The sequence below is a fragment of the Pelodiscus sinensis genome, chromosome 8 (genome assembly GCF_052426305.1).
Source record: "Pelodiscus sinensis isolate ZL-2025 chromosome 8, ASM5242630v1, whole genome shotgun sequence".
Classification (NCBI taxonomy): Eukaryota; Metazoa; Chordata; order Testudines; family Trionychidae; genus Pelodiscus; species Pelodiscus sinensis.
Window position 1 is genome coordinate 26,865,390 of NC_143059.1, and position 127,127 is coordinate 26,992,516.

The window sequence follows — 127,127 nt, forward strand, 5'->3', positions numbered from 1 at the left end:
AGCAGCCTGTGTGTGTGGGGAATTTGGACTTCCTGCAGACGGGCTGCTGCCACCCCACGCTTTTGCCTATCAGGCACAGCAATGTGGGGCAGCAGGCAGGTAATCTGCGTGGGGAGCTGGTTTTTAAACTGGCTCCTCTTGCGGACCGGCTCCTGCTGGTCACCCCACACTGCTGCCTCTGGTTGCATTAGCTGTCAGCCCCGCCCTCAAGGACTATGGCATAGTCAAATAACCGATAAGAATTCATGCAGTTACTTGACTATTCTGTTACCTAATATCTAACATCTCTACTTGTTATCCTTTGTTGAGTCGGGGTCCCAGTATAAGAAATGCTGAGTCTTAAGGACTTTATTTTGCTATTTTTAAATACATATTCATGCGTTATTACACTACCATGAAATTTAACAAATATCAAACCTTGAAATTCAAGATTTAAAATATTATTACAAAATTTACAAAAATGGACTGTGAATTTGGTACAGCCCCTCTTATGACTAAAACATTTTCATGTGTGTTCGTTTCCCGAATCACATGGTGGACATAAGCCTGCCAAGAGAAATAATGAAGAAATTAGAGGTCACACTTGAGCTATAAGCATATACACGTAGAGTGTCATGGTTGCAATCGTACCAGTATATGGTTATAGCCTTATGTACATTTTCCCTGTATTGTGTCAATACAGAAGCCACGGTGATCTCAATATTCTAACTAGTCTTTGGCTTAATTACGTTACATTCTGATTAAAGAAATATGCATCCAAACACATGAAGCAACAAAAGTTTTCATTCAAGTATTTTATTTTATATCTTGGTTTTCACTGCATTTTAAAAATCTAAAAAAAATAAATATTTTTTTCACAGCTGAAAGTCATATATATGTTTCAATAGAACGTAAGTATGTTGGAAGTTAACCAGACCAGGCAAATCAAATCTGAAAACGTTCCACTAAGCACAGTCATCTCAGAGTATATTAAAATTGAAAATAAGTTCCCAAAAGGGTTAAAAGGTATTTCAAATGCATTTTAGCTGGAAAAATGTGACCATTCTGCTAGACATCATAAACTACACTTTCAACTTTTAAAAATGAAATGTTTAAATTTGTGATAGCAATGGTCTTCCTCCTCATTTATGCTTTTAACTTTTGGTTGCAGAGGTTGGATTCTCAATGCTAAATTAATCCCTAATAAATTTTATCAATTTAGTTATACCATCAGTAACAAGAAATGGCTTATTGAGTCATCTTGTCCACCTTAACAGAAGTCATATCTGTAGTATTGCACCAGCACAAATAAATGACCACCTCATAGAAACAGGACTGTACATCATAAAGGGCAGGGCCATTTCAACCATCATTGTTAAAACAGGACCAAAAAAAAAAAAAAAAAACCAAACAAAAAAACAGAAAAATCTCCAGAAATCACGCTGTTAAAAGCCATAAAATAAGCTCAAGTTTAATTATACGCAATAGAAACCATACTGCTATCAGAACTGGAACTATTTTATTACAAAGCTTTATTTACAAAATGAAAAATAATCAAATGGGACTATCATAATAGGAAAAAGTTAAATGTTTTCACTCAGTGATTGAAAAAAAGCAAGTCTTTCATGCATTCACATGCTAAATTGTTCTTATAATATGTGAAATATTGAAATTCATGTTAGTGAAACGAGTCATTCAGTCTCATTTTTATTTTAAGATGACAAAAACATGGTTCTGTACAAGCTGTGTATTAACAGTTCATTTTTGTAAGGACTTTTTGGTTTGCATGAATATTCCTATCACTGAACATTTTGTGAATAACCAGTTGTTACATTGTCAACTTGTCCACTGAACTTACCACCACAAGAAAGACACAAAAATTAGTTTAATGCTTCCACATTAAACAACTACAATACCTCATTTCTAAAGTTATACTAAACTGAAGCCTTCATTATGATCTATAGCCTGGATCAGCTTAGATTTTAGTGTTTCTTTGTCTGTGTATTTTGGAAGATCTAGAAGATTAAAGCAAGTGTGAGATACTGGAAGATACCCTTCTCCACCTCCCGTTGGCTGGATGACTAGTTTAAGACACTTCATCCCAAGAATAGGAATACGATCACTGCCCGTTAAAAACACTGCCAAAGAAAAACAGAAGAATCAAAGCTAAAGAAAGAGTGACTACCCTCTGTACCACAATGATAGATCCATACAATCTTACACTTCTAAATCCCCATTTTCAATTCTATAATATGGTTAGCTTTTTACATTAAGGTTGCATGGTTTAAAATTAAAACTAGTAAATAAATGTCATAACTGAATCATATACGTCTTACACATTTAACAATATAAATTGAGTATCAGACAGAAAAGTCCCTCTTACACCAAGGTGCACTTAAAGAGCCATGAGTGCACATATTTTGGACACTCATACTTGCAGGTGACTAGGTAATCAGGTTCTAATTTGTTCAGTGTCAAATACATGTGTCTGTTTGGAATGATGACCGCATGGGCCATTACCAACAGCTTTGTTTCTGAGTAAGGAAATGTCATATTCAATTGTCCTCTTTTCATGTGTTCCTGTAGCCCAGTATCTCCCACAATTTTGCTATGCCTGGACTATTTCCCATTTGTGCAGTTTCAGCAAGTGGTCTAAAGCGGCGGCACAGCCCATGCTGGCCACACTCTTTTCTCCAGCCTACAGCCAGATCTGCCTCTGCAGAAGCAATTCATCTCCATTCTCTTTGCTCCTGATCCTTCTTTTGTATTTTTATTTTGGGAGGGGGGAGGGGAGTAAGCAGCATTCTTTGTTTTCTATTCTTCTCAGTCTAGGGAGTCAGCATTGCAGTGGCTGAGCTCCTGGACCCGCTTTTCAGGAATGGAACAGCAGCCAAAGGCCAAATAAATCTGCCTCGCAAGTTAAGTTCCCTGTAAGGTGCGCACTTGCATGGGCATGCACAGAATTTGAATCCCACCCACCACCTCAGCAGAGCCAGGCAGAGGCTGCTCAGCTGTTTCGGGGTGGGGACTGTGAGGTAAGCAGGTGCCTCACCCCCCAGGAACAGCTGAACAGCCACCACATGGCCCTGGCCCTAGCATCAGCCCTTCCCTAGGGCTGGAGCTGCGGCCCAGGCAGGCTGCGTGGTGGTTGCCGGAGCTGGAGCCATGGTGCAGATGTCCCCATGGCCACAGCCCCAGGAGCAGTCACACCACAGGCCTGGCTCCAGCTCTGGCAGCCAGCACACGGCCCACCCCAGGAGCAATGTAGACAGATTATTCCACTCAGACTGAGCCAAAAGGCAAATCCTTGGTCACATTCTAATTTATATATTTGATACATTAGTATCCGTAAAAGCTGAAAACACAGAGTTAAAAAAATATAACTCTACTATGCTCTGTGCAAAATTAATCGCTATTTTCTATTCTATATTTAGTTTGAAACATCATTTATAGTTTGATAAGTGAAAGATGGTATTTTATAGAAAATCAAGTCTAGTACAAAATGAAAGGCAGAATAGTTAAACAACATTCAATACTATAAACATTCGGAGATGAATCTTAATTCCTATGTTTGCTTATTCTGGTAATTTTATATCTTGATATCACTGTATAAGATTACCTCAGCATCAAATGATGATTTTTTTTTATTCCACAAAAAACTGAATCACTGTCACCCACCTGAACAGACCAAAAGGAGAGTAATTCCTCCTGTATTCAAACTACTAGCTCCTTCAAACCAACACGATCCCCTCTTTTGTCACAAATTTTCTGCAGTACCCATTTCTATTCTTGGCCTACAGCTTTCTAGATCATTTACCATCAGCTGAGAATTACATATATTACTCTATTGCAAGGCACAAGAAAAACAACAATGAAACTGTTAACAAAGGTCATCTAGTTCTGAAACAATTCTCTCAGCAATGTATTTGGACCATCTAATCCCGTGGTGTCCAACACATGTGGCTAACTAGCTTGATCAATGTTGCTGTTCGGCAGGGTGAGTGTGGCTAGTTCGATATAGCCACTGGTTAGACACCATGGCCTTTTTTTTTTTTTTTAATTCTATAGGCTGTTGATGGCAAATGCTACAACCTATGCAAACTTTTTTTTTGATAAGTTTGAGAAATCCAACATTTATCCTTTGTCCAATAGTTCAGACAAACATTTAAAGCAATTTATACATTTAGAATGAAATACCTTCCAATATTTGCGGGGAGGAGGAGGAGGAGGAGGAGAGAGAGAGAGAACTGGGGGATGAGATGGAACCTAAAATGTGCAAAAGCGACGAGGAGTCCTGTGGCACCTTATAGACTAACTGAAGTGTAGGAGCATAAGCTTTCGTGGGCAAAGACCCACTTCGTCAGCTGCATCTGACGAAGTGGGTCTTTGCCCACGAAAGCTTATGCTCCTACACTTCAGTTAGTCTATAAGGTGCCACAGGACTCCTCGTCGCTTTTGCAGATTCAGACTAACACGGCTACCCCTCTGATACTAGAATGTGCAAGAAGCTGTGCAAACTATGAGACTAGACCAGTGGTCCCCAACCTTCTGGGGCTGCCGGGCGCCCGGTGTGGGGCCGCGCACGCGCTCTGTGCCTGGGGCAGGGCCGCGTATGTGCTGCGTGCCCAGGGAGCAAGAATGACTTGGGCCAGCCTTGAACACTCAGCGGGCGCACATAAATGCCCCGGCGGGTGCCATGGCGCCTGCGGGCACCGTGTTGGGGACCACTGGACTAGACCTTCTAAGGTTAACATGTGATACTTTACATGCCATCATTAAATACAGATTTATATTCTTGACTTGGGTTCTTTTAGATCTGTCTGCTAGAAAAGAAAGAATAAGTGGCATTTTTCATCAGGATTTTATCTTGATAAAGAGGTATTTCTGCAGACACCTTTGATACACACTTTATTCTTATAACAGCCTCTGCATCTGAAATGTTACCAACATTTGATAGAATCTCTTCAGCTTAATAAGGCAAAAATAGGCTATATTTTCTCACCCTTATTTTCCTCATATTATCAATATGAAGGGCATGATTGACACAGGGCAATGGAAAGGGGGTTCAGATTTTATCTGAGGTTTTTTTAAGACTGGTTTTACAAGAAGAAAAGATTATCTATCTAGTCTGGCACATACTGGACTATTTCTGGGCTTTTTTATGTAAAGTTCTAGATCTCCATTTTCATTAATCTTAAATGCAGTGTGGGTAACCTTAAAATGCATCCATCCATCTATCTATCCATCTATCTATATTGATTAATAACTTGGGTGCCACAGTGGCACACAAGCGCACATGACCTCAATACTGGTGCACAAATCTCACTCTACTTATGGATAGAAAATCTTAGAGGGAGCACTGCTCACAACTGTCTGTATCTGAGGCAACACCATACCATGCAGGAGAGGGCAGAGGAAGGGGATGCTACGTATAACTAGGCTCATTGGTTAACTGTTTACACTATCACATCCCTACCTGAGAGCATAAACTTCAACAACACAGATAAAGCAATCAGAGGGTTCAGAATCTGATACCATCACTGGTCAAGTGAAAGAGCCTAACTATTGTTCCCTGCCCTTAGTTACTGGGCTTTTTGGTCTTGCACACAGAGGCCACCAATTGGCAATCAATCAATCACACATTAGGTACCTTTACACTTGTCTTCTGAAAGCATGGGACTACTTCCCCAAACTCATGCATCTTCATTTACATGTCCCAAACTGGTCCTCAACACCCTGATATGGTTAAAAGTTTGGGGAAAACATCCTCAGGGTTCTCTCCATATGCTCCAAGACCTGTAGTTTCTCACCACTGATGCCAGCATGAAGAGATGGGTAGCACATCTGCGACTTACAAGGGTACAAAGCATCTGGAACCCCAGAAAAGGAATTATAGCACCTATCTCTTGGAACTCAGGGCAGTCAATCAAACTAGCTCTTCTGAGGTTCAAGAACCACTTGGATGGAAACTGTGTCCTGGTCCAGTCCAACACCATGACAACAGTTGTCTACACAAAATCACAGAACACCAGAACTGGAAGGGATCTCAAAAAATCATGCATTCAAAACCCTTGCCCTCACAGCAGGACCAAGCACCATCTCTAAAACAACCAAGGAGGGACAAGGATTGCAGCTCTACATACAGAAGCAATAAAGATGATGGAGCAGGCAGAAATGACTTGTTTCCCTACATGCAATCTACATATAAGGGGAACTGAACCAAAAAGCAGACTGGCTAAGCCAGCACAAAGTCAGCAACTCAAAATTGTACCAGGAAATCTTCAACCTGATCTCAAGGGGCATTCAATTTCATCATCATTGTAAGTGCCATTCCTCTATCTAGAGCCAACCATTTTCCTCTAACAGCCTGGCTACTGAAAGGGGAAGTATTAACCATATACTCAGCCTGTCTTAAACTGATGGGGCCTTTGCTCTCTTCTAGGAGAGCTTCCATTCTAAAAGCCTACCCATCCATCTGGCCAAAAGTCAACCTCTGAGCTCAAGATCACAGAAGAAACTCTCAGCATCCCAGGATTTAAGTTATTCAAGTCTTCATTCAATAAAGAGTGAGGAAGGGATTTCAGTCAAGCACCATTATGCAACAGGTATAGGCCCTCAGTAGTGTCCTATCTCCACAAAATTCAGGCTCCCTGGTCAAGAATAGGGACCTTAAAAATCTTGTAATAAGGTAACCGTGTAACTGCTGAAACTTGCAGCAGTTACTTGTGCTGCAGGCTCTGCAGTAAAAAGTTTAGCTTTATATTGCAGAGCCTGCAGTGAAGTCACCTCCCTGGAAGTACGTCTAGACTACAGGCTTTTGTCAACAGAGGCTTTGTCAACAGATACTGTCAACAAAACCTCTGTCGACAAAGAGCGTCTAGACCAGTGGTTCTCAACCATGGGCCATATGGCTCCCCAAGGGCCACGCACTACCTCTGGGGAGGGCCACATGGAAAAAACAGAACATTAAGTAAATTACGTACCTTTTTTTCCAACTAACAGCAGCTATGAGGGGGGCAAGAGAGGTAAACGAGGCTCAGAACGGGGGAATGAGCAAAAAAAGGTTGAGAAACACTGGTCTAGACTACAGCCAGTTCTGTCGACAAAGCAAGCCGCTTTTTCGACAGAGAGTCTAGATGCTCTCTTTTGAAAAAGCACAGTGTGGATGCAATACTGCCTTCTGTTGACAGAACTCTGTCAACAAAAGGCGTTATTCCTCATAGAATGAGGTTTACCGCCATCGACAAAACTGCCGCATTCTGTCGACTTACTGTCGACAGAACTCGGTGGTAGTGTAGATGCAGGTATAGCTTTGTCGACAAAAGTCCACTTGTCATCTTGGAATGTGTACCACTGAAAGCATTGTCACAAACCCCAGAGTGTTCCAGAGCAAGCACTTCAATTGGTCACAGCTGTAGTCAGACTTCATGAGGAGAGAGAAGGGGAATGCACTTGATTTGTTTTTCTGTAAAATAACCTGAAATGTCCTCACTGGGGAGGGACATGCATCAGCAAACCATTACGAACAGTCTGAATTAACCAGGGTATTCACCATCCAAAATAAATCCACTTATCAAGACTTGTTGAATGTCATCGTCTACATATTAAAATAAATACAAATCAAAGTGCCTGGAAATGATGTTCTACCCCAAGGGTCGGCAATGTACAGCATGTGCGCCATAAGTGGCATGCAAGATAATTTTGACTGGCACGTGCAATGAAAGCCTAATGGTATTTTGGGTATGTTCACTAGAAAAGTCCCCTTAGACCAGGGGTCAGCAACCTATGGCTCACAAGTCATAAATGGCTCACGTAGAAGCCAAATATGGCTCTCAGCTCAAGCTCAGCACTCCTCACCACACCCGTGCAACGGGAAGCCTGTGTTGGCAATCAAGATTGGAGCTGGCTCTGGCTTCCTTGGGGGGGGCGGGGAGAGGGGGCAAAGCTCCACACCAGATCCAGCTCAGTGTGTGTGCTGCTCCTTCCCTCCCCACAGCAATGCGCACACTTCCTTATCCATCCTGCTTTCCCCCATGCTCCGGGGAGGCGTGACATAGGAGCTAACTGGAAAAGGAGAGGCCATATATCACCACAGAGCACATCCAGCTGTGGAAACATGAAAGGAAAAGCAGGAAAGGAGCCCGGGGCAGGAGATCAAGCGGTTTAAGGGGTGGCTAAATGGCGGTGGAAGATCTGGGCTTTGGGAAGTAGGAGCGGAACGTGTGCTTCTTCCAGTACAGATCCTTCCAGAGAGACACTCGTCCCTGGAGACCTGCCAAGCTGCTCCTGTCCCCTCTCCGCCAGCCAGACACCCACCAGTACCCTGATCCTTTTCTCTCTCTCCGAAGATCACACTAAATGATAAGATCTGCAGCTTTATTTATTAATGAAGCTTCTAAAATATCAGAAGGACTATTATTGACTTTAAAAAGTATCAATGGCACACAGATCCTTAAATAGAAGTGAATAAGCTAAATCTTGGCACACCAGTTCTGAAAGGTTGCTGACCCCTACCCTGTTGGCCACCTTGAAATGATTAAAGAGCCATTCAAATAAGGAAATCCAGAACAAACTACAAGACTTTCATTGCCTATCATCTACTCACCAACTACGAAGCACAATAAATTGGTTGCTTTTGGTGACTACCATACTAGCTAAACATGATCATTATCCTCCAAACACCAACCAAGAACAAAAACCAAGAACCAATAACAAGACTCATAGTTATTGACAAAGCACTCTCTGTTCAGACAGACTTCCTCCCTTATGGTGTATTCACCTTAAAAGGTAAGTACGCAACATTTTTAGATATTAAATTAGGTACAATTTGTTTTGTCCTCTTCTAGAACAGCATTAAACTACAGGGTTTAATCCTACTAGGTTTCCCATTTCCATACACTAGTTTCAAATACTTACACAGAAACTGCTTTTTCTTTTCCAGTGGTAATTCATGAAAAACATCCCAAAACATTTTAATTGTAGGATGGTCTGCCCAATAGTCTCCTTTATATTCTGTATTCTGAAGTGACAAAAAACAATGTGATTATTAGTTAAATTCACAAATTATCAAGACACTCTGAAATTGTAAATACTGTATATAGAAAAAGACAACACACAGCTACTGAATTATACAAATGTCATTTTTTTTTCCACCAAGTTTACTTTAAAAGTTTTTTCTCCTCACTGGACACTGGTTAGCATCCTGCTACTAAAATAAAGTGTATTTACACTTTGTCTATATAAACGCCTCTTACACTTTCAGTTGAATACATTATTATTTCTTCTTGCTCTGATTTACTTACCAGTACAAAGTAACATTGTTTTACCACCACATTTCAGTGGTTGACATACAGTGTCTCATAAAGGACCTTGCAATTTTTCTGAATGTTACAACTTTTTTTCTGTGTACATTTAATGTAAAATCCTAACTTCTAAGAAAACTCCCAAAGCCTTTCCACAGAAGTGCACATCTACTACAATGAACACTTATAACTGAATATGTCTTTTTCTATTGCTTTATAATGGATAAAGTAAGAACTTTATCACCACATGAGAAGTCTATGAAATGTGTATTACTAATTGTGAACATCTACTGTTTTCAGTCATGGCATACAAAGTACAGGGACAGGCACCTCTTCATCCCCAAGTTCTCTATTGAAAAAACACAAATTGCATTAGGACATCTAGAGGAAGGTTCTATATTATAGCTATTATTTTTAATACTACTGTTCTCATTATTTAATGACATTGATTAGTATTTGTTGATGTACAGAGGGAGAGTTGAAAGAAACGTTGAATGACTGGCACTAGGATAGGAAGGAAATTCCACACAGCAGGATTCTTATGGTTCAAAATACAAACAGAACTAGAGTAATATCCAGAAGCTGTTTTAAGGATGTAAAGTCCAAAAAAAGGAAATAGGCCTTTCTTCAGTTTATAAAATGCCTGCTTCAACATTTTAAAGTGTTTTCATTTCATTCTGCCTGCACAACTTCATAAGGCACCACACAAAAGTAATTCAGAATATGTAACTTGTTTTGACTACACAATCTTGTTAGCACACCCATGTATTTGGTCACTTGTTAACTAATGCATTGCATATACACGGAGGAAAATTCCTATTGGTTTGTGTGTCTGGATAATAAGAGGGCTCAACAAATAATGCAATCTACTCGCCTGTGGCGAGTAGATTGCAAACCGGAAGAGCTGGGTTCAGGCGATTTGCGCATGCGCAGAACGATCTGCACATGCACAGATCGCTGGACAGCGCGGCTGGTGAGCAGGGCTCACCGCGGTTCGGCGAGCCCTGATAATAAGGAACACTTAAAATTGAAAACATAACAAAACTGACATCTGGGTCATCTGCCAGTAAATGGAGTTATTTGATGGTTTTCAAACAAGTGATGTGTGACACTACCAGAAATCCTTTAACTTCTGTGTTCAAATACTTCAGGTTTTATGTCAGTGGTCTCCAACCTTTTTACACCCAAGATCACTTTTTAAATGACAGAACAAGCCAAGATGTACCACCTCGCCCCTTCCTTGAAGCTCCACCCTCTCTATTCTCCTCCTCTCCATCACTTGCTATCCCCAACCCTTATACTGCTGCTTTTTTCCCAATTCTTCTGTAGGAAGAGTTTTTTTCAACATTTCGCCTATCTAGACTGGACCAAATGTCAGAAAAAACCCTTCTTTTGAAAGCCCCCTTAATTCCTCGTGGAAAGAGGGATATAGGGGTGACCGAAAGAGCATGTTTGCTCTTCCACTAAAAGGAGCAGAAGAACAAACGCATCCCTGGATGCAGAAGTGTTTTACTGGGGTATCTCTGGAATCCTGAAAAACTCCTGCAGTCTAGACGTACCCTCGCTGGGTTGAGACAGGATGTGTAGGCTCTGGGGTGGGAATGAGGGATTTGGGTGTGGGAAGGGGTGAGAGGTGCAAGCTCTGGGAGGAAATCTGGATGCAGGAGAAGGTGGAGAAGGGGACACTGGCTTGGAGAGGGGGCGCCAGGCCTGGCAGTGTTGGGGTTAGATGTAGATGTAGGGTTAAGGTACTAAGCAAGCCACAGACTTCTAGATGTGAGGGTTCAGGAATTTGGGTTGGGGAATGTGAGGGGCTCAGGGCAGGGGGTTCCACTGTATGATAGGCTCAGATGTAGGGTCTGGGGGAAGGGGGAGTGCAGGAGTGTTATGATGCTGTGGCCAGATGGGAGCTTGGCCTCAATTTGGGGTTTGTTGGCCAAGCTTCATTCTTAAATAAAATACTATGCCAAACACAAAAAGTTTCAGCGTTGTCTTTATTTCTGAGAAGGGCAGGGAACCTGCTTTGAGTCAGGGGTCAATGACCCAAGAAAAGTCAGTTGGAGCCACGCAAGTGAGATGCAAAAAAAAACCCTCCTCCAAGCCCCACCCCAAGCTTCACTAATGTGGCCCCAACTGTGTTGGTGGGAACAAGGGACATAATACTGGGAGAGGGTGCTAGTGGGTGCTTTGACAGGGGACAGGGTGCCAGTGGGGACAGAGTTCTGCAGCTGGGGGCAGAGGAGAGGGAACAGGTTGCTGGGAGGGCAGAAAACAGGGTTCTGCAGCAGGGGACAGGGTGCCAGTAGGGACAGAGTTCTGTGGCTCAGGACAGGGGACAGAGTTCTGGGAGTGGGGACAGTGGCAGGAGAGTGGGGACAGAGTTCTGTGGCAGGAGAGAGGGAGCTGGGGAGTGGGAACAGGGGGCACAGTGTGAGGGGAGGCAGAGAGTCCCTTGCATCTGCCTCCTCCCAGGCTGACTAACCCCTCCTGCGCCAGTGCAGGGAAGTCGCCATGCTCCTCCTCCCCGGCCGACGCCCCCTCCCGCAGCACGCCCAACAGAGCAGCCAGTGCACTTCTGGAACCCCCAGAAGTGGCGCTAAGCTGCAGGACTTCCGTCCACCCACGGGAAGCTGGTACTACCTCCATTTTTGCTGGAGGAAGGTAGTGGGGGCTTCTCAGGGGTGGGGGGAAAATGGGGAAGGTGGGGGGCCCCGACGCCTCACGATCAACCTCTTGGTGACCACGGTTTTACATGTTTACTTTTTTTTTTTTTTTTTTTTTTTTTTTTTAAACTTTCCCCTTTCAAATTTAATGTATATGGTGTTCTCTCAGTTCTCTATAAGGTTTGTCCAGGAGATTTGGGAGAGATCAAATATGAAACATTAAGTGTGTGAAATGCATCTGTACAAATTAAAAACACTCTATTTACAGTTAGCAAAATTATTCTACCTCATCTTCAGGGAAACCGGAAGCTTAACTTCAATACAGGAACGTGGGGCAGGAAGTGCTGGAGAGACCATGCCATCAAGTGTTATGTTTTTGTACTTTAAATGTAAACCAACTGAATATACTTTCTAATTAAACTAACTACTTACCTTCTCCAGTTCCTTCCAATCATAATTTGTGTTCCCAATCACCATTGCCTGCAACTCACTGGGCTGGAAAAGCTGAAGAACTTTGCCACCACACACCTTATGAAAGCCTGCATGGAATGCATCAAATAAGGAAGCCACTGATTTAGTGAAGATGTAATCCACATATGCATCTACAAATTCTTGCCTGTAGAATGAAGACAAAAGCAAACACGTTTTAAAATTTGAGCATATTTAAGTACCATTCTTCTAGAAATAAATGAATTGCCAACTCAGCACAAAATACTGATTTTTAAGATACTGTGTTCTGCCCGTGGTCTTTGCTATGGCTACAATGAAGATTATTTGACTATGAGTAGAGCATGAATTCATTTTTCCCAAAACTGAGCACACCTGGAATAGATAAAGAGCAACATTAAATAATACATTTCAGATAACAGGCGAGCCTTTTAATTATGTGTACCTTCAACTGTGAATTGGCTCTTCAGAAGACGTGCACTACCTCTTGAAATACTGATTCAGTGTAATGGTCCGAAACAAAATTATTCAGTTTAAAAAGTTAAACTTGTTAAACAATTATAATTATATTCAGGGCTTGACACGGCAGCAAAATCTACTCACCAGCCCTGCACTGCGCATGTGCAAGACCAGCATTGTGCATGCGCGAACCGCCAGTGAATGGGCGACCAGCTGAAATCTACTCGCCATGGGCGAGTAGAAACAGCAATTTGTCGAGCCCTGATTATATTGTTCCAGTGGGCCAGAGCAGAGAGGTTGGATATGGGGTCCTGCTAGGATGGTGGGGCTAGGGTCCTGCTGGCCAGGTACATCCAAGGCTGTTCCAGGCTGGCTAGCCCACCGCAGATAGGACAGGGACCACTCCAGTGCTGCATTGATTGGAGTTGCACCCATCAAGACCTTCTGGCCGGCCATAGCCAAGGCAGGAGGATCTCTGACTGGTTAGTCCAGTGTAACTGGGACTATGCCAGCCTGGCATGGCCGGCTGGCTGCTGGGGTTAATTGTAGTATGAAGCTTACTAGTGAACTGTTAATACTTTACATCCCCATTCAAGTTGCTGTTGTTCCTTTAATAAACAATTATTTTCAGTTTTAATGACTGACTGTATGTTAAGTGTTGAAAGACAAATTTATAATTCTGGTGAACATCAGATGTTTTGCATCGTGTCTGGGTCAGAAAGGGTTAATTATGGTTAGGGAAAATAGCTTGACTATGAGAACTACTTGTTACTAAAGAGCACAAACATTTCAGGCAAGACACTTTAAATCTTTGTGCTCAAGTACGGATGGCAAAAATCCAACTTATTGGTTTATTTTGATTGTGACTATTTTTACACCATGCTAGTCAATACTAAATGATTCACTCACGATAACAACATTATTTTTGTTAGCACAGGGATTGGCAACCTTCAGCACATGGCCCATCAAGGCAGTCCACTGGTGGGCCAGGAGACATTTTGTGTACACTGACCATTCACGAACTCCTGCAGCTCTCAGTGACCATGGTTTGCCATTCCCAGCCAATGGGAACTGCAGAAAACAGCCTCCAATACATCCTTGCGGCTCCCATGGGCCTGGAAAGGTGAACTGTGAGCTGCAGGCTCTTGAACCATCTGAGCAAGGGAGATGCACCAACTGATAGCAAAGGAGAATATAGTCAGAAATTCACTGAAAGAGCCTCTGAGGAGATATTGCGTGTCTCCATGCTTACTCTGCTATAGCAGCAAATAATCCAGGTGATTTTCTAAATGATTTCACTCTTTGCAGGTAGAATGCCGATGCTCATTTGATGTTGACAACAAAAAAAATGTCTCTATTCACTGGAGACATGAGGCAAAGGAGACCAGTAAAGCAAATCTATTGGTTTATGTAGAACTCAGAAGTTACCTACAGGATAAATGTGGGTGGAGGCACACCCTTCACTTTATAAAATGTAGGTGTATTGCAGGTAAACTATGAGGGGCCCCAGATCACCCTTTCTCCTGGCTAACCTAAAGGTAATCAGAAAGGCAACCTTCATAGAAGGTAGGACATCAAGTAAATGGGCCATCTTTCAAACTGCTGGCCATGAAGTGTTGAAAGTATGTGCAATGGACTCCCCACCATGCTTTATAAAATGGACTTATGAACACAAATATGTAAAACTCAAAGATGCTTTGGACAAATTGCCGCATCTAATCTATCAATCATCACGTCATAATCCACTGGATCTGTTTATCTTATTTTGGTGTATGTATTATTCTTGTGTGTAAAGTTAGATATATGGCGTAGGGAATGGTTTATGGTTTTTAAATGTGTAAATGAAAACCATCAAGGGTGATTCCACTGCTGGAAGGCCTCAGTGTCTGGGCAATCATATGCAAATAGCCTTTTGTCTTATCAGTGGTTGGTAGGGACTTGCCAGGTGAGTTCCTATGCAAAAAGGGAATCTGTAAAAACAATAGGAAAGTAGGAGTGTTTTGGTCTTTGGCTGGCTGGACTCACCCAGGGTATGTCTACACTACAGCACTAATTCGAACTAACTTAATTCGAATTAGTTAATTCGAACTAGTGCATCTAGACCTAAAAACTAGTTCGAATTAGCATTTTGCTAATTCGAACTAGCATGTCCACATTGAGTGGACCCTGAACTGAGGTTAAGGATGACCGGAAGCAGTGCCGGCAGGGCATCAGATTAGGACTTAGAGCGTGGAGCTGCTGTCTCAGGCTAGCCGAGGGCTGTGCTTACAGGGACCGATCCCCACCCCAGACAGTTCTCAGGGGTTCCCCGCTCGCTTGTCTAACTCGATGAGGGACAGCAAAGCAGTCCTGGCTTGGAGTGCCCTGAATGCCCACACTCGGCACATCACAGCACTCGGCCATCAGCCCGGCTGCACCTGCCACAGGCTGCCATCCGGGGGTGGGTCAATCGGGGGGCTCCAGGACAGCTTCCACCCCAAGGAGCCCGCAGAGCCGCCCCAGTCCTCCCCATCGGGGGCTCGTACCCCAGTCCTCCCTCACCTCCTTCCACTTACCCCTCCCTAGCCCCCCTTCCTGATGTACAAAATAAAGGACACGTGTGTTCAAAAATAGAAACTCTCTTTATTGAACAAAACTCGGGGAGACTGGGAAAAGGAGGTAGTAGAGGGGAAGAGAGAGGGTGGGAGAGGGGAGAAGGAAACCTGGGAGGAGGGCGCTGAAAGGGTGAAGCCAGGGGAAGAATCAAACTATGGTACGCCGTATCTTCAGTACTGTGTACAGATGTGATCTCCTCACCCCAGAAAAGATATTTTGACCTTGGAAAAGGTTCAGAAAAGGGCAACTAAAATGATCAGAGGTTTGGAACAGGTCCCATATGAAGAGAGGCTAAAAAGACTGGGACTTTTCAGCTTAGAAAAGAGGAGACAGAGGGGGGATATGATAGAGGTCTATAAAAGCATGAGTGGTGTGGAGAGGGTGAATAAAGAAAAGTTCTTCATTAGTTCCCATAATATAAGGACTAGAGGACATGTGGGAGAAAAATCAAATAACTCCAATTGTGTCTAAAGGGGGGGGACTGTGAAGGAAATCAAAACTCTCTAAAAGAAAAAAGGGAGTTACTCACCTTGTGCAGTAACGACTGTTCTTCGAGATGTGTGTCCCCGTGGGTGCTCCACTGTAGGTGAAGGGTCGCCCTGAGCCTCAGATCGGAGCTTTCTATAGCAGTTTCCCCTGTTGAGTCACGCATGCCCAGGAGGCGTCTCGAGCCCTTGCCGCCTCCTGAGGAGCGTGACTCATCCCCCCTCCCTTTCAGTTCCTCGTCTCCGCCCGAGTAATTTCGACTCCGAGCAGAGGGGAGGTAGGGAGGGTCGTGGAGCACCCACGGGGACACACATCTCGAAGAACAGTCGTTACTGCACAAGGTGAGTAACTCCCTTTTCTTCTTCGAGTAGTGTCCCCGTGGGTGCTCCACTGTAGGTGACTACAAAGCAGTATCCAGTATATGGTTGGAGGGAGCCGGAGTCAGTGTTTGGCAGTGGTGGAGAGCACTGCCGTGGCAACTGCTGAGTCACTCTTAAGTTGTGGAAGAATGGCGTAATGTTTAGCAAAGGTATGATCTGAAGACCATGTCGCTGCCCGGTAAATGTCTCTTAGGGGGACATTGCTCAGAAAGGCTGTGGAGGCAGCCGTGGCTCGAGTAGAGTGTGCTCTTGGTGGGCATATCAGCGGTCTATTGCCCAGAGAGTGGCACTTAATTATGCATGTAGATATCCATTTTGAGATTCGTTGAGATGATATCGGTGTGCCTTTGGATCGTTCAGCGATGGAGATAAAAGTCTTTCAGATTTACGGAATGGTTTTGTTCTTTCTAGGAAGAAGGCCAGAGCCCTCCGGATGTCCAGGGTGTGCAGAGTGGCATCTGTCTGCGACGAGTGCGGTTTTGGGAAAAAGGTAGGTAACACGATCGGTTCGTTAATATGGAATTCTGTACCGACCTTTGGCAAAAACGTGGGGTGGGGTCTAAGTATGACCCTATCCTTTGTGAAAATTGTGTAAGGAGGTTCTGACATTAACGCTCCAAGTTCGCTCACCCTCCTTACTGAGGTGATGGCTAAGAGGAAACAGACCTTCATAAAAAGGAAAGGAAGTGGCACTGTTGCCAGTGGCTCAAAGGGAGGTCTGGTGAGGTAGTTCAAAACAAGATTTAGGTCCCACAAGGGGGGTGGAGTCCTATGTGGTGGGTATACATTCTGGAGTCCCTTGAGGAATCTTTTTGTAATAGGGTGGTTGAAAACGGAGAATCCATCTACTGGTGTATGAAATGCTGCTATTGCAGAGAGGTGTACTCTTAGGGAAGAGACAGAGAGTTCTGATGCTTTAAGGTCCAGAACGTAATCTAGAATGGTATCTAATGGTGAGGCACGGGGCTCCATTTTGACTCGCTGACACCAGTGACAGAAACGTGCCCATTTCTGTTGGTAAGTTTTCCGAGTAGACTGTCTCCTGCTCTGGAGGAGGATGTCCTTTACTCGCTGGGAGCAGCGATCTTCTACCTCTGAGAACCAGAGAGAAGCCAAGCCTGAAGATGCAGGGTATTGAGTTGTGAGTGCAGTATCTTGCCGTTGTTCTGAGATAGTAGGTCTATCCGGTAAGGTAGCGGGTAGGGGGGCTGGACCGCTAGCCTGTGAAGGTATGGGTACCAGGTTTGTCGAGGCCATGATGGCGCAATCAGGATGACTAGGGCTTTGTCCCTCAGGATCTTGTGCAGGACTCTGGGGATGAGCGGTATGGGAGGAAAGGCGTAGTGTAGGGAAGCTGTCCAATTGATCAGGAAGGCGTCTCCCAGAGAGTGTTTGCCAAGTCCCGCACGTGAGCAGAATTGGGGACATTTGGTGTTCTGGGTAGAAGCAAAGAGGTCTATCGATGGCCATCCCCACTGGTGGAAAATTGAGTTCGCCACCTCCGTATGTAACTCCCATTCGTGGTTCAAAGCGAAGTTTCGGCTGAGTGAATCCGCTTTGATGTTGTTCACCCCGGGCAAGTAGGACGCTATGAGGGTGACTTGGTTGCGGATGCACGAGTTCCACAGGCGAATAGCCTCCGCGCATAAAGAGCGGGAGCGGGCTCCACCCTGCCTGTTTATGTAGAACATTGTGCAGATGTTGTCTGTTAGGATGCGGACTGTGTGATTGGCGATGGCGGAGGCAAAGTGTGCACAGGCATTCCTTACTGCCCTCAACTCGAGGAGATTGATATGTAAGTGTCTCTCGTTTGGGGACCATCTGCCTTGAACTTCGTGGCCGTTCATATGTGCCCCCCAGCCTAGCAGGGAAGCATCTGTGGTGATTTGGATAGTGGGTTCGGTTTGTTGGAACGGAACCCCTGTCAAGAGATTGCTTGGCACTGTCCACCATCGTAAGGATCCCAGCACGTCTGGTGGGATAGTAACCGTTTTGTTTCGAGGGTGCCGTGATGGGATATAAACGGTTGCCATCCAGAGTTGAAGACATCGAAAGTGCAGGCGAGCATGGTGGACTACATAGGTGGTGGAAGCCATGTGGCCCATTAGTCTGAGGCATGTAAGTACTGTGGTGGTAGGAACTGTAAGCATCCCATTTATAATTTCTTGCATAGTTGCAAAACGTTGTTGAGGTAGGTATGCCCGGGCTGTCACTGAGTCCAGGCGTGCACCAATGAACTCTATGTCTTGAACTGGATACAGCGTTGACTTGTCTTGGTTGATTAGAAGGCCTAGACGACTGAGGAGGGTCGTGGTCGTCTGTATCATAGAGGCTGTTTCGGCGTACGAGGATCCCTTTAGGAGGCAGTCGTCTAGATAGGGAAATATGATGACGTTTTGTCGTCTGAGATATGCCGTCGCGACAGCCAGTACCTTCGAAAATACTCTCGGGGCTGATGAGAGGCCGAAGGGGAGAACCCTGTACTGGAAGTGGTCTGGTCCCAACATGAAGCGCAGGTAACGTCTGTGGGAGGGGTGGATGGTTATATGGAAATAGGCATCTTGGAGGTCGAGGGCTGCAAACCAGTCCCCTTGATCTAGCGCAGGAATGATTGTGGAGAGTGTGACCATCTTGAAATGTTGTTTCTTGAGAAATTTGTTCAGTTTGCGGAGGTCCAATATAGGTCTCCAGCCCCCTGTTCGTTTTTCGGTTAGGAAATAGCTCGAGTAAAACCCTCTCCCGTGGAACTCTCGGGGTACCCTTTCTACTGCTCCGATGAGGAGGAGTCGATCGATTTCTTGTTTCAGAAGGGTCTCGTGAGAGTGGTCCCTGAAGAGGGACGGGATAGGGGGAAGGGTAGGGGGGATAGAGGTGAAAGGGATGGTGTAGCCCACTCGAATGATTTCCAAAACCCAGCGGTCCGATGTTATGGACTCCCATTGAGGAAGGAATGGGCGCAAACGATGGGTGAACAGATGGCCATGTTGGGGTAGTGCTAGATCGTAAGCAGGGTGTCGCAGGCCCTCGACCAAATCTTCAAATTTGCTGTTTAGATGGTTGGGTAGTTGGTGGGCGGGCCTGGTTGTGGCGTCTTCTGGGACCTCGTTGCCTTGGTCTAGTGTCTTCATAGGGCCTCTGTGATCTATTATATTGCCCATATCGGTATCGGTTGTATGAGTTATATGGGGTGTATCGTCCGCGTCTATAGGGCTGCGTGCACATGCCCAACGTGCGGCGTGTAGACTTGGAATTTTTGCTGTTATGGAGTATTTCATCCGTAGTGGCTGCAAATAGTTTGTGCTTGTCGAATGGCAGATCCTCTACTTTAGGCTGGAGATCGCGGGGAACTCCTGATGACTGGAGCCAAGAGGTTCTACGCATGACTACCGCTGTAGCTGTAATTTCGGGCTGCGGTGTCAGCAACATCCATTGCGGTTTGAAGAGCAGTGCGGGCGATCATATGGCCCTCATGAACTATTGTTTTCAGGATGGATCTTTTAGACTCGGGGAGATGTGGTATCAGCTCTCCCAGTTTTGAGTAATTGTCAAAGTCATGATTTGCTAAAAGAGCAGAGTAGTTCGATATTCTGAGTTGCAAGGTGGAAGAGGAGTATACCTTCTTGCCAAAGGAGTCCAGCTTTTTGTGGTCCTTGTCTGCGTTGCCCAACTTGTATTGTGGGATCTTTGCACGTTGTTGCGCTGAATCCACTACTAACGAGTTGGGTTGTGGGTGTGTGAAAAGAAAGTCGTTGTCTTTTGATGGGACAAAGTACTTCCTATCGATTCTTTTATTCGTTGGTTGAATGGATGCAGGTGTTTTCCAGAGGTCTTCCGAGGTCTCCATTATTGCCTCGTCTATAGGGAGGGCAATCTTGCTACGTAATGTGGGATGGAGATTCTTTAGCAGTTGGTATTGTTTCCTCTGGACCTCCTGCAGGGAAACATTCTGGCTTATTGCAACCCTCTTGAATAGATCTTGGAATTGTTTTAGGTCGTCAATTGGTGCAGAATCTGATGGAACTACGGCTTCATCTGATTGTATATCGGGAGCATCAGAATGTGTGACGTTTATTGAGTGAGTGTCTGATTCATTGTCAGAGATTCGGTCCACGTCCTCATCCGAAAGAGTTGCTGGAGGTAGGGACTGCGGCCGAGATAAGCTTCTCCGGGATGGAGTGGAGTGAATTGGGGAGCGTTGTCCACGTGATTCCCAGTGTTCCCAGGATCCCCATTGCGGATAAGGTGGGGGTGGGTAAGGCCAGTACGGGTGCCATGGGTTCTGTTGTGGTGGGGCTCCGTAGTCATAAAAGCGAGATTGCCTAGGTGATGGGTGCCTCGAGGAATAAGATGTGTGGTGATTATCCTCAGGAAGGGGAGCGTCTCGGCCGGATAAGATTGGTGTAGACCTGGGAGGGGATAGCCGTGATAGGGACTTCCCAGGTGAGTAGGATGTGGAAGGCAGACACTGAGCAGAAAGACTGCTGTGTGAGAGAGCTTCTAGCTGGCTCTGCTCCATAGCAGTGTCGTCTGGCTGCCTGTCAGTTTGCTGTGGCAGCGTTAGTGCAGCATCCTGCTGCTTATCTGGAGGTGGTGCCGGGCGTTTGGGCTGTGGGTCACTCTGCTGCGGTGCCGTGGTTTTAGTCGGCACCGTAGCTTTAAGGATAGCTGTGGCTTTCGGCGCCGCGGAAGGCTGTGCAGTTGAAAGCGGTGCCGCTGTTTGAAGCGGCACCGCGGTTTGCTTCGGCGCCGGCTTTTCTTGCCGTGCCAGCTGTTTTGAACGCTCCCGGGGCCGCTCAGCAGTGGCGTGCCCCGATGCCGGCGCGGAGTGGGAGGATCGCCCCGAAGCCTTTGTGGCGGGAGTCCTCCCAGTCTGGTGTGCCTCTCCTCCATGGGGAGAAAAGGTAGTCAGAGAGTCTGACAGGGTCAGAGAGTCTGACAGGGAGCTCCTGTTTGCTCCGTCCGCAGGCGAGGGCGGTTGAAGAGGAACTGAAAGGGAGGGGGGATGAGTCACGCTCCTCAGGAGGCGGCAAGGGCTCGAGACGCCTCCTGGGCATGCGTGACTCAACAGGGGAAACTGCTATAGAAAGCTCCGATCTGAGGCTCAGGGCGACCCTTCACCTACAGTGGAGCACCCACGGGGACACTACTCGAAGAAGAACTGCTGTAAGGGTTGTGATAGAGATGTAGCCGTATTAGTCTGGGGTAGCTGAAGCAAAATGCAGGACAATGTAGCACTTTAAAGACTAACAAGATGGTTTATTAGATGATGAGCTTTCGTGGGCCAGACCCACTTCCTCAGATCAAATAGTGGAAGAAAGTAGTCACAACCATATATACCAAAGGATACAATTAAAAAAAATGAACAAATATGAAAAGGACAAATCACATTGCAGAACAGGAGGGGGATGCAGGGAGGGGGGGAGGAAGGAAGGTAAGTGTCTGTGAATTGATGATATTAGAGGTAGGGAGAGTGGGATGTTTGTGAGTTAATGGTATTAGAGGTGATAATTGGGGAAACTATCTTGGTAATGGGTGAGATAGTTCAAATGTTTGTTGAGTCCTTTTTGGAAAGTGTCGAATTTTAACATGAATGACAGTTCAGAGGATTCCCTTTCAAGTGCAGATGTAAAAGGTCTTTGTAGCAGAATGCAGGTGGTTAAGTCATTGAGAGAGTGTCCTTTCTGGTTAAAATGGCAAGAAACTGTTTTCTCTTCCAGGCCTCTCTGGCTGTATCAGAGAGAAATCAAATTAACTCTAATCAAGACCCTTACAATGCCTATCTCAAGTTCATGGATACTCCTAGTCTGTCACAATTTGTCATGTAAACCCTTATCTTTGTCACAGTTTGCCTTGTAGACTCCTCCACTCAAGTTCTCATGTGGCTTTGTGTACTGTGAAACTTACTTCTAGCACTCCTGGTGTGACCAGAAACATCTCAGAGTACTTCTGCTAAGACTTTGATATGTTAAAGAAAACAATCAACAACTAAATTGTCTGAGCATACTGTATAAAGGATCCCTGAAACTGTCTCTCAGTGCTGGCTACTACTGCTCTCTGGTAGCTGTCAGACTGCATGCATGCATAATAAAGTTTTTCCTTCTAGGTTTCTCTCCTGCCTCACTGCTTTGACGTCCAGCCTCGGACCCTTCTGGGGGCTCTGTACCCCAGGGGAGCGAGATTTCCCCCAGAGACACCAAATGAAATGAATGGGTAGCAGGCTTCAAACTAATAACAGAAAGTTCTTCACAAAGCAAATAGTCAACCTGTGGAACTCCTTGCCACAGGAGGCAGTGAGGGCTAGAACTATAACAGAGTTTAAAGAGAAATTAGATACATTCATGGAGGTTGGGTCCATGGAGTGGTATTAGCCAGGGGGTAGAAATGGTGTCTCTGGCCTCTGTTTGTGGAAGACTGGAGATGGATGGCACGAGACAAATGGCTTGATCATTGTCTTCGGTCCATCCCCTCCAGGGTACCTAGTGTTGGCCGCTGTCGGCAGACAGGCTACTGGGCTAGATGAACCTTTGGTCTGACCCAGCACGGCCATTCTTATGTTTTTATGTTCTGGGCTCAAGGTCGGGTTCTCACTCGACCACCTTGATTTTCATGCACACCTGCTCCTGGGTGGCCAGGCTGGCAGCTATCCTGTCCTAGAAGGCCACTTTCCTGTGCCTAGTGTGGCGGTCGTGGATGAGGTCCACAATCTCCGCACTAAACCAGGCGGGCGCCCGCCTCTTGTGGCCCCGGGCAGGCTCCTGGGAGCCGCCAACCTGGTCCCGGGAAGAGGCGGAGGGCTGGCTGGCAGCGGGGGGCTGGCTCGCGCCGTGCCAGGTGCAGGGTCTGCTGGCTGGGTGCTGGCAGGCGTGCACCTGGCATGGGCACCGTAGCCAGATTGTGCCCCTTTAAGGGCTCTGGGGCCGGGAGGGGGGCAGATGAGTTTCCCTGGTGGTGCCCAGAGTGGCCACCAGGGCAAGATGGGGAGGGCTAGCCTCCCACTAGTTTGAATTAAGTGGCTACACAGCCCTTAATTCGAACTACTTAATTCGAACTAGGCATTAGCCCTCATAGAATGAGGTTTACCTAGTTCAAATTAAGTGCTCCGCTAGTTCGAATTAAGTTCAAACTAGCGGTTTGCCTGTGTAGCTCCTATCAAAGTTAATTCGAACTAATGGCTGTTAGTTCGAATTAACTTTGTAGTGTAGACATACCCCCAGAGAGAAGGAACCCAAGACCCCAGGACGAGGAACAGCCCTGGTTTGGAAGGCTTAGCTGGAAAAGAAACAGCTTTAGGGTGAGGTGTAATAAGTTTGTGTAATGCGGTTTCAGTGTTAGAGTTAGCTAAGTGTTTTCTGTTATTTTGAGTTTATAATCTACTTTGGTCTGCCTGTTCTCACTTATTACCACATAAATCCTACTGCTTGTACTTAATAAAATCCCTTTTATTTTCTATCAAGCCCAGTGTAAATAATTGTTACCTGAGAGGTGGGGAAGAAATCAGTGTACATTCCCCCTTTCATTACTAAAGGGGGCTTACCAAAATAATTCCTTTGGGGTTCTGATCCAAAGAGAGCGGAGAGGGGCAGTGATCTCAGCTCAGTGCATTGGTTGTTGGAGGCCAGGGAGTTGGCCCAGGAGGACTGAGTGGTGAGGAGCCCCAGAAAGCAGGAAGGCCTGTGTAAGTGGCCTTGTCAGCCCTCTGAAAGGTACTCAAGGGATCCTCTGCAACCCCACCCTGTCACAGTATGAGAGTAAGATCCCCTGTGGTGCTTGCTTCACTACTGATGCAGACTCTAGCAATTTGGCTGCTAATGAGTGAGTAAACATAGATTAGTTATCTACTAGTAGGTGGAAGAGAGAGAATGTTGTCTGATGTTACCTGGGACATGATGAGTAGGGAGAAATGCACTGTAGGTGCATCCTTTGAAGCAGGATGCAGGTAATCAAGTCGTTAAGACAGTGTCCTTTCTGGTTGAAATGGCAAGAAACTGTTTTTTCTTTGTGATCCTGTCTAATATCTGTTTTGTGGGCATTGATCCTTTGGCGAAGTGTCTGAGACATTTGTCCAATGTACACAGCAGACAGACACTTTCGGCACATGATAGCATAGATTATATTTCTGGATGTGCAGGAATATGTGCTCTTGATCTTATAACTCACTTGGTTAGGTCCAATAATGGTATCAGCAGAGTGAATATGTGGACAAAGCTGGCAACGGGGTTTGTTGCAAGGGAAGGTACCAGGGTTGGTATTAGAGTTGTCTGGTTGCCTCCTGGTTATAGTCAACCAGAAAGGACATTGTCTCAATGACTTGATTACCTGCATCCTGCTTCAAAGGCCTTTTAAGACTACACTTGAAAGAGAATCCTCTGAACTGTCATTCATGCTAAAATTTGACACTTTACACTTAAGTTTGAATAAAGACTCTAATTATCTCACCCATTACAAAGATAGCTTCCCCAATTATCACCTCTAATATCATTAGCTCACAGACATTTACTCCTCCCTTCCCCCAACCCCCTTTTGTTCTGAAATTTGATTTGTCCTTTTCATGTGTGTTCATTTTTTTAAATTGTATCCTTTGGTATATATAGTTGTGACAATTTTCTTCCACTATTTGATCTGAGGAAGTGGGTCTGGCCCACGAAAGCTCATCGCCTAATAAACCATATTGTTAGTCTTTAAAGTGCTACATAGTCCTGTTTTTTGTTAAAGTCCTTTAGATTAACATAGTATATTCAGAAACTGACAATATATACCTGAGGTTGGCATATGCCTGTCAAATGGCTTCACTGCCACTTGAATGGCTCTCTCAGGTTCAGTGTTCTCGGGTTCCCAAACGAGGGGGGCGTGCCCCTCTGGGGGTGTGTGAAGAAATTCCGGGGGGGGGGGGGGTGCAAGGCAACCAAGCCACACACATCCCCGTCAATCCCACCCCAAGGTTTGCTGCTATTTTTTGGGAGGGAGGGCATGAGGCTCTCTCAAAAATCAAAAGGGGAGGGGGGGCTTGATACCAAAGAATTTGGGAACCACCGTCTGGTCGGCTTTTTCACTTTTAAAGTAATTAGATCCTCTCCTGAGGAAGCAGAGCCACAGAACAGAGATAGGAAGAGGCAGGTGGGTGGACATTAAGATCCAGTGGCCCCCAATATTTTTTGGTGCTCTATGCAACTGTGTATGGGAAAAGACAGCTCTGCTCCCCAGGCTATGATGGATGCATCTGTGTCATGTCAGGTGTTGGGAGGTAGGAAAGGTATGCCAATGCACATGTACCAGATTAATCTACTAGGTTAGTGACACTGACATTGGCAGAGACTGTCACTATGGTATTCATGTTATGTCTGTCAACAATTCTTGACATTGCCTATGTTCATCTTGTGGCAATGGTGGGGCAACTGAGTTATCAGGTGAAGAAGACCATACACAAGGTGGAACTGCTAATACCAACGGATCCAGCTTGGTGACTTCCTACTCCAGATACTCCTGTGGAGCCAGTTAAGTCTAGAAAGTAGAGGGGGAGTGGATACAGCCTAGCAGAGCAGCCCATCTGTGGCAGGTCTGCCCAGATCCTACAGTTGCAGGTTACATGCTGTCTCCCCAGAAGCAGAGCCCACAGCAAAGCCTCCTCCACCGGAGCAGGGCTGGCAGGAGCTGCCAGCTCCCCACTGTAGGGGAGGGTTCAGTGCAAGCTCTGCAGTATAAAGCTTATTTAATGGTAAAATTAAAGAAGAACAAAGCGCATAAGAATGACCAGACCAACGGTCCATCTAGCCCAGTATCCTGTCTGCCAACAGTGGCCAATGCCTACCCTGCAGGAGGCGTAAGGGATCTGTCGAAAAAGGCTTTCTTTCTTGACAGATCCCCCTCTAGACTGCCGTTTTTTGCCAACAAAGTGCTGAGTCGGCAAAACGTGGTGGCTATTTTTATGCAAATTAGGCACAGAATATTTAAATCCCTGCCTCATTTGCAATGTTGACCTGCCTAATTTGCATCCCTTTGCCGACAAAGGGATGCAGTCTAGACATACCCTATGATTTTTAGCAGTTACATGGTTACATATTTAAACTACTTCTTACATCCCCAGGCTATACTGGGCCTGCTGCCATTGAAGCTTTGTACTGCACACCCCCTTTTCACATTTGGGAGACTTAGGCAGAGCTAGAAGGAGTCAGAGAAAGATTTCTTCTCCTACAAGCAGGCTTAAATGGGGACCTATTTTTATGTTTGTGAAAGTTCCTCTTACTCTCATTAAAAGCCAAAGAGTGGATCGTCACAATTTATCTGATCCAGTCTCTTCTTCAGAAAGCACAAAGCTTGAGCACTACTTCTTATAGAGTGATCTCCCTGACATGGACCTGACTAAGGCCATGTGGATTCCTCCATAAGGAACTTCCTCAATTGGAGCTCTCATCTCTCGAGTCCAGGGTGGGAAGGATAACAGATATGGTGTCACTAGAAATGAATGACCCTTTCAAGGCAATATAGTGGATGGTTGTTGCTAACGAAGAAGCTGTGAGAACACGAGACAGTTTTTTAGGCACAGTGCTACACCTGGGAAGAGAGTCCCTGAAGTGAAGAAAAAATTAAGTTACTCTAACAAACTATAAAAATTACATTTGCGAAGGTGAAGGTGAGGTGAGAACAGCTCTGGGCCCAGAGGATTCCAATTCAGGTTATGCAGCGATAAAAAGGAAACTGAGAGCTGGTCACATATTTTCCTTTACCTGTGATGGGGTGTACCAACCCCACGTTTGACCTGAAGTAGTCAACCAGGGCTATCTGACAGATAGCCCTACCCCCAAGGCTTGCTGGGCATGCTCCAGATGGAGAACCAGTATAAAGGTCCGTGGAGCAGCTCAGTCCTGGCTGACCACTGCAGAAAAAGGAGCTGCTGCTGGAGCTCTGGAAGAAGAGCATCAAACAGATGGAGCCACGGAAGCCAGCCAGTGGAGAACGACTGGAGAAGCTCTCAACCTGGACAAGATCGGAGAGGAAGCCAACATGAGCGGGCTAGTAGGAAGTAGCCCAGGATGGGGAGTAATAACCCCAAGAGTTCAGCATGTTGTGGGTGGATTCCCTGCTGAGCTAATGGTGGGACCCACCCATCACTGACAGAGCCCTGGTCTGGTACCCGATTGACAGAGGGGGCCCAGGTCCTCCTACACCCCTGGGGGGCGGATGGGATGGGGTGCTACTGCTGTGACTATGGACTCTGGCTGCAAGGCCTTACTGCCCTGGAACAGGGAGTTGTTGATACATACTTTGGCCACATTGCCCCATGAACCAGGGGCTGCTATTGACTCAAACCGTTGGGCCCTACCGCACCGTGAATAGGGGATTGTACTTACTTGGGCTGCCAGACCTTGTTACCTCACAAACGGGGATGGCTACAGACCTTGGACTCTTGCATGGGAGAAGAGATAGTGAGATACTTAGGACTGTGTCACTCATGGGGCAGAACACACACTGAGGGGCCTGATAGGCTTAAAGCCCTACCTCAGAGGGGGCTGGGCATATCCATACTCTGACAATGCCCTTGGGGCAGAGCACAAGGAGATCCAGGGTGCAGCTTTGGACCAAGAGATACTACTGGCAAGATTTTTCTGGTCTTAGGCATACGGAACACACGCATACCTACATGTGTAATATACAAAGAGACCACCCATCAAAGAACTGAGAAATTACAGGTGATGGTGCAATTATCTTCTTATTACTGCTAAACTCACAGTAGATTAGTGCTTTTTTTTCCCATAAGGCATAAACCATCAGCTAGAATCTTTAAATGTATTTTAAATATCCATATTTTGAAAAGGATACTTACTGGTTTCAGAAAAAGAAGCATACTTTAATAATAATAATAATAAAAAAAAATGTGTTCATCACAATGTTTCCAGGCACATGTACATAAATTATTTAAAACAGCACAAATCAGATGGCTTGTATTTAACTGAATCTAAAGAAACAATGTCACGATCAGTTATAGGCAGATGTGTCAAGTACTAGACAGAACATCTCAAGTTTATACAATATTATTCTGTTCACACTTGTGAAGCTAACTCTAGTCCGAGGTGGGCAATAATTTTTGAAGGGGGATTTCACAAATTTCTGAAGTGATCGCAGGTCATCCTGGAAGTGGTGGGGACTTGGGCAGAAGGGGCAGGGCCTGAAGGTTTCCCGTGCTCTCCCACTCACAGACCCTAATTGGCCTAGGGGCAGGGGCAGGACGTGAAGTCTTTGCCCCCATCTCCCAGCACCTAGAGGGAACTGCCACCTCTCCCATCCCCAGATCTCGACCGGCCTGGAGGCAGGGGAATGGCAGGATGGCTGTGGGCCAGATCAACCAGCTTGGTGGGCCAGATCTAACCTATGAAAGCTTTCTTGCCTACCACTGCTCTAGTCTATCAATCCTCGGGGTACAATAAATGCAACAACTCCAGCAGTAAGGCGGCATAAAAGTGGACACTCTTGACTACAACAAAGGTATAAATTTAATTCCCAAACTGGATATTTAGTCTTGAAGGAACATGTGTCCAGTTATGAAGAATGAGTCTAAGGTTACCTAGAATGAGTACATAGTTGTTAAAGCAGTCACGAGAGCCCAAGTCAACCACAAGGATGTATCATCCAAATAAATGTAAGGCAGAGTAGAACAACCTGTGTACCATTGCTATTCTTGGATGTAACCACATTCCAAGACTCAAACACAAGGTTAATAATCTCAAATCAGACTATTTTTGCGTAAGGAAAAGCTCCTATAACTCAAGTCAGAGGCAAATAGCTAGAAACCCCCAAGCTGAACCAGGTTACTGCCTAGAGAAAGTTGAGTTAAGTAAGGCCTTGATGTCTCATCTGCTCATGTATGTATACGGCACTCATCAGTTGTCTATTCTAAAAGAAAGTCAGAGGCCTCTCTCATGACTGATCACCATTTATTAGTGATCAACTTGGCACTGAGCATGTTCCAGCCAGCCAATGCTTTAGTCTAGGCTTCTGGTGGGAGATCTATGCAACTGCTGAGAAAGTATCATATACCTGTCTGCACCTGAAAAGACTGTCCTTGTTTTCCCAGTGTAAGCTCTATAATAGGAGTCATAGCATCAACGTTCTCAGAAGCTCTGAAACTATTTTACTTCACTGTGAAGAGAGATTTGTGTGTCACAAGAGGACTGGGGAAACTGGCTCCAATATTAGAGATATGCAATAATTATGGGTCCAATTTTACTGAAAGTTATGGGCTTCTTATGTAGGTGTGATGTGATCAGGGGGAGGCACAGGAATACTAGAGAAGCAAAAGCAATGCTTAGACTTACCAAAGCCAGAAACAAAACACGTACATTAACTATTAGGCATTACATTTCCTGAAATGTATGGTGTTTAGGAGCAACACAACACAAACCTATCACTTGTGGCTCCTTTCTACAGTCCAAAAGCAATCTGGGAGCACTGTATCATATACATCATTTTCTTGTACAAATAATCTGGAAACCTCAATATCTTTTCAACATTTGAATTTTTACCCATATTTTTAGGGGAAGGGAGTAGAAGGGTGGAAAGGCAGAAGGACTGGGATGCATTGCCCCTCCCCCCCCATTACATTGCTTGATATTTGTGTTCTAGACAACATGGAGGTTAGTGTTTTATTCTACATGTTTCCACACCAACTTAAGGTCCAGCCATCCTGGTGGCAGATGCCAGATTAGGGTAAGGAAAGCTGCTTCACTGTGGGATAGCCTCACTGCAAAGACCATCATGTCTATGGTGAAATGAGTGAATAGCTCTTCTTTTTCTCTTATACTTGGTCCCAATAGATACAGTTGCAGAAGTAGCTCTTAGGTATCAGCTCAAGCAATAATCTGCCCTGCCAAGCATATTTTCCCTGTCCTCACCAACTCAGTTACTCTGTAAGCATGCTTCATGGTCTCATAGAACATGTCCTCTGCTCCATCTGTCCATGAAAAGAAAGCAAAAAAAAGCCCAAAAATCCAAGGAAAAAAGAACAAAAAATAGAGGGGCGGGGGGGGGGGGGGGGGTTGGAAGAGGAAGGAAGAAGAAAGAGAAAAAGAAAGGACAGGAGGGAAATAAAACTGGCAACAAATGGACAAGTGATGGCATCCCCATCTGCCAGTAAACTGGAGTGTTGGAGTGAAAGGAGTGTTGTGGGAATTAATAAAAAAGATTTTTTTAAAAAGAGAAGCAATAGAATCCATGACTTCCATAACAAAAATCATTGCCTCAGAATGCTGTATGACCCTGATCAGACTCACTCACCTTTTATGCAAAGGGAAGAGATGTCACTGAAACTACATCTCCCATATCGGGGGAGGATACGAACTGTACCAACAAGGAGACTTTGACTGCTACTCAGCAAATTGTAATTCTCTCAGGGTATGTCTACACTTGCTTCCTAGTTCAAGCTAGGGATGCAAATGTAGGTGACCGAAATTGCTAATCAAGCAGGGATTTAAATATCCCGCGCTTCATTAGCATGATCTTACCGGCACGTTACTCCGCTCAACAGCTGAGTCGAACCAGGAAGTGCATGCTAGGATGCGTTAGTTCGAACCAAACCACTTGGTTCAAACTAACGTTACTCCTCGGACCAAGGGGTTTGGTTCTAACGAACGCGTCCCAGCACGCACTTCCTGGTTCGACTCAGCTGTTGAGCGGAGTAATGTGCTGGTGAGTTCATGCTAATGAAGCACGGGATATTTAAATCCCCACTTCATTAGTAATTTTGGTCACCTACATTTGCATCCCTAGCTTGAACTAGGGAGCAAGTGTAGACGTAACCTCAAATTTCTTACAGGTCAGTGAAGTTTTGTTTACAGTAACCATTTAGCAGTCTATAACCATTACCAACACGTCTGAGTTGTTTCCCTTAGGGCGGCATTTTCTGCAAACTACCCAACCTTATGAAATGAAGAGAATAGTCTAAATGAGCCCTACATAGCTTCCAAGTTAAAAATTCTATTTGAAACAACATACTTCAAATGACAATTCTTAATAAAATTACAGCAAGAATTATGTTCTCAGCAGATGGAAGGATTCATCATGATAATAAAAGCTGTTCTAACAATACACTAGAGAGTGACCAAGAAAAGCCACCAAATCAGTTTTCCCTACAGTAAATATGATCATTTCTGGATCAGAGCAGGCTATGTTTAGCAGTCAAGTGTTAGTTTTCTGAAACAAGTATTAACTGAGCACTATCTCTGCACTGTTATAGTTCACTTACCTATTTTGTTTGACCACAGGAATATCAGCACCTTTAGGAACCAGCTCTTTTACTTCTGTTGTTCCAAAGTTTTCCACAGTGATCTGTTTAAACATGAAATGCAGAATACGCTTTATTTACTGTCTCAAAAGACCCTTTCCCTCAGGGCTGGTCTACACTACAGCCTACATAAATCTAACTTACAACGCTCGTGGGAGTGATGCAAGTTGCATGCTGTTCACACCAGTGCATACACTTCTCACCAAGATGGAATCATTATCCAGATGAGAGAGTGCTCTCCTGTCAGCATATCATATATCCTCACCAGAGACACTACAGAGGTGTGGCTGCACCAATGTAGTGCTGTAGAGTAGACTTGCCATGGACACCATTTCATGATCAGTTTAAATTAAAATACCAACAATGAAGACTTTGCAGAGGACAGCAGCTAGTGATTTGGTAACATGCTGCTAGAGGTGATCATAATGGATGGCTAAAGCTACATGTAAAATATTTTTTAAAAATTCAAAAGCTTACTGTAAAGTTGAGACAAAAGGTCTCTTCTATGTCATCTTCTGGATAGTCCAGTAACTGCTGCATACTTCTGTAAAACAATGTATTTAGTCTTCATCTCAATGACTTGAAAAATTAACATATGTTGTTGAGTAACTGTTCTCAGTATTTTCTTAATTATGTATCGTTCTACAGCTATTTTCTTTGGATTTCTCACTTAGATGACTAGCATTTAGAAGTACAAGGTTATGAAACCCTCCATTTATTAATATTTCATTTACGTTATAATGAAGCACAAAAACATTAAACATTATTAAACATTTTCTTGTTCTTCCTTCATTTCTTCAATTCATTCCAATCATCTATTCTAGAAGCAAGCTGAGAGCTCTTATTTTGGAAGGAGCAAGAGGACTGGATGAGAAAAGTGGCAGGATACTGAGAGAAGTAGTATGACAACACCCTGATCCTTCATGAGTACCTGAAATATACATGTTGATGCTCTTTAAGGTGTAAGTGAAAAGTCTATAGAAGATGAAAATAATTAGAAATAAAAGACCATTCTACAAGTCTCTGATTGACTTCAGAGAGCTAAGCATTTCCAAAGCCCATTTAAAGCTTACTTAGGAAACTTGGGAGCTTAAATTTTATGTCCTCTGTTTAAATTCTGCCAATGGAATTTGTATTGTTGAATTCTGATTTCTCATTTTGCTATGATATTATATGCTGTGACATTTTAAAACATATTTTTTTCTAGTTCTTCTTCTTCCCTAGCAGTCTAGCTTTAGACCTAGTCAACATAAATGAATGTGCTTATTCCGTTGGTTGATAGAAGATAGCATAACTATAACCCAAAGTAGATCTTAATGTCCCTTAATTGCCTTGCTCATACTGAACATATGTGGATTGGGAACAAGGGCCATTGAGGAAAATGTGTAATAGCCCATCAACTGGTAAATCATGCTCTTTTAGGAAGGATGAAAGTGTTGATCAAAATGTTGTTTTATTTTTTGTTTAATAAAGATGGGAACAACATATATATAATAATTAAAAAGGTTAAAAATAAATGGTTCTCTGAATTGTGTTTTCAAAACTAATAGTAAGCGGAATACTCCATAAATGGATATTATATATCCTCAGGAAATGATAAATAAAAGTGCAAATTTTTGACATGTAATTATTTTTGAAGTAAGCAAAATGATGTATCCTCATTAGACACTGAAGGGATTGCCCAAAACTGATATTATGTTCAAAGAAAGAACAGTTATAACAGATATGTCTGAACTAAGAATTTTAAAATTGGGGCTATTAAGTTCCCAATGGGAAATAATTCTAACACCCAAAACTAAGCACCTGAAAGTAGGTGTTTATAAAACAGTAGCGTACGTTCAAACTCAACTTTTAAGCCAACTGTATTGTTCTAGTAAGAGATTTTTGCCTATTTATTGAGACATTACTAGGAGGCTGTGCCCCCTGCTCACTATGCTCGCCAAACCCTCTCTCTCTGAGGGTAGGTGTCTGGCTGGGGGAGAGGACAGGAGCAGACTGGGGGTAGGCATTTGGCCAGGGGGAAGGGTGCAGGAGGGGGGGCTGGATGTGTGGGGTGTCAGTGGAAAGGATGAATGAGGGGGCTGGGAGTACAAGGTCTCAGCAGTGTGGTGAGTGAGGAAGCTGGGTGTGCGGGGTCTCGGCTTGTGGGGGTATGAATGAGGAGGCTGAGGTTGTGAAGCTGCCCCAGCTCTCTCCCCCCTCCCCTGGCTGCTGGGGAGGGCAAGGGGCACAGCCTCCAGGGCTCTATCCTCCCCCCCTATAGCCACTGGGGAGGGCCAGGGCCATCTGGGCTCTACCCCCTTCCCTCCGGTTGCCTGGGAGGGCCAGGGCCACCACCCACTTGCCTCCGATAGTACAGAGTCTTGGCTTGTGGGGGGGTCTGAGTGAGGGGGCTGCGGGGCCATTCATCTATTCCTTCCCCTCCCCCCAGCTACTAGGGGGACCAAGCTGAGGCCACACCAGCCCCAGCTCTCCTTCCCCTGCAGATGCCCGTCAGGCTTGGATGGGCAGAGGGGACTCAGCATGGCATGGCCTGGGATTGGATGACAGAGGAGACCCAGCCCCAGCAATTCCTCACCAACAGCGCAGCCATCTGGGGAATGAAGTAGGAGCTGGAGCTGGAGCAGCCTACATGTAGCAGCTGGCCACAGCCAGTGGCTGAGACGGAGGCAGGTTGTGGGGACACAGAGTGATGTGATGACATCACTCTGTCGTCTGGCAGGAATTTTTTTTTAACATATAGAGAGATGTATTCAATTACTTATATCTTACAAGAAACTACATTGTGCATTTAATAAGAAAGATAACACACTGATTATCTTGTCATTCAATTTATATTGGCTCACCTGCCAACATCAGGCATTAACTCTTTTAAGTCATCTAGGGAAGGCTTCTTATTCAATAGTTTCTTGTACAAAGCCAAGGGGAAATGCAGGTCTACAATAGTAAAATTATATATTGCTAGTCCACACACAACACCAATCAAATGGAACAAGTCACTGTCTTCAAAGGTCTATGAAGAACAGAAAATAGAAGAATTAAAACATCTGACAACTTAAAGAAAAAATATTTTAATAAATTTACATTCTATTTCATTTATATTTCCTAGAAACAAAATATAATTTTATTTTCACAGGTATTGTAAAAACAGGTAAATTTGTAACCAGCTGAGAGAGACTGAAGTCCGAGGTGAGTATGTTTGTTTCACTCAGCACTTTTTGATCTTCTGGGGAGTTCTTGCAGTGTTAAATGTGTTTAAGTGCTCTAAGAGAACAGTGCTTCTAATGGATTAAAATGTGATTACTAAAGTCTTTGAAAACTAGGGTCATGATATAAAATTGCCACTTAAATTTAAGTGGTGTCCATTATTGGCCTTTTTAGACCTACTTTCAAAAGGCAAGGTACTCAAACATTTTGATCATGATGCAAGAGGATCTCAAATCATATAAAAAAAATGAGGCATTAAAGTAGCGAACACTTGAAAATTTAAGGCTTTAATGACTCGCTCACACAGTTAATAGAGCAGGAACAAAAGCCAAATCTCTTAACTTCACTGTGTCCATAAGCTTCATACACATGGCTACATATAAGGAAAGGGAGCTGTAAGACATGCTGCTGTCTACTTTTCTCTGCTAACCTACTTTATGGAGTTTCTGCTATTTGTACCAAATTACTTTCCCTGGAATTTTTGGTTCCTATTCTTGTCATTTTTATGGAAGGTCTGGTATCAGGTATTAGTGAGAAAAAGGCAGAATCTTAGCAGAACATGTGATGAAGTTAGGAGTTTTAATCCAATGGTGAGAGGAGTGAATCTCCTTTGTGGCCATTTCACTCAGCTTCTCCTTTAGAAATATTTCCTTAGAATTCTAGTGAAGTCCAGTAGATGATACAATATCACTATGAATCAAGAGGATTAATTAATTGCACAGTAAAGTGTACCTTGTCAGAGAACCAGATGAGCCTGGACTCTTCATAGTACCTAAACATTCCATATTTGGGATCAAGCAACTCTCTCATGATGAGCAAGAAAAATTCTTTGCGAACACCTCCTGCATCAACAGCTTCTTCCCCTACAAAAATAACCTGAAATGGACACTTCAGTTAGCACAGAATATAAAAAGGAAATGCAAAACAAATTAAATTTAATCTAAAAATATACTAAATTTGCTAAAATATAAAACCCTAAAATAAAAGTATGATCTGTTTTAATATTAGATTAATGGAATGTAATCCGTATCAACTGGCTATACCTTGAGTGGTTTCTTGTAATCTACATTCTTCGTTTTCCTTAGGACTTCCATAGCATCGCCTACAATATTGTCTCTGCGTACCACTAATATTAGACAAGGATTGACAGATTCAAATACAGGGAGAAAAATAGATGAGAAATTCTGCCTGTGAGCCTGGTCAACTGCCATCTGGGAAAAACAAGTAAAACCTTTAGTTATTGCAACAACTAACATGGCACACATGAAAAAGCCAATATTTAAGAATTTCTATCAATGTATTTATTTATTTAATATCCATATCTAGGAGTTCCAATTTTAGGTTTAGCACACTTTTCTTCCCTTTAACCTCAGCAAATTTGCTTCCTTCTAGCACCAACAAATTCAAACAGTGGTGTTCAACAGTTCCACGTTTTAAGTTTTATTAACTTAACACTTAACAACATTTGTATAACAAAAACACAGGACTACCCACCCCAGGTCTACTCAAAACAAACAGCAAATGAAGATTGAGGAGGTAATTATTAATCTGGTAAAAAAAAAGCGTTGAGTAGTTTCACAGAGTAAAAGTTGTTCATCTTTTCCTCAACTTTTTAAAAATCTTATTTGAGTTTCATTTTCTTCCACTGTCTAAACAATATTTTCACTTGATTTCCATTTCCTCCTTAACATGAAATATCATTTAAATACTGTAATGAGAATTCTGAATATGGCAAAGAGTTCCTAAAAGCTTGCCAAATACCTATCAAAAGATACCATTTTTCTGTAAATGGATACAGGCATAGAATGAACATTTTCCTTGAACTTCCATTTTGTCTGCTCACTTAACACATGCTGATTTTTGAGCATTAGTTGTGAATACAAACCCTGAAAACACATTCAAAATTATATTTATTAACTTCCTGTGATTACAGGAATTAGTATTTTTCTGCAGGTGTGTATGTCAGGCCAGTACTGTGTTTCTTTCCTGTCTATCTTCAAATTCAAGACATAATTCATGACTCCTTTTATCACCAGTTGTGCAGGTATGTATTATACAGAATACCAATTGTTGAACATAATATTTCATTTTGGAATTACTGGCATGTTTCACTATTACAGGCAGTCCCCGACTTACGCGGATCCGACTTATGTCGGATCCGCACTTACGAACGGGGCTTTTCTCGCCCTGGAGCTCACGGGCGGCGGGCGCCTCCAGGGCGAGAAAAGCTTCTCCCGGTCTCCCTGGTCTGCTGGGGGGGTCCAGCAAAGCCGCTGGACCCCACCAGCAGACCAGGGACACCCGAGCAAAGCCGCCGCCTGGGCGGCTTTGCTCGTTTGCCCGGGAGCAAAGCCGCCCAGGCAGCGGGACCCCTGCCGCCTGGGCGGCTTTGCTCCTGTCCCCCTGGTCTGTTGGGGGGGGGTCCAGCGGCTTTGCTGGACCCCCCCAGAAGACCAGGGAGACAGGAGCAAAGCCACACGGGCAGCGGGGTCCCTCCGCCTGTGCAGCTTTGCTCCGGTCTCCCTGGTCTGCTGGGGGGAGAAGGGGCGCAGCTAGTGCACTCCCCCCCCCCCAGCAGACCAGGTTTTTGTTGCGGGACGCCTCGGGTAGAGCAGCTGGGGTGCTGCCAGGTTGGTCCTTTGGGAACCTACCGGGCAGCGCCCCAGCTGTTCTTTCCCAGGCTCCAGGTTCAGCAGCTGTTGAAACTGATCAGGCTGATTCCAGGAAGCTCGGGGCAGAGCAACTCTGCCTCCGGCTTCCTGTAGTCAGCCCCTGGTCAGTTTCAGTGGCAGCAGCTGAATCTGGAGCCAGTTCCGACTTACATACAAATTCAACTTCAGAACAAACCTATAGTCCCTATCTTGTACGTAACCCGGGGACTGCCTGTACTCAAATAGAAATAAAGATAACAAATATGAAGCATAATTGACACGGTTAGGTGAACACAGCTCATGCTTAAAGGGCACATTATCGAGTACTTTTCACAAACCCTTATATTTATGAATTAGCTTTATCTACACTAATGGAAAAGTGAAATATCTAAAAACAGCAACTATGTAATTTGAGGGCAGCAAACAGGGAGAGAACCAATGATGATCAACATCAAAAATGAAATCTCCATTTGGAACAATATTTCCAGATGAAGAAATTCAGTCCCACTTTCCCATTAAATACATTTTAAACAATTTTCAATCCTTGGTTCTTCTCATTGAATTGCAGAAGTAGGCAAGACCACACCTACTACAATTTGAGATAAGCAATCAGTTGGCATGTAAAAAAGCACTACCTAGCTAGTGAAAAGGAGAGAAACAGCTATAAAAATAATGTATACAGATTACCAAACAAGACAATTTCAACCAGGTTCAAAACATTAATAAGAGGAAGAAAAATAAGCCACCCTAAATTTATAATCATGCAATTTACTTGTACAAAAGAAGAAAAAACTCTAGATCTCAAAATAGTTTACAGATTTTGATCCTATTTTTGGATATTTTTTAAAAAAGGATGTGTAGAAAGAGTGAAATACTATTTTACCTGCATTTGTATGACAGCATCTGTTTGCAAAAGTGTAGTCTTTGCCTGTGCATCAAACACAAAAGGGTATGTACAAATTGTAACTGGATTTTCTGTTAGCTAGAACCAAAAAGTAAAATATTAGTGCACATAATTCTTGCATTGTACTTACAAGTGGTTACAGTCAGAAAAAAGGGATTGTACAAATAGCATTCTCATTCAACAAATCATCTTTTTGACAAAATTTTATTTGTCAATGTAGTGCTAATTCTTCTGTGGGAATGGCAGCAGATTTTTTAATTAATTTATATTTCATCAACAAAACAGTTGGATAATTTCTAAACCTTTATTAATGATACAGATATGAGGTTTTGGTTTAGAGAGCCTAGTTTGAGCTTGCAATTTTAGAAGTATTTTAGTCCTTTTCTATACAACAGAGATTTATAAAAGAAGCTAAGCTGACATAACCATCGCTTTAACTAAAACGCTGTTGTGTGCCCACATCATGTTCCTTGTGTCAGAGTGCATAGAGCAGTGCACTGAGGGTAGCTATTCCACTGTGAAACTGGCTGCAGGGTGCTTTGGGAAGTGTCTGCAATGCCTCATGGGTCACGTACAGAATCACATAATGCAGCTCTCAATCTCATCATTCCAGGGACAGTCCACTATATTGCTTGCCTCTTTTCAACTGAAGTGTATGTGTGTTTGGGGGAGAAAAGGGAGGGGAAGAATGTGACAGGGAGTGGGGGGGAAGAAATGAAGAAACAGAGCACATGGGTGGGGAGAAGAGTGTGCACACAGGAAAAGGAGTGTGTATGAGAGGGGCAAAGTATATGCTGAGGAAGTGGATGTGTTAGGGGAAGAGTGAGCATGTCGGCAGGCTCTCTCTTAATGCAGTCAGGAACAACAAATCCTAAGGAAGGAGGAGGCCGACACCCCCAACATCAGCCTCTGGCACCCTTACTGAGCTCTCCCCTTCATGGCAGCAGCCTGCCCACTGCTGCATTCCTAGTGCTGGGAAGAGCAGGATTCTGTGTTAACGTTTTGATTCTCTGATTCCCTGAGTATCCCCCCCAAAGCCTCCTCTCCGCACCACAGACCAAGATGATCCATCCCTTCGCTGTAGTTCAGGCAAGAATGCATTTGCTGCAGATGCAGGCATGCTCAGCTGGGGTTTAGCTATGTGAGCTCTTCATGCTGAAGAATTTCAACACCTCTTTCAGCTTTGAAAGGGGAGGGTGCATCTGTATGCAGCTAGATGCTGGGCAGTGGAGTTCAAAACAGTGAGCAGAGCAGAGCGGTCATGGTGGGCATTGTGGGATACCTCCTAGAAGCCAGTTATAATGACTACACTGACATCCTGTCATTCAAACTTTGCTGCAAAAAGCTCTATGCCGCTTGTTGAAGTGATTTTAATTTGTCAACAAAACAGGAAAATTTTGTTGGCAAAAGCAGCACTGTAGTGTACATGTCCACTGTTTTGTCAACAAAAACTGTACAGTCTGGACAAAGCCTTATATTTATGTTTCATCAATGGTTTCTTTATCCAACCTGATCAGTTAATACAGCTGCACAATTTTCTGAAGACATTTTTCTGACTATACCCACACACATTTAAAGTCTTATTTACATCTAATACTCTAAGATCTAGCACAGTCAAGGATTAATTTTTAAAGTCAATGTTTCTGATTTCCTTCCACTCTGAAAAGGAAACCAAATTACAACCAATCTTACCTCAGTTAATCCATGGTTGACGTCCTATGACAGCAATGCACAAAGGTAGCAATAATTAAGAGTAAAAAGCAGCATTAGTATCTGCATTAATTATTCTTCTCTGAACCAGCAAAAATATTTAGTACCAGTATTTTTAAAAACTGTATTGTTATCGAAGCAAATAAAACAAAAAATCTGCATTTAGAATTAATCGACAGATTATAACGAGACAATGTATCCAGGATCTTGAAAAAGCAGTGATACAATAAAGTTTTCTTGGATGGATGGAACTAAAAATAATAAATGCCAAATTAAGGGAAATATTAAAAATGTTAAAATAACTGTCATGAATTATTTTTAAATGCTCGCATTCCACATATAATGCTTACTTGCTCACTATGTCTTTATGTAAAAAGCAAGCTTTTTGTTTCTTCTCGTTTTCAAGCTGTTATACCATATTACAATGTTAAATGCCAAAAGTGTTAGTACAACAATTTTATTTTTAACATGCAAAAGCCGTTTAGAGAACAAGTTTGGATAAATCATTGTTTCCATAATCCGTAACTTTCATCGGGCACAGATTAAGAAAGAATGACATTACTCTGGGCAAATTTTGCACGAAAAAGTTACTATTCTGTAAAATTCTGTATATTTTATTTCAAAACAACAATAGAATCATGCTGGTTTCAGTTTTTTGGTAATTTTATTTAAACTATAGTACAATAAATGGAGAATGGGATGGGGAAGGAAAATTCCAACTCGCTCTAATAGTAAAGTAGGGTATGTCTACACTACACAGTTAGTTCGAACTAACGGACGTTAGTTCGAACTAACTTTCATAGGTGCTACACTAGCGCTCCGCTAGTTCGAATTTAATTCGAACTCGCAGAGCGCTTAGTTCGAACTAGGAAAACGTCATTTTACGAGGATTAAGCCTAGTTCGAACTAGCTAGTTTGAATTAAGGGCTGTGTAGCCCCTTAATTCGAACTAGTGGGAGGCTAGCCCTCCCCAGGTTTCCCTGGTGGCCACTCTGACCAACAACAGGGAAACTCGTCTGCCCCCCTCCCGGCCCCGGACCCCTTAAAGGGGCACGGGCTGGCTACAGTGCCCGTGCCAGATGCAAGCCTGCCAGCACCCAGCCAGCAGACCCTGCACCTGGCACGGATCGAGCCAGCCACCCGATGCCCCCCAGCCCTCCGCCTCTTCCCGGGACCAGGCTGGCGGCTCCCAGGAGCTTGCCCGGGACCGCAATAGGCGGGCACCCGCCTGGGCTAGTGCGGACATCGTGGACCTTGTCCACGACCTCCGCACTAGGCACAGGAAAGTGGCCGGCTAGGGCAGGAGAGCTGCCAGCCTGGTCACCCAGGAGCAGGTGTGCATGAAAATCAAGGTGGTCCACTGAGACCCCTGACCCTGAGCCCTGAGCTTACAATGGCCGTCCTGGGTCAGACCAAAGGTCCATCTAGCCCAATAGCCTGTCTGCCGACAGCGGCCAACCCTAGGGACCCTGGCGGGGATGGACCGAAGACAGTGACCAAGCCATTTGTCTCATGCCATCCAGCCTTCCACAAACCTTGGGCAGGGACACCACTCCTACCCCCTGGCTAATACCACTCCATGGACCCAACCTCCATGACTTGATCTCACTTCCCTTTAAACTCTGTTCTAGTTGTAGCCTTCACAGCCTCCTGCAGCAAGGAGTTCCACAGGTTGACTCTTTGCTTTGTGAAGAACAACTTTCTGTTACTAGTTTGAAGTCTGCTACCCATTCCTTTCCTTTGGTGTCCTCTAGTCCTTCTTTATGGGAACTAATGAAGAACTTTTCTGTATGCACCCTCTCCACCCAACTCCTGCTTTTAGAGACCTCTATCCTGTCTCCCCTCCGTCTCCTCTTTTCTAAGCTGAAAAGTCCCAGTCTCTTTAGCCTCTCTTCATATGGGACCTGTTCCCAACCCCTGATCATTTTAGTTGCCCTCCCCTCTCCCAGCCTCTCTCTTCCCCTCTCCCACCTCCTTTTCCCCGTCTCACCCAGTTTTGTTCAATAAAGACAGATTCCATTTTTGAACACAATTGTCCCTTTATTTTGTACATCAAGAAGAGGGGCCAGGGAAGAGTAAGTGGAAGGAGGTAAGGGAGGAATGGGGTATGCGCCCCCGATGGGGAGGACTGGGCTGGCTCTGTGGGCTTTTCGGGTGGACGCTCTCCTGCAGCCCCCCAATTGTCCCCTCTCCCCAGATGGCAGCCTGTGGCAAGTGCAGCCGGGCTGATGGCCAAGTGCTGTGATGTGCCCAGTGTGGGTACTCCGGGCACTCCAAGCCAGGACTGCTTTGCAAGCGGGGCACCCCTGAGAACTGTCTGTCCGGGGTGGGGGTTGGGACTCTTTAAGCACAGCCCTCGGCTAGCCTGAGACAGCAGCTCCACGCTCTAAGTCCTCCTCTGATGCCCTGCCGGCACTGCTTCCGGCCATCCTTAAGCCAGGTTCAGGGTCCACTTAATGTGGACATGCTAATTCGAATTAGCAAAACGCTAATTCGAACTAGTTTTTTAGTCTGGATCCGTTAATTCGAACTAAGCTAATTCGAACTAACTAATTCGAACTAAGTTAGTTCAAATTAATGTTGTAGTGTAGACATACCCGTAGCTAGTATTGACTCTTCACTTCTAGTTATTAGTCAATAAATATATCAGCCATATGCTCAGTGTTATATCATGGGTAACTGAAGAGAAAGTGAGGGCTGAGGACTCAAACTCACATTTTATACTGACTACTGACCATCTCCAGAAAGGTAGGAGGAAACAATTCAGAGACCACATTTTGATAAGAAATTTTTTCAGTACAAAAATTTAGACCAGTTTCCATCACTAAAGTACCATATGCATTTAAGAGGCCATACAGTCCTTTATGATAAACCCCCTTTACACCACTCTTGCAATGAAAATGAGCCTTAAAATTTTACACCTGTTTTATACTCTTGGAGGAATTCACTAAAAACAATGAGAACAATTCACTGAACAGGCAGGCCACTACATTTTGCTCTGGTTCAGGGGAAAGAGTCTGTCCCACACCCGTCTCCTCAGCAACAAAGCCCTGCCCCTCCACATCTCGTATGCTACAAACAGAGAGCCTCTCACACACATGCATGCCTGTCCAGCCTCCCCTCAGCATACACACATTCCTACAATGATTTACATCTCTATCAGATGCATTGTGTGCCCAAATCAACCTGCCGGCATCACTGCAGAAGGACTCATGATGTCTCTTGTGGCTTCCCTTTACTTCCCCCTCAGAAGACATTTTTTGCCAATAAATCAAAGAAATCTGCGGGGGTTAGGAATTCAGTGCGCACACAGTAATGCTAATTCTCCCACAAGTTGAATATGTAACCTTCTGGATGGACTTGGAAGGAAACTTAATGACAGAAGAGACAAATGTTGCTGGAACAATTAAAGCAGTTGTCACCAACCAGTAATTCGGGATCTACCAATAGATCTTGGAGCCTCTGACAGGTGATCATGACTGGTTTGGCCAGGAAGCTATCAAGTGCTGGCACTTCAGTTGCCTCTCTACCTACTGTCATGCTTTTCCTGCTCTCTGCCTTGGAGCTTCCCTTGGGAGCCTCCTGCTTGCTGTGCAGGGTGTGGGAGGGAGATGGGGGGATGATGATGTCAGGGTGTCCCTCTTCCCTCCACTCCTGTACCCTAAACTCCAGAGAGAGAAGAGAATGGTGGGAGCTTGACAATGCAAATCTGTCACTCACACAGTGTGTGTGTGTGTGTCTGTCATTCTCACAAGTACACACTGTCCTTCTCTCTCCTCTCTGCTTCCAGGGTGGGCAGGACTATAGTCCATCACCCTGTGCTCCCTAGGCAAATGCTGTATCCCTTAGGCCACTCCAAAACCCAACTGATCCCACCTCACCTCCCTTCCCTTCCTAGAATCCTTTATCCTGCCTTCCTAATGCAGGAGCCAGCTCCATCTCTGGGGTGGCCTGTGTTGGCTGTCCAGTTGCTCCCAAGGGGGGCAGGGCAGGACTTGAACCCACCACCCTTCACTTCCCAGGTGAATGCCCTATGCACTAGTCCATTCCAGACCCAGCCTACCTCCCTGCCTTCAGAGGGTCCCTTATCCTGTGTCGGTGGTCTGGTCGCTCCGGGGGGGGGGGGGGGAGGCATGACTCGAGCCTACCATACTGTGCTCCCCAGGCAAATGCCATATATTCCTTAGGCCACTCCAGAGCCCACCCCACCTCCCTACCTTTGGCAGGTCCCTTTATCCTGCTTTCCTAATGCGGGAGTCAGTTCCAACCCTGGGGCAGCCTGTGTTGGCAGTCCTGCCACTTTCAGGGGTGGGGGTGGGAGCGGGGCGGGGCGGGGCGGGGCTCAAGCCCACCCACCCTGAACTCCCCAAGTTAATGTCCTATCCCTTAGGCTACTCCAGAACCCACCCACCTCCCTATATCCCTTGGCTTAGACCAGAGCTTGGACTCCAACCCCCTATCCTAGCCTGGTGAAAGTGAATGAGATTCGGGGAGAAGGGGTATGGAGTGAGCAGGGTGAGGCCTTGGAGAAGGGGTGGAGCAGGGGAGGGGTCTCAGAGAAGGGGGGGAAGGAAGTCAGGGTATTTGGGTTTGAGGTAGATCTTACATTGCACTTAAATTGAAAAAGTGATCTTGTGGTTAAAAAGGTTGGAGTCCACTGACTTAACTTCTCTCTCTTCTGCAAGTCTCCCTGTCACCCTCTTTTAAATGCTAAGAGAGACACTTCCCAAGGACAAAAAAAAAGGAAAAGAAAAATATAAATTTAAATTAATAGCACCAAAAAGTTAAAAAAAAAATCAGTATGATAAAAAAGTCTTGAGAGAACAAGATGCCCACACTTATAAAAGTTAATGGCCAAAATTATAACTACAAAAGGTGTTTAACACACAAACCCATTTCTCTGAAACATTGGCTTACCTAAAAGTAAGCCATACAAACATAATGCATGCTAAAGTACACATTTGTGGAGCTTTACATAGGTGCCACCTAATATTTTTTCCCTAAACACACAGACTACAGTAATGTCCTTTAAACAAAATCCCAATTGCTTTTAAAAACAACTTTATATACAGGCAGTCCCCGAGTTACGCGGATCCGACTTATGTCGGATCCACAGTTACGAACGGGGATTTTCTCGCCCCAGAGGACTGGAGCGGCGGGACGCCTGGTCCCACCGCCCGCCTCCTCCGGGGCGAGAAAAGCTGCTCCCCCTCTCCCTGGTCTGCTGGGGGAGCAAGCAGACCACGGAGACGCGGAGCAAAGCGGCGGAGGACCCGGGCCGGACCCGCGGCGCTTCCAGCTGATCTGGAAGCGCCGTGGTCCGGCCCGGGTCCTCCGCCGCTTTGCTCCGCGTCTCCCTGGTCTGCTGGGGGGGGGACGCAGCTAGTGCCCCCCCCCCAGCAGACCAGGGAGATGTGGAGCAAAGCCCAGGGCCTGTGGTAGAGCAGGTGGGGCGCTGCCGGTTGGTCCCGCAGCACCGCTCCTTGGCGCTACTGGACCAACCCGGCAGCACCCCAGCTGCTCTGCCCCAGGAGTCCTGATTCAGCCGCTGCTGATCAGTTTCAGCAGTGGCTAAATCAGGACGCCTGGGGCAGAGCAGCTGGGGTGCTGCTCTGCCCCAGGCATCCCCAAGTCAGCCGCTGCTGAAACTGACCAGCAGCTGACTACAGGAAGCCCGAGGCTGAGTTGCTCTGCCTCAGGCTTCCTGGAATCAGCTGCTGATCAGTTCAGCAGCAGCTGACTTGGGGACGCCTGGGGTTCTTATGTTGAATCTGGATGTAAGTCGGAACTGGTGTCCAGATTCAGCTGCTGTTGAAACTGATCAGTTTCAGCAGCCGCTGAATCTGGATGCCAGTTCCGACTTACATACAGATTCAACTTAAGAGCAAACCTACAGTCCCTATCTTGTACGTAACCCGGGGACTGCCTGTATTAAAATATCCTTTAGGGATTTTAGCATATAAGTTTTTAAACGATTAAGCAATAAGCCTAGGCTCACAGGTTAATTCCAACAACTAAACACAACACCCCACTTGTTGCTTCTGCATCAGAAGCAGTGTGGGGGGGGGGAGAGAGGGAGAAGAGGCAGGAGCGGGCTTAAAGCAGGCTCTCTGCGTGAGCAGATTCCTGCAAAGCCATCTGCACCCCCTTGTTGCCTCCCACAGAAGCAGTACGGGGGTGGAGCAGATGGGAGCCGGTGCTTTGGGGAAGCCAGCTTAAAAGAGGAAGCAGTACAGAGGGGAAAGGGGGGAAGGGAAGGGAAGGGGTAGGCAGGATTCCAGCCCAGCTTCTGTCCACAGGGAGGTTAGGCTCCCTGTGGAAAGGGGCTGCCACAGGGTGGAAGGCGGGAGCTGGTCAGCACAATGAGACAATTTTTTAAACCGGCTCCCCTCATGGATCAGTTCCACATGCAACCATGCACTGCTGCCTCTGATATAGACTATACGACTATACAAATGCACCCTGGAATGAGATCTAGAATACAGATCAAGTGAAGAGACGGGTGAAGAGATGAAGATAGGAAAACTTCTGAAAAATATAAAGCAGGTCCTAAAAACGTTGAGATTGTACAGAAAGGGAGAAATATTTAGTGCATTTCTTTCTTCATTGTTTAAGTCCTTCAGCTACCATAAAATGAATTTACCTGGCATCAGTACTGAAACTTCTCCCTCAAAGTATTTTAAAAGAATGACACAATAATAAAAGAATAATCAGGGAGGATGACCTGAAATGGATTCAGGCCATCCATCAATAAGCCAGACTTTGGAGACTGTGCTTTAAAACAAACAAACAAACAAATGGTTAGTATTCATTTGTATTACTGTAGAACCTAGGAGCCACAGCCAAACTGGGATTTCACTGTGTTAGGCATCATATTCTGATGAACTCTCTACCTTTAAGGCATATGCTGACCATCGCACCATGTGCATAAGAACCACATTATAAGTGCTGACAGAATAATTCCTCCCACTGAAAGGACTATCAAGGATTTCTTTGTTACAAAGTTCAGTGCTAAAAAATTGCTTTAATTTGGACTATGCTCCAAAGGATAAAGGTGGTAACAAAGTGACCATCGGGCTGTTAGGATTTTTCATAAGCAAAACATTTTTTAACAAGTCCCCCCTCACTTCTTTGGAACATGTCTTCACCGCAAACACAGTTTGTATAAAAAAAAAGTGACTTGTGATGGACAAAATGTGGTATTTTTCTGAGCTTCAACTTAGGGATGTAAGCGACTAGTCAATTAGTATGCTTATCGAATAGTCAAGTAGTCACTCAACTAGTCACTTCACTCCTCCCTCCCCCCATATGGAAACTCACCATTCCATATGCCTGCTGCTGGATCCAGTTGATGTAGTCATTTCTGATGTCTATCAAGTCTTGTATTTCATGAATATAAAATTTGTCATACTGTATAATTTGTCCTCCTCTCTCATTTACCTGAATAAAAAAAATGTATAGTTGCTTAATTTTAGTTCTTTATATTTTCATTGTTATTAAGTGCTACAAAAAGTTTGCTCGGTCTCTAATGTTTAACAAAGTCTTTTTAAAAAACCATCTAAGCGATATCAGTCTAACTGAACTTAGATACCTTACCAAACAAAAACTAAGAAAGGTTTTTCTTCCCAACAGAGTAAACATTAAAGGTGTCCAATGCCTACAAGGACAGAAGAAAGGACACATAGGTGGTTGAAATGCAGCTTATTCAGAAATCCCATGACATTGCAAGAAAAAAATGGAATAGCTGCAGCATATATTTACATACTGTACAGTGCTGTCATTTTAAAATTACTGCAGGCTTAAGAGTGAGTGAAGCCTTATGAGATCCACTAGAAACCACATTCTGAGTGGCCATTTCATACTTGCTCATTTAAAAGTCCAAGGATCAGGACCTGAAGATTTAAAAGCTTCATTTTCAGTTACAAAAGAATGTGCAAGAGTATCATGTGTGACCAAACAGGTAAAACTAAAAAGTTCTAAAATGGGAGGAGGCAGGGGGGAAGATGAAGAAAACTCTCCCTTCAAGTCCTATTTTTTGTTTAAAGAGTCTGACTACAGTACCGTTTTTAACCTAGTTCATAATTAATGATAGTTGCTTTTGAATAGCATTTCTGAGCACATAAGTTTAACTGCCTCTGCTTATGGTTAACTATGAGTCTCCCTCATCAGTAATATATGCTGGCACATGGTTCTCTTCCTAAAAAGACAAACATTGTGGCTACGTCTACATTGGCCCCTTTTCCGAAAGGGGCATGCTAATTTGACAGGTCGTAGTAGGGAAATGCGCAGGGGATTTAAATATCCCCCGCGGCATTTAAATAAAAATGTCCGCCGCTTTTTTCCGGCTTTTAGAAAAGCCGGAAAAGAGCGTCTACACTGGCCCCGATCCTCCGGAAAAAAGCCCTTTTCCGGAGATCTCTTATTCCTACTTTGAAGTAGTGCTTTTTCCTAACTGGATTCCTATCTAGCAGCAACCACTATCTAGCTGCCCAGCTCTGAAGGCAGAACTACTGCCCACAGCAACACAGAAGTAAAAGGTAGCCTCACACAACTCCTTTTTGGGTCAGGAGCCAGGACCACTACAAGTACACCCAGGATATTTCAGATTTAAATGATCTGAAATCATGAAATTTACCAGTTTTAAAATCCTGACTGTGAAATTGACCAAAATGGACCATTAATTGGCAGGGTCCTACTCATAAAGGATGCAACTCTGTGTTGATTAAAAGTGACTGAACAGCTGAAAGTCAAGGGAAGATTAGAGATGTGATTGGATCCAAGAGTTTATGAAGAAAGCAAAAGAAAGAAGTTTATTCGTCTTAAATAAAGTTTCAGTCGTTTGTAAGAACACACACTATCCAGACATATTCCACCCTCTGAAAAGCTTTGGCTACTGGGGGCTCTCTCTTGAACCTATATAATGTTTTAGGTCAGGTTATAAAAGCAGGCATGCCAGCAACGGAGAGTGATTCCTGTCTGCTGTGTACTGACCATACACTCAAAGAATTCCTATTACATTTAAGTAACTTATTTCTCTTCTGGGAGAATGACAAGCATAAAGCTCACTAAAGAAGTGAGTTTGATAAGAGTAACTCAATAACGACGGCAGAACTACTCTCCTAAACTTAAAAACGATGAGTTAAGTAGAGCAGGGGATTAAATTATTGAGGGGTAGACTGGTACAATAAGTATGCCTTCCAAGAATTTAAGCGAATAGAGTATTTCATCAACAAAAAAGGTCCAATCAATTTTGCAATAGATTTATCAATTTGCAGTAACTGGCTAACTGTTCCAGCATGTCAAAACAATCTCTAATTCCCATGAGCAGTGGGAGCTCGAAAGCCTGCTAATCTGGAGAAAAGGTCTTGGAAGATATTAAAATCTTCTGCTGGTGATACAGATATTTTTCATAACATCTGTGTATTTCATCTTCCTTCTAGACATTCTCTTCCTTTTGCAAATATTGTGCAAGTAACCAACCATGGAACAGGAAGAACACATGCTTCAAATAGATTTCAAGTTTGACCTTTCAGGTGTGTATGATGCAAAAACATTAGAAAGTCATCTGCTCTCCTGGGCTACCTTACTCCGCAACAAATAATGCCTTGCTTTTACATTAGACTGATATCATCTGTAGATATCAAAGCACTTTACAATTTTACAAATGGGAAAACTGAGGCACAGAGAAGTGACGTGACTTGTCCAATATCACCCAGCAGCCCAGAGGAAAAGGGAATAGTAGAACTTAAAGCTTCCCTAAGTCCATTAGGCAACATTGTTTCTAGTTAGGTCTAATTTAAGAACCAGGAAACCAAAGACCCCCATAGCGACTCAAACTCCATGTCAGTTGGCAACAAAGCAGACTTCAGATACGACCTGGATGGGGAGTGTTTGGGGATGGGCTTTTACTTAGCTGAATAGAAGATGAAACTTGAAATGGGAAGGAGTGAACATTGTTCTGGAAGGCAACATGATGAACTAAGACCAAACCAGAAAAAACAGCCTCACTGGAGAAAGTTAGCTTTTACTTGATACCAAGAGAGGAGACGTAACCTTCTGCACTGGGAATAAAGACTCCTCCCTCTGAACTAGGAGCCCCAAGGTCAGGAACCTCTAATTCCGCATCTCATAGTTCCACCAAAAGGTCACAATTCTGCTTTTCTCGGGGGAGAGGGGGGAGGGAGAGGAAGGAGAATAGGACCTTGCCATCTCCTCTTCTCACTCTCCTAATACTGACAAAAGATGTTTGGTGCTGAGCCCAATGCTACTGTTGGATTCTTAGACACAGTTATAACTGGACTTTGATACTTCCCAAGATCCAGACTTAGAAGAACTAGAGATACTTCCAGCTGTACTATTATGGACACCAATGAAGATTCACAGCTCCTGCAGGCCTGCATAAGAGATCATGTAGATGGAACTTCTGATGGATTAATACCCTTCAGCAGGCAATAAAGGCTTTACATGTGAGGGATCGATAATGGATATCTTGTCCTCCCAGTCCCTCAATGCAAACTTATTCTAAAGTACTGTCAATACAGAAAATTAACTCAACTGGGTAAGGAGGGCAGTATCTAAGGAAGAAAAACATTTATCAGTCTAAGTATGTAAAACATTAATCACTGTGTTCAATTCACTATTAAACAAAAACAAGTCTAAAACAGGAACATAAAACCCCCAAAGAGCAGATGAGCTGAAAGTTAAGAGACAACAGGGAGTTCAAATGTGTTGCTTTGGCATCTGAAAGGAATCAAGGATGGGCTTGCCTTCACTTGGAATGTTCCATAGCTAGAGACAAATCTTAAACTGCCCCAAGAGTCTTTTTTTTTCCTGGAAAGTTTTTCAGCTTTGGTGTAGTTCACAGGCACACTTCAAAAAGTTTCTCTGCTAACATTTGAAATTAAGGCTTTAACTGTCTCTCCATATTATATCTTATGCACTGAAGCCCCCTAATAGTTCATGATGGTTTGTTTTTTAATATACATTGTGCACAAAGGCCCCAAATAGGATCAAGACCTGAATATTCTAGATGCTGTACACTAGGGATGTTAAAATTGTGGGTAACTGACTAATCAAATAGTTGTAGCAAAATGCACCAACTATTCAACAAGTCAACAGGGGGTCTCCTCCTTTGAAATGTAGGAACAGCCCTAGGGCTGTTGACACAATTTAAAGGCAAAAGTGCCAAGTAGAGCCTGGGTCAGTTAGGGACTCCCCACTGATTCTGGGCTCCGTGCGGCACTGCCGCTTTGAAACACTGACATGGGAACCCCAAGTCAGGCTCCCCACGGCGTTTCAGAGCAGCAGTCCCGTGTGGAGCCTGTGATCATCCTGGGCTCCATACCGCACTGCCGCTTTGAAATGCCACTGTGGGAGCCCCGAATCAAGCTCCTTGCATTTCAAAGTGGCAGTGTTGCACAGAACCCGGGGTCAGTAGGGAGACCTTCAGCTGACCCTGGGCTCTATGCCGTGCTGCCACTTTGAAACACCTCCATGGGAGCCAAGAGTTGGGCTCCCCATGGCGTTTCAAAGCAGCAGCGCCACATGGAGCCTGGGATCAGCAAAGGCAGCTGATCCTGCACTCCATGCGGTGCTGACGCTTTGCTATGTCAGGAGGAGCCTGACACTGGGCTCCCTGCGGCGTTTCAAAGCGGCAGTGCCGCGCACAACCCAGGGTCTGGCCCTAGGCTCCACGCGGCTGCTGCTTTGAAGTGCCCCTTCCTCCCCCCCCCCCCCGCCACTGCCTCTTTCTGATAGAGGCAGCAAAAAGGGGTGGGAGGAGCAACTAGTCGACAAGCTTGTCAACTATCTGATAAGCATTTGCTTATCGGATAGTGGACTAGTCCTTCGCATCCTTAAGTACTCAAATACTTAAGAAAATATGGTTTTTGCTCCAAAGAATATATAAAGGCAAAATTCAATGAAAGAGTAATGAACTACAGAAAAGGAAAGACCTGGTATCTAATAAAGCTTGCAATATGCTAGGGATGTTAAAAAACAGTAACTGTGTAACCATTAAAAACCCTAGCGGTTACCTGGTTACATGCACTGTGGGCTCTGGGGTATAAAGCTTATACTGCAGACTCCGCAACTCAGCCGGCTCACAGGAGTGGGGCCAGCAGCTGGACTGTAACTGTAACCGATGAACTGATAAGCATCAGTGTATTATTTAAACGGTTATACTCTTACATTCCTACAATGTGCACAACATAAAGGTTCCAAATTATTAAAGCCATTTTTGTCAACTGTCAGAACTTCATTGCCATTAATAACTGAATGTTAATAGCGACGAGGAGTCCTGTGGCACCTTATAGACTAACTGAAGTGTAGGAGCATAAGCTTTCGTGGGCAAAGACCCACTTCGTCAGATGCATGCATCTGACGAAGTGGGTCTTTGCCCACGAAAGCTTATGCTCCTACACTTCAGTTAGTCTATAAGGTGCCACAGGACTCCTCGTCGCTTTTGCAGATTCAGACTAACACGGCTACCCCTCTGATACTTGAATGTTAATAGCCATTCAAATATACTGGGCAAAGGAAGGAGTACTCATAATTCTCTCAGCAATGCTGCATCAACTTTTGTTAGCTGTCGTCTTAAAATAAATGCATATCAATTTCTAGTCTCAATTTTATTACGATATATGAAAGTTTTGAATCTTCTAATGTATTTTCTCACGTTCTTTCAAATCTAATCACTCAATTGTATTTGCATATCCATGAAAACCAGTAACTGTCCTAGCTAATGATACCTAGCTGCACATGCATGCAAAGTTGAAATTCGGTATTCCAGTGAGTTAGGCATCCAGAAGGCATTGCAAACAGAAAAACCATATATAATGTCAATTCACAGAAGAATTCTAAATCAGAACACTTTCACTACTTCACTGTTTACAAAACGGACTTAACACTGCACATCAGTTGACAAAATAAGCAATTTGAAACAATTAGCTCAAGACATACCCTATGTAAAACTTCCAGAATTTTGAGAGAAGTGTGTAGAAAATTGGTAAAGATTCTTCTTTCAGAATTGGGGATACCAATCTTGTATAATTTCAGGAGGTGGACCACAACATCCTTGTACAGCTCCACTATCTTGAGGAACAATGGAGGTTCAAGTACAGACCACCAGTTTTCTGTCAATAAAAGGTGAACATATAACGCTTAAAATTACAACTTTCAGTGTCTTACTGGCTCTCTTAAAAATTAGGTCTTCCAGAAACTGAAAGCTATAAAGAGATTAGAGTCAGAGAAACAGGAAAATAATTTCATCTCTACTGAAATGAACTGGTATATAAAAACTGTAGAATGAGAAATGGTTTTCTACCTTTCTAAAACTGTTGTTCTTCACGATGCTCAAGTCTCATGCAAAGATGGAGACTTTTTCTACCTCATCATTATCCCTTTGCCTTGCAACTACCCCTGCCCTTGGGGAGCCTCTTGCTTTCTACGCAGGGCAAGGGAGGGAGAAGAGGGTGCTGATGTCAAGATGCCCCTCCCACTCGATATCCTTTCTCCACAAAGGAGAGAGGGGCACAACAGAACTTGGGATGGAGTTTGCTGGCTGCTTTAAGGGAGTGGTCCAGGGCAGGGGTGAGCCTGCCTTAGCCTCATTGCACCACCAACCAGGAGCCACCTGAGGGATGCAGTGCCCAACTGGAGCCCACATCCTGAACTCCTACCCCAGCCATGAACTCCCTCGTGCACCCCAAGCACCCCTGCATCCAAACGCCATCCCAAGCCTGCATTTAGAACCTCCTCCTACATCCTTGTCTGCCCCAAGAGCAGCTCAGACCCCCCTCACACTCCAGATCCCTTAATCCAAGACCAGAGCCTGTACCCCAACCCTCTGCCCCTGCCTGATGAAAGTGATGGGGATGGGCAAAAGAGGGAGGATGGGGCGAACAGGGGCAGGGCTAGGTGAAGGGGAGGGAAGGAGGCAGGGCAAGGGTATTTATATTTGAGGTAGATCCTGGATTGCACTTATGTTCAAAAGTGATCTCATACTTAAAAAGATTGGAGACCACTGGGTTAAACAATATGTTTAACTGGTTAGCCAATTAAATGGGATTTTACATCCTTAGCTGACAGGTGAAACGTTGAGCATGAGGAAGGTCCGAGTCTCTCTTTTGGCATTGGTGATCATAATAGAAGAGCTCAAGATGTTTTTGGTGGAATGCTCTGAATCAACACTGCAGTATTTGTAGTGCTCTCCCCATGTGATGATTCCAAAGGGAGTCTCAGCATTGCTTTCATAAGCAAGCACTTAAGCCTTGTTGCTCTGTCCTTTTTGGACCAGGATTTGAAGTCCTTGCAAATGTGATACTTGTCAGAATATGGGCCTCTCCCAAACGCTTCAAGCAGGTTGGATGGAGAAACCACTGATCAGCACTGAGTTAACAAAATCAAGATTGCTCCAACAATAGTCACAGACAGGAAGAAAGAACTAAGGGGAGTCATGGTGATTCCATCCTCTTATACTAGCGCACAATGGTATATGTGGCAGAGGGCACTCAAACCACCTCAACAGGTAATGCTGCAGGAAAAATATTGGATGTCTGTGTACAAAGCATGCACATGTCTACAGTGAAATAGACATGTGCAAGCACTTGAAGAAATTACAGATATTTGGCTTAAAAATATGGACACTGGGAGACTATGCTGAAGTGTTTTGGGTTTTTTATTAATTCAGGAATTTTGAAAAAAGTCGAAGTTAGTGGTAAATATGGATGCTAATATCAACTGCACTGGAGAAACTTGGAAAGCAGACAAAGAAATAGCAAGGTAAGCATATTTAATATACAAACAAAAGGGATTCCAGAACAGCTGCATGTTTGTTTGTATGCAGCTTTGTATGGAGACAGAAAAATGTCAGGGGAGAGGAGCTATAGAGCGATCCCTAAAGCACTACCTACTTCTATGGGAACAATTATAACATGATGGGAGTGCAACAAACCTTTGAAGTACCAAGCTGTTCCTAGTACGGATGTTAAAAAGGAATTAATTAAATAACTGAGAAACCATTAAATATCGTAGAGGTTAAATGGTTACATTCTGTGGGCTCTGCTGGTTACATACTTCAGGGAGTTGGCTGTGCTGCGGGCTCTGCAGCATGAGTTTTATACTGCAGAGCCTGCAGTATGGGGTAGCATGTGCTGGGAGCCAGCTTCAAAGTGAGCTCCTGCCTGCCGTCCCACTCTTATACCAGGTCCCACAAGCCACCCTGTTCTGCTGCCTCTGATACAGAGACAGCAATGCGGGGCGACAGTCAGCTTCTCACAAGTCACACTGGGAGCTGCATGTGACCATTTAGCCTAAATGATTTAGGTAACCAGTAAGCTCACTAATTACCTGTTTAAATGGCTACACTATTACATGCTGTTTAAATGGCTACACTATTACATCCTGTGTTACATTCAAACAGTCCTTTCTAAATTTATTCTAAATAATAAAGCAGCTTCCTAATTACTACACTATAATAAAAGCTGATTCTGTTAAACACAGGAAATAAAATATAAGATTTCAAAATGTAAATTCAAGTGAGAAAAACTGTGTGAAAAAGTATTCAAAGGGAAGATATAGTGAAAATGCACTGTCTAAAAAATCCTAGAGGAAAACAGCAAACAGGCTACAAAAATGTAATGCAATAGAGTAAGAAAACTAGAACAGTTTTAGACTGTATATGAACATCCTGGCTCAACACAGTTAAGGTCAAGGTAAATCAAAGATGTGAATCCAATGTCTGTTCTTTAACAATCCTGAAAATTGTCTATCACGGTGTTTCTCAGACTGGTCCATGGAACCACTTTGAGAAATCTGTAAACTGGCTGCTCCGGTGTATTTACAGGCAGTCCCCGGGTTACATACAAGATAGGGACTGTAGGTTTGTTCTTAAATTGAATCTGTATGTAAGTCAGAACTGGCGTCCAGATTCAGCTGCTGCTGAAACTGACCGCCAGTTCTGACTTACATACAGAATCAACTTAAGAACCCCAAGCGTCCCCAAGTCAGCTGCTGCTGAAACTGATCAGCAGCTGATTCCAGGAAGCCTGGGGCAGAGCAACTCTGCCTCGGGCTTCCTGTAGTCAGCGCTGGTCAGTTTCAGCAGCGGCTAAATCAGGACGCCTGGGGCAGAGCAGCTGGGGTGCTGCTGGGTTGCTCCAGTAGCGCTGCTCCTCGGCACTACTGGACCAACCCAGCAGCACCCCAGCTGCTCTGCCCCAGGCATCCTGATTCAGCCGCTGCTGAAACTGACCAGCAGCGGCTGAATCAGGACCAGAGCAGCTGGGGTGCTCCTGGGTTGGTCCAGTAGCGCCCAGAGCGGCACTGCGGGACCAACCGGCAGCGCCCCAGCTGCTCTGCCACAGGCGTCCAGAGAAAAGCCTAGTCTGCTGGGGGGGGGGGGGGCGGGGCGTACTACCTGCCCCCCCCCCCCAGCAGACCAGGAAGACACGGGTGGCGGACCGAGATGCACCGCGGTCCACCGCCTGGGTCCTCCGCAGCTTTGCTCCCAGTCTCCCTGGTCTGCTGGAGACCAGCAGACCAGGGAGACGGGGAGCAAAGCCTCTGAGGACGCCGGCAGCGGGACAGCCGCGGGGTGTCTGGGCTGTCCCGCTGCCGGCTTCCCCCGCGGCTTTGCAAAGCCTCGGGGAAGCCGGCAGCGGAGCAGTCCAGGCTCGCCTGGGCTGCCTCGCTGCCCGAGCCCCCCTGCGGCTTTGCAAAGCCTCAGGGAAGCTGGCAGCAGAGCAGTCCAGGCACGCCTGGGCTGCCTCGCTGCCCTCCCTCCCCCTCCCCCCCCGTGGCTTTGCAAAGCCGCGGGGGGAGCTTAGGCAGCAGGGCAGCCCAGGTGCGCCTGGACTGCTCCGCTGCCGGCTTCCCTGAGGGTTTGCAAAGCTGCCGGTGGGGTGGTGGGGGCTCGGGCAGCGGGGCAGCCCAGGCGCACCTGGGCTGCTCCGCTGCCCGAGCCCCTCTGGGGCTTTGCTCCGCGTCTTCCTGGTCTGCAGACCAGGGAGACACGGAGAAAGCCCCGGAGTACACGGGCGGCAGGACCGCGAGGTCCCGCAGTCCGTGTACTCTGGGCAGCCCCGTTCGTAACTGCGGATCCGACGTAGGTCGGATCCGCGTAAGTCGGGGACTGCCTATACTTATTGGTGGCTCCCATTGGCTCTCGTGGCTCCCATTGGCTCTTGTTCGCCGTTTGCAGCCAAGGGGAGCTGCAGAAGTAGTGTAGGCCAGGCCATGACTCCCCTTGGATGCAAACAGCAAAATGGAGCCAATGAGAGCTGCGAGGCTCTGTGGCCACAGTGCGAGTTAGTAAACACACCAGAGCAACCAGTTAACAGGTTTCTCAAAGTGTTTTTGTGGACCACTTTGAGAAACACTGGTCTGTAAGATGCTATTTGGCAAGAGAGGTGAGCAATGACTCTTCCAGCATGACAGCAGTGTAAACATATGATTTCTTTGAAAAATAATCCCCCATACACACATTCTTTGAAGAGCACACCTGACTATGCGGATTTAAATTTTGCTGAAAATTGTGAATATAAAGAGGTCACCGAAAATGCAAACACCAATTAGATCAGTCTAACAGGAGCACACCAAAACCCTCTAAATCCTTTCAAAAGAAATCCATGATCTACAGAGATTCTCTCACTCAGAAGGAATCAGACTGAAGACAGTGAAAACAAATCTATATTATGGACTGGCACGTAGCTCACCCATGGTATATCTACACTGTGGTGCTACTTCTGGATACTATTAGAATAGCTATTCTGTGTCTTAACAGTGTACCCGTTATTTCAAAATATCTTTCAAAATAATGGGAACGCTATTCCAACACCCGGTAAACCTTGTTCCACGAGGAGTAAGGAACATTTCAGAATAGCAGTGCTGTGCAGACAGCACCAAATTATGAAATAAGCCATTTCGAAATACACTCAAAATAAGCTATGCAATTTGTGTAGCTTATTTTGAGCTAAGGGTGCAGTGTAGAATTTGCCCCCCAGACATTAAGGATTTCCTAATTAAGAACATCTCTTTCAATAATGTCCAATATATTTAGAAAATGCCTCTGTCCATTTGTTCAAGAACTCTTCTTAAATGGTAAGAGCCAGGACCACCAAATTCAGAATACAGCTTCCTCTTATCATAACTTAAATCAAGGGAAGGGTTTGTTTATGCCAGGAAAATGGGATGGGTCTGAAATGGGATGTGCTTCTCATGAAACCATAAAAAAAGAAAACTATCAGGCAGCACACTGCCAACCCGCCCGCAGCCTGTCCCAGACCCAAGTCTACCACCCTACCCAGCACCCTTTAGGAAAGGCGGGAGCTGACCCCTCACTGATTTGTACAGGAACATTACTAGCTGTCCCCCTTTGTCAGCAAGAGAAAGGTGTGCAGTTTGCTGCATTCCTCACTTCAGTTGAGGAGTGCAGGGGGTAAATGAACGTAGATATGCCCTAGTCGGAGGACATGCACCCCTCCCACAGCTGTGTCTGCTGGGGCTGCAGTGGCCATGCAGAGGCACTTCCCACTTGACCCCAAGCTACTGCAGTGAGAGGGGGATGGGGTAATCCTCACTCCCTGGGGCAGCCTACATAATGAACCCCTCAAGCCCAGCCCCACCCCAGTAATTATTTAAATGAAAAGAAACCAAAATTGATTAAAGGACAAGATTCTCGCTAAGCTGCACAGTAGTGCTGCCATGCAGCTACTTAATGAGCCCCTCCTAGGGGCTCAGAGCTGCCGCACATGGAGCTGCCTACTTGGGACAGAGGCACTTCTTCCTCAGCTACAGCAGCATCTCCCTGCTGAGGATGGAGCAGTGAGTCTCTCCCACCCAGTAGGGAGGGGACACAGGGAGGGAGGGAGTAAATGGCTAGGGGAGGGTTGGTGGGGAGGGGAAGGGAGTGGAAGGGAGGGAAAGTTTGAGACATCCTCTCTCAGCTAGGCTGCAGCACCCAGGAGAGGAGAGGAGACTAGCTGGATTACAGCAACTTGTGAGAAACCCAGCACTCTCCAGAGATTCAGACTTCATAGGAAAGGTGTGAGAAATGGGGGGTGGTTGCTGGCAGTGGTAAGGTATGTGTGTGTGTGAGGGTGGAGAGTTTATGGTGTGTCCTCTGACTCCCAGCTGGGCTGCAGCTGCCTGCAATTCTTGAGAGAAAGATATCTCTCAGCTCCAGGTGGGCTGGGGGGAGTAGATTGCATCAGGGTAGATGGGAGAAAGAGGGAGTGGATGGGTGCCAACATCTGTGTGGCGAGATGGGGATGGGGAGTGTTAGGGACATCCTGACTTATTTAGCCTGCAGCAAGAGTCAGACCCTCTGCCTCAGCACAGCAGTTTCTGGTGCATGGGAGAGACACAGGGTCCTCTCCTGGGTGGGAGGGGAAAAGGAAGCAGGCTGCACAGGGAGGGTGATAAAATTTCAGGTGGGTTATGCTGACATACTGGGTCATGAGGCTACATGGGAAATTAGATGCTGCTGGGGAAACTCCCTTGTCTCATTAATGAGAAAAAAGGAGCTTAGTCCAAGTACATCTTCCCATTTCTTGTTGAGGCTGAAGTGAGGAGGAGCTATTGTTAATTGCCAACTGACTGGTGACATAATTACAAGATCTGAAATATGCCAGGAAAAGTGTGATGGGGGGGGGGGGGGGGGACGGGTATTAAAGAAGAAATGTAGCACCCTGCTATTTTCCACTGTTAGACTTACAGATCAAACACAAATTGGTGAATCCTCTGAAGTTCTAGACCAAATATTTTTTGCCTAGTATCAGGAGGGAAAGATAAAGAGCTTGAGTTGGGCCTGATGAGTTTGTTGACAGGTGGACATCTGCCCAGAGATTTTAGAAAGCCTGAGCTAAAATGTAGTTTATTTGGAAGGAGACAGAGCCAAAGAAGAGAAATAAGGAGGGGTGAGAGAGTCTGCATTAGCAGACCTTAACGCAGGATCTGACTTCATATGGTTCAGTTTTTTTCTACCATAAAGCATTTAGGTTGCTTCTGTAGAGAAGGATTCAGGCTTTAGTGACTGAATACTGGAGCAAAAGGCCCAAGTCATGGCATTTGCAGGATTACATTTCAAATAAAGTTTACATGTATGTTAATGGTTTAATGTAACAATATTTTTGAATTGGAAAAGGAAAAGGATTCTTTTAACTGATTTTTCTTGGCATGCTGTAAATATCTAGTGCATTTTTTTATGATTTTAATTAAAGGCCATGTCTTTGGATTTATTTATATAGCTGTTTTCAGTATGCCCCATTTTGGGGTATTTACTAGTTTGAGTTCTTAGAAAGGATGATAATACATGCACTTCAAGGGTAGTGTTAATTTTTATTTAATTTTTAAATAGACATCTTAAGCATTATACCTTGTTAATCATCACTTATTTTATTATTTTTTCCTTTTTCCAGATCTATAAACTATTTAAAACAGTGGTCCCCAACGCAGTGCCCGCAGGTGCCATGGCTCCCGCTGGGCCATTTCTGTGCATCTGCCAAGGATCAGGCCCGGCCCCGCCTCCAGGCGGATGGCACATGAGCGGTCCCGCCCCCGGGCGCGTGATGCATGGGCTGTGCCGGCCCCTGGCGTGTGGCGTATGGGTATCCCCACCCCTGGGCATGCAGTATAGGAGCAGTGCCGGCCCCAGGCACGCGGCGCATGAGTGCTACCAGCTTCTGGGCACGCGGCATATGGACGTCCCCGCCCCTGGGCACGCGGCACAGGAGCGGCAGCAGCCCTGGGCATGCAGTGCATGGGCTGTTCTGGCCCTGGGTACACGGCGTATGGGTGGCCCTGCCCCTGGGCGGGCGGCACAGGAGTGGCGCCGGCACCGGGCACATGGCGTATGGGTGGCCCCGCCCCCGGGCACGTGCGCAGCCCCACCCCCAGGTGCCCGATGCATGAGTGCCCCCCCCAGGGCACCCGGCAGCCCCAAAAGGTTGGGGACCACTGATTTAAAATATCTAGGCTGTTTGTATTAGAGGTACATATCCACACACAACCTCAATATTGGTGTTGCACATAAGAAGTTTCAACCTATGCAAAAGAAAATTCAATCTGTCCAAGGATGGAAAATGTTAGTGGGAATACAGGTTACGGACCTGAGCAAAGCCAGGTAAATATAGTGGAGTAACAGAGCAAAAGAGAAAGACTAGATTCCTAACTCACTCTCTCGCTTTCTCTGTGTATATACACATGTATATAGAAGTGCATACATGTACAAAATGTTTGCAGATCCTGCAAATTCATTTCTGCAATTTCCACATACTACCCATTTTCAGCTAGAAAGAGTATTTCAACATAGAAAATTTTAAAAAGTTCTTACCAAGTACTTTCAGTGGAGCTTTTTCCAGATTCACTACAGCTGCTCCAAAAGGAATAGCTAATGTTGTAAAATTGTTCGCATCACTCATCAGTGGGCATTCTGGTAGAGTGAGATACAGCCTGAGGGCTTCAACATCAGGTAAGGAAGTAGTTAATTTAGGAATAAGATTCTTCTCCAAACTAGCTGCAACCTACAACATTGTATAGAGATAAACTGAGTTTATTTAAAATAAAAACACCTGAGTTTATTAAAAAAAATAAGCAAATACCTAAACATGTACCAAACTTATGAAAAGGTTTGATCCCAATATGATATGAACAGATGTGCAGTGCAGAAAAATAATTGGAAAATAGCATTACTGCACTGCATGCACCACAGCAAAGCGATTCACTTCATGTAACTATGTTTACCTTTGATAAAAACAGTAATTATTCCACAGCAAAGCCTTCATAGTTAACACTTTAACATGTGCTTTGTGGAAAGAGCAAGGTTACAAATCCAACAACATACAATGCTAACAAAAATCACAATAATTTAGAAAAAAAAACAAGCCTAGATTATGCACACACACAATAAAGTTCTCTCTATTATCTACGTACACAGTACAGCATTACAATACAAAAGGTATGGAATTAGAATCACAGATATTCAAACGAACATGTATTGCTGCCACTACAAAATGGTTTTACAAATTCCTCATTAAGTTAGAACTGATATATACAGAAGGTTGCTTTTTTATACTAAAGAACCAGACCAAACACTACACAATTTATAAATCAGTATAACTAGGTCTAAGGAAGATTTGCAGGACAAACCTGTTGTGATATAAGAGGATGGTCAGGATTTACAAGTTTGTGAAATAGTAGTCTAGCAGTGTTCATATCAACCCCCGAGAATCTAGCACTAGTTCTATAGTGATCATCATTGCTGAAGAAGAAAAAAAAAAAAAAAGAATGTAAGTGAATTTTGTATTGACCTGCTCTCCCCACCTCACCCCATTTTTCTCCCTCCCCCTCACAAAATTTTTATTTCTGCTTCTATAAAGTATCTTGAAAGGCTGAAATTTACAAAATTGCTTACTCACCTGACAGCTAAAAAACTCCCATTTAGGCAACCAGCTGAAGAAAATGTTCCATCTATTTCACTAAAAAGTACATACATAAGAAAAATTAGAGTCACATATCAATTGAAAAATTGAAATCTGTGTTCACTAGAAATTGTTATTTATACAAACAGCAGGGGGCACCCTGGCAGTATGACCGGGATCCGCATGGCACAAGACACCCTGGCAGCGCAGCCGGGATCCCCACAGCAACACAGCCAGCTGGAGGCACTGAAGCCTCACCATCCCAGAAGTGGAGGCAGTGGTGGGCTCGGAGACTGGTGGCAGGGGACCTCCCCTAATCTGGCAAATTCCCTCGTTCAGGACCAGTCAGGTCCCAAAGGTGCTGGACCAAGAAGGTCCAACCTGTATTCCAATGGCAGAGGACATAATATCTAGTCATGCCTATCAGCAATATTAGTAAATAATATTGGATAAGCCAGCCATATAAGACAAATTGTTACTTGAGACCGTTAAAACAAATTTTCATTTGTCAGTTCCTATAATACATAAAGCTGTCTAACAGCACATGCCAAGTTCTGAATGGTTCTCAAAGGAAAATAAACCTGTATAAATAGGTATTGCTCTATAGTAAAATACTTCTAATACTTGAACTGATTCAGGCAATCACTTTCCAGGTAGCTTCTTTTGTGGACTTGTTGCCAGTGATTTTATTAGACATCTGATTTATCAAATCGTATCTTGCTTTTTCCACAATCCAAAACACATATTAGTTAGTGGTACAAAATCCTCTCTTAAAAGTGGCCTGTTGTTTTATTATATCTGTATTTTTGAGAAGTCTGTCCCTCCCTTTGTTCAAAAACTCCTTCTAAATGCTAAGAGCTGGGACTACCAAATTTGCTATATAGCTTCCTCTTATAATTTAAAGCAAGCTAAGGGCTTGATTGTATGAGAAAAATGGGACGTGCCTGAAATGGGATTGCTTCTCAGAAAACATACAGAAAAGAGACAAAATCACTTGGCAGATGAAAGGGGCTGGGTGGGGGCATGCCCCTTTCCCCATGGGGAACTGCTCCAGCCCCAAGCCTCCCACCCCAAGGTGCTCTTTAGGGAGATTGAGAGGGAGGCTGAAGCCCCTCCATTCCTCCCTCTCCGATTCATACAGGAACATTGCTGGTTGTTCCCCTTTGTCATAGAGCAAGGAAAAGTGCATAGTTTCTGTATTCCTCACTCTGGCTGGGGAGCTCAGGGGGAGGACAAACCTGGACCTGCCCCATGCACTCCTCCCCCAGATGTGCCCATTGGAACTGCAGAGGCCAGGGAGAGATGCTTCTCACCTAGTGCCAAGCTACCGCAGTGAGAGAAGGCTAGGGTAGTTCTCTCTCCCTGGGGCAGCCTTCATACTGAACTCCTCATCTCCAGCCCAACTCCAGAGCAATGATTCAAATAAAGCATGTACATTTTAATTTTATTTTGCACAAAAAAATGAGTTAAGGACTAAGCAACGCAATTAAATTTGATATATCTGTAGTCTTTCAGACTAGCAAAGTGAACATGTGAACGGCAACTCACTCAATCTATTCCTAGATGCATATTGTGAGATGTGTGAGGTTTGTGAATATAAACATTTCTGCAAATTTAAAATGTATCGTTAGTATTCACTAAAAATGGTAATACTAAGAAATTTCATGTACACTGTATCTCATGCAACAGACAACTACAGAATATAATCTACAGATACAATAATAAATCCACTGAACACTGCATTAATATGCATGAGGAAAGAGAAATCCAAGCAATTGAAATATTATTTCATATGTAACTAAAGGTATTTCAGTCTGATAGGCAAGGGCCATCTACCTCAGAAATAACTTTTGTCAGCTGGAACTATAAAAAAACAAGATAATTTCCTGAAACGCTGGGAAGCTTAGCTTTAAATATTTGAATTCTAGCTGAGAGATCTGTCTCTTTTAGAGCTACCAAAGGGGCAGGTTTTTCACTTCCTTTGTCCCACCAGGAGCAGCCCCTGTAGGGTCCTCATTCACGTCAGTAGCTGCTATTTTTTGATAACGTTCTCGCTTCTGAATCAAGTGCAACAATACATTGCAACCAACAATCTAATCTGATGCTGACAACAGATAAGTACTTTGTATTGTAGATTGCATTTATAAATGAATTTCTTTTGTCCCAAGTCATTTTTTAGTTATGAATGGCAGCAAACTTGAAATTCACAAAAAAATCCATATGGAAACAGTTTAGTATCATATATGGAAGTAACTGGTAGCACATGGCCTTCACCTTTCTATTCTTTCCCTTTGAGATCCCCAGTTCCCTCTCCCCCAAAAGCCTAAGCTGTTCTTCACCTATGCTAGAGAGGCCATTATTTTTTATGACCAGCTTTCTGTCAATAATCTCTCTCAAGTCTTCTCTCCTGATGTAAAATTCCTAAAACTTTATTGCTCTCCAAGGGTCTAGACTATAAAAAGTGATCAAGATAGAACTCCACCAGCTATACTGAAGTGAAATGAATTAACATGGATCTAAACAAGGGAAAAGATTAAAGTGACCTACCCTCAAGCACTTTTCCCAGTCTAGACAATCCATAAAGGCCCCCTTTGGCACACCTTACCCCACTAGTATCTTATAATCCCTACCTTGAGTTCACATTTTGTATCTTCAATGTCTGAAATACTTTTTTAGCTGCTTCAAACAGAAATTAAGTAGAACTACAATAAAGCTTTAAATTGCACTACATGCAGCACAGTCAAGAGTAAAGCTAAGGATGTGTACTTCAAAGCCAATTAAACATTCTTTGTATACAAACTTTCATAACTATATGAATTATAATAGTTTCATTTTAAAAAATATTTCTCTCAACAGTTTAATTTGTTCTTACTCCGCTATCTCTAGAGGAAGTCTTCCAGATGGACAGGTCAGCAATTTCTGAATAAATACTTCATTCACAGTCCAAATCTGCTTTGAAGAGTCAGGATATCTGAAGTCATCTGGTGGCATCATGTTCTAAATTTAGAAGAGGCAAACCAGCCATAAAAAGCAGAATAATTTTTCAATTTATCAGTCTTACTGGAAAAAGTGACCCCCTAACATATAACTGACAAAATTCTTTATTCACACATTCTTCCCCACTGCAGTGAAAGGAACTCTGCAGACAATCTGGAAGTATTCCATTGACTTCTTTACACACAAGATATGCACCAAGGAAAGGGGGTGAAAAGGGGGAGGACAAAGGAGGTGACTTAGATTTAAAACACTCCTAGTTTCTTGAGGCTGAAAATTGACCACAATCTCCCCTCATTGCAGTCACACAGAGAAATAGTTCAAAGGTAAGATCACAAACTTACAAGGAAATCCCAGGGTAAATGCCACAGAACTTAACTTAATCTATACTAAATATCCCCCCATGAACTCCTACTCCTCTAAGAATCTCCCAAATGCAATCTCAAACTGGATATTAGCAGAATGTCTTGCTAAATTGCAGTGCCACTGTTCATTTCTTTAGTAGGGCAATTCGCATTTCCAGCTGCTCCCACACTCCAATGGAATTGAAGCTGCAAAGTTAGTCACCACATTCAGTAGCTATTCTAACCTCCTCTCCCAATCCCACGTGCTATGTAGAACCTCCTACAAGGTGGCATGTGCAAGGAAGCTAGCAGTTGTTTCAGTGGGAAAGCAGATAGTTTTCCTCTGCCCAATCCTATTAGTGTCTCATCAACAGTGGCTCCTACCTCTAACGGTTGCCACCCATCTGGCTTTTACCTGGATAGTCTGGTTTTTAGCTTCTGTGCCCTGGTGCCAGGGTTGCCAGGTGCCCATTTTTCAACCAGAAATTCAGGTTCAAAATAGGGATGTTAGAAATAGTTTAATTTAGTAATCATGTAATTGCAACAATTCTTAGTGGTTATATGATTATGCAATGACCTCCATGGTTGGGGTTGGCAGTCAGTGCACTCCCAACCCCATACCTGGGATGGCTGGCAGGAGCCGGTCCATGAGGGAAGCCAGTTTAAAGATTAGCTCCCCACACAGACTGGCTCTCACCTACTGCCCTGCTCTGCTGCCTCTAATACAGAGACAGCAACACAGGGTGGCAGCAGCCCCTGTCCACAAGGGTCTCAGCTGCCTCTGTCCATGGGGAGCTCAGGACCCCACGGACAGGAGCTGCTGCCATCCTATGCTCCTGCTTCCAATTCTGAGGCAACAGTGCAAGGCGACTGGCAGGAGCCACTTTTCATACCAGCTCCCTGTACAGTCCAGCTCCCATCTGCTGCCTCATGCTGCTGCCTCTGTATCAGAGACTGTAGCATGGGGTGGCAGGTGGCTCCCTTGCATGCTCTTCATTTAAATCTCAGACTAGTGGGCTGGGACTGACCCAGCCTGCCAGTCTGAGTTTTAAATTCAGAGAACATGGGCAGGGCTGGCTTTACCATGAGGCGAACTGAGGCAGTCGCCTCAGGTGCCAGACTGGGGGGTGGGAGGGGACACCACTAGAACCCAGAGTGTAGAAAACTGCATCTGCTGCTGGTGCATATGTATTCTCTCTGCAGTACCATGAGAGAAGTAGAACAGAATTGAGACCTTTCAAAGTTTTGGCCCAAGCAAGGGGGCATGGGGGCTCATTTGAGCTCCCCACCTCAGGTGCCAAAATGTTGTGGGCTGGCCCTGAACATGGAGATGGGGTTGTTGTGGTTAACCAGCACCATTAACTGAAAGGCAAAAGCTTATCAGTTAAATGATTATCCAGCTACCTGCTAACATCCCTCATCCAAAGAGAGACCCGGCCATGTCCAGTCAAATATATTGACTGTACACCAGAAGTCTGGGGCATGGGATGGAAGCAGGTCATTAACCTATGTCCGACCCTGCTCAGCCAGGGCTCCCTCCTACCTTCATGCAGGCTCCTTGTCATGCTGTAGCAGCTCCCACCCCAGCCCCAGAGCACAGGGAGCCTAGCTAGGGGGTAGAGGGTGAGGGGGTTGAAGACCACCCAGTGATAGAGGAGTGAGCAATGGGCTCTGGGGGAAGAGGAGGAGCAGGGTGCATGTCTTTGAGGGTGTGGCTACCAACAATTAGAAGAATAGCAACCCTGCTACTCCTCCAACAAAACCTCACATCTGTAACTTACAAACGAACAAGCAATCTCAAGACTTGCAACTCTTAGGGCATTGACTCAACTTCTGTTACAGTTTCTCATACCAAAACCTCATTCTTTGTATGAGGTCTGACGGGGGAAAAGGACAGAGATAGGCGGAGTATAAGAAGAGTATCATTTCAAAGGAAGCAGGCTAGATGTAGCAAAAGGGAGCACAAGAAAAGGGCAGAACTCTTGGGTGAATGCCATCTGGTCCCGGTGACTTGTTACTGTTAAGTTTATCAATTAATTCCAAAACCTCCTCTAATGACACTTCAATCTGGGACAAGTCCTCTGATTTGTCACCTACAAAGGACGGGTCAGGTTTGGGAATCTCTCTAACATCCTCAACCTTGAAGACTGAAGCAAATAATTCATTTAAATTCTGCGCAATGACTTTATCGTCTTTAAGGGCTCCTTTTGTATTGCAATCGTCCGGGGCCCTACTAGTTGTTTAGCAGGCTTCCTGCTTCTGATGTACTTAAAATACATTTCATTATTACCTTTTGAGCTAGCTGTTCTTCAGACTCCTTTTTGGCTTTTCTTATTACATTTTTATACTTAATTTGGCAGTGTTTATGCTCCTTTCTATTTACCTCACTAGGATCTGACTTCCACTTTTTAAAAGATGCCTTTTTCTCTCTCAGTGCTTCTTTTACATGGTTGTTAAGCCACGGTGGCTCTTTTTTACTTCTTCTTCTATGTTTTTTAATTTGTGGTATACATTTAAGTTGGGCCTCTATTATAGTGTGTTGGGCTGCTAAGGTGTTCTTCCCACCACAGGAATGATAAATGATGCAGGAACAACCCCTGCCTGTGGGGCATCCACGTGAGAGCAGCCCCTATCTGCAACCCCCTACAGGGCTGAACATGCTAAACATGCTTATACATCACTGCTGGACAGAATACCAGATTTTGGGACCAAGTACACTAAGGCAGTTAGCTGCTGGTAAGAGTCCCTGAGAAGAGGCAGAAAACAAGAAGTTCAAACCCCACTCATATCTGAGCCTGCCTGAAAAGGGAAGAGGACATGCATCCCATTACCAAAAGCTTTAAGTGTGTTCTAGGTGTCAAAGGCCACAACTAGCTTTCCACTTTCCTGAGCCTCCAAAACTGTGAACTGTGAACTAATCCAACCAGGAAATCCTCCAAATTCCCTCTACAACTTGCACTATGCAATTATGCATTTTCAATACTAAAGTCAACTGCAGGTCAAATGTATATATATAAAATAGGAGAGGGAATCAGAGGAGGTAAGCCTAAAATAAACTCAATTTACATATTATTGTACTGATTGTGCTGTTCCAGACTGAGGCCAAGTACTATGAAGGGAAAAAGATTCAGGAGGCAGAAGTAGGTAGATTAAGATTCCTGTCACATAGTTTATGTCTAAGATGTCATAGATGACAGAGCCTTGGTTATAGACTTTGAAACTGATCTACAGTATTTAAATTTATTACCTGTGGATTAAAGTAGTGTGAAAAACTTTGATCTCCACCAGAGAAAATTCTCTTTACACAATAATATTCTTCATTGTCTGTAATTAAATTAAAATTTGGTTAATTCCAGACATAGTTTACAGTGGTATATTACATTGCAATTGATACAATGACTTATCTATGAATCAAGCAATCAAGAAAGTTGTCTCTGCAGGAAGACTAAGTTATCACCCATGCTCAGAACTGGTGTATACTACACATTACTTAAAATAACAGCAGCCACCTACGCCTTGTGCTACATTAGCACACTCACTGGTATTATGCCAAAAGGAGCTGAATTAGTATCATCATCTGTAAGATTTTTAGCAGACATTTCCTAGTGCAGAAAATGTTTTAGGTAGAGGGAACTGTTTATATTAAAGAGAAAGACCAATATTCCTGTGTTCTAAGGAAGAGACAATCTTACAAAAGAGAAAGAGGAGGTTATTCACTTTCTGTAACTAACGTTCTTAGAGATGAGCGTCCCTGGGGGTGCTCCGCATCAGGTGTAGAGTGTTCCAGCGCCTGTGGACAGAATTTTCCTAGCAGTGCCTCAGCAGGGGCCGTTCATGCGCGGTGCACAAACTCCCTGACTAGCTATGTGTAGGCGCGGCCCCCCCGGCCTCCATTCAGTTCCTTCTCTATCCAGAACCGGACAGAGGAGCATGATTGACAAGATTGCTTTTATTTTATTTTATTATTTTTATAGGTTTCCAAAGTAATGGGGAGGAACGGAGGGTAGTGAAGCACCCCAGGATACTCATCTCGAAGAACATCAGTTACAGGAGGTGAGTAACCTCCTCTTCTTTGAGAGAGATGCCCCTGGGGGTGCTCCATATCAGGTGACTACAATCGTACGGAGGGACTTCAGATCCAGTAAGTATGCTGTCCGCACAACAGCCTTCGCTCACTTATGGTACGTCTAGACTACATGGCTCCGTCGACGGAGCCATGTAAAATAGTTTACTCAGCATAGTTAAAGAAGCGGGGATTTAAATAATCCCCACTTCATTAAAATAAAAATGCTGCCGCGCTGTGCCGACGATCAGCTGATCTGGCACAGCCTTTGTCGACCGCTCCGGTATAAAACGAAGTTTACTATTTTACATGGCTCCTTCGATGGAGCCATGTAGTCTAGACGTACCCCTATTGTGGCGTAAAGGAACCAAGGAAAGCAAGTAGTGTTTCGCGAAAGTGTGATCTGTGGACCCCGGTCCTGCTGCACAAATGTCCTCCGGTGGAACTTTTCTGAGGTATGCAACCGAGATTGTAACTGGCCTCGTAGAGTGTGCTCAGACTGGAGCAGGTGCAGGCGAATTATTAAGTGAGTAGCAGGCGTTAATGCACTCTGATATCCAGTGGGATATTCTTTGAGATGATATTCTCTCCCATGTTATGGTTAGCGATGGAAACAAACAGGTGAGGAGAGGACCTGAAAGATTTGGTCTGTCAATGAAGAAAGAAAGAGCTCTTTTGATGTCAAGCGTGAGCATCTGCGCTTCAAAGGCATTGGAATGGGGCTTTAGGAAAATCACAGGTAGGTGTATTGTTTGATTGATGTGAAAGGCCACGAGTACCTTAGGTAAAAAACTGGGGTGTGGCCGCATGGGCACTCTTTAAGGAAAATAGTAAATGGTGGACCGGATGTGAGACAGGATAGTTCACTTATTCTGTTTGCTGATGTGATAGCCTCTAGGAACGCTGTTTTAAGCGTTAAGTGGAGTAAGGAGCATGTGGCCATAGGTTCAAAAGGCGGTTTTGTTAATGTTATCAGAACCAGGTGGAGGTCCCATTGTTTTGGTGGGGGTGACATGCCAGGGTATAATGCTTGCAGGCCTTCCAAAAAACATTTCATTGTGGGGTGTGTAACCAAAGTGGTGTCATGCAGTGGTACATGCAATGTTGTTATAGCTGGTAGGTGCACTCTGACTGAGGCCAAAGAGAGAACAGACTATCAGATGCAGTAAGTAATCCAATATTATCAGGAGTGGGACTGTTTGCGGCGGTATATTGTGCTTGCAGGCCCAATGTGTAAATCGTGTCAATTTACTAATATATGTTTTTCTTGTTGCAGGAGCTCTGCTGTACAGAACTTCCTGGACTTGTTGGGAGCACTAGAGCTCTATGCCAGTGAAGCACTGAGGTGCCCACTTTTAGATGGAGCATTGAGAGTTGTGGGTGAGGCGTACTGATTTGTGGGTGATAGAGGATGTAAGGTACTTGTGATAATGTGATTGGATGGCTTTGCGTCATCCTGAATAACAGAAGGAACCAAGGCTGTCTTGGTCAGCACGGAGCTATGAGGATGATCTTCGCTTTGTCCCTACTTATCTGTATGATGATCTTTTCAGGAGGGGAAATGGAGGGAACGTGTATAGTAGGGGGGCATTCCATGAGCGAGACAGAGCGTCTCCCTAGGGAGTGACAAGGAGTCCTGTAGCACCTTATAGACTAACAGAGGTATTGGAGCATAAGCTTTCATGGGCAAAGACCCACTTCATCAGATGCACGTAGTGGAAATTTCCAGAGGCAGGTATAAATATGCAGGCAAGAATCAGGCTGGAGATAAGGAGGTAAATTCAATCAGGGAGGATGAGGCCCACTTCTAGCAGCTGATCTGGAGGTGTGAACACCAAGAGAGGAGAAGCTGATTTTGTAAATGTGTAGCCATTCACAGTCTTTGTTTAATCCTGAGCTGATGGTGTCAAATTTGCAGATGAACTGCAGCTCAGCAGTTTCTAAAGTCTGGTCCTGAAGTTTTTTCGCTGCAGATGGCTACCTTTAAATCTGCTACTGTGTGTCCAGGGAGATTGAAGTGTTCGCCTACAGGTTTTTGTATATTACCATTCCTAATATCTGATTTGTGTCCTCTAGCCTGATTCTTGCCTGCATATTTATACCTGCCTCTGGAAATTTCCACTACATGCATCTGACGAAGTGGGTCTTTGCCCACGAAAGCTTATGCTCCAATACCTCTGTTAGTCTATAAGGTGCTACTGGATTCCTAGTCGCTTTTGCAGATCCAAACTAACACGGCTACCCCTCTGATACTTGACTCCTAGGGAGTGTTTGCCCATGCCCGCTCTGGAAGAATACATCATGCATTTTCTTTTGGATCTGGTGGCAAACAGATCTATGCAAGGGTGGCCCCACTGACTCAATATTTCTCGCAAGATTGTATGGTCCATCTCCCATTCGTGCTCCTGGGGGAGGGCCCATGTTCCGCCTTGTCGGTTTACATAAAACATGTATGCCGAGTTGTCAGGAATATATGTCCGTGTCTTCACGTTTGCCTAAGGGAGTAGCTTTTTTACATGCTAGGCGGACAGCTCTGAGTTCTAAGATATTTATGTGCAGAGCACACTCTGCAGGGGACCACAGTCCTTGAACTGTTCTTTCTTCTATGTGAGCACCCCAGCTTGTGAGCGAGGCGTCCGTGGTGATGACCACCGTGGGCTCTGTGGATTGGAAAGGCCGTGCCTGTAGTTAGATTGGACACCTCTGTCCATCATTTTAATGAAGCTTTGACTGATGGAAGCATAGTTAGCCTCTTTGTCAGTGAATGAATGTTTGGTTTGTACTGTGTTAGGAGCCAGCCTTGGAGACACCTCATAAATAGCCTCACATTGGATACCAAGGGTTGCAAGAAGCCATATGGCCTAAACATAGAAGAAAGTTGAGTGCAGTGACTTTAGGCATGTCCTGTAGGGATAATGCCAGGAGGCTGATGTGAGTAGCTCTGTTGGGAGGGAGGGAGGCTTTGGCTGTGACAGAGTTCAGGTGTGCCCCAATAAATTGGACGGTCTGCGAGAGTATAAGAATTGATCTGGGGTGGTTTACTAGAAGTCCTAGAGAATGAAGACAGTCTAGCACCATGTGAGTGTGTTGATAACACTCTTGTCTGGACCTTGCTTTGACTAGGCAGTCGTCCAGGTAGGGATATATGGTAACTCCTTGTCTCCTGAGGTGGGCAGTGACTGCCACTAGGATCTTGGAAAATACTCTCAGAGATGTAGAGTCTGAAGGGTAGGACCATGTACTGAAAATGGTTTGGGCCCATGTGTCTGAGGTAATTAGTGATGAAGGAAGAGGGTTGCACCAGGAGGCCAGCTGCATAGTGACAGCCGTAGCCATCATTCTTGTGGCTCTGTCTGCTGCATCGAGAGCCGCTTGCAACGCTATATGCGAAAATTGACTGCCCCCAGAGACAATGGCTTAGAAATGTGCATTTTTTTATTTCGGGCAGATAATCAATAAATGTGTTCATTTTCATGTGATTGTTATAATAGTATTTACTAAGGCAGGGCTGAATAAATTGCTCCCCTCAGCTGGAGTATGGCTGAAGCATACACTCTTTTTCCAAAGGAGTCTACTCTTTTATTTTCTTAGTCAGATGGAGTTAAGTAATTTTGGTGTGGGGGGAATGTATGAAGAGAAATTAGGCTTGTAGGATGTTAGTGAGCTCAAGGGGAGTATCCTGTACTTCCTCCACAGGGATATTTAGATCTTGCGCAACTCTTTTAAATAAGTTTCGGAAGGAGGAAAAGAGGAAACGCCCTCCGAAGTGTTAGCTGACAGAGGTAGAATTGCCTCCCCCGTATCATCTAATGATGTGTGAGCCAAAGATCCCTCGCTGACATAGGGAATATTGGCTCTCATTATCACTCCTCCTAACGTGTCTATGAGGAGATTCAGTAGATCGTGAGAGTCTTATCTATGTTTAATTTTAAATGGTCTCTTTCTGTGCTGTTGTGGAGGTTAGTTCCACATTTGCCACTGTGGGGGGTATGCCACAGGCAGGGGCATCCACAGATAGGAAGCCCAGGGAGTCATTTGCGCTCTGATAAGGTCCAGTTGCAAGTGACTGTGTGTCCCCAGTGACCCTTCTGAATCAGGGACCAGTTGTGATGAAAAGTGCCAAAATCCTCTCCATTGTCGTGAGAGAGAAAAGATGGCGGATCTGAGTCATCAGAAAGCAGTGACTAACTGTCTGTCTTCACTCAAAGTGAAGAGATGAATCAATCTGCAAGACTTTATTCTCCCTGTATGTGATCAGGGGAGTTAGTGATGAGGGGGGCTGCGCTAGCTGAGAGGAGCCTGTTTATCCCAGAGCGAAGAGAGAGAGCTATTGCCCCTAATAGTTGAGAGGAAGGGGCAGTATTGACTGAGTGCTCCATCCCTCCCCTAGGTGCCATCATGAGAGGCTGAGGTACCGGTTGAATTGCCATAATCGTCAGCACTACTGGGGTTTCTAAGGCTGGCAAGGAATGGCCTGTTGCCTCTGTAAGGGCAGCGTTTGAAGCACTTTCTGGCTTATTACACTGTTCGCCCGAAGTACCTGGGAAGTCAAACGTGCTCGGATGGTTCTTATCTGAGTGGTCTGACTTTTTTACCTCAGAATTCGTCTGGTGGGTCGCTGAGGTAACAAGCTTGGTCTTCTCTAGGGAAGTGAAGCGTTGCATCAAACTGCAAGTCTTTATTCTCCCTGTAGGTGACTAGGGGAGTTTGTGATGCGGGGGGCTGCGCTACTGAAAGGAGCCCGTATTACCTCAGCGCTGAGAGGGAGAGCTATAGCCCCTAACAGCTGAAAGGAGGGGGCAGTGTTCACAGAATGCTCTAGCCCTTCTCTGGGTGCCATCTTGAGAAGCTGAGGTACCGGTGTAGCTGTTATTGGAGACAGCATTACCAGATTTGCTGAGGCTGGCACAGGATGGCACTTTGCCTCTGTCGGTACAGCATTTGAAGCACTTTCAGGCTTACTACACTGTTCACCCAAAGTACCTGGGCAGCCAAACATGCTCATGGTTCTTGCCTGAGTGGTCTGACTTTTTTCTCTCAGACTGCCTCTTGGTAGGTTGCTGAGGTAATGATCCTGCCCTTCTTTTAGAGGGCTTAGAGTTATCTTTATTAGGTATTAAGCCATGCCCAGAGCCTGGGTCAGAGGCATGTCTTTTGTCATTATGGAGCTTTTTCAATATAAGCTCCTTCTCTCTGTGAGACCTGAGTCTCATTTTGACACAGTGGGGGCAGTCTCTGCGCAAATGACAGCTCCCCACACATTTGAGGCAGGAGTCATGCCCATAGAGGCAGACACTGCGCCACTGCAGAGCACGCAGCGTTTGAAGACAGGAGAGCTCATACTGGCTTGTACGCTGAAGCGGCGGTTCAAACCCTGTGCAGCCTTTTTTTTTTTTTTTAAACTAGTACTAATTTAATCTAAATAACAAGAAACAGTGAAAGACTTAACCAAAAGCTAGTAACTAAGTTAACAACTAAGTGTGTTGAGGAGAGAAGAGCACTGCCGTGTCCGGTCTGCAGCCGGGGACAGTAGAAAGGAACTGAAGCGAGGTGGGGGGCCGTGCCTGCACACAGCTAGTCAGGGAGTTCGCATACACCGCGCATGCACAGCCCCCGCTGAGGCACTGCTAGCAAAACTCCGTCCAGAGGCGCTGGGACGCTCTGCACTTGACGTGGAGCACCCCCAGGAATGTCTCTCAAAGGAGAACTGTACTGGGAAATCATAGTTAGTTATATCCCAGAGTTCAAACAGACAATGCAGAAATAGTCACTACAGAGTTAATATGTAGTGTTTTGCTTACCTGTGGTTGATGGGCATTGCCCATTATAAGGAATCCAGTTTCCTTTTACTGTGAAGGGACTTTTCCTATTACTAGTTGACCCTGTACCTAACTGCCCATTACCTCCAAGACCAAAAGAATAAATTCTTCCAGATGAAGGAACAAATGCAGAGGTGTGCTGCCTATTGCAAAGATACAAAATTAAAAATAAATTATGCAAGTACTGAAACATGCTAGGTGTAAGTCAAAATAGGACTGTTAGCAGTATATGTAATGTCCTTCAGCACGTTACCAGAAATCACGTGTTGCAAGTCAGCGATATAAAAGGATCGGCCTGGAATATTACAGGACAGAGCAGCAATATGGAGCCTGCCATCCCTTCCAACTAAAAGCCTGACCTGTAGAATGTTTTCGGACTTTTAACATTTAAATTTTCTGCTAGATTAGCTGCAATTCTTTTTCCTTTCAGCCCTAGCTTCATGGTAGAGAAGGGAACAGCCTAGAATAGGCAGCGGTGAATCAATACACATTGTTAACAGAGTGTGGTCCAGTCACGGTCACCATGGATAGACAGAATGGTAATTGAGAACAGTTTCTATTTAAAAAAAAAAAAAACCAAGCATCCCTATCACCAGCATGAACATTTTGCTCCAATACAGGGGTGGGCAATAATGTTTTGCTGGGGGCTGCACCGGAAGGGGCAGGTACTCAAACAGAAGGGGTGGGGGGCCAGGATGCTTCCAGGCATCCCCACCCATAGGCCATGATTGGTTTGGGGGTGAGGTAGCCCCTCCTCCCAGCTTCCCTTAGGTACCCATGCCCCTAGCAGTGGGAGGAGAGTTCCCGTGATCCCCTGCCCCCCAGGCCAATCAGGACCTAGGGGAAGGGGAGCGTGCGTAGCCTCCTCCCGCCCTGCCAGGAGCACGCAGAACTTCTAAGTGCTGCACGCTCTTTGCGGGCTGGAGGAAACTTTGCGCACTCTCCCTGCCCCCAGGCCAATCAGGGCTTGGGGGCAGGGAGTGCATGAAGTCTTCTCTTGGCAGGGTGGCGGAAACTTTGTGCACTTCCCCCCACCCCTAACTGGCCTGGGGTCAGGGGAGAAGCAGGGCCTCTGTGGGCCAGATCGGCCTGCCGACACCCTTTTGCCCACCCCCTGCTCCAATGTGTATCTTTTTTCCATTCTTTGTCAATTTAAATTACCAACTCTTTGGGACAAGAACAATGTCTTCATCTCTACATTTTGGGTGCTACTACAAATTTATCTGAACAATGATATTTATTTATCTGAACAATGATAAATATCTTCCATGGCTTGAACTAGGAGTACACACAGGTATATATTGGACACTCATTTACCTGAAGCCATTATATCTTGTGCTCCTTTTTTTCTTTAAAAAAAAAAAAAATTCTAGCTCTTGTGTTACACTTAGCAAGGCACATGAGCATCTTGATAGCTCAGTATTTGGGGTTGGTTTGTTTGTTTGAATGCTTGTGAAATACTGTTTAATGCCTTAGCTTAATATGCAAGTATCAGAATCAGGGAGGCAAGGATGGACGAAGATTACAAATACATTATTATTGATGTTCTTTTGGACAGCGTATACACCATTAATATTTCAAGCATCTAATTTTGTGCTCATCCCTTACCCTTAGGGTCAGAATTGAGATGTTTCTCTATGCAACTGGATGTGCAGTATACAAAATTTTTTTGCAATTCATCTCTCTATTACAGAATGGACCTTACCTTCCACAAGCGATTTGTGTGACGATGCTTCCCATAAGCTCAAAAACTTTCCTTGGGTTTATCTCATGGCTGGTAGAGTTATGACCCAATTGTCCATAGCCTCCAGCTCCAAATGTAAAAACCCCACCTTCCTAAACAAATATATTTGGATTAAAAATTAGAATACATTTAACAATAAGACACTCATCTATTGTACAGTTTCTCTTTCTTGGTTTATATAATTTTAACAAGATACAAAAATAAAAAATAAGGATCCTCATCTATACAAAGGATAATTCCTTTTATTAAATTTAGTAATATATGACAGGTGCACAACATTGTTAATCATGTTCCTGAAGAAGTTTCCACATCATGACACAATTCTGCCCTTAACAAGATACTAAACCTTGTTTTCCCGCTTCCACAGACAAGCTATAATTGCATATAAAAACTTTTTTAAAGGAACACCCTAAAATTGTATCCATAAATATATTTCATAATAATTTCACATAGAAAGCTGCCCTCCTCAAAGAAGTGATGCAGAGTATGATTGAAAGCATTAGTCACCATTTGAAAGCACATGCTATCAAAAGTTTACAGTTGTAAGGCAAGTTCAATTATTTTTAAAATGTTTCTGAATAATTTAACAGGAATGTTTTAACCAAAAACCTTCACAGAATATTAATTCAAAACGTTTTTTAAAGTTACACAACTTACCTTACAACTGTGAAAATTTCCATATTCAATTGCTTTCAAATTGCAAAGTTGATTCTTTCAATTCTACTCTGCATCAGACTGGATCTCTGCTGAAAACAGTCATTAAAATGGCAGCATCAGCTGAGAAAAACAGCCCCATTCACTGAATTAGAACGAACAGTGCCAGGTACTTTTAAATCCTGGATGGGCTTTTAAAACTAGTCTCACATAAAATCAGTTACTCCACAGAGTAATATAATGAAATCCCTAATTTTGCAATTTACAACATGCAAAAAGACTGCTGAGCTTGAAGGGGCTACAGAAAAAAAAGTGTTACGTTATGTAAATATTAAAACTAAACAGAACTTAATCCATTTAATATTTACAAGCAACACTGCTGATTGATTAAAATAAAATCTCCCAAATCCCCCAATTTGGGACTATCCCTATCAGTGAAAACTTTGACAAGTGAAGAAAAAGTAAAACCATTCAGCTCAGAAATTTGTTAGTATTTAGAAAAGTGCATTATGAAGCTCAACCTACTGCAGTTTACAAAATGTCAGAACTGCAATACTGCTGTCCCAAAATCTTGCAAATTCATCTTTAATAAAGCTGACACAGATCTTAGACTGGTCTACACTTACAAGTTAAGTTGATATCACACCAGCATTCATGTGTGTATAAAACCACTTCCATCACTGCAGGAAGCATTTACGCCAACAACGGGCAACCAGAGATAGGGAGTGGGCTGCACGAGTGGACCTCCTTCACTTCATTGGGCTGCACCAACCCACAACTCACTGAGGTTCCATCTGAGCCCCTCCTCTCCCCCCCCCCCATCTGCCCCCATCCTCTTCTCACACACTGGGCACCAGAGCCCTGCACTTCCTACACCTCCCCCTCAGCACCTTCAAAGCACTTGAATCGCCTGATTTGCACTCTGTCCCCTCTCCTCTCCCTCTTTCCCAGAGCTGGAATGCCGTGAATCAGCTGATTGCAGCTGTTCAAGCTCTGGAAGAGAGGGAAGGAGTGGGGATGGAACATGAATCAGGCAATTTACTGGCAGGTACTTCGAAAGTGCTGGGGGAGAGGGAGGATGGGATACTGGTGTCCCAGTGCACAAGAGGCAAGTGGGAGACATGCATATGGGTTCGCTTGCCACAGACGGGGCAGGCTGCAGATTGCCCACCACTGGTTTACACTATAGTGCTACAGCAGCATAGATGTAGCACCAAAACTGTGCCACCACAGTACATGTACAGGCAGTCCCCGGGTTACGTACAAGATAGGGACTGTAGGTTTGTTCTTAAGTTGAAGTTGTATGTAAGTCGGAACTGGTACATACTGTAGGGGAAACTCTAGCCAAACATTTCTCCAGAGCTCAGTTTTATTCTCCCACACCTCACTTCCCTCAGTCCTTTATTCTCAAGCTGAGGTGTCTGCTGAGAAAAGCCGCTCCGCGTCTCCCTGGTCTGCTGGGGGGGAAGCAGCTAGTGCGGGGTTGCCTCACCCCGTTTGTAAGTAGGGATCGGATGTAAGTCGGATCCATGTAACCCGGGGACTGCCTGTATTACAAACATGGTTTACATAACTTATGAAGAATGTGGATCTTTTATTGCAATATTTAACCTTTTTCTTACTATTGTGATTTCATGGGCCATATTTTATCCATCCAACTTTTAAAAAACACAAATAATACATTTAGAGAGGTTCTAAAAGAGTATTATTCACTGCTATAAAGTATCTAAATTTTACAAAATCAGATGGTACTTTAAGTACTGTACCTTTGTAAGAGCAGCAGTATGATCTTCTCCACAACAGATGTGAATAATTTTCTGAGATCTTAGTGACTTCAGAAGATTAGGAACATACCTGTCTGAAAGTTTTAATAAAAAGTTGGTCATGTTAGGATGTCAGTACATTTAATGTGTGTTTTGAAAAAGTGACATCAAAAGAGCTTTGACTTCAGATTTCCAGGTTCAGAAAAGGGCAATAAAAATTATTTGGGGTTTGGAATGAGTTCCATATGAAGAGAGATTAAAAAGACTTGGACTTTTCAGCTTAGAAAAGAGGAGACTAAGGGGGTCTATAAAATCATGAGTGGTGTGAAGAAACTGAATAAGGAAAAGTTACTTAGTCCCACAATAAAAGAAGTAGGGGGTCACCAAATGAAGTTAATAGGCAGCAGGTTTAAAACAAACAAGAGGAAGATTTTCTTCACTCAGTGCACAATCAACCTGTGGAACTCCTTTGCCAGAGGATGCAAAGTAGGCTAGAATTTTAACAGGGTTCAAAAAAGAGCTAGATAGATTCATGGAGACTAGGTCCATCAAGGGTAGGAATGGTATCCCTAGCCTTTGTTTCTCTGGAGGTGGGTGACAGGGGAGGAATCCGTGAGGATTATCTGTTGTGATTCCTACCCTCTGGGGCATCTGGCATTGGCCACTATTGGCAGACAGGATACCGGCCTTGATGGACCTTTGATCTGACCCAGTATGGCTGTTCTTATGGGTCTTATTTATCTTATATTACTTAAAAGCCAGTTCCACCCAGCACCATCTCCTCAGGAGGGCAGGGGAGGCAGAGACACAGCAGGGGACTTGGCACGAGCCAGGACACAGCTGTACCAGCTCGGGCCCAGTCCCAAACACTGCATCTCTGCTTTTTAAATGTAGTAAGAGCCACCTGGCTCTTGCCACATTTAAAAGGCAGAGCTGCAGAGGGGTTAGCTCTCAGCCACAGGAGCTAACCCTGCTGCGGCTCTACAGTTTCCCCCTTTACTTACGAATCGAGCAGTGAATGGAAATTCCATCGTCTACTTGATAAGAATGTTAAATTGTGTTTAATCAGTTAATTATATTGTATAAAAATAATTCTTCCTGAATTTTGACAAGCAAAGGATTATACTCCTTAAAAATAAAGGCACTGCATCCTGAATATTATTCCACAAACCATGAAATACAATGCAATATATTAGATCTGAATTGGACAATACAGGAAAGATTATCCCAGGCATGTTTTAGATGAAAAAAATATTAAAATTTGTTTCCTTTAAGAGTACAGAGACAAGTTACAATGAATTTTCACATGCCAACAGTTAAAAAAAATGTTTATATGCAGCACAATATATGTTAGAGACAGAGAGAGGGAGAGAGGCCATAATGGAATTCATGTTAGTTTTGCAAACAGAAGGTAATCTCTCTGCAATTATAAACGGAATAAAAAAGCAGCTGCATCTAGTTACACAAGTGAAAATTTGTAAACATTTAATATTGTTAAAATACACTAACTATTGTATATTAAATTTTAAAATAAAATATATATTTAAATGTGTAGAAAGTTATCAGTGCCTGATAAAAATGGGGTAATGTGCATCTAAAGAAAAGCATCTATAAAATCTATGATAATTGAAAACGTGATTTTTCATTTTCCAACAATTACTGTGAAAATTTGACCACTAAACAATTTGGGTCTTTCTAATTCTCTCATTAAAAAGGACTACAGCTATATTAAAAACTCTTTACAATTATTATATATATTTATTTAGTGTGTGTCCATGTGCCTGTCTACGAGTCGTTTGTTCAAGAACTTGTCCTAACTGGTAAGAGCTAGGGACACCAAATTTGATATGCAAGTTCCTTTTCCCCTAACTTAAAGCAAGGTCAGGGTTTGGTTGTGTCAAGACATCTGGAAGCCCCAGGAAAAGGATAGTTTTCCAAAACATGCACAGAGAGGGGCTGCTGTTTAAGGGATGCAATATTCAAATGGCCAAAGAGGGCAGCAAGCACGAAGGGGAGAGTTATCCTGTAGTGTCCACTGGGGGTAATTATACCACCAAGAGAGTGGACAGCAGTCTGGGGCTCTGCCATCTTGCCTGCCAGCACACTGAGTAAGTAGTCTCCCCACCCCAAACCCTTTCCTCCCTTCCTGGCTGTTGGTCGCTGCGCTGGGGCTGAGGGAAAAGAAAACAGGCCCCAGGCCTCCCAACCTACTTTACCTCCCACATCCCCAGGGCACTAGGCAATGCCATGTTCAGAAATAAGTTTCAGTTTTATAATTACCTAAATTTCTTGAGGAAAATGTGATACATTTTCCTCATTTTCCACCTAAAAGTGAATCAACACACATCATTTCCATAACTAACTGCCTTATTAGCCAGTTCCCAACACAATTAGATGAAATCAGAATAAAAAGTTTGAGATGAAATTCGGTAATTCATAAATTCTGCAGCTGTAGATTTTTACACACTAAATTAATCAAAAGACTCCTCAGCCTCATGGCTAAGATCAGGAGTATTATTGGATACTTGCATAACTACAAGCTCTGAAATGTGAGGAAACCTAATAGTCCAAAACTTAGGAAAATCCCATTAAGAGAAAGGGACATCAGTATTTCCTCATCACATAGTTTGCATTCGAATCAACACTAAATAAAATATTTCCTTTGCTTGGTCTGTTTATCATCAACAGAGTCTCCAAAAAGGCCATTGGAGGACAGAAGGCAAACCTATAATGAAAAAGATATTAAATTGATCTATCATTCTAACAGACTCTGAAGGATAAAATCTCTCAGGGTATGTCTACACTTGCACCCTCTTTCGAGAGAGGGATGCAAATGAAGGCATTTGAAACTGCAAATGAAGCCAGGATTTAAATATCCCACACTTCATTTGCATATTCGCATTATGGCACTATTTTGAAATAACAGACGCTGTTAGGACGCGGTTATTTCGAGAGAAAACCCTTCTCTTGAAATAAGCCTTATTCCTCATTCAATGAGGTTTACCAGTTTAAAGGAGCAAACGGAGTGAGACATGTTTGAAGGATCATCAAATGAAAGTGCAATTAATACAGAATAAATTTAATAATTTGACTACTGAAAGCATTTATAGCAAGAACTACCATTCTGAAACTTGCTCTACTATCCGCAAAGCGTGGCACCTATTGGATAGTTTAAAAACACACAAGAAGTGTTTCTTCACACAATGCACAGAACTTGTGGAACTCCTTGCCAGAGGATGTTGGGAAGCTGGGAATGGGCAAAAAAGGATGGATCACTTGATGATTACCGGTTCTGTTCGTTCCCTTGGGGGCACCTAGAATTGACTACTGTCGGAAGACAGGATACGGAGCTAGAAAGACGTCTGAGCTGACCCAGTATGGCCACTACTATGTTATTTTCTCTTTTTTATGTAACTATGACATCCAGTCTCATGAACAGTATCTGACAGTACTGTCTGGATGATCCTATCTCATTTCCAGGGACCTACTCCGTACCTCATTCTGGAATGAGCAAAAAAACCCACACACACCAAACAAACAAACAAACAAACAAAAAGAACCCCACCCCCAACCCACACCATCCCTTACACACCTACTGGTTATACATTTTTAGTCCCACTTGCACAAACACTTGAGCAGTTGATTTGTCCACAAACTTCAATGAGAGTACTCACCTGATGAAAGCTAAGCACATATGCATGCTTACAGTCAGAGTTTTACTTGCTTTTTTTCAATTCATCCTTAGTCTGTCAAGAGGGAAGTTGTTTTGGGTTATGAGTTGCAAACTCAATCCAAAGTTCCCAGGCAATGGTGAATATAAAACCAGACACTGAATTAACAGGATCAGGATATTTATATATGTCTGCTAGCCAATAATGTGACAAGAATTCCAATTTGAAGATTTCAAAACATGGGAAAGCCACAAATACATGGGAAAGCCACAAATAAAGACCTCTGGTGTGAAATATTTTGAAGTAACAGCTACTCACCATTTTCATCATTAAGACCAAGTTGACCAAATTTATTGCGTCCCCATCCAAAAATGGCTCCAGAAAGAGTTAGTACAAAACTATGTGCTCCACCTGCTGCAATTTGTGCAAAAGGGATTCCCACTAAAGATTTAATCAGTTGAGGTGAACTCTGCTTTTTAAATTCATAACCTATACCCAGTTGGCCATATTTATTCTGTCCCCAGGAAAAAACTTCACTTCCTGTTAAAGAGAAAAAGATTTAAATGAAGCAAGATCAGGCTAAACATTATTTTAAAATAGTGTATGCCCCCCACTAACAAAAACAGAAATTTATGAACTTCCAAAAACTGAAATGCTAAAGTATTTTGTACAGGGCATTCACATCATTTCAGTAATTTATATTGATTTATACTGATTTGCTCTTTCAAAACTCAAAATTGATCATAATTTAAAATTGAAGTCAAACCAATTTGAAAATATTTAAATCAATTTTGTATCAGCCTTGCCAGCTAATTATCAGCCTTATCAATTAAGATGGAAATGGAACAGTATGTACTTCCCTTACTTATTATACAAACATCACTGAAATAAATAAATAAATAAATAATGGTGCAATTAATACAAAATAAATTTAATAATTTGACTACTGAAAGCATTTATAGCAAGAACTACCATTCTGAAACTTGCTCTACTATCCGCAATGCGTGGCACCTATTGGATAGTTTAAGAAAAGAATTGTCACATGGAATCTGAAAGCCTTTTTAGTAAATGTTACGTTTCAAAATGTATCCAATTATTCAACAGAGGTCATTAACACCCTTTCATTAGCTGAAGATAGAAATACATATCTATACACAACTGTAAAAACAACAGCCTTGCCCACTACAATAAGGAAATTTTACAAAAATTACTCACCATTGCTAACATTCTCAACTCCACCCATTTCAACAACACTGCAAAGCCCTAGAATGGGTGGGCCATTGACTTTCTAAGCACAGGCATCCATTAGACCTACTCTGAACAGGCTCAGATGACACCATGCAAAATACCAGAGGCTCCCAAAATGTTGCTAACACTCGTGGAATTGAAACAGTAATATTAATTGTGGTACATTTTTGCAAAATTTCCCTAATGTAGGAAAGCTAATTTAGCAGTTATATTGCGCTCTTAAGAATAATAGCTCTTGGTAGATATAAAACATTTTTTGTTGTTGTGCCAGTCAAGAATTGACCCTCAAACAGCGTATATTAAAACCCAAATGTACTTGTCCTAAATTATTAAACTCAATACAGGCTGGACCTCTCTTGTCTGATACCCTCGGGATTTTTCTGGACCAGGGGAGGTCATTTCAGGCCCCATCCCTGATACCCCTCTCCCCACTTCCTGGCTCTCCCCGCAGCCCAACTCAGCCATGCGCCTGCTCCAAAGCCACCACCCTCCTGCAGTATGCCAGGACTTCCTGGTCTTGGAACATCCATGGCCATGTTGGACCAGATAATCCCAGATTTTAGAGGTGTAATCTATCTGTGTGTGTAGATAAATAGATTAGATAGATAGACCTAACAACTGTTATAAAGGTTTGGTTCATATAAACTCACTATGTAGGATGTGAAAAATAATGATGGAGGCAAGTAAAGCATGGAGAAGACTTTTTAAAAAAAATCTTGATATATGAACATCTTCAATAGCATAGAAAGAAGTATGTCTAAGGATACTACCAACCACTTAAGAATTGCCCTTGCATAAGTTTACAGATACATATTAACAGAACATTAGGTGCACGGTGGACCTGCAAGGAGTGGTGTCACTGGAAGTCCTGTAACTCTGAGTACTCCTACAACACTCTTTTTTGAATGCTTCCAGCAAACATACACTGAGTATTTGTATTAAGCAGCTCTGGCTCAGCAACCCTAATTCCAGCAGCCTGCTTGTTATACCACTGCCATACTATGGCCTTCACCAGCCTTGGTGACACTAGGCAAGATAACTCCAATACCTTTCCCCCAGTACCAAATCTTCACAAAATTGTGCTCTGCAATGTCTAACCCTTTAGAGAGAGGGAGAGAGATTAAGGTATCTTTAAAAAGAACAAATTAACAATACCCAGTCATTGTGGGAAGCTGCTAAAGTGAACGTTCATTTTAAATCAAACATAGCACTGTCTTAGTTTAGATTAAAAGTAAAACAAGATTACTGATAAAATGAGATCAAACTCACTTCAAATCTTAGTACAGTGGATAGAATTAGAAATGGTTACAAGTATAGAAAATGTTTTTCATTTTATTTGCAAGATGTAACAAAATTATAGTCTTGGTCCAAGGCCAGATTCTCATCATGCCACATTCTAGAAAGATGGATGAGCAACCCCTCCAGTCAAGATCTCCCAGAAGGCCAAAGTGCTCAGTTACTTTGTCTTCTTAAGTGACAGACAACTTGGAGTTCTTTTTTTACAGACCACTAAATCTCTGAAATGGATTCTAGCTAGTGGGAGAGGTAGATACGCTAGAGGACAGAGATAGGGTCCAGAGTGACTTAGACAAATTGGGAGGATTGGGCCACAAGAAATCTGATGAGGTTCAACAAGGACAAGTGCAGAGTCCTGCACTTGGGATGGAAGAATCCCAAGCATTGTTACAAGCTGGGGACTAACCACTTAAGTAGTAGTTCTGCAGAAAAGGACCTGGGGGTTACAGTGGATGAGAAGCTGGATATGAGTCAACAGTATGCCCTTGTAGCCAAGAAGGCTAATGGCATATTAGGTTGCATTAAGAGGAGCATTGCCAGCAGATCCAGAGATGTCATTATTCCCCTTTATTTGGCTTTGGTGAGGCCACATCTGAAGTAGTGTGTCCAGTTCTGGGCCCCTCCCACTACAAAAAGGCTGTGGACGCATTGGAGAGGGTCCAGCAGAGGGAAACCAAAATGATTAGGGGGCTGGAGCATATGACTTATGAGGAGAGGCTGAGGGAGTTGGGTCTGTTTAGTCTGCAGAAGCGAAGCGAAGAGTAAGGGGGGATTTGATAGCAGCCTTCAACTTCCTGAAGGGAGCTTCCAAAGAGGATGGAAAGAGGCTGTTCTCCGTAGTGACAGATGGTAGAACAAGGAGCAATAGTATCAAGTTGTGGTGGGAGAGGTCCAGGTTGGATATTAGGAAAAACTATTTCACTAGGAGGGTGGTGAAGCACTGGAATGGGTTATCTAGGGAAGTAGTGAAGTCTCCATCCCTAGAGGTGTTTAAGTCTCGGCTTGACAAAGCCCTGGCTGGGTTGATTTAGTTGGGATTGGTCCTGGCTAGAGCAGGGGGCTGGACTTGATGACCTCCTGAGGTCTCTTCCAGCTCTATGGTTCTATGATTCTATTCTTCTTTTAAATATTACCCCCAAAGATAAAGAAAGCAATATGGAGTCTGGTGGTGAAGGAAGTTCTATGCAGGTTTCTTCCCCCATTACTCCCGTTGTTTACTAAAATGCAAATAGATCTGTTTCTTGAAACCTCCTCCCCCTGCTCTGATGCTGCGTAATAATCTCCTCCTCTTGTTGGCTTGATGGTCCTGTTTTATCTTCTCTTATCTCTTGATTTACCTTGAAAATATATTCCAGATTTCAGAACCACAATTCTTTGTCTGGAGTACGACAACTTTAGCCCTGCCTAGCAGGGCTATGATAACATAATTTCATATGTTTGCAATTTTGAATTTTTCCTCCATGCATACACCAAGCACTAATATTAGTGCTCAATATGTTAATAATTCTCTTAATATCTTACATGACACCATCTGATACGACATTAGTGAGTTTTGGTACCCTGTACTGTTCAGGCCAGTCGTCACTTATTACCAGTTATCAGTCAGCTCTTTGCCCTCTTGCACGGAGATGTTGTTCAAGTCACAGCGTGTGGGAATGAGCTTTCTAGTGCAAACAGACAGACATGCATACCTCTGAACTAGAGCACTAAAAATAGTAATGTGGCTGTAGCAAGATAGGCAGCAGCTCATGTTGACCACCCAAGTCGCACCCAGCCAACCCCTTGGTACATTCTTGGGTGGCTGGTGTAAATTGCTGGTTAAGCTGCTTTGCACGCACTGGTTTTAGAGTGCTAGCTTGAGCAGAGCTAGTACACATCTGTCTACTCAAGCTGAAGAACACATTCCCAGCTGCTGCCGTAGACATACAGTAAATCATTTGTAAATTGAGATAAGTCAGTCCACACAGGCATTTGCACCAGTTTTTAAACAAATTTAAAACTAGTTCAATGTTGGTGATTGCACCAAGTCTAGACCAGTATTTCCCATCTTCTCAGACCTTGTGTCTATTTGCCTCATATCACCCCATCCCTACTCTGGCGTATGCAATCCTGCAGCACCTAAAGTAAACTTCAGAAAGAAATCTGCCACTAAAGACAGTGTAATCTAGCCAGCTCAGGCCACTGTTTTATCCTGCCCCATGAAATGCCCAATGAATGTAAAGCAATTAGACAAAATCTCCTGCTGCTGAGGTACATGTACAAAGGTGGAGGAAGTTCATGGCTTGGAATATTCCACAGAAGACAAATGGGCCTGTCTGGGAATTAGACAGGAAAATCAATTTGGAATGCATTTTGGCCTAGACCCAAGCCTAAAGCTATAATCTTTCCCAAGACATCTCTATAGGCTAGATGATACCATTTGGTGCTACTTCCATGTCTCCTGTCTTGAAAGACGAATTATTTGTGACCAGAACTCTACTTCCTAGTACAGTAAACTTCCGATAATCCGGCACCTTTAGGACCGAGGGGGTGCCGGATTATCAGATTTGCCAGACTATCAGAAGGGGGGGGCTATGAAGGGGTCTCATAGCCTCCCCTTCCGATAGTCCGGCTCTGCCTCAGGCGTCCCTGATTCAGCTGAATCGGGGACATCTGCAGCAGAGCAGCTGGAGTGCTGCCGGGTTGGTCAGGTAGCGCCGACCCTTGGCACAGCGAGACCAACCCAGCAGCGCCCCAGCTGCTCTTGAAGATGCCTGGGGCAGAGCAGCTGGGGTGCTGCTGGGTTGGTCCAGTAGCGCCACTCCTCGGCGCTGTGGGACCAACCCGGCAGCACCCCAGCTGCTCTGCCCCAGGTGTCCCCAAGTCAGCTGTTGCTGATACTGATCAGCGGCTGACTCCAGGAAGCCCCGGGCACAGCAGCTCTGCCTCCGGCTTCCTGGAGTCAGCCGCTGGTCAGTTTCAGTAGCGGCTGACTCAGGACGCTTGGGGCAGAGCAGCTGGGGCACTGCCGGGTTGGTCCCACAGCACCGAGGAACGGTGCTACTGGACCACCCCAGCAGCACCCCAGCTGCTCTGTCCCAGGTGTCCAAGTCAGCTGCTGCTGAAACTGATCAGGGGCTGATTCCAGGAAGCCCCGGGCACAGCAGCTCTGCCTCCAGCTTTCTGGAGTCAGCCGCTGGTTAGTTTCAGCAGCGGCGCTGCTGGGTTGGGTCCCGCAGCCCCGAGGGGTAGCGCTATGGGACCAACCCAGCAGCGCCCCAGCTGCTCTGCCCTAGGCATCCCCGATTCAGCCGCTGGTCAGTTTTAGCAGCGGCAGAATCGGGGAACCTGGGGGCAGAGCAGCTCCAATGGTCCATCTGCCCAGTGCACTTCTGGGTTCCTGAGGGTGCCGGACCATCAGATGCTGGACCATCAGAGTTTTACTGTATTAGACTCACCCCTTCTTTTCATATCAAGAGGCCCACCCTAAGCACGATGCAATTTTTTACCAATCAATTTAGCTCCCTAAAGGAAATGCAGTTCAATTTTCACTATTAATCTGATCAGACACGGCAACTATGTGTGTTGTCTGTAACAACCCAACAGTAACTGTTTGGTCTTAATATTTTATCTGTTCTAATACTTTAGTGAACATATTAAGAAATTAGCACAGTCTTGCTCAGCAGTTCTTATGTGTGTACAGTATTCCCCTAACTAGTACTGTGGGGAACTTGCTATGTCTATTTGTTAAACTTAGTGTTCAAAGCATGTAAAAGCAATTGTATTCAACTAAGAAGCTGGTATGACAAGATATTTTTTCCCATGGAAGGAAAAAGCATAAATGTTCTGCTATAAATAATAGCCAGAAGTCAGTACCCTTGCCTTCTGAACGAGCCATTCAGTAGAACAATACATTTAACACCATTATATTTCAGAATAAGTAAGTAGAAATCTAAAGGAATTTCTCATTAGCTCAAGTTCACCACATGCTAACTATATATTTGAAACAGGAATTACAATACGTGAATGGGTATGCGATTAAAACATTAAATCTGACAATGTTTGAAAGAACATATCCTAAAGTATATACAATTTCTGTCAACCTGAATTATTTTCCTTTGTAGGCAGATGTGGGTACAAAGACATGCAAATATGAAAAGTTGTATAAAGAATTTGAACATTCTCTTTACAGCACTGAAGTTCTAAGCCATGATTATGCAAAAGGGAAATCAATATGCATTTTAAAAACTATCACTTATATGATCCCTATTCTGGAAGATAACAGACTTGAAAAAGAAAATAATTGTGCTCCATAATGTCACAAAGAAACAATATAGGCAAAAATTTTGGTCAAATGTGAAACATCTCTGCCGCTCTAAATCTGAATTAATGGTCTGCCCCAGAAAGAGGTATAGATACAGAGCACTGACTTTGCATTTTTAATAATTAGCTTGAGGTGACAAGTGCAGTATTAAAAAGAGCCTAGAGATGCATCCACCAAACAAAGCTGTAACAAGAGAAATTATTTAATAATGAATAGTTAGGCACTATAAAGGAAAAATGTTGATTTTCTGGGAGTTCCACAAATGTCTACTTAAATCTGTTCTTCAGAGATCTTGTGAAAGTTAAAAATGAGGAACCCATATTCTCAGAAGTGAATAAGTGTTGATACATTTGTACAGTTACTTTTCAAAAATATCAGGCTCAAAATTTCAGTGGATTCTGTAACTGTATGAACCAATCAGCTAATGATCTTACACATTACAAACACCACTGACAAAGCTGGCAAGACTGTTCAAGACAGCTGAAAAACCAATGAACATGAATGATCTCCTGAAATCAATAGAACTACTCACATGAACCTATGCAAATCCATACATGTCTGTAGGATCAGGGTCACGGTTAACACTGTAAATTCTCTCATTCATCAAGCTCATGTGACAAACTGGACTTTCACATTTTTATACCCATAGATCATCATTAAAACAAATATGTGTTTTGGAGACTTGTCATACATATAATTTAATTATTTTCTTTTAGCCCTATTTCAATTAGAGAGGAGCATAAAACATTTTAGGGCTTTCAGGACAGAGCTACTTTTTTATAACAAATATAGTGTAAAAATTCAGAATGTTCCTTTTTGATAAAAATGTAACATAGCTAAGGCAACAGGAGGTAGAACTTGGCACAGTACCAAAGACACCTTGAAGCTATATTTTAAAATGTGGTTCCTTCTTTAAAAAAAAAAAAAAAATCAGTTAAAAAAAGTTTTAAATTACCTAATAGGAATTCACATAAATACTGCAGAACAACTTTACTCACCTTTTGAGAGTGCCAGTGAGTGACAGTAACCACAGGCAACTTGCATTATTTGAATATCTGATAAGCTTTTAATATTTCTATGGGATTAAAAATAGAGAAGGAATTAGACCACCAGATCTTACCATTACAAACCAGAACTGAAAGAGAAATAATTCAGAAAAGCAAGTTAATTTATTGGCAATCTCCTGACAGAAATGCAAGGCAAGCTGAACCTATTTTAAATATTACAAAACATCCTTTAATTTATTTTGTAAATTGCAGAATATTAATTTTAAAAAAACCTATGGTTGGGTGGAACCCACAGGAGTTTTATTAATAAATCAGAGATTCCTCTCTAGAATTAGGACTTTGGTTTTTTATGCGGCACTAGATTGTCATACACCTAAAGACCTAACACCGAATTGGAAAAGCAAAAAGATGTGAGGGTTAAATCCTCACTCTAATTGCAAGTCACTGGGAGTTTTAAAACTGCACTCTGTGAAGCGGGAATATCACTGGAGGAATACAAGGATATGTGAGCTGCTTGATCTAAGAATCTTACTCAAAAACCTGCACGTGTATATGAAGAGGCATGAAATCAGTCATAATACAGTAGATTTCCGATAATCCAGAACCTTTGGGACCTAGGTGGTGCCGGATTATCAAATATGCCGGACTATCAGGAGGTACTATATGCTGTTTTTTTACATATCTATATATTATATACACACACAGAGAGTGAGTGTGACACACACACAGAGTATATGCTGTATATAAAGTGTTTTTAAGCCTTTCTATTGTAGCACAAGCACTGTCCAGCATCACTCAGTCTGCCTCTGGCATTGTCTCGATCCCGTCCAGTTTCACTCGGTTCAGCTGCTGCCGCTGCTGCCTTGTGACTCGTTTTTTGCTGAAGCTCACTCACTAGGCTCTTGCCATTTTGATGCCGGACTATCAGGAGTGCCAAACAATTGGATGCCGGACTATTGGAGTTTTACTGTATTTTGTTTTAATAATGCTGTGACTATGATGCTAGTGATTAAGAATGTAAAATTCTATTTAATTAGTTAACCAGTTTAACATTATGCTTTACCAGTTAACAGATTAGATGGCGGCGCGCAGGCTGAAGTGATGCTTACTGGTTAACTATTTGCATCCCAACTGGCGACCAGGTACCAACCCATGCCAAGGCTTCAACTGAACATTGACCAACAAATAGAAACCAGTATGATTCACTTGTGTGTTAGTATTATTATTGTACATATTACATTGATAAGAATGCATCTAGAATTGATTAAATGCTTGTAGGATACTGCATATAGTAATCTCAGTTATAACAACTACACCCCATGTTAAATTTATACTAAGTATTTGCACCATTATCCTCTTTAATTATGAATGTTGGTGTACTTTACAAACTTATGTCACTAAAATTATGTTGCCCGGGGTGAGAAAAATCCCATATAGTCCTGAGTGCAACTATATTGCTGACCTAATCCCCAGTTCAAACAAAGTTAGATTAACAGAAGTTGATGCAACTACTGCCTCTTGGGGAGGTGGAATACCTACTTTAAAACAAGAGAAGCCCTCTCATCTGCACAGATACAATCTTCACTAAGTGCTTTAGTGGCCTAGCTTATATACAATTGCAGCACTATAGGAATGCAGCTGCTTGTCTACACTGCCATGTTACTGCGCTGGAACTCTCTCACTAAGAAAGAAAACACACACACATCCCCAAGCACAACAACTTACAGTGCTGTAAAGGACAAGTGTAAATAAATCCTTAGCGCTACTCTCCTCATGGAGGTGGTTTACCTACAGAGCTGCAAGAAGTTCCAGCACTAGTGCCATGACTGCTACCTCATTCAAGCACTGCTGCAACTGCAGTTTAAACTTACAAGTGTAGACAAAGCCTCAGTCAACTAACACAAAAAGGAGCTTTACTTAAGTTTAAATGCTGGCTTCCTACAGAACGTGTTAGGCCCTAGAACAGTGGTTCCCAACCGCGAGTCTGCAGACCGGTGCCAGGCCGCGAACCACTGGCTGCTGGGCCAACGTGGTTGTTGGAGCTGAAGGTGACCCTGAACTGCCACCTAGCAGCTGGCTTCAGCTCTCACAGTCGTGGCGGATGATTTTGTCCACCAGCAGCGCTGGGGCTGAGGTGATGGCAGGAGGCAGCGAAGCAGGAAGTGCCTCCCGTTCTTCTCCCCCTTCCACCCACGTAAGATGGCAGCCCGGCTGGGGTTCTGCACTCCCTCCCCTGCCTCTATCTATGGGGGTGCGAGACGCACTTGGGGACAGAGGGGGTGTGAAGGAAGAGGGAGCACCCACACCGCCAATGGCCGCTCCCACTGCCCGCGAGGCTGTAACAGCCACACTCCCTAGTGGGTACATCCTCACTCTGGATATTGGGGGTGAGGACATGGTGTGGTCACGGGGTAAGATGGTGTTGGCATAGGCTATGGGGTCAGAGGGCACGCGACATAGGGGTGGTAAAAAGTTAAAGCATTTGCTGGACTGGAATATAAGGAGATATACCAAATAAAACAGTCATTATTAACTTAAGCAGTGTGTGGAGATGAAAAACAAGCATATTCCCCCTCAAGAAAACACACACACTTGGCTTACATAATCAGAAACTATATTATTCCAGCTCACGTGAAATACTTCAGGAATAAAATTAGAATAAAGATCAGATTGCAAACATATCTATTTTCCTTGACCCATAGGCACAGTCTTTATATTGTGGTAATTTTGGTGTAAGGGACCATTTATCTCAAAGGCCAACTTGCATAGGTGGCAAGATAGCACAGGAATACCCAATGGGACTGTCTGTGATTCCATGTTAGGTTCCTGAAATGCCTGCGGAGTTTATTCTTGATACTTGGTTGATGAAATCTAAATACAGAATTAACAAAACAGTGTGGAATTTATGCCCTGCTTCTTAACAACCTGTCCTTAACTCTTGAGCCACTCTAACAGGAGTGAAAGTAACTTAAATTCTTACAGATACTGTTGTACTGCAACTCCCCTACCCTGAGAGGTAATAGCTCAGGGTTGAGGGAAGGAATTCAGAGGAGAGGGTTGGGAGTACAGAGAAGGGGGGAGACCCAGTTGCAGCTGGGTTACCGGTGTAGCTCTTGCTCCTGAACTGCCTGGCGTCCAGCTAGTGTGGCAAGAGAAGGCAACACAGACTGAGATGCATTCTACCAGGAACCTAGCTGGGAGTACACACACCTCCTACAGAACAACCCCAGCCAGCCTCCAAACTACCTGGTTGCCTGCTGTTTTGCATGGTGCTTGGGGAGCCTCAGAAGCTGGCAGGGACTCAGCTGGGAATGTGCTACACCCCACACCTGCATGTGCAGCAAAGTACCCCAGTGCTGGTCAGCTCCTTCTTACTAGAGCAGTGCACTACCTTACTTTAACTTCTGCACTCTAGACAGCATGACAGTGATCATTAAGAATCCAACTGGGCAAATACACTTAGCTTCATCCTCATAATTTCAACATTCCATTGATTTAAATGAAACTGCTCATGGTGGTAATAAAGTTAAAGCACTTTGCTGGATTGGAACATAAGGAGAGATATCAAATACACTGCTTTAGTTAATAAGGACTCTTTTGTGGAAATGCAAACAAGCATATCCCCCTTCAAGAAAACACACACTTCGATTACATAATCAGAAAATATATTATTCCAGCTCACGTGAAGTAACTCAGGAATAAAATTAGAATAAAGATCAGATTGCAAACAATATCTATTTTCCTTGACTCGTAGGATCATTAAAAAAATAAACACTAAAATCCTAGTAGGTTAATTCAGTGTGTCTCAACCTGTTTTTATGAAGTACCCCTTTTTTTAAAAAAATTGTAAGTACCCCCAGTATCTACAGTTTTCAGACATACAATTTTTTTCTACCATTGCAACACGTTTGTTTAAACAACTAATTGTAGTCGGGTGGGCGATGAAATTTTTGGGTGTAAAAAGTACAAAAATAATAAAGCACTGTTAAACTAAGTACTTGGGGATGAGATAATTATCCGGTTCCGCAACTGTAAAGTAACCTATCTTTACAGAAATATTGAAAAAACATTTTACTTGTGAAATGGTTTGACCCATTTTACTTACATGTCTTTCAATGTAACAAGCTTATTTTTAAAAGATATACACAAATCTTACATCGATTGCTTTATTTATTTATTTTTTTACCTGGGTATTCTAATACACTCTTCTGTTCCAGGTAAGCCAAGCTGACCATCAGTAGCAAGACCCCAAGAATACACTTGGCCCTTGTCATTTAATGCTAGTGTATGGGCTTCTCCACATGAAACAGCCACAATATTTTGGGCATCTAGGGCACCAACATGCTCTACAAAAGTCAGACAGGAAAGAAATTATATTCTAATATATTATAGTTACACAAAAAAAATGTCCATTCCTGCGTTTGTATACAATGACATTAAATGAAATATCATGGAAAAATGAGACTAAAAACATGGCAAATATTTTCATTTAACAATGTTAACACTTCAACAAGAACAAGTTAGGTATCACCTCCTCCCATTATTACCCCATATAAGTTGTGTCCAGGATTAAAATACTGTTTTAATATAATGCTCTGTCAAATGGAATGCACTAAAAAAGCAGGATAACAATAACAGTTCTCCTCTAACCTTAAAATTAGGGATGTTAAAATGTAACCTGGTAACATGTAACCAACAAATATTTTGTCAGTTACATGGTTAACAGTTGCAGATCTGCATTACAAGTACTTGGGAGCCAGCTGGCAGGCAGGCTCACAACAGGTCCAGGCAGTTACCCTTACTACAGTTCTGCATTAAAAGAATTTTAGGAGCTGGTTCTGCACTCAAAGTAGCTTAGGAACTTGCACCAGATCCCAGTTCACCTGCCCACCAGCTCCTAAAATACTTTTAAATTCAGAGCCGCAGCAAGGGTCACTGCAGCGGGGGGCTGCATGTAGCTGGTAGCATTAACCAATAAGCATTTGGTTACTGGTTAATTGTTTAACCTGCTACACTATTACATCCCTACTTGCTTATTGATTAACCTTAACTGTTACACATAGCCCCGCCTTCCGCTGGCGCTGCTGTCCCTGGGGCGGGGGAAGAGAACATGAGGAGACAGTACTCGCAGGGAGCCATCTGTCCTCCACTAGGCAGGAGCTAGCTTACTTGGGGATCCAGTTTTTAAGCCAGCTCCCCATGACATACCAGCTCCCATAGAGCCACATGTCCCCCCCTCTTATCCCCTCCCCCCGGCCCCACACTACTGCCTCTGTATCAGAGGAAGCAGCGCAGGGGGAGAGGGCAAGCAGCTCCATGCGTAAACATACCAAAATAAACACATTTAACATCCCTACCACAGACTCAATTAACAGCGAATTCATGATTACTAAATGGTTAAATTATAGGCATTTAATAAGAGGAAAGTATTCTACTATACACCAATCATCAGGAGTCCCTTAATAGTAAGGCAATACAAAGCAAGTAACAGACTAAGGCCACCATCCAGAAATTGACTCCACACAAGCAGTTTTCTGCCTGCATACACAGTACAATCAGGGTCTAAAAGCTAAATCTGACACAGATACACAGCGTACTTCTGAAAAAATAAGTAGTGAACTATATACACTTAAGGGCATAAGCCTCCTTTGTTAACTTCTTGCTTGTCAGTTCTCTGATGCATAGCTTCATATATGTTTGCCTGAACTGAAAGTGTGTACTTGTGTGGGTCACATAAGCTACACTCCCATTCACATAATAGGAGACTAAGGGGGGCTATGATATGACCGGGACTTTTCAGCTTGGAAAGGAGGAGAGTAAGGGGGATATGATGGAGGTCTATAAAATCATGACTGGTATGGAAAAAGTGAATAAGGAAAAGTTATTTACTTATTCCCACAATAAAAGAACTAGGGGTCACCAAATGAAGTAAATAGGCAGCAAGTTTAAAACAAACAAAAGGAAGTCTTTCTTCACTCAGCCCACAGTCAACCTGTGGAACCCCTTGTCAGAGGATGCAGTGAAGGCCAGAACTTTAACAGGGTTCAAAAAAGAGCTAGATAGATTCATGGAGGTTGGGTCCATGAATGACTATTAGCCAGGATGGGTAGGAATGGTACCCTGGCCTCTGTTTTTCTGGACGTGAGTGACAGGGGAGGGATCATGTGAGGATTACCTGTTGTGATTCCTCCATCTTGGGCATCTGGTATTGGCCACTGTCAGGATACTGGGCTAGACAGACCTTTGGTTTGACCCAGTATGGCTGTTCTTATGTACAGAAACTAGGCAGTTCAGTAAAAACAAAAAAATAAACTGAAGATGTGATTTTTATAAACGGGGAATTACTTATAGACTGAGAAAGAATGCATGGGTACATAAGCTACCACAACAGCTGACAGAGACTGTTAAATGTTTTCAGGACCAAATTCTGGGAGGTGATGGAAGGGATAGGAAGAGAAGATAAACTATTTTTTTCAAAGAACATTTACTTATATTTTAAATTTTATTTTGAAATTTCAATATTAATATTTGACTGGATTCAAGTATTATTAAGCCAAAAAGCCGCAGCACTGTACTACTGCATGAGAACCATAAAGGGAAATTGAGTTGCCCTTCCATTTTCCAAGCAAAATTAAATGCAAAAAGGTAAATCATAAATGGTTAAGACTAAATGATATTTTAAAAAATGATTAATGATTTAATAATTTATGGTGGCATTAGCAGTAGTATAAATAAGGCATATGTATTAAGATGAGAGATTAAAAAACATCTAACAACCCTTTAAAGAAAAAGACAAAGAAAACAGTAATACTCAGTAAAGGAATCCATGGCAGCAGAAACTGCTTTTGGTAGTATTTATGGAATACTTCAGATCTGAATGGCAGGCTTGGACTTTGGCTTTAGTCCCAAATACCAGCAAGTCTAACACTAGCCTCGGCAAACCCATTAAAGCAGTGTTGCATCCTAATTTGGGGTCCCAAACTATAGTTTGAGAATGGATGCACTAAAATTATCTGAGCACATATATTGTAAATGACTCAACTATGAACTACCAATTACATGTGGTTTGAAACTGTACAAAGCAGAATTCCACATGGTCAGTCTTCAATCTAATATTTAATCATAGAACTGGCAGGGAGCTCTAGAAGTCCAGTCCCCCGCACTCACGGCAAGACCAAGCACCGTACAGACCATCCCTGATAGGATGTTTCTCTAACGTGTCATTAAAACTCTCCAACTTCCCTAAGCCATGTTTCCAGTGCTTAATCAGCTTGAAGGAAGTTTTTCTAAATGTCTAAACTAAAACTCCCTTGCTGCAATTTAAACTTATTGCTTCTTGTCCTATCCTCAGAGGTGAAGGAGAATAATTTTTCCTCCCTCCTCTTTGTCACACCCTTTTAGGTACTTGAAAGCGGTTATGTCCCCTCTCAGTCATCTCTTTTCCAAACTCAACAAACCCAATTCTTACCATCTTCCCTCACAGGTCATGTTTTCCAGATCTTCCCCCCGCCGGACCTTCTCCAATTCTCCACATCTTTTCAGAACTGGACACAATACTCCAGTTGAGATCTAATCAGCGTGGAGCTGAGTGGAAGAATTACTTCTCATGTGTTGCTTACAACACTCCTGCTTAATGTATCACAGAATGACATTTGCTTTTTTTGCAACAGTATCACACAGTTGACTTTCATTTAGCTTGTAGTCCACCATGACCCCTAGAATACTTCCCACAATGGTTGTTTCCCATTTTGTGTGTGTGAAACTGACTGTTCCTTCCTAAGTGGGTAGCCAGGTTAGTCTGTATCTGCAAAAACAACAAGGAGTCCAGTGGCACCTTAAAGACTAACAGATTTATTTGGGCATAAGCTTTCGTAGGTAAAACCACTTCATCAGATACACACTTATGGAAAAAGAAAGTGGTTTCTATCCACAAAAGCTTATGCCCAAATAAATCTGTTAGTCTTTAAGGTGCCACAGGACCCCTCATTGTTTTTATAAGCATACTCTCTGCCACTATGTAAAGCATGATGAAGATTTTCAACAGAATCTGTCCCAAAACTGATCCCTGCAGAACCTCACTTGCTACGCCCTTCCAGCATGGCTGTGAACCACTGACAAATGATTGAATAACCATTCCCAGAGAGTAGTTATGTACCAACCTAATAACACAATTTGTATCGATTATAAAATTAGCCTGATAACTGCATTTTAATATCTTTGGTGCACATTCACACATTCCTCAGTGCACATACAAATATATTCTGCACATAGTTGGAAAAAATCCATACATGAATGGAAGAGATTAGAGGGAACATTAGTCCTTAACCTAAAAGTAGTTCAATCAAGAAAGCCCCATGTCAGAGCCTTAGCTGGACCGCTGTCCATGTCAATGTACAGCATAAGGGTCTAGAGCACATGATTAGGGGGCTGGAGCATATGACCTACAAGGAGAGGCTGAGGGATTTGGGTTTCTTTAGTCTGCAGAAGAGTGAGGGGAGATTTGATAGCAGCCTTCAGCTTCCTGAAGGGAGGTTTCAAAAAGGATGGAGAAAGGCTGTTCTCAATAGTGATGGATGGCAGAACAAGGAGCAATGGTCTCAAGTTACAGTGAAGGAGCTCTAGGTTGGATATTAGGAAAAACTATTTCACTGGAAGGGTGATGAAGTACTGGAATGGGTTACCTAGGGAGGTGGTGGAATCTTCATCCCTAGAGGTTTTTAATTTTCGGCTTGACAAAGCCTTGGCTGGGTTGATTTAGTTGGGATTGGTCCTGCTTTGGGCAGGGGGCTGGACTTGATGACCTCCTGAGGTCTCTTCCAGCTCTATGATTCTATGACAACACTTTGCAGTATTGAGGCCTAAGGTTCTGTGGCTTGCAATATGCAGGAGAACAGACTAAGGAAAGAAGGGGGACCACCATGATCATCTGGAGTCTATGACTCTATTTACATGCCAACATGATTTAGGAAATTATATATAATTTAAAATAACTTATTAAAATTATAACATTTGCTGTGTTTGTACAATTTAGAGATGCAATGGATGAGAAATGACACAATATTTCTTTATACCTAAATATAACCAATCGAGTCATATCAGGTACAAGAAATAATAATCTAAAATTAAAGGAAAAATGAAGCTAAGTAGTAGATATTTTATAAAATGAGATTAGGCTGGACTGGGTAATTATATCTTTTCTAGGATTTAATATGTTTACTACTTTCTACAAAATGAAAATGAAAGTACAAAAATCAAAATTATAAAAAGTAGATCTTTAAAATTCACCAATCCTGCTAATATGCATGTGCTTAGGACTACTCACTTGCAGAAAATTAAGTAAATATGTTTGCACATCTGAAGGCCTTGTCTACATTGACAGGTTTTGTCACCAAAACCTGTCCTTTGGCGACAAAGCAGTGGGAGCGTTTACACTGAAATGCGAGTTTTGTTGGGAAAAACACCCAGTTTTAGCAACAAAAAACTTCCATCCCTGTGAGAGACTTCTGTATTCCCCCCCCCCCCCTTTGTTGTTAAGAAAACTTAGAGTATGCCTATACTATGGGATAAAGTTGAATTAAGACCTCCCTTACCTCACTGAAGCAGGACTACCAGCATCAACCAGAGTGCCCCTCTCAGTTCAAATTAGCTTGTCTTCAACAGACCTGCTAATTCGAACCCTGGAAGATCGATCGACAATGGCAGCTTCACTCTTCTTTATAGTGTACACATACCCACACAGAGCAGCTCCGCCTTCCCACAACACTATCAGCTGACAGGGTGCTAACAATGAGGACATGAAATGTCGATGCTGGGAGGCAGAAAAAACGCTTTAACCGTTTTTCACTTTTGGCGACTTTTGCATGTCAACAGCACTTTTGTGCCAAACCTTCCCAGTGTAGCTATAGCATAAGGTTAAAAATAACATCCCCAAAAAATCCACTCTTCATTACTTTTAACTTACCTGGTCTCTTTCTGGCTTTTTCATGCCCTAATTGTCCTAGATCATTACATCCACATGTATACACAGTCCCATCATCCAGGACAAAAACCGTGTGTCTGAGTCCACATCCTACGTCTCGGACTCTTTTATTTATGAAAAAGTCACTTTTTCTGGGTTCTAATACAATCTCTTCATCAATTCCACCCAATCCAAGCTGTCCAAAAGATGCATTTCCCCAGCACAACATGTTTCCTCTTCTCTTGATGAGAAAGATCTTTCAGCTTCACTGTTCAAAATGTTCCTTTTGTGACAAAGTTCAAGGAAAATAAAGTATAATTATGAAGTACACAATATTTAAAACAACAAAGTAAATTTAAAAGTTCATGTAGACAAATAGTTGTTTTACTATGTAACAAAATCTTTGATAAATGAAAGACTTTTTAAAGTCCAGTTTACTTGTCTATCTTTAAACTAACATAATTTTCTGCATTACTCTCACTTTGGAGACATTATTTATTAAGTCACTTTCACTATCAGGAATCAAGTGCTACAGTATTTAGATTTCAATCGCTATACAAAAACTTTTATTGGCTTAAAAGATAACTATTTCTATTGGTATTTTCTTGAAAATTTTGCAAAGATTACTAACATTTTCTAAAGCAAAATGCAGGACTATGTAGCACTTTAAAGACTAACAAGATGGTTTATTAGATGATGAGCTTTCGTGGGCCAGACCCACTTCCTCAGATCAAATAGTGGAAGAAAATAGTCACAACCATATATACCAAAGGATACAATTAAAAAAAATGAACACATATGAAAAGGACAAATCACATTTCAGAACAGAAGGGGGATGCAAGGGGGGGGAAGGAAGGAAGGTAAGTGTCTGTGAGTTAATGATATTAGAGGTGGGGAAAGTTAGATGTCTGTGAGCTAATGGTATTAGAGGTGATAATTGGGGAAGCTTTCCTGGTAATGGGTAAGATAGTTGGGGTCTTTGTTCAATCCGCCCCCCCCCTCCCGGAGAGTGTCGAATTTTAACATGAATGACAGATTACTATTAACATTTTCTAGTCTTCAGTTTTATAAAGCCTTATTTTGAAAAATGTATATTTTGGGCTGCATTTAAGTTGCCAATGTCCTTTCAAAGCTTCTATGATGTTCTATTAACTTGCATAACTAATAATGCAAACTGATGGGCAATAAATAATATTTATTAAGTCTTTTGACTCTTGACATTTTAAAGATTTGGAGTTTAAGTTAATTAGAACCAAGACCATAAGCATACACTCTGATCCATGAAGATGAACTATTCTGTCCTAGGGATGTTAAATATTGGTTAATTCAATAGTCGATTAACCTCATGAATTCTTATAAATTACTCTATTTTATAATCCCCAAGGGTGGGATCGGCAGACAGTGTGCCCAGGCCCCACTCCCAAGGAGCCCCATCACTCTGTGCTGCTGCCTCTGTATCAGAGGTAGCAGTGTGGGGTTGCCTGGCGGTAGCTGGTCCGCAAGTGGAGCCAGTATAAAAACCAGCCCCTGTCCAGGACGGGGGAAGAGGGGAGGAGTTGAGCTCCTGGACCCAGCACAAGCTACAACTGAGTCGGGCTGTCTGCCCACCCAGCTCCTAATACACTTTAAATGCAGAGCCACAGTGGGGCTAGGTCCTGGACTCAGCACAAGCCAGAACTGAGCTTGGCTTCTGGCCAGCCTGCTAAAAAATGTACTGGCAGGGGAAGGGGGGAAATGCGTGTATAGTCTATAGCATTAACCTATAAACTTTTGCTTATCGATTAATCAGTTAATCGACGACACTATTACATCCCTACTCTGTCAATGTGTATTTCTCTGGGGCTTCATGCAAACACAGATCTGTATCTAAACAAATCACAATGTAAACTGGTACTCAAGGATGGCATCCACATCTTTCAATTTATCCTGTTAAGTTATATCCATGGACACCAGCTCACCCATCCCTGCCCCTTAACACTTCAATCCCATTTTTAAATGTTTGTACCGAGAGACTACAACTAGATTTTGAGAAGAAACAAGTCTGCTCTCCTTTTTGGTATCCCATTTTGTATAGAATCATAGAACTGGAAGAGACCTCAGAAGGACGAATTCCAACTAAATCAACCCGGCCAGGGCTTTGTCAAGCCGAGACTTAAACACCTCTAGGGATGGAGACTCCACTACTTCCCTAGGTAACCCATTCCAGTGCTTCACCACCCTCCCAGTGAAATAGTTTTTCCTAATATCCAACCTGGACCTCTCCCACCACAACTTGAGACCATTGCTCCTTGTTCTACCATCTGTCACTACTGAGAACAGCCTCTCTCCATCCTCTTTGGAACCTCCCTTCAGGAAGTTGAAGGCTGCTATCAAATCCCCCCTCACTCTTCGCTTCTGCAGACTAAACAGACCCAAGTCCCTCAGCTTCTCCTCATAAGTCATATGCTCCAGCCCCCTAATCATTTTGGTTGCCCTCCGCTGGACCCTCTCCAATGCGTCCACATCCTTTTTGTAGTGGGGGGGCCCAGAACTGGACACAATACTCCAGATGCGGCCTCACCAAAGCCGAATAAAGGGGAATAATGACATCTCTGGATCTGTGGCAATGCTCCTCTTAATGCAACCTAATATGCCATTAGCCTTCTTGGCTACAAGGGCACACTGTTGACTCATATCTAGCTTCTCATCCACTGTAACCCCCAGGTCCTTTTCTGCAGAACTACTACTTAACCGGTTGGTCCCCAGCTTGTAACTATGCTTGGGATTCTTCCGTATGAAGCATCTGAGTTTTATTTAAAAAAAAAAACTAAAAAAACTAAATTTCATAAGAGGAATTTTCCCATATTTTTAAATCAGAATCTAAAAGTACCAATGAAAAATTACTGCAATTCTTCATCAATTAACACTGTAATCAAAATAACATGACTAGAGTCTTATGCAGGTACAAATTGTATATCTGCAGTTGCATTCGCAAAAATGATCCAGGGATCTCTGCACTGACATCTGCAGATGCAGATTCTCATGTATATTAAGCAGATTTCTGCAAATCGGCAAGGTTCTAGATACAAATTTTGTATCAGCATCCATATCGGCCAAAATCAACTGCAGATATCTGCATCCACATCTGCAGATGTGGATGCCTGTGGATATTAATCAAATATCCACAGTAGGAATATAAAATCCTGCTTAATCAGCTAACTAGTTAAATGTTAAGTTGACCTAACTTTTAACTGATTAACTGGGATCTGGGCTGGGGACCACACCAGCAAAGCTGGAGCAGCCCTCCCATCCCCAGCTCCATGTTGGGACTAGGACTGCAGCTGCCACCAGCTCCAGGCTCTCAGCCCTGGCCAAAGCACACTCTGCCTGCTGGGCGCCTGGGCTCCATGCGGACAGAGGCTATTCTGGACAAGGGCAGCCCCCTGCCCTCAGCAGGCGGGGAAGTGCTCCAGTCCCCACCAGTTACTGGTTAGTTGGTCAACCTTTCTCATCCCTAATCTGTGGATTTGCAGGGCTCTAAGCATGACTGAAGAATGGAATATTTAATATAAAATGTACCATGAGCATGGTACATTTATACAGTATTACATCTTGAAAAAATCCTCACATGCTTTACAAACTATACAAATAGAGTATCTTACACAGAGTTACTTAAAATGTCATCACCAAGTACCACATGGATCGCTGCTTAATAGTAAAGGAAGGGGATGCATTTATGAGGAACAATAGCAGAGCAAGTCTTTTCTTTTAACAAATGTCAATCTGCAAAAGACAGGCCATCACCTTTCACAGTTCCAATGTAAACAGCCCAAATGCAGTAACCTATGTGGAACTCAATGTATCTGTTTCAGAAAACTAAAGCATGACCAGATGGAGCTAGCTACTTTTCCCATATAGTAATCTATTTTCCTACCACATTCAGAAGACGACACTCAAAATGACATTGTCTTGACTTGAGACATAGTTATAGATCCATCAAAGATCCAAATAAATGACTGCCATACAAGTTTCAACCTGCAACACAAAATAATAGATCAGATATACAATTGTAGCGATCCAAGGTTTCCACAATCAAGTAATATGGCAAGAAAGTGGGAGGGGCGAAATTCACACACACACAAAAATCCACAGATTAATTAGGTTTTTGTCCCAGAACATACTGCAGAACAATCCCAAGTCTAAAAACATTAATTTAAAGGAAAAGGATATTATAATATTTTCACTTATTTAGAAATTTAAATTGTAATTTCATTGTTCTGTAGGAAAATAAGAAATGTTGAAATTTTCAGTGTCTAACAGCAATCTTTTGCATTTCTGTTATGGTTTCCAGACAAGGATTTGAAAAGCATTTATTTTCTAATAAGTTATTATCAATCTCCATGCCTTTCATTTTCAAGAATGAGTCACTATTTGAGACATCTACTAAACACAGTGTGATACTGACAAGGAACAAATGGGACAGATAAGGGAAGCAGCTACCTACTATTTTTCTGGGGCAAGATACAATGATGGGGAAAGGAAAAGACTGGAAGTTTCCAGTATGCTTAAAGAATTGTTTGCGTGCTGATACCTAGTGAAGAGCTCTGAAAAACTACCTCATACACCTCGTGACTTCAAAAGCTACGATGTAGACTATAATTCTCCATTCTTCTTTTTAAGCAACATTCTGCATTCACGGAAACACTGCCAAATTCTGAATCCCATTTTCAAACATCCCATGTACAGCACACAGAGCACCTTTCCGCCAGAAACATCCCAGGCTGCTCCACAATCAATACCCAACCGGCCACTGAAATACACCTTTGCTGTAGCTAAAACTCGATGCCAACAAATTTTGGGCAAGCCTTCTGATACAACTCCTACTTGCCAAACATTACCCCGGGGGCTGTCAGTGCTCACAGAAGTCTGGATCTTTCACTTCTGTTAAAAAAAATACCCACCGATACAAAGTGCGCAGTATGCCACGGCCCCACTCGCAGCCTTAGCGAAGAAACGAGCCACCAGATGCCCGAGAGGAGCGAGCCCCCAGCCCGGCCGCGGGGCCACACGTCCCGCAGGCAGAGCCGGCCCAGGGCAGGTCTCGCGCAATTTAGGAACGGACGGGCCAGCGGGGCTCGGCCAAAGGGCAGGGGCCGTAGCGGGCTGAGGAGGCGGGGGCCGGTTTGCGCTGTACGTGCCGCAGGGCAAGGGTCGGTCCCGCTGCGCTGTAACTAGGGGCCGCCGCTGCCTCCCGCCGCAGGGCTCAATCCCTGCCCCTCCCGCCGGGGTCCCACGCGCCCGACACTCAGAGCGGAGCCGGGTCCCAATCGCCGGGGCAGCGCCAGGCTTCGGCCTCGCGCGCCGCAGACTCACCGAGGGGCCAGGGAGAACAGGCGCGCGGGGGCCCCGCGCCAGACAGGCAGGGAGGCGTGAGCACCAGGAAGAAGTGACAGCCTCGGGCCTAGCCGCGCCGGTCCGGCTTCCGCAGTGCGCAGGCGCCTCGCCCCGCGCGCGTGCAGGCAGGGAAGGACCTGCCCCGCCCAGTCCTCCTCCTCCTCCCTCCCGTGCGGCCCCCGCCTCACTCAGGCGCTGGGGGCTCGTTAGCGCCGCGGCCTGAGCCGGCCCCGCCCACCAGGCGCCAGGCCAGAGCCCAGCGCTGCGGCGGCGGGACAGCGAGCGAGCCGGCTCCGTAGGCAGCCCGTAGAGCCCCTCTGGTGCGCTGCCCGCGTCCAGCCTGCAAACGCTCGTCCCTCCCAAGCCGGGGCTGTCCGTGCCGCCCAGGCTCCCCGGGGAAGGCGGCCAAGGCAGGCAGAAGACGGGTCGCAGGAAACGTCCCCCACACTGCGATGCCTGCGTGGTCGGGATACACTGTCCCATGCCAAATGAGTGTCGCCATTAGGAGACCCGTGTGGCCAGGCTGACATCAAAGCGCCCTGTGTCAAGACGTGTTTAAAGTTGCTCTTGGGTGGGTAGGTAACAGTTTACAGAAGCTTATGGAAACAGACTCCGAGGTCCCTGTGGTTTTCAAGGCGAGTATGAACATGGACCCAAATACAGGCATCAGATGAACTTCCCCTTACACTAAATTCCCTAAAGGTTAAAACTGCATGGATTAAAGAGGAAATTAACGTATAGAATTCGATAACATGGCGTTATTAAATATTTACGGAGAGATGGTGATTTGGGTTATATTACATTTTACAATCCGCTTATTGTCAATTTCCCGAACTGATGTTTGGGAGAGAAGCAGCAGAACGTCACAGAAGTTCACAGGATAGGCAGCAAAGCAAGGAGCCCTAAGCTCAACAAGAGAAAGTCTGGAAATGAAGTGCTGTGAGAAAGCAAGAATAAGGAACTTTGGAGGCAGTGATGTTTGGAAAGAGGCTTGGAGCTGTGAATAAAGAAACTGCCTCCAGTTTAATTTGGGGATGTAAGTGACTAATCAGCTATCCAATAAGCTTAAGTATAAGTTTATCAGTTAAGTAGTGACTCAGCTAGTTACTTCTCCACCCTCTTGCTGCCTGTCGCTCCTGCTCAGGAATAAGCCCTCTTGCGCAAGTGGCCAGTGTAGACAGGCAGCCAAGACATTTTGCACAAAAGCAGTCTAAACGGAAAAAAGCCCTAGTGGCCGTTTGGACACTCCATACCTGCAGGCAGCTCTGGACTTCCTGGTAACCCAAGACCCCTTAAAGGCAGACACAACCTGTAGAGGCCACGAGGGAGAAGCATTTCTGCCGCCTCTGCCCAGAGCTCTGCCACGTGGCTCTGCTGCAGTCCCCAACAGCCACCAGACCAGGATGGCCGCTCCGGAGGGGAGTGGGGGGGGGGGGACAGCCACTCTCACCCCCAGCGCAGGAGGTCCCATGGGGCAGAAAACAGAGTCCCGTCCTGGTCCCTAGGGGAGCTGGAGGCCCTCCTGGACCTGTGGGAGGAGGAGGAGGCCCTCCATGACACCCGGTGCATCTTCAACCGCATGGCCCAGGCGCTCTCGCACCAGGGACATCCAGCCCGGACCCTCAAGCAGGTCCGGGCTAAGGTGAAAGAGCTGCTCCTGGACTATGTTTGGGCCAGTGAGGGCCAGGGGACAGGAGCCAACAGCTGCCCCCACTACCAGTGGCTCCACTGGATCCTGGGCCAGGCAGCACCGCATGGCCCATCCGTCCCTGTGGACACCTGCAGGTGTCCCCCCCGTCACCAGGCCCGCGAGGCGGGGGAGGAAGATGAGCCAGCCAGCGGGTCGGAGGACGAGGGCAGCACTGTGACCCTCCAGGCGGAGGCCCTCTCGGGTAGCCACAATGTCTCCCATGCGTCCTCGGAGGCTGGGGAAGGATCCACCGGTGAGTGTTGCACTTTGCACTCACAAGGGCGAGGGGGAGCCAGGCGCCCGGAGGGGGAAAGCGTGTCACTCAGGCCGCGTGAGCTGCACGCTGTGTAGCGTTAGCAGTATGCAGCATGTGCAGCCTGGTGACCGAGCGGCACATGGCCGCAGCAGGCAGCTACAGGGCACAACTGGGACCGTGCTGGTCACACACATCCGGCTGGACCAGGGGGAAGGGTGGATGCTGGCTGGAACCAGCCAGGGTCCCAGGGGCTCAGGCCAGAGCCCACACCTCCGCAAGGGTGCAGCACACAGAACTGCATACTGTTCCATGCCTAGCTGTGAAGCATAGCCAACTACTCCTGGGAAAACCACAGCGACACAGCCCTGTCAGCGTGGCCCCCTCTGAGCCCCTCGCCTGCTCCCGGTACCTTGGCTGGCCCCCCGAGGGAAGTCCCCACTACGGCCACACATGTACCTGGGCTACTGTGTGTGAGGGCTAGCGGGAGGAGGGAGGAGGAGGGGAAAAGTGCTTGGGCTGGCCCTAGGGCCACCTGAGTTTTGCTGCAAGGATGGTACACTCCCCAGTCACTCTCCTGGTTCCATCCAGGAGACATCCCACGTGATGGTGATCTGAGAGCCCAGACCACGTCTGCCATATGTGCTCCCAGGTACTGTGTGGGGATTCATCTTGCTCCCTGTCAAACACCATTGATTAGCCCAAAGTCTCACAGCCTCCACCGGCAGCGAGTTCCACAGGTTAACACAACACAAGCGCCCTCCCACCCCCCCAAGGGGCCAGGACACAGACTGGTGGTTACAATACATGGAGGAGGACCCTACTCCTTGGGCGGTCTTATATGCAAACATACAACATGGGGGAAGAGGGGTAACCAAGTGGGCCCAAGCCACACTACTGTGGTGTCACCTGGGCTCAGGGGTGGAGGGCATGGGGTGTGGGGACAGTGGCCGGGCTGCTTGCCTGACCCATCCTTTCTTCTGTTCCCTGCAGCAGGACCAAGCAGAAGTGGGGGACCCTCCAGCCCTGTGGCAGCGGCAGCACCCCCAGCCGCCCAACCACCAAGCTGGCGGGTCCGGCAGTAGGACCTGCTCTTTCGGCGGCATGTGCAGGCTGTTGAACAGGTGGAAGCAGCCATCACGCGCTGGGTGGAGGCGGACCTGCAGTGGCACCAGGAGGCCTGCTCCTGACCCTCCTGCTCCTGCAGTGCCTCCTCATGCTCCTGCCCACCTCCCCGTGCTGCGTGCCCCGATGTGGCCTGACCCCCATGTGCAGGTCCACCCCCATAGAAGCAATCACAGGGGCCGCCCCTCCCAGCAGTAGCTCCCCCCTTCCAGTTAAGAGCCTCCTCCCCCCTCCTACCGTACATCTCCCTCCTCCCCATTATAAATACAAAGTTCAAACGTTGTGTTCCAAAAAAAACTGTGTTGGTTGTTTATTGGGAGGTAAGGGGAGGGGAGGAGGGAAGGGTTGGGGATGGGAGGGAGATGTCAAGGGAGACAGAGGCGACCCTACTATGGGGCTTGGGAGAACATCTCCGTCAGGACCTCCCGGATGCGCACCCCATCGTGGTGCACCTGGTGGATGGCAGCTGTGCGGGGCTGTTCGAAGGCCTGGCCCTTGCCTGCCATCCATGCCGGGAGGAAGGCCTCCCCCTCTGCTCCATGAGATTGTGGCGCACGCAGCACGCGGCCACTACCTCCGGGACATTCCGCTCACCCACCTCCAGATGGGTGAGCAAACAACGGGACCGGGCTTTCAGACGCCCAAAGGCGCACTCCACTTGGTTGCGGGCCCAGTTGTGGTCCCCGTGTAGGGCTGCATTAGCCAGGGCAGCAGGGGGTGAGCCGCGTCCCCCACAACACATGTGGGCATGGGCACGTCCCCGACAGTAAATTCCCATTGGGGGAAGTAAGTGCCCGCCTCCAGCCTGCCAAACAGGCCACAGTTGCGTAGGATGCAGGCATCATGTGCCCTGCCGGACCAGCCCACATAAATGTCCAGGAAGCGGCCACGGTGGTCCACGAGGGCCTGGAGTACAATTGAGAAATACCCCTTTCTGTTTATAAAATGGGCCACTCGATGCTCCTGGGCACGGGGATGTGGGTTGCATCCAGGGCTCCCCCACAGTTGGGGAACCCCAGGGCAGCGAAGCCGGCCACCGTAGACTCCACGTCGCGTAGGCGGATGACTCTCTGGAGCAGGATGTCATTGATGGCATGGACGACCTGCAGAAAGGTGCTGAGAAACACAGGGGAACACATTACATAAGGCAGGATGAGTGTGTGCTCCCTTGGAGGCCTCCCCACCATGATGCCCTCTGTCCTCTCTCTCACACACACACACACACACACACACACACACACACCAGGGCCTCTGCCCCCCGCCACCAGCAGGCCTTTGCAAGGGAGAGACGGCCCAAACCCCTGGGTGACCCAGCCTGGAGTCTTGCCTGGGCATGGAGTGCAGCACCCTCCCCCCCTCCACCCTTAACTCCCCCTGGGACTTACCTGCATGATGATGGCACTGACGGTCCATCTGCCCACCCCAAACTGGTGTGCCACTGATGAGTATCTGTCCGGGATGGCCAGCTTCCATAGTGCGATGGTGACCCTCTTCTCGACTGGGATGGGTGCCTACAGCTGGGTGGTGGTTCTCTGGAGTTCAGGGGCGAGCCAGGCACATAGCTCTAGGAACGTCTGCTTTCGCATGTGAAAGTTCCGGAGCCATTGCTGGTCGTCCCATTGCCCCAGGATCAGTCGGTCCCACCAGTGAGTACTGGTGTTCAGTCTCCACAGGGACCTCTGCACGGTGGGGTGGAGATGGCACAGGGACACCATGGCCTCCCTGGTGAGGGAGTCCAGAGCGACCTGCACCTCGAGGTCCTGGATGAGGAATGCAGCAGCCTGAAGCAGCAGCTGCAGGCACTCCAAAATGGCCGGAAGGGGCCAGAGCAGGCACAAGGCCACCCCTGGCTCCATGGCACAAGAAGCAAGGCTGAGATAAAAAAATCAGACAAAGGCACTAAAAGGCACAAAGCAGTGGTGTCCAAGAAAGTAGAGGACAACCACAAATAGAACTGTCAGTCCCTGCAAGAGGTCCTATAGCACACAGCAGGAGAAAAACGGCTGTCCGGGGAGATCCCTTTAAGCACGTGTCTCAAAGGAGCTCCAGCTCCCGCCCCCGCCCCCGGAAAGTGCTGGTGCCCTTTGGCCCTCTTCAAAATGGTTCCGGGCTTCTGCTTTTGCACAAAAGCGTCTCACTAATATAAACATGCTTTTGCACAAAAGCGCATCGTTCTTACAATGAGTCCCGGACCAATATAGACGCTCTCTTGCGCAAATACTCTAATGCAAAAATTCTTGCGTTAAAAGTATTTGCGCAAAATCATGCCAATGTAGATGTAGCCACAGTGTATTGGTTGCAATATAGCTTTCAGTAATTTAATCCAAGATACATTAAGTCAGGCAGCCATGTAAAATGTAAATCCTTTTAGGCTCACCAGTTGCCGCATTGTATAGTCAGCTATAATTTGCTGGCCAAAATAGGTCCCTCATAGTGATTATCATACAAAGATACGGAGACCCTATGGAGCTGGTAAGCAGGCCCATTCTATTTTCCTTCAACTATCAGTTCAAGATTATGTTAAATAATCAAAATAACTAGTAATTTATCTAACAATCCTGAGGGAAATATCTATCTCACACATAATTTAACTTTCTGCTTTTGAAAGATGATGCAGTACATTTTCCCAATAGATTATACAGTCTACAAACAATAAATATTCAGTGTTAAATTAGCCTAGAGAGAATTCCTCCGCTATATCATCTATATGCAATAGAAAGAGAATTAAAAGAATAACATTAATGTAAGAAAATATAAATTCTACCTTGGTCAGACTGATTTCATACCAATATCTATATTGGCATGCAAAATCTATGACAATTTGTCAGTTAAGGTGGCGATCCAGCATTGGCCATGATAAGCCATGGCCATGTCTCAACAGTTTTCAGATATTTCTGAGCAAGCAACAAAGGTCACCATGGAAACCTCTTGGAGAGTATTTAGTCTATGGAGAAGTTCTAGAATAAGAGTATGACAATGCTTTGACTGTCCAATAGGAGTTCTATTTGTTTTACTACCTGGTAAACAACCACAAAACATAAAACTCTAAGCTTATGGTATTAATATGACAAAAATAGTAAAGCAGTGTTTCTTAAACTTTTTAATATTGAAAAACACCAAACAACAATTTTTTTTATGGGGAACACCAAGGAGAGATATATATATATATATATATATATATACAAAACACAGGGCATGAGAGACCTGGGGATTGAAATGCGCCACAACTCCTTCTCCCCCCTCCCCCCGGAAGACTGCCCTAATAACAGTCTGGTACATGGAGCTGAAAACGTAGACCACAAAAAAGTAAGGATAATAATAAACAAATGGTAAAGAAGGTCACGTGTCTGGCCAGGAGGGAGGGTAGAGGAGGGGACTTGGGGCAGGGTGTCTGGCCAGGAGGGAGGATAGAGGAGGGGTCTTTGGGCAGAATGTCTGGCCAGGAGCTAGTATTGGGGCAGGGTATCTGGCCAGGAGGGAGAGTGCAAGAGGGGACTTGGGGCAGGGTGTCAGAACAAGCTGGGAATGTGGGGTCTTGGCAGGGGGAGGGGAGTGAGGGGGATTTGAGTGCGGGGTCTGGGCATGAAGGGAGGCACATACCTAGCTTGGCACCCTGCTGCAGCAGGGAATGCCTCCAGGGAGCATGCTCTTGTTCCTTGGGGCGGGGGGGGGAGGTGGAGAGCTCAGTCTCCCCCCACCCCCCTGCCCATACAGCGGGGAACCCAGCGCAGCTGCAGCACCAGGCCAGGCTTTCCGCTGGCAGGGCGGGGGGAGGGGGGGCGCAGAGCCTGAGCCGGGTTCCCCACAGGCGTCAATTTTAAAACACCACGGTCCAGGAACAGCTTCTCAGCTCCGGCCACCCCTCCCCCTCCCAGCAGCAGCGGCTGCTGTAAAGGCTGTGGCCTGCAAACATGGAGGAGGAAAAGGAGATTGTGCAGCACCGGAGGCCCCATGGGTCAGGGGCCATCCTGCGGGCTGGGGGGAAGGGAAACAGCCACAGTGGGAGCTGTCTACAGGCTCTGCAGGGGGCAAGGGGAGGAAGCAGAATTTTTTCTGTTCTCTCCGAGGCACACCTCTGACTGCCTCGCGGCACACTGGTGTACCACGGAACACACTTTAAGAAACGCTGTATTAAAGTAATGTAGATACACTTTGACAAGCACCAATATCTTGAGTTAAATAATAGATTTCTTAAATGAACTGCACACACAAGGTTTGTGTATACAAAAGAGTCCTTGGAAATGAACAAAGGATATTTCAAGTACACAAATATGCATCCATTGAAATGAAGAAAATAAAAACAAGAAAAAACAAACAAGTTTGCTTAATAATCTTAAACAAATATGTTGTGACCTGAAATAATTTGTAATTATGAACTCATTTCTAAATGAAGATTTAAGTTAATATGAAGTCATTATTTTAATGTCTCGGAACATAAACACTTCAAGTTATAACAGGAGGGTGTCTTCAATTACACATAGAAATATACTGGGATTTCTCACTGAATTTAAGGTTTCTCTACCCAAAGAAGTTGCATCAGGTTAACTAAAAATATGATGTTGTACCAATTTAGTTAACCACTGCAACGTTTTGTAAAAATACGCATATCAATTTAAACAGGACTTACAGCAGTTTTACTTGCCCCTGTTATTTAAACAGGTGTAAAAGGGTTCATACATGCACAACTCTAACAGCCTCCTTGTGCCAATCTGCAAAGGGCAGACTCAGTACACTGTTGGCAGAATATTTCACTAGTGTCTAGTAAAGTATTATATGAGAACTGATGACACACTTGTCATAAATTTCATTGTGATGTATGTATTGGTTATTTATAAAGAGTTATGTATGCATGCTGGGGATATGTTTTTAAAGTATATTTTGGAGCCGTTGGATAAACAAGTCCACTTTAGACAAACTAATGTGGATTTTACCTATCTACATGGCTTGATTAAAGGCAGAGGACAATGAAAGTACACTTGCATCTGAGGTAAACAAAGCAATCAGACTAACAAGTGGCAGTGGAAACAGTATCAGGGCTCATGACCAGTGTTACCTCTTAATATTTTCTATCCTTGAGAGCTTGAACTTTCTTTTGGGTGGGTTGAAATTTCTTATGTGTAACACCAATATTGAGGTTGTGTGTGGCTATGCACCACCAATACAAACAAAAACATATATACAGGTTGCACTTCTGAACTCTGGAATTCTCTGGTGCCAGACCATGGATGCTTCTGAACCAGAAGAGGGCCAGCAACCCAGGCAGGGCTGGAGGAGTCCCACAACAGTGCTGGGGCTGGGGTCATAGCACTCTAGCAGCCCATAGCAGTGTGGGGCCAAGGAACCTTGGCTGCCCGCATCAGTGCGGAGCCAGGAGCTGGAGAACCTCAGCTGCGTGTGGCAGCACAGGGCTGGGGGCCAGAGAAGCCCAGTAGCATGCAGCAGTGTGGGGTTGGGGAACCTTAGCTACCCATGCAGTGCAGGGTTGATAAAGCCTGGCCACCCACAGCAGCATGAAGCTGGGGGCTGGAGAGTCCTAACTGCCAATGGCGGTGTGAAGCTGGGGAAACCTGGTCGTCCACGACAGCATGAGGCCAGTGCCAGTGCCAGGGAACTCCAGCTGCCCACAGCAGCCCAGAGTTAGGAGGCAGCAGCAGCATGATGGACAGACCAGTTGGAGAGGGAGTAGAGGGGGCCAGAGGCAGGAGGCCAGCTGGCTCTGGGCAGGCAGCAGGGACCTCCCCTGGTCCAGCAAATTCTTTCATTCAGAACCAGTCAGGTCCTGACGGTGCTGAACCAGGAAGATCCAACCTGTATTTAAACAGTCCATAGGTGTGGAAGAAAATTATTAAAACAAGGGATAGTTATCAAGGAACAATGCCTTAAGATTATTTGATATGAAATCAAATAAAGAAGAAAATTAACATTATCCTTTGGAGTACATGTATCATCATCCTTTCTAACAACTCAAGCTAGTACACACACCAAAATGCATATGATCCACACATAGCTCAGCTTTAAGATGCTAAACAAATCTGAGTCAACTAGAAATAGTCATGTTCTCCTTGTAAATACTAGTACAATATTTACTGACACTGGAAAGTAAAGTAAAAGGCATTCACCAATGCTTATGCAGTTTCTTTGGGGAATGTTTAGGATCCATGTTATATAAGAACATGTAAAATAGATCTGTAAAAACAGATAAAAGTTCTAATGGTTTTACACTTTCACCTTGTGTGTGTCAACAGCTCAAAGAGTAGACACCCCAGAACAAATTAACACATGGCTTCAGGTTTGTAGACAGATGCATGTTTCAAAGAGCTTGTGAATAAAGTTTCATCCTACTAAACAATTAGCATCACACCTAGTACTTGTTACTTCTGACTCTACCACATAGCAAAGATCTGGCCTTAATGTAATACAACATACCATGTATTAATTAGTAACACAGGATTTTAAAAAATCATTAAGACCATGGTTTTAGATATCTGCAATACTCCAAAAAATTCTGTTAAAAGAATCTTTTTCTTTCTTACCTTAAGCCATTAACACCTATGTAAATTTTGTTTGAAATATAATCATGCAAATGTCCTGGCACACACATGTCCCCCAATGCAGCCTGCTTTCCCCTCCACCCCTCCCTCTAAAACAGACAGACAGAGAGGATTGTGGCTAGTAAGTGAGGACACCCCAAACAAACTCCCCTTGCCTCCATCTCACTGCACAGATGCCAAACCACCCACCATACTGGGTTAGACCAAAGATCCTTCTAGCCCAGTATCCTGTCTGCCGTCAATAGCCAATAACAGATGCCCCAGAGGGAGGGATCACAACAGGTAATTCTCACATGATCCCTCCACTGTCACCCATTTCCAGACAAACAGAGGCTAGGGACACCATTTCTACCCATCCTGGATAATGGACCTAACCTCCATTAATCTATCTATCTATCTATCTCTTTTTTGAACTCTGATAAAGTCCTAGCCTTCATCACATTGTTATGCTTAAACAAAGCACACAAGATCTTTTGTAGGGGAAAAGGCAGTACGTCGCATTTATTGAGAATACAACAGTTAGCATATGCTTTTCAGTCACTAACATGCACACACACACTCACACACACATTCCCACCAGTCAATGTTATAGTTACCAGTCCAGAGTCTGGATCAATCTAGTGGCCAGCCAGATCAATCACAGAGGGGGAGCCAGGCTCTGTCAGTCACGATCCGATGCTTCTGGAGTTGGTGGCAAGATGAACCCATAGTTCCATGGCAAAGCACCCTGCTTTTATAATCCTTTCCTCTGTGGATTTTGCTGTGTCAGTCTGTGTCCAGTGTTTTCTTTTGATGTTACCATACCAAATATTTCTGAAAAAGTCATTCTGTCCTGGATTTAATCAGTTGTTTTCAGGGGTGCCTCATACTTCACCTTTAGAATCGTCAATTTTGCCCCTCCTTTCTTTGGATGCTTGGCAATGGCTCTTCTGACGCCTATCTGTCTGTCTTCACCCACATAACCCCTCCTTTCTTGGCCATCTGGCTCTGACAACAACCTTCGCACCTTATCTTGACACATACACAGCACATTCACACATAAACAGTCCTTACAGAGACCTTCAAAGAAGATAATATAAACAGCAATGTTTTATATTGAGCAAAGCAAAAGACATTGTAAATTAAACCCTAATCAAAACAATTCACATTGAGACTGAGTCTTCAGCATTCCTCTAATCTCATTAACACAGACACAATACAAGATTCTGTCTCTCACTTACTAAACCTTAACACAAAGAAAGGTGTGTGTATATATATATATATATATATATATATATATATATATATATATATATATATATATATATATATTTAACTAAAAGCCTAAAAATCTATCCCTACCTTAACATAAGTCATACATTACTACATTATTAAACCTAAAATACAAATATAAAACTCTTACTCCAACAGCATCCTCTGGCAAGGAGTTCCAGGGGAGTTGACTGTGCACTGAGTGAACTGTTCCATTTGGGGAACAAAAAAAAAAAAAAAAATTGAATGCTTCTGTTCTGCTGCTGCAGGGGGAGTACTGGAGATACTGCTGTGCTGCCCTGACATTCCAGCTCACCGAACTACTAGGGAATCCCAAGAAGTGCAGGGATCAGCTCTGCCTTCCCACAGCACTGTACTGCGGAAAGCTTACTCACCTTGTTTTGCACTGTTGACAGGTAAGCTACCAATGTGGCCATGAAATGTGGACAACGGGAGGCAGAAAAACTAGCTTGACCGATTTTCACTTTTAGTGACTTTTGCATGCCAATAGCACTTCGGTCGTCAAATCTTCCCAGTGTAGACATAGCCTTAGGGTATGTCTACACTACCCCGCTAGTTCGAACTAGCGGGGTAATGTAGGCATACCGCACTCGCAAATGAAGCCCGGGATTTGAATTTCCCGGGCTTCATTTGCATAAGCGGGGAGCCGCCATTTTTAAAACCCCGCTGGTTCGAACCCCGTGCAGCGCGGCTACACGGGGCTCGAATTAGGTAGTTCGGACTAGGCTTCCTATTCCGAACTACCGGTACACCTCGTTCCACGGCTAGTTCGAACTAGGAGGGTAGTGTAGACATACCCTTAGATACTAGATAGTGTGTTTTGCTTTTTTGTAATTAGAAGAGTCCTTTTCTCCTGCTTAATATGACTTAATTCTATGTTCTTTATTAATACACTTATTCTTAATTTCACATAAAACATCTCAATGCTTTTATACTGAAGTAAAGCATGAATCCTCAACTACACTTGCTGTCTTTTTGGAGGCAGCAAAGTTAATAATGAATGAGAGGGACTGTACACAGAGAGGCTCCTCTTGGGGAACTGGGGTTCATTGATTGTTACCTTCCAGGCAAGGTTAAAATTAGCAGAGTCTCAAGGAGTTTGCTGGCAAGGCCTACAGGACTGGTGTGGCAAGGAGGACACACAGTTGACATCCCAGCAAAGATCACTTTTGTTGAAGCAGAAAGGTAACACAACAGCTTATGGTTCTGGGTAGCCTGAGGAGAGTGCCACAAAACAGTGCATCAGATTCAAAAAACTGTTACAGTGTCACCCCTTTATTTAAATCAGTGCAATTTATTTAACGCTTCAGAGATTTCTTTTAACATGAAAATCTGGACAACCAGTACACCTTCCTGGGATACTGAAAGACGGTTGACTTTCTAAAATGTCAGGCTTGTAGTTTTCATTCTGTGTGATCAATATCACAATTAGCTAGACCAAGAGGTTGTTTAACTACATTTTAATTAATGTTTGTCTAGTTCTGATGTAGTTAACCTTTATTTTGTGATGTTATCTATATGGGCAGTGCACGCTGAGCGTAAGTAGTGTTAGGAGCCCTGGAGAAGAAAGCTGAGATCTGAACACAAAGGAGGCTGTCAGGAAAGAGACATACTCCAGACACCAGCTCGTGGGCAAGGGATAGCAATCTCTTATTTTCTGTCAGTATGAGCACAAAGAGATCCTAAAGAACTAATGGATATGAGACCAGATTACAGGGAATCTGATGGATGACTGGGGGAAAATACTGGAGTTGATTTGATTCAACAAAGATTAGACTTGACCTTGATTTTGGGGAATGAGATTTAGGGAAGGTGAACTGGATATCAGAGTACCCCTTTGCTTATGAAGAATTTCCCCAACAGGCAGAAATTAATTTGTAGATCCACTGTCTTAAGTAATTGATAGAAAGCCTATTTTTCTGAAAGCACAAGCATCTTATCTGTAAGCAGAGGAAATGAAGAGGGTTTCTCTCTAAATGTAAATAGCATCATACTGAGCCAAATTCACCTCTAATTTATACTAGTATAACCCTCTTGAATTCAACAGATTTGTCCTAATGTAAATGAGAAGAAAATTTAGCTCATTGTTGTCCCTTTTGAAATTTTCCATATTTTCATGCATTGTTTTTTTCCTTGGTTAGTGTGTGTAAATACCAGTTTATTATGCTATGATAGATCTTACATAATGAATATATTACTTGTAATTAAAAGTATAAAGTAGGGCATATGGTCAAATTTGGCTGCCATAAGGGCACTAAAGATGTTAAATTTAGATTAATCAACTAATCAAATAGTCGATGTAATTTGCCTTCGCCTTTGAAATGTAGCAACAACCCTGCCAGGGCTCTTGTATATTCAAAAACAGGGAGCGTGGGGCCAGCAGGAGACTGCTTGAGTCCCCAGCTCCCCGCAGGTTTCCCTCAACGCTTCTGCTTTTGAAATGTAGTAAGAGCCCTGCTACATTTCAAAGGCAGAAGTGCTGCCAGTTCCCTGCTGTCCCTCTGCCTCTTCTCCCCATGGAGATGGTGCCAGGGGAACTGGCTTTTAAGACAGCTCTCCCCAGCACCAGATCCCGTTCCCCCCTTGCTGCCTCTCACTGATAGAGACAGCGGGGGGAGGAAGGGGAGAGAGGGAGCGACTAGTTGAGTCCACTAGTTGACTAGTCACTTACATCCCTAAAGGGCACACATTAAAAAGTGCAGGAATGATCCAGGAGACCCATTTTGTCCTTTTGAGATAACAGAAGTGTATGTTGATGAAATCAGTTATTCAGGAAAGCCTGTTGGACAACACTTGTTATGAACCCACCCTCTACTTGTGCAAGATATCAATAGTAGGGAAGATGGGGACTACATGCTAAAAAATTGTCTGGCTTTGGCAAATGAGCTATGTTAGTCACAATGAAATCAACCAATTCACAAAGTGCATTTCATGGGAATATTCTGTAATTTGTCTTTGAACCAATTGACTGAAAAAAAAAAAAGATACAAAAATCTGCCATGGATACAAGTGCTGCTACCATAATTGCTAGTTATTATATTGTCATATTTCCAAAATAGCAATAATAAATTAATCCTCTTAAAATAAATTATCCAGGGGTGGATCACACTTAAATGTGTTGAGGAGGACGGCATTGGGGGTATGTGTATATAGGGATGTAAATTAGACACTTCGAAATTGCAAATGAAGCTGGAATTTAAATTTCCTGTGCTTCATTTGCATAATGGCAGCCGAAAACTATTAATGTGTATATATATATATATATATATATATATATATATATATATATATATATGTTCATAATGTTCTTATTATTTGTGTTGCTGGTTTTAATTTTTTTTTCTTCAGTACAATATTAGAGACCACCAGGATATTAATTGTAAAGAACTACAATGTAAAGTAGATTTTAAATATTAACACTCTCTTGTAATCTGTCCTTTGACCAGTGTGTGGAGATGTACACATGTATTTGAAGATAAAGGATCATATTATCATTGGTACAATTCCTGCAAAAATTTCCCTGCTTAAATGTGTTGAGGAGGACGGCATTGGGGGTATGTGTATATAGAGAGACAGGTAGATAGATACACCTCTAGTTTATCCCAAAATTTTCATGTATTTTCCATCCATTGGTTGTTTATCAACAGAAATTATTATTTTAATGCTGGGATCTCAGCTTCCATGTAATGCCACCAGGAAATATGAGTAATTGTTTGGGTGAAGATTTAAACACAACCAAAGCATTTTTTTTAGTTTGTTTCACTGGTTATATTGGGAGATTTTCCTTTCTTGGGCCTAAAAGTTCAACACTTCTTCCTCAGGCAGATCTAAGCCAATGGCAATTTTGCCTTAGTAATAAGCAGTTGGACTCAGTAAGGCCCTGTATTATTTGCCCTTTCAAAGGCATTCTTCCACAGCCTCTTTGAATCAGATTTCACTTTTGCAAGCAGAGGAGATTAAAAGTTCTAAGAGCCTTTGCTGGGAGACAAGTAGCATCAGATTCTTTTTTCTTCAAGTCTTGTGGAAGCCTATTTTTGGGGTTGAGATTCATACATAGTGAAAGACTTTTGAATATGTACTCTCTCCCCATCAATTCTGTTGGAAATCCTCGGTTAGTGGATTTATTGTATTCTACAGTGTGGAGTTGTTCTCCATTATGAAACCTCTCCAAATGACTTTAATAGGCAAGGGAACCATGATGCATCAAAGCTTGAGGGAGCCAGGTAGAACAAGACAGTAGTTTGTAGGATTCTGGCCTCTGTACCCATGACCCTGCCCTCTGATATCTCTAAGATAACTGGGTCAACACTGTTTATTTCACTGAGAGTACATCTAGACTGCAAGCTTATTTCGAAAGGAGCTTTTTCAGAAGAGATCTTCCAAAAAATCTTCTTTCAAAAGAGAGTGTCCACACTCATTGAATGCTCTCTCGCATAAAACGCCACCCGGAACCACTTCTGGCAGAGCATTAGGTCAGCAGTTATTTCCAACTGCTGTTGCCTAAGGCTGTCTGATGCTATCTCTACACTGCTAGGTTCCCCCACCTCCCCCCCAGAAGACATGCAAATCACACTCTCATTTGCATATCTTCTGCCAATCCTTTTTGTGGAAGAGGTTTTGCAGCTAAAAAGCCCCGTGTAGACAGGGCTATTTGACGGAAAAAAATGCTTTTTCGGAATATCCCTTATTCCTCAAAAAATGAGGTTTACAGGATCTTGCAAAAAAAAGTTTTTTCTAACAAATGGCCCCATCTACATGGGGATTTTTAGCAGCAAAACCTCTTCTGCAAAAAGGATCAGTGGAAGATATGTAAATGAGAGTGTGATTTGCATATTTTCTGCAGAAAAAAATAGCCTGAGACGCATGCTTAAAAGGACTCCCTTGGACAGTCGTTTCTCAGGTTCTGCTGCTTGTTTGCCTACCTTTCTGAGGGACAGAAAAGCTTTTTCAGTGCATGCTTTGGTTGCCCAGCTTTCTTGGACGCCACAGCATTTTTTTCTGTTTTTGCCATGGAGCCGGAGCAGGCAATGGCCCCTGAGCAGGCGATAGCCCCACACTGACATGCTGCAGCATCTACAGCACTTTCAGCAGACCATCATGACGGTCCTATCCCAACTCGACTCAGAGCTCAGCATTGAGAACCTCTGCCTGGATGTGGAAGCAATGCCCTTGCCCCCATACTCTATGGTTGAGAGGTGATTTTGGAGGCTGGACTCCAGTTCCGACTGGTGGGACCACCTCGTCAGAGAGCGGTGGGATGACCAACAGTGGCTCCAAAACTTCTGCATGCAGAAGGCCACCTTCCTGGAGCTATGTGCCTGGCTCGCCCCTGCCCTCTGAAGACAAGACACCCACCTGTGGCCCGCCATCCCCCTGGTGAAGAGGGTCACAATTGCAGTCTGGAAGCTCACCACCACCAACCGCTACCGCTTGGTGGGACTCCAGTTTGGTGTGAGGAAGTCCACTGTCGGGGTCATCTTTATGGAGGTAAGGCACTCTCGGGTTTCGGTCCCTGCAGGTGGAGGGAGGCTGGAAAAGGGGTACCCTTGGGAAAGGGGGGAGGAGTGGGAGTGGGGGCAAGGCCCGGCCCCATGGGGTGGGGGTTGTGCAGTCCCGCCCTCACACAGCCCTGCTGCTGGGGGGAGGCCCTCATGAGGGGAGGCTCCTGGAGTGTTTGGGGGAGAAGGGAAGGGGTAGACACCTCCCAAGGGCTCAGGCACCCCCTCTCATTCTCTGTTTTCTGTGTTTCTATGTGTCCTTCTGCAGGTGGTGAGGGCCATCAACTCCATGCTGCTGCGCAGGATCATCCACCTCGGAGACCTGGACCCCATTGTGGCCAGATTTGCTGCCCTTGGATTCTCAAATAGTGGAGGAGTGATCGATGGGACACACATCTGCACACCACACCATCAAGTGGTCCAGTTTGTTAACAGGTAGGGCTACTTCTTCATGGTGCTGCAGGCCCTGGTCGACCACTGGGGACAGTTTTCAGACATTTGTGTGAGGTGGTCGGGCCAGGCACAAGATGCCCGCATGTTTAGGGACTCTTGCCTCTACCACAGGCTGCAGGCTGGAACATTCTTCCCCCAGTGGGACTTTGCGGTTGGGGACATGCAGATGCCGACTTACATCATGGGCGACACGGTCTACCCACTGATCCCATGGCTCATGAAGCCCTACACTGGCCACCTGAACCCAAGCAGGGAACAGTTTAATGAACACCTGAGTCGGGCTTGCATGCAGGTGGAATGCGCCTTCCGGAGCCTTAAGGCCCTGTTCAGGTGCTTGCTGACACACTCTCAACGCGGGAGAGCGTAAAATCCCCGAGGTGGTCTCTGCGTGTTGCATGTTCCATAACCTGGTGGAGAGCAAAGAGGAGGCCTTCCTCCTGGAGTGGGGGACACAGCCTGGTGGCAAGAGGAGGCAGTTTGAACAGCCCCGGATAGCTGCCATCCGCCAGGCCCATCAGGCTGGGGTGCGCAACCGGAGGCCCTGAAGGAGAGGTTCTCTGAAGGAGCCCAGGAGCTCTCCCCACGACCTCCCCAATGGGGGCTTGTGTCTTGCCCCTCAATACCTTTCCTAACACAACCCCTCCCTTCCTTATTCCCTGGACAATTAATAAAGACACCAGTTTTGATTTCAAAATAAACTTTCTATTTAGTTCTTTAAAATCAAAGTAACTGAGGCAGAGGGGGGCTCAGAACCTGGAGGGGGGCTGAGAATGAGGAGGGGGGCTCAAGGCTGGGAGTGTCATGTGGAGTGCCTGCAAGTGCCAGCTCGAGTCCAGAGACCTCGACAGACTCAGGGTTCAATAGGGCCCGAGACAACAAGGGGCTGGGCAGGAGGGGGGCCTGCAGTGTGGTCAGGTATGGCAAGGGAAGCAAGGGCGAGGGGGAACAGAGGTGGGGGAGCAGGGGCAGGGGGCAGAGGCGTAGCGAAAGCGGCACGGGGGGCAATTGCCCCCGGGTGCCATGCTAGGGGGGCGCCGGGCCGACGTGAGAGCAAGCACACACTGTGAAGGCTCATCTGGCATGGGCGGCAAGTTCTATGGCTGTCCATCCCCCCTCCCCTCCCCGGCCCTGGACCATCCCTGCCGTGCGCAGCGTTCAGTCGGCTCCCCCTTGCCTGCGCATGCTGCACACAGCAGGGCCGGGAGGGCCGGCCATAGAACTTGCCGCCCATGCCAGCGTTCAGTCAGCTCCCCCTTGCCTGTGCATGCTGCGCAGCGTTTCCAGGTGACCGGGGAGACACCCGGGCATGACATGACATCACAGCCCGGGACTTTAAAAGTGTTCGGTGCCGCGTGGTGCTGGCCTAGCTTCCGGTTTGGAGTCCGGGGACTTTTGGGGCCTGAATGCAGACTCCTGCCCCGCAAGTGGAAGGCAGAAGGTACAGTACGGCAGGGCAGGGCAGGGGGAAAACTAGGGGGAAGGGGTGGGAGAGGAAGGGGCTTGTGTGGAGGTGGGAGGGGAGAGGAGGCACTTGTGGAGGTGGAAGGGAGAGGGAAGATACAAATACCAGGGGGCCAAGTGCAGAAAATGAGGAAAAGGGCAGGAGGGGAGGTGTCAGTGGAAGGAGGGACACGGTGATGCTGGGAGAGGAGAGGAGAGGAGAGGAAAGGAGAGGGGCATTAGAGTCTGGAGGGGGAGGGGGAGGTGCTGGGAGAAGGTTGAAAGAAGGGGTGGGCATGAGAAAGGTGGGGATGGAGCAAGCCGTGTGAGGGCACAGGGGCATGAGGGGAACGGGGGCAGAGAGTGGTGAGGGGGTGGGCATCAGAGAAAAAGAGAGCAAAGGGGGCAGGGGCAGTGATGGAAGGGGGAGGCACCAGGAGGGTGCAGGGCTAAGGGAAGGTGCAGGTGCCAGGAGATTCTGGGGGTGAAGCAGAAGGGCAGACACCTGCAGGAGAGGGATGAGCACCAGAGGAGAGAGGCAGGGCAGGTGTGTAGAGGGAGGTGTTAGAAGAGGAGATGAGAAGGGGTGGCTCACCCGATCGGAGTGGGCACAGGAGGGAGAGAAGGGCTGGTGGAGGGGGTCAGGTCGCAGGAGGGCTGAGGGCAGTGAGAAGAGCAGGAGTCAGGACAGCAGAGGAGGGTGAGGAGTTGGGGGGCAGCAGGCACTAGGGGAGATAATGGAGCAAGGAGAGGAGACATGGCAGCAGAGAGAAAAGGTAAAGGTTTAAAAGTATTTATTAATAACTTGGTATGCTGCCCAGGGCCAGTTTGTTTGCGCCCCGCAGTGCAGTTTGGGTTTATGTGGGGATCAACATGTGGCCGGCGAGTGGGAGCCAAAACAAAAAAGTAGTCAATGTAATGAGCTCCTGTTGATATGCATTTTAGTAGTTAAATTCTTGGACTGCCATTGCTCATGAAAAATGCTGTCACGTGGGTAGAAATCGGGTAAATATTACATTTTATTAATATCAGCAGAACTGACTTAAATGGGGCCTGTGTGTTGTGTAGTCTTGCCTTAATCTTTGTATTCATGCCTGTCAGTGTGAGAGAAGCTATTTGTATATATTTGCTTGCAAATGCAACCACACTTAAGTTGAGGCCCTCAGCATGTTCTGTAAGTATCAGTGTGGCCCCAGGGGCTTCCAAAGTTGAGTTGCCCTAGTTCATCCCTGGCAGGTGTCTGTCTAACTTGGTCTTAAATATCTCCAGTGATGGAGATTCCACAATCTCACTAGGCAGTTTATTCCAGTGTTTAACCACCCTGACAGGCAGGAAGTTTTTCCTAATGTCCACCCTAAACCTCCCTTGCTGCAATTTAAGCCCATTGCTTCTCATCCTAACCTCAGAGGTCAAGGAGAACAATTTTTCTTCCTCCTCCTTATGATACTCTTTTAGGGTATGTCTACACTTCCCCCCTTGTTCGAACTGGGGGGGTAATGTAGTCATACGGAGTTGCAAATGAAGCCCGGGATTTGAATTTCCCGGGCTTCATTTGCATAAAGCCGGCCGGCGCCATTTTTAAATGCCGGCTAGTTCGGACCCCATGCCCCGCGGCTACATGCAGCACGGACTAGCTAGTTCGGATTAGGCTTCCTAATCCGAACTAGCTAGTCCGTGCTGCGTGTAGCCGTGGGGCACGGGGTCCGAACTAGCCGGCATTTAAAAATGGCGCCGGCCGGCTTTATGCAAATGAAGCCCGGGAAATTCAAATCCCGGGCTTCATTTGCAACTCCGTATGACTACATTACCCCCCCAGTTCGAACTAGGGGGGTAGTGTAGACATACCCTTAGATACTTGAAATCTGCTCTCATGTTCCTTTTCAGTCTTCTCTTTTCCAAGTTAAACAAGGCCAATTCCTTCAGCCTTGCCTCATATCTCATGTTCTCTAGACCTTTCATCATTTGTGTTGATCTTCTCTGGACTTTCTCCAGTTTCTCCATGTTTCCTGAAATGTGGTGCCCAGAACTGAACATGATACTCCAGCTGGGGACTAATGTAGATGGCTCATTCCCTGCCTAGGGGACGTGAGACTGGGCGGGTTAATTTCCAATCCTCCTGTTTATTCTTTTACTAAG

At 44.6% G+C, this 127,127-nt stretch overlaps 1 protein-coding gene and 1 long non-coding RNA gene across 7 annotated transcripts; one reads left to right on the forward strand and one right to left on the reverse strand.

The window, feature by feature from the left end:
• Positions 1-1,476: 1,476 nt before the first annotated feature.
• On the reverse strand, positions 1,477-112,687 carry HERC4 (HECT and RLD domain containing E3 ubiquitin protein ligase 4). 5 transcript variants are annotated; one of them, XM_089780118.1, is made up of 26 exons: positions 112,542-112,687; positions 105,250-105,350; positions 101,340-101,619; positions 95,565-95,724; positions 91,370-91,446; positions 83,843-84,064; positions 79,857-79,948; positions 77,398-77,528; positions 75,675-75,835; positions 69,058-69,134; positions 65,345-65,469; positions 62,470-62,529; positions 62,201-62,312; positions 61,386-61,575; positions 53,015-53,187; positions 47,375-47,494; positions 40,037-40,060; positions 38,324-38,422; positions 35,833-36,000; positions 35,522-35,665; positions 34,429-34,595; positions 32,060-32,126; positions 31,544-31,626; positions 12,377-12,560; positions 8,896-8,998; positions 1,477-2,117 (listed from the first exon to the last, which is right to left on the reverse strand). In XM_089780118.1, the coding sequence occupies exons 3-26, from the start codon at positions 101,563-101,565 to the stop codon at positions 1,909-1,911; spliced, it is 3,174 nt and encodes a 1,057-aa protein (XP_089636244.1). In that variant the 5' UTR covers positions 101,566-101,619; positions 105,250-105,350; positions 112,542-112,687; the 3' UTR covers positions 1,477-1,908. The 5 variants fall into 5 exon arrangements, with proteins under 5 accessions (XP_089636244.1, XP_089636243.1, XP_089636245.1 ...); XM_089780117.1 differs by lacking the exon at positions 112,542-112,687 and adding an exon at positions 106,689-106,826; XM_089780119.1 differs by lacking the exon at positions 112,542-112,687 and adding an exon at positions 106,277-106,523.
• Positions 15,999-21,193, forward strand: LOC142827905 (uncharacterized). Of its 2 annotated transcripts, none has more exons than XR_016350167.1 (3): positions 15,999-16,460; positions 16,723-16,801; positions 20,303-21,193. It is a non-coding gene; the product is annotated as an uncharacterized LOC142827905 (long non-coding RNA). The 2 variants fall into 2 exon arrangements; XR_012902707.2 differs by having other exon boundaries at positions 16,003-16,272.
• Positions 112,688-127,127: the final 14,440 nt, after the last annotated feature.

What these genes read in the sequence shown, in the direction of transcription:
- HERC4 (XM_089780118.1), bottom strand. Translation starts at nt 101,565, where the DNA reads ATGTTGTGCTGGGGAAATGCATCTTTTGGACAGCTTGGATTGGGTGGA. An exon ending in CTCACTGGCACTCTCAAAAG is followed by an intron (nt 84,065 to 91,369) that starts GTGAGTAAAGTT and finishes TCTCTTTAACAG; the next exon opens with GAAGTGAAGTTTTTTCCTGG. An exon ending in TTAATGCCTGATGTTGGCAG is followed by an intron (nt 32,127 to 34,428) that starts GTGAGCCAATAT and finishes ATTGTTTTACAG; the next exon opens with AAGTATGCAGCAGTTACTGG.